Here is a 144,179-nt window from a genome sequence, read left to right as displayed (position 1 = left end):
TTACTTATACTACCTAATACTATGTAAATGCTATGTAAATAGTCACTACATTCTATTGCTTTTTTATTTGTATTATTTTATTGTATACTGTGATTTTTCATTCCATTTCTTTTTCAAATATTTTCTACCCATGGTTGGTTTGATCCACGGATGCAGAACCCATGGATATGGAAGGGCCAACTGACAGGTCAAAAAAAGTGGTTAACCCAGAATTCCACATCAAAAACAAAGGCAAGGGACAGGACTTACAGAACAGCAAAATGAGGAGCTTGGCAGACTCTATTTTAAATAGTCATTTAACTGAAGAAGATTATTTTTTAAAGCATTTAAAATCCCTGGAAATTGTTTTAAGGGTATACAGCAAAGGAAGAAACATTCAATTAAAAAACTTTACTAAATCACTGTGAGGACAACGAGAGCCTGTGGCATTTGAGCCACAAAATACTTCCTGTTCCTCAACCCTAGATTCATTTTATAAAACTCGAATCCGATACTCTATGCTGGGTAAGTTAGGTCAAGACAGCTGAGGCTCCCACTTCTCTGGGCTCTCTGAGTCTAAGATAATAGTTTCACTCTAGAAGGGGAAGGTCACCAGTGTTTCTTACTCTCTCCAACCCCATTTTTCAGAAGTTCTATTCCAGCCGGGCATGGTCTAGAGAACTGATGTTCCTTTTTTCCACCAAGGCCTTCCTCATAGTTAGGGGGAGTTTATTCCAGGTGCTCTCACCTTGGCGGTTCCATGCCAGAAAGAATAAGCCAAGATCAGGGGTTATCCCCCGCACCACCCCAGTGCCTGTTGTGTAGCAGAGATATCACTCCGGGAGTAGGGGGCTGCTGTCCCAGACCCCAGCATCATATACTGGCGTGGTGATTCTTCCCAGAAGAAGAAGAATGCCATAAGGAATAAGAACTCCTCACAAGGAGGATGGCATCATTTGGAACAAAGTGTGGAGAATTCCATGCCTAAATATGTTGTTGAAAGCAACGAAGCTCTTGATGAAGAGCAATTGAGAAGCCGCTCTTAGATTTACAATACTAGTAACAAAAAACAAAGCAGTAGAGCAACCAGAAATTTAACAGACAGAACCAGAGAAAGAAGCAACTACAAAAAAGCTCTCCTGGAATCACAGTCAACACTAGGCATCAGAAATTCCATGCACAGGCACTAAGTTATACTCACCCAGGAGCAATCGGAGAAAAACACAAGGTAGGCTGAACACATTTCCTAAGCCACAAATACATCAATAAAGACTGTAAATCTCACTAGGGCTTAAACACAACTGCTGACCAAATACTGGATGAACAATAAGTTACCCTGACCCAGAGGCAATTCCTAAGGGAACTAGGCTTTAAATACAATTACTTGCATCTCTCATGGTCTGAGAGACTATATGTAACTAAGGCTGTAACGTGTCAGGAATTAGAAACAGGAAAAATCCAAGCTACTAGTCCCTAGCTGAACATGGGACAAAATGTAAAATTCCTAAATTGTGATAGACTCCAAGACACACAGATATCCACTGAAAAAGAGAAAAATCTAACTGGCTAAAGCGACTTATAGACAAACATTGGCCAATAAGCAGAAGATAATCCTGTCTTAGGCAAGACGCAACACTAGGTAGGTAGGCTAAAAAATAAATATAAGGAGGAAGAAATTTGAGCAAATACATCTGAAGTTGCCTTCTCTGGGGGAAGCAGACTTCTTGGAATTAATACAGGTAAGTTATTAAACAAATAAAGGAACGAGCAAACAAAATCAATGTAAATGTTGGAAGGATGGAGAATTATTATCTAGAATTGTTATGAAATATTTTTTCAAATGTCCAAGTTTTTTTGAAATATGAGAAATGCAAATAAATGGGGAAGTATGATTCATACACAGGAAAAAAGAACAGCAGGCAATAGAAACTACTCTTGGGGGGTCACAGATGTTGCCCTTAATAAAGATGTCAAAAGAGCCATTATAAATTACATGGGTTCAAAGAACTCAATGAAACCATATCTAAAGAATTAAATGAATATATGATAACAAAATCTTATGACATAGATAATATCAGTAAAGAGATAGAAATAAGAAGAAGAACCAAATGGAAATTCCAGAATGAAAAAGTACAATAATCAAAATGAAAAATTCACAGGAGAGATTCAACAGTAGATTTGAGCTGGCCGAAGAAAGGATCATCAAACATGCAGATAAATCAATAGAGAGAGTGAAATCTGAAACAGAGAGATAAAAGAATGATGAAAAACTAACAGAGATTCAGAGAGATGTGTGGTGCTATTAAATACACCTATATATACATAATTGGACTACCAGAGGAAGGAGGTTAAATAAAGGGTCAGAAATTCCAAGGGAAGAAAAACACAAAGAAACTCACACCCAGATACAACACAGTCAAGATGTTGAAACTCAAAGAGAAAATCTTGGAAGCCACAAGAGAAAAACAATTGATGACGTACAAGAGAGGCTCAGCTGACTTATTATCAAAACGATGGAAGCCAGAAGACAATGTGACTGCATATTGAAAGTGATTCATATAAAAAAACTCTCTCTCAAAAATGTCAAATTCCCACATTAAAAAAAAGAAAGGAAACACAGAGAATGTGTTGCTAACGCACCTGCATTACAAGAAACACTAAGGAAGTTCTTTATGTTGAAAGCCAGTGACCACAAACAATAATACAAATTTAAACAAAAAAAAACCAAAAATCCCTAATAAAGATAACTATATAGATTGTCATAAAAGATAATTGCATAAACTAACTTAAAAGGCAATTGTGTTATAAAGTATATATATAATTATATTGTTGGGCCTATAACAACTAATATATTTAACAATAATAAAATATATTTAACTACATATATCTAACAATAACAAAAGACAAGTAACATATTTAATAATAATGGCTCAAGGATGTGAGTAGGAATACAGCTGCACTGGAGCAGATAATGACCCCAGATGGTAACTCTAATTCACAGGAAGACATGATATATCATAAATGATAAATATGCTATTCAAATGATACATATAAAAAAGACATAAGGTTGTATAACTAATGTGAAAATAAATTTTTAGGTTTGCAATATATTGAGATGTAATATGTATGAAAGCATAAAAGGGGTGAATTAACAGAGGTATCTAGAGTAAATTTCTATGTTCGACTGTAATTAAGTTTGTATAATGTAAGATATATATTAAGAGTAGCAAAAATTTCAGTGACACATATATTGCTATAGGCTTGCTAATGACAAGCCTACTGTTGTAGGCTTCCCTTGCTGATTCCAAAAGAGCTTTTAATCATTCAACCAAAATTTTCTACTAGAAAACATCCACTTAACAACAACAACGAAAAGATGTCAAATGAGAAACAGAGGGACAAAAAGATTTGAGACACATAGAGAGAAAAAAGAAAAACATCGGATTAAGTCTAATCATATAGCAATAATATTCAAGACAAATTGATTAAATAATACAATGGGCGGAAATTATGAGCATGGGTATAAAAACAAGATCCAACACCATGTTGTCTAGGGGAGACACATTCTAAATTCAAAGATACAAATAGTTTAAAACGCAAAAGATGGAAAAAGATATAAAATGCAAACACCAAACCTAAAAGATACAAAGTAGCTATACTAATGTTAGATAAAATACACCTTAAATTGAAAATGCTACTAGAAATAAAGAGAAATATTTCATAATGATAAACAGTCTATGTATTGGGATATATAATAAATGTAAATATTTATGTACCTAACAACTCAGCCCAAAATAACATAAAGAAAAAGCTGACATAATTGAAAGGAGAAACAGATAATTCAATATGCAATAATTGGAGACTTCAATTCTCCACTTTCATTAATAGAGCAATTAGACAGAAGATCAACAAGAAAACAGAAGATTTAACAAAACTATAAAACAATGAGACTTACCAGACTTTTATAGAACACTCCATCCAATAGAGCCAAATAAACATTTTTCTTAAGTGCACATAGAACATTTTACGGGACAGAGCATATGCTAAGCCATAAAACAAGCCTCAATAAATTCTAAAAGACTGAAATCATGTGAAGTCTATTCTCCAACCACAATGGAGTTATATTAGAAATCAATAACAGAAGGAAATTTGCTAAATTAACAAAAGTATGGAAAATGAAGAACACAATCAATGAGCAAGAAGGCACCATCTAAAGGTACAAACCTCACTGATAATAGCAAGCACACAGAAAAACACAGAATAGTATAACACCACTAACTGTGGTGTGGAAAACCACTCTTGCTCTTAAATAGAAAGAATAAATGATGAACCAAAAAAAAAATTAACTACAACCTTTCAAGACATAGACAGTACAATAAGACATAAAGAGAAACAAACATTAACAAGTGGGCAAAGTTAAAGTGTAGAGTTTTTATTAGTTTTCTTTTCACATGCATTTTTTTTACAACCAGTGGTAAGTTATCATCAGTTTCAGATAATCAGTTATGAGAGTATTTGCAAGCCTCATGGTAATCTCAAATCAAAAAACATAAAACAAATACACAAAGAATAGAAAGAAATTAAAGCAAACCACCAGAGAAAATCACACTCACTAAAAGAAATACAGGAAGGAAAGGAAGATTGCAAAAAACCGAGAATACCAATAACAAAACAGCAGAAGTAAGTCCCTACTTGCAATAATCACATTGAATGTAAATGGACTAAACTTTCCAATCAAAAGACATAGAGGGCTGAATGGATGAAAATAAAAAAAGACTCAATGATCTGATCTGTTGCCTACAAGAAACGCACTTCACCTATAAAGATGCATATAGGTTGAAACTAAAGGGATGGGAAAAGATATTCCATGCCAATGGAAACCTAAAAAGCAGCAGGAGTAGCTATATCAGACAAAACAAATTTCAAGACAAAAACTGTAAGAAGAGACAAAAAAGATCATTATCAATGATAAAGGTTCAATTCAGCAAGAGGATATAATAATTTTAAATAAGTATACACCCAACACTGGAGCACACAGATAAATACAGCAAATATTATTAGAGCTAAAGAGAGAAACAATCAATAGCACAACAATAGCTGGAGACTTCAACGCCCCACTTTCAACACTTGAAAGATCTCCCAGACAGAAAATCAATAAACACTTGTCTTAATCTGCACTATAGAACAAATGGACCTAATAGATATTTACAGAACATTATATTCAATGGCTGCAGAAAACACATTTTTCTCCTCAACACATGGATTATGCTCAAGGGTATACCATATGTTATGTCACAAAACATGTCTTAAAACATTCAAAAAAATTAAAATAATATCAAACATGTTTTCTAACTGCAATGAAATAAAACTATAAATGATAACAAGAGGAATTTGGAAAACTATATGAACAAATGTAAATGAAACAATATGGCCCTGAATGACCAGTGGGTCAATAAGAAAATGAAGAAGAAAATTGAAAAACTTCTTGAACCAAATGAGAATGGAAATACAGCATACCAAAGTCTATGGGAAACAGCAAAAGTAGCACTAAGAGGTAAATTTATAGCTGTAAGTGCCTATATCGAAAAAGAAGAAAAATTTCAAATATGTAACCTAGTGATGTGTCTCTAAAGAACTAGAAAATCAAGAGCAAGACAAACTCAAAATGAGTAGAAGAAATAATAAAGATCAGAGCAGATATAAAAGAATTTGAAGTGAAAACAATACAAAAAAATCAATGAAACAAAAAGTTGGGTTTCTTTGAAAAGATAAACAAAATTGACAAATCTTTAGCCAGACTAAGAAAAACAGAGAGATGACCCAAATAAGTAACATTGGAAATGAAGAAGGAGACATTACAACCGATAATGCAGAAATTTAAAGGATCATTACTGGCTACTATGATCAACTATATGTGAATAAATTTGAAAATCTAGAAGAACTGAATAAATTCCTAGATACATATAACCTACCAAAATTGAACCATGAAGAAATCCAAAACCTGAACAGACCCATAATAATTAATAAGATCAAAGCCATAACAAAAATTATCCCAGTAACTAAAAGCCTGGGAACTGATGTCTTTACTGCTGAATTCTACCAAATATTCAAATAACTAATAGCAATCCTACTCAAACTGTTCCTAAAAATAAAGGAAGGGATACTTTCAAGTTCACTCTATGAAGTCAATATTACCCTGACACCAAAACCAGATAAAGAAATATAAAAAAAAGAAAACTACAGGCAATATCTGATGGATATTGATGCAAAAATACTCAACAAAATACAAACAAACAGAATTCAACAATGAATTAAAAAGATCATTCATCATGTCCAAGTGGGATTTGTCCCAGGAATGCAAGGAAGGTTCAACATACACAAATCAATCAGTGTGATATATCATATCAACAAAACAAACGACAAAAAACATATGATCACTTCATGCTGAAAAAGCTTTTGATAAAGTTTAATATCACTACATGATAATCCTCAAAAACCTGGGTGTAGAAGGAATATATCTCAACATAATAAAAGCTGTATATGGCAGACCCACAGCTAGTATCATACTGAATGGGGAAAAAACTGATTGCCTTTCCTCTAAGATCTGGAACACGACAACAATGCCTACTTACACCACTGTTATTCTACATAGTACCTGACGTCCTATCTAAAGCAATCAGAGAAGAGAAAGAAATAAAAACATCCAAATTAGAAAAGAAGTCATCAAATTATCCTTGTGTAAAGATGATATGACCTTATATTTGGAAAAAAACTAAAGATTCCACAAGAAAACTATCAGAACTGACAAATTTAGTTAAGTTGCAGGATACAGTTTGACATACAAAAATCAGTAGCATCTCTGTATGCCAAGTGAACAATATAAAAAAGAAATTTTAAAAGTAATCCCATTTATAATAGCTACACATAACATTAAATACCCAGGAATTAACGAAAGGTGTGAAAGATCTCTGTAATAAAAACTATGAAACACTGATGAAAAAATTGAAGAGGATACCAAAAAATGGAAAGATATTTTATGTTCATGGATTGAAAGAATCAATATTGTTAAAATGTCTATACTATCCAAAGGAATCTACAAATTCAATGCAATCCCTATCAAAATACCAATGACAGTTTTCACAGAAACAAACAAACAAAAAAACTATCCTAAAATGTATATGGAATCATAGAAGACCCAAAATAGTCAAAGCTCTCCTGGGCAAAAAAAAAAAAAAACAAATCATATTACCTGACTTCAAATTACATTACAAGGCTATAGTAGCCAAAACAGAATGGCAGTGGCATACAAAACAGACACATAGACCAACGGAACAGAATAGAGGGCCTGGAAACAAATCCATACACCTACAGTGAACTCTCTTTTGACAAAGATGCTAAGAATATACACTGGGAGAAAGAGTGTCTTCAATAAATGGTGCTATGAAAACTCGATAATCATATGCAGAAGAATGAAACTTGGCTCCATTGCTTGCCTTAACAAAAACCACATAATGTAATCCCAGCACTTTGAGAGGCTGAGGTGAGCGGATCATGAGGTCAGGAGTTCAAGATCAGCCTGGCCAACATGATGAAACCCTGTCTCTACTGAAAATACAAAAATTAGCCAGGCATGGTGGCGCACGCCTGTAGTCCCATCTACTCAGGAGGCTGAGGTAAAAGAATTGCTTGAACCCAGGAGGTGGAGGTTTCAGTGAGCCAAGATCATACCACTGCACTCCAGCCTGGGTGACAGAGCGAGACTCTGTCTAAAAATAAAATAAAATAAAATAAAATAAAATGGATTAAAGGCTTAAATCTGAGACCTCAAAATACAAAATTACTAAAAGTACTACAAGAAAACACAGGGGAAACTCTCCAGGACACTGGTCTGAACAAAAGTTTCCTGATTAATAGCCCACAAACAAGGCAACCAAAATAAAAATGGACAAATGAGATCATGTCACATTAAAAAGCTTCTGCATAAAAAATAATAATAAAAATAAAAAAATAAAAAGCTTCTGCATAATAAAAGAAACAATCAACAATGAACAAAGTAAAGAGACAACTCACGGATGCGAGAAAATATTTGCAAATTACCCATCTGACAAGACATCAATAACCAGAAATATAATGAGTTCACACAATTTATAGGAAAAAAATGTAATAATCTGATTTTTAAATGGGCAAAAGATTCGAATAGACATTTCTCAAAAGAAGATATACAAATGGCAAACAGGCATATGAGAAGATGCTCAACATCGCTGATCATCAGAGAAATGCAAATCAAAACTATGAGATATCATCTCACGCCAGTTAAAATGGCTTTTATCCAAAAGTCAAGCAATAACAGATGCTGGCAAGGATGTAGAGGAAAGGGAACCCTTGTACTGTTGGTGGAAATGTAGATTAATAAATCACTATAAAGAACATTTTGGAAGTGCTTCAAAAAACTAAAAACAGAGCTACCATATGATCCAGCAATTCTACTGCTGGGTATATACCCAAAATAAAGGAAATCAGTAAACGGAAGAGATATCTTCATTCTGATGTTCACTGCATTGCAGCCCAGTTCACAACAGCCAAGATTTGGTAGCAACCTAAGTGTCCCTCAACAGATGAATGGATAAAGAAAGTGCAGTGCATATACATAATGGAATACTATTCAGCTGTTAAAAAATGAGATCCTGTCATCTGCAATGCCAGAGACAGAACTGGAGATCATTAAGTGAAATAAAGTCAGGCACAGAAAGACAAACATTGCATGCTCTCATTTGCGGGATCTAAAATCAAAACGATTGAATTCATGGACACAGAGACTAGAAGGATGGTTACCAGAGGCTGGGAAGGGTAGTGAGGACGGTGTGGGGAGGTGGGGATGGTTAATGAATAGAAAAGAATAGTTAGAAAGAATGCACAAGACCTAGTATCTGATAGCACAGTAGGGGAACTATGGTCAAAAATAATTTAATTGTACATTTTAAAATAACTAAAAGCATATAACTGAATTGTTTGTAACACAAAAGATATATGCTTGAGGGGATGGATACCCAATCTTCCTTGATGTGATTATTATGCACTGCATGCTTGTACCAAAATGTCTCGTGTACCTCATAAGCATAAATACCTACTATGTACCCACAAAAATTAAAAATTAAAAAGTGAAATAAAATTGGTCAAAAACTAAACAGCAATTCCACTGTTACATGTATATGTAAGAAAACATTTATCCATGTAAAACTTATACATATATATTCACGGCATCATTATTCAGAACATCCACTAGTGAAAAACAATCAAAATGCTTATTTAATGTTAACAGTATTAACTGATGAAGAGACAAGGAAAACACAGCCACATAATAGAACATTATTTGGCAACTAAGAGAATAAGATGAAAGAAGTACTGACACAGGCTATCACATTAATAAACCTTGAAAACATTTAAGAAACCTGTCACATATTCTAATGGTTCCATTTATATCAAAAGTACATTACAGGCAAATTTATAGTGATAGGAATTAGATTACTGGTTACCAAGGGCTCAAAGAGGAGTGGCAAGGATAATGTGGAGTGACTACCCGAGTGAGTAGTTTTCTCCTTTTTGCAGAGATGAAGATGTTCTAAGCCTAAATTATGGCTGCACAATATTGTGAATATACTAAAAGCCACTGGATTGTGCACTATAATCGGATGAATTTTATGGTATATGAATTATATTTCAATGAAGGTGTTTTCACACAGGGAAAAATATTTTCAGCCATATTGAAAGGGTATAATATTAATTGAAGGGAGATTGTTATAAGTTAAAAACATATACAATACTATAAATCTTTAATGCAACCACTAAAATAACAACATAAAATTGTAGTTATGGCTATTAGGAAAATAAAGGAAGACAATCATAAAAAGAGGGGAAAGGAGCAAAAAAAGAGACGAACAGAAAACAAATAAAAAGACCGCACACCGAAATCGAACTACATCAATAGCAACAGTAAATATAAATGCTCTAAAGACTCCAATTTAAAGGCAGAGATTGTTAGATTGGGGATTTTTTTTTAAAGGCAAGATTCACCGATATGTCATCTGCAAGAAACGCATTTTAAACATAAAGACAAACATAGGTTAAAAGTGAAAGGATGGAAAGACGTATATACCATACTAACACTAATCAAAGAAAAGCTAAAGTGGCTATTTTAACATCTGACAAAGTAGATTTCATAGCAAAGAATATTGCTAGGTATAAAGACTTTCATTATACAATAATAAAGTGGTCAGTTAATTAAGAAAACATAAAAATCCTAAATGCATTTACCCCTCGTAACAAGGCTTCAAAATTCATGACTCAAACACTGATAGAACTAAATAAAAATACAGCTACAGTTATTGCTAGAAATATCAAAATCTCACTCTCAATAACTAATAGAAATAGATAGAAAAGCAGCAAGTAGATTTCAACTAAAGTACAAACCAACTTCACCTAATTTGTCTAATTTATGAAACACTCAGGCTAACAACAGTGGAATATACATTCTTTCCAAGTACACAGCATGAGCGACCATGGTCTGTGCCATAAAACAGCTCTCAATAAGCTTAAAAGGATTTATGTTATTCAGAGTATGTTCTTTGAGCACAGTGTAATTAAATTAGAAATCAATAACTGAATGATATCTGGAATAACCTCAAGTATTTGAAACACAAATACCACACATCTAAATACTCCATTGGTCAAAGAAGACATCAAAAGGAAAATTAGGAGCTATTTTTTATTGAATGTAAGTGAAATTAAAACACTGAAATCTGTAGGATGCTAATAAGGTAATACACAGGAGAAAATTAATAACACTAAATATGAAAATTAGAAAAGAACATCTCAAATCAACGCCTTCATCTTCCACCTCAAAACTAGGAAAACAATGCATGAAACACAAAGTAAGCAGAAGGACAGTGTATCAAAGTGGAAATCAAGGAACTAGAAAACGGAGTAACTATTCCGATTCAGTAAGTCCTGGGGTTGGGCTCTGACTTCTAGCTCTTCGGGTGGATCTGACGTAATGCCAGGTTTGTGAACTGTTGGACTAGATGTCCTTCAGAATCTCTTCAAACCATGATATCCTGGGAAACTAGGATCTCTGCGTCTACACTGGTCCTCGAACTATGGGTTATGAGAACAATAATCTGATCGGTATAGGCACAGTAATACTTCATCCGAGGATCTGTAAGATGTCTTGGATAGCGATGTTAATTACAGACTGATGAAAGGCAGACAGAAGACGTTTAAACAGTAAGACAAAGCGTTTAGGACAGTCAAGTTGTCTAAGGGCTCTATTCCGGTACTCACAACCTGAAAAAGCAGTGTGTGGCGCTGGGAAGTATGGAAGGCACCTGACATCCCCTGCCACCTTATGAATTATGGGCCAGGTACCATCACCTGGAATTCTTTTTTTTCTTTTTTCTTTTTATTTTTTTTGTGAGATGGAGTCTCGCTCTGTCGCCCAGGCTGGAGTGCAGGGGCACGATCTCGGCTCACTGCAAGCTCTGCCTCCCGGGTTCAGCCATTCTCCTGCCTCAGCCTCCCGAGTAGCTGGGACTACAGGCATCTGCCACCACGCCCAGCCAACTTTTTTGTATTTTTAGTAGAGACGGGGTTTCACTGTGTTAGTCGCAATGGTCTCGGTCCGCCTAGGTCTCCCAAAGTGCATTACGTGTAATTCTTACAGCAGGACTTGGATATAGGTTTAATTAACTGATTTAGAGACAGAAACCCACGGGCCAGTGAGGCTGTATCTTTCACTGTGAAACCTGCTGGTAACTGGGGGCAGAACTCATTATGTGAGTCCAGATCTTTTCCCACTCAAACACTTTCTAGTCCACACTGCTCAATTCCTGGAGCAGTAATGAATAAACATAAGAAACAGACCATTTGTTATTCTGTGAACCGAGCTGAATATTCAAATCAAGACCAGTCACTAGATTATACTTCAGGACATGTCACCTGAGTTATTTGCCAAACAGCATATAAGAAAAAATAAAATACTTATATGCTGAAACCTCATTATATATTCCCTATTTTTGAAAACCAGCACATATTTTTAATGAACTGTGAAGTGCATGGGTGGGCTCCAACACAGCACTGTCTCACGGAGCCTCTACTGTGATAGGAGGGGCATGGTGCAATCCTAGGTACTCAGGTGTGTGTGTGAAGGATCAACTGCCCAACGTGGTGAGGAAGAGGCAGGGAAAGTTCAGCCACCAACCTGTGTTAAGCTGAGGTCTCAACCCGGCGGCCTCTGGATGTCTACTTGGTCTCTCCTGGAGATGACAGGTATAATTTCTGTACAGAATTTATTCTCCACTTCCCTTATGCATTTGAATTAACTTTGTGAGAGAATCAGTTAACTAACTCTACAGTAATAGCTTTTACTTCAAGCACAGCAATTAGGAATGTCTGTTTCCTCTCCTCCTACATCTGTTCCGAGAGTGGAGTGAATACATTTGAATTATTTTCTGGATATACAGTAATTGCTGGTAAATGACAAGTCATTGGTCTGCATGGTGCGCTGTGGATTTCAGGTGAGGACTGGCCAGGCTGAACTACTTGAACAGCTGACACAGTTACCAGATGTGCATGGAGAAGGAAAAGGTTGGTTTGACTCATTGAGTCAGAAGGTGGTCCAGAAAGCAGCTACCAGCCTGGGGCACCTAGATGGTGAGTCATCAGGACACAGTGGATTGAGGGACCCCAAAATATCCCACACTCTACCTCCAACTCCCACTTCCTTCACCTACCCTGTGGCATTTGTACTTTACTCCCTTGGATTAAAATATTGTGTCTCCTATTTTTCTTAAAATATGGAAACAATCAGGATGAAGGGCTGTTGTATGCCTTAATTATCATAATATCTTAATCAAACCTCTGGTTCTTTGTATGGCCCTTCACACACTCCAAAATTCACGCAAACAGGGCCTTCCAATCTAATCTCTCAAAACCCTGTGGCAGGGCATGGCGAGGTTATTCCATTTACACCAAGACCAGCTCAGAAAAATGCAGGTGGGGGGGCTTCATCTGCTTTCCGCTGGCTAATCCAGACCTCTCGGAGGTGGCCCACCTGTGACCGGTGCTCCTTCAGCTTCCAGCCTAGAGTTCTATGGCAACTCAACTGTGCTTATAATTTTTCACTGAAAGACATCAAGGAGCTGCATAAAAAGGCTCGTTTAAAAATTATACTTCAAGGCCCACACTTTATTGCTTTTAGTTGTTTTAAAACCTAGTATCTGCAACAAAACTAACTCCTGACCTATCTGGGGGACGCAGCCCCACTCTTCGGCCATTTCTGTTTTCCCTTCCTCCTCCAGGAATGGGCAGGTATTCCTCTCGCACTGCCCAGCAGGGAGTTGTCTGCATCACCGCAGCTATCCTGAGTCAGGGCCCAGTGTCATGTCCAGCCTGGAAAGCTGGAAGCAAGCAAGCCCTGGCGGCATTTTCCTCCAGTGCTCCTGCCCAGGTTGGGTGTGTGGGCAGCCACAGCAGAGGAGGAGGCTGGGGTCTCCTGCCATGGGCTGCAGCCATAACACACCTCACCTCCTCACCATGCAACCAGCTTCAGCACATACTGAATATTCTGATGCCATATTTAGCAGAAGTTTCAACTGAACTGGGAAAATGCATTTTAGAAAAGCCTGGAACAGAAGTTCAGATATGCGAACACCCGAGGAAGCCGTCTAGTCATTGATACAGCCAAGAGAAGATGATTCAGATGTTTTGCCTGGATTCAGTGAACCCATCGGTCAGCATCGCCCAGGACTCCACAAAGTGTCTGTTCACCTTTAAAAGCCAACAGGTAACCTTTTATTTTTCTCGGCACGACCATATTTGGCACAGATTGATTGCCCACATACTGGGGATGGAATCTGTATTCTCTAATCATCTGTTTTCAGGAGAGTGGTTCAACTTTCTTGAAACCCCGAAGGAAGTGAAATTCACTTAGGTCATTTCTCTTCCTTTTCGCGATTTTCTTATTAAAAGGTTTATCCTCCACCAGCCTTTCCCAGCTCACATGACAAGATCTGTTCCGAGATAAATGATACCCTACATCACCCTGAACCAGCTAAGGACAGGACTGAAGCATTACTTAAAGTGATGGATAAAGAAGGGGAACTAAAACAGATACATCCACAGTTTAGAAGTTAGTTGAGAAGAAATAATGCCTAGGGGAGTAGTCATTATTTTTAAAACATAATGATCAGAATTCAGATGATGAAAACTAATTAGAGGATTCCATGCAGATTTGTTACTTCCACGCAACATGAACGAACGAGTCTATTAAATCCCATCTATTTGTTGTTAAAAACAACAGTGATGCACAATTGTTTCCTGATGACGGATCGCTGTGCAGGAGTTGGACCACGTATGTTGGGAGATGCCAACATACATGGATGCCTCCACAGTTAGGAATTGGAGACTGCACCCTAGGGGGAAAAAAAGACCAGTCCTCAGCTGTACACTGTGGAAAGTACACAACAATGTTGTAGAAACTGTTCACGGTCACACGACACCACACTATCCTCGACAGTCCTTCAAAACGTTATTATCCTCGTTTCAAAGATGAAAACACTGATGCTAGGAGAAACTCAGCACCGCAGTGGGGAGGTGGGGAAGGGACACGAAATGAGGGAGGGCTTCCTGTAGGGGGCGACAACGAGGCTCGAAGACAGGCATGGTATGAGCTCAACACAGACGGGGCAGGGGCGGGGGAGAGCGGGGAATGGGCCAGAACGGGCCAGGACAGCAGCAAAATCAAGGGTCCAGAGGGACAAAACAGGAGGTCCAGTGTCCCTGAAGTACTGGGCACGTGATTCACAGAGTCAGGAAATGGTAGTGAAGAAGCAGAAAAGAAACAGATAATAGTTTGAGGCTTGAGGCTTGTCTCTTTATGTCTTTTTAAAATTATTTTCCTTTTAGAGACAGGTTCGTGCACCATCTCCCAGGCTAGAGTGCAGTGGTGCAGTCATAGCTCACTGCAGCCTTGAACTCCTGGACTCAAGCCATGCTCCTGCCTCAGCCTCCCAAGTAGCTGGGACCACAGGCGTGTGTCACCACACCTGGCTAATTTTTTTTTTTTCTTTTTCTTTCGTTCTTTCTTTTTTTTTTTTTTTTTTCTTGTAGGGACAAGGTCTCTATGTTGATCAGGCTGGTCTCAAACTCCTGGGCTCAAGTAATCTTCCTGCCTCAGCCTTCCATCTTTATGTCATTGTAAGGGGCTTGGTCTTTATCTGAGAAGCAAAGTGCAACTTCAAGAGTTTCAAATTAAAGAGGTTAATTTAGACGGAAGTGGGAGTGCCCCTATCTACTCCTAAGTGCTATCTGGAGAGTCCCCTTCCCTTGTCTCTCGCCATCAGAAGAACGCGGATGTGGAGAGCCTCTGGGGGCTCCCAAGGTGTGCCAGAGATGGGATGTAAAGGAGGTGAGCGATGAGCTGGCCTCTCCCACGAATTAATAGTGAATCCATGTACAGCATGTTATGTACATATGAGTTCACTGCACCTTGACGAGGGATGAGAAGGCCTGATGGTTACAGCAAATGAAATTGGCTAGACTGGGAAAAAAAGAAAGTCATGAGAAAAGAAAAGGGATTCAGACGTTTATAGGAAGTTCTCTTTTAAAGCAGAGCCCTTCTGAGCCGTGAAAGAAAATGGTTTCTAATTCAGCATCTTTTACGAGGAGAGCTGTTCTTGGGCAGTGACTCTGTTCTCTGATTGAATATCATCAAGGTGCTGGGTTCTGCCAATCAGTTGTGATATTAGCATTTAAATGAGACAGGAAGACAAGTCGTAATTTGTCCCAGTGATCATGGGTGCTTTCATCAGCCCCTCTGCTGCCCCAAGCACCGGACAGTGTTCACTGTGGAACGTTAAAGTCACGAAACCAAAGAGGAGCATCCTGCCTCCTGACTTTATGTTTAGTTGTATGTTAAAAATCTTTCCACTCACAAAGCACAGAGCATGTTCTCACCTGTGATGATGACTTGTGAGGACTAAATGACAGGATGCTTTAGGGGAGTTGCCTTCTTTGAAATGAACACTTGGTGTATACATACGTTGTTTTATTTGGGAAATTCACAATTCCTTGTGTACACAATGGAAAAATAAAATCTCTAGGACTGTGAATTTCGCTTGCCTGTTGCACATGGCAGCACCTTAGTATATCTTCTCGCAAGTGCTGCGTTGCCGGGGTGTGAGGAGTATTTTTGAATAGGCTTGCCTTGAGTTTTCTACAAATAGTGCAATGGTCAAATCATCTTGCTGTAGAGCCAGAGAGATCTGGGTTGGAAGCCGAGCTCACCCACTGTCTCCCCATTTGCAATTTTCTACCTCAGGGGACCCATGGGGTGTCCAGTGATACCATGAGGAAGATGCTTCCCTGTAGCCTACCACAGGATACACGAACTTCCAACTGGACTTAGCTTATCCAGAGGGGCAAGGAACCAGTCTTGTGTATCTTTGCTCTCTGACTGAGCAGCGTCTGACAATCAAGGAGGAAACTGCTAACATATTCTAAAGCATCTCTTTCCATACAAATGCAGAATTGCCACACACTCTTCACACTGGAAAGATTTTCTATCTAATTAGGATGCAAACACCATGATGACAATTGAATTTGTGAACTTGTGCAATGGGAATTTAGATATATCACTCACTGAAGAAATATTTTAAAGCTGGAAGGAAAGTTAAGAGTCATTTTAGTCCCTCTCCTTCATTGCATAGGAGAGGCGACTGAGGCATGAAAGAAGACATTTCTCCAACACTGCACTGGACACGCATCTTCACAGTCTCCCACACGACACATATGGATTTTGAAATTCTATGGCTATTGGAACCAGCATAGTTCTAGGTCCTGCTACAGACATGCTGGAGTCGTGGGCTTGGAAAAATGGAGGGATAGTGTGCCTGGGCAGTGTGAGCACCAGCAAGCTGTCAGGCAGTGGAGCCTCCCGGAAGAGAAGCAGCAAGCCACGGTCAGGCACATCCCACCGATGGTGGGTCTGCTGCAATCCCCCCTCCCCTTACGGTCACCACAAGGCCTGTGAGTGCCTGTACCAGCAACTGTATGTGCCACTTCCCTCCTGGCCAAATATACCACTCCTCTCTTGGGTCAGAATCTACTTTTTGATCTATCGATTGTCAATCTATTCAAATAATCCATAGAAAACTAGAGAGAAAACAGGCAAGGATATAGAACTGAACAACACATTCAGACAACAGGATCCAGTCCATCCATTGATGGCAGGATACACACTCTTTTCAAGGCCGTGGAGCATTTGCCAAGATAGAACATATCCTGGATGGCAAATCAAACATTAACACATTCAAAAGAATTAAACTCATGGAGTATATTCTCTGATCATAGTGGAATCAGGCTAGAAATCCATAACATACAATAGGAATATGTCCAAGTACTTGGAAACTAAAAACACACTTCTCTTTATTGTACAGAAATGTTCACAGCAGTTTTATTCACAAAAGTCAAAATTTGGAAACAATTCCATTTCAAAACCTAGAACACAATGATCGAACTCTCTCTTCAAGAGTAAAATTTGGGAATGTTTTTCAGTTGAAAAATCACGTCCTCATTGGGATGAAAGTTCTCTACGAGACCAAGTTTTTTTTTTGTTTTTTTTTTTTAACTTTTATTTTAACTTCAGGGGTACATGTGCAGGTTTCTTGTATAGATAAACTCATGTCATGGAGGTTTGTTGTACACATTATTTCATCACTCAGGTAATTAGCCAAGTACCCATTAGTTATATTTCCTGATCCTTTCCCTCCTCCCATCCTCCACCCTCAAATAGGCCCCAGTGTCTGCTGTTCCCCTACGAAACAGGCTTCTAAATAATTCATGAGTTAAAGCAAAAAATTTCAAGGGAAATTAAAAAACACATTGAACTGAATGAAAATGAAAATATGACATACCAAATTCATGGGATGAGGTTAAAGAATTACAGAAAGGAAAAGTTCCTTACATAAGAAAATAATAGTCTCAAATCAAAGAATCTAAGTTCTACTTCAAAAAGAAGAAAACCAAAATAAGCCCAAAGGAAGAAAAATAAAGGAAATAATAAGTATAAAAGCAAAATTGATGTCATTGGGAACAAAAATAACGGAAGTACCACCACACAAAAAGTTGGTTCTTTAAAAAGGTCAATAAGGCCGGGCGCGGTGGCTCAAGCCAGTAATCCCAGCACTTTGGGAGGCCAAGATGGGCGGATCACGAGGTCAGGAGATGGAGACCATCCTGGCTAACACGGTGAAACCCCGTCTCTACTAAAAAAAAAAAATACAAAAAACTAGCTGGGCGAGGTGGCGGCGCCTGTAGTCCCAGCTACTCAGGAGGCTGAGGCAGGAGAATGGCGGGAACCCGGGAGGCGGGGCTTGCAGTGAGCTGAGATCCAGCCACTGCACTCCAGCCTGGGCGACAGAGCGAGACTCCGTCTCAAAAAAAAAGGTCAATAAAATAAACCTCTAGCAAGACTGACAAAAAGAGGAAGTCCTACAGACATCATAAAAGATGATGCGGGAATATCATGAACAATGCTAAACACATAAGTTTGACAACTTAAAAGAAATGGATCAATTTCTTGAAAAAACCACCACAACTTTAATATGAAAGTGATCATTTGAATAGACTAATTAAGGAAATGAAAAAACTCCCAGAGAAGAAATCTCCTGGCCCAGAGGGTATCACTGGAGAATTTTATCAAACATTTAAAGAATCAACACAAACCCTTATATAATCTCTTCTAGAAAACAGAAGACGAGGGAGTACTTCCCAACCCATTGTATAAAGCTCCTATTACCCAAGACTGAAAATAGTCCCTTAAACATGGAAATGCAAAAAGCCTTAACAAAATATTAGCAAATAGAATTCAGCAATATACAAAAGGAGGTTTTTAAAAGAGTTTTTTTTTTTTGAGACAGAGTCTCGCTCTGTTGCCCAGGCTGGAGGGCAGTGGCCGGATCTCGGCTCACTGCGAGCTCTGCCTCCCAGGTTCACACCATTCTCCTGCCTCAGCCTCCCGAGTAGCTGGGACTACAGGCGCCTGCCACCTCGCCCAGCTAGTTCTTTGTATTTTTTCCAGCTAGTTCTTTGTATTTTTTAGTAGAGACGGGGTTTCACCGTGGTAGCCAGGATGGTCTCGATCTCCTGACCTCGTGATCCGCCCGTCTCAGCCTCCCAAAGTGCTGGGATTAAAGGCTTGAGCCACTGCGCCCGGCCTTAAAAGGGTATTATTAAACACCATGACTAAGTGGGATTTACTCCAGGGATGCCACACTGATTCAATATTTGAAAATCAATTAATATAATCCACCGTATTGACAGACTGAAGAAATAATCATATAATCATACCAACTGATGCAGTAAAAGGAAGCCTTTGGTGAAATTCAAGGCCCATTCATGATTTTTTAAGTATCATGAAACTTTTTTTTAATGTATCAGAAAACTAGAAATAGACAGAACTTTCTCAACTGGATAAAGAACATGTACAAAATACCGCCAGCTAATCTCACACTTTATGGGAAAAGACTGAAGGCTTTGCCCCAAGATCTGGAACAAGACAGAGGTGTCCATTCACACCACTGCTGTTCAACATAGTGCTGGGCGTTCTAGCCAGTGCAACAGGCAAGAAAAAATAAATAAAAGATACCCAGACTGGAGAGCAAGAATGAACACTCTCCCTATTTGCAGATGACAATGATGGTGTACATAGAAAATGCCAAGGAACCTACCAACACAAAAACAAAAAAAAGTCCCAAACTTCTATTACTAATAAGTTCAGCAAGTCAGAGAACACATCAACATACCAAAATCAAGTGTATTTACTATACTAGCAATTAACACAGGCAAAATGAAATGTGAAAATACAGTACTATTCACGATCACTGCAAAAAACAATACTTTGTCATAAATTAACAAAATACATTCAGGACATAGCTCTTGAAAACTAGAAACCACTGATATAATGATATAAGTACATAAAGAAGATCTAAATAATGAAAAGACCTATCATATGCATGGATTGGAAGATGCAACATAGTAGAGATGCCAGTTCTTTCCGGATTGATATCTACACTTAACAAACTCCTACCAAATCCCAGCAGGAATTTTCTGTAGTTACAGAAAAAATTACTCTAAAATTTATATCGAAAAGCATATGAACTATAAGAAGTTAAGATGAGTTAATGTTGAAAAGGAGGAATAAAGAGGTTGAATTACTTGAGAAAATTTGAAGACATAATACAGCTATGGTAATAAAAAATGTGGGTATAGACAGAGTGACAGACACACAGATAAAACAGAACGAAACAGAGAACCAGAAATAACCCACACCAGTCAAGTCAGCTGATTTTTGACAACTTCATAAAAGCAATTCAGTCAAGGAAGGATAGTCTCTCCAACAAATGGTGCTGGAGTAATTGGGCATCCATGGAGGGTGGGGGAAAATAAATTAGATCTAAATCTTACATTTTGATTTTATATAAAAATCAAAACAGTTAACAAATTAAAATGTAAAGGATGAAATTATAAAACTTTCAGAAGAACACAAAGGAGAAAATCTTCAAGAGCTAGGGCTTCATACAGAATTCTTAGACAATACTCTAAAAGCATGCTCCATAAAAGAAAAATCAATAAAATTGGATTTCATCAATATTAAAAACTTTTCCTCTGTGAAAGATGCTATTAAAAGGATTAAAAGCAAGCTATGGATTTGACATAAAGGATCATACCTAGGATATATAGAGAACTCTCAATCTCAGTAGTAAAAAAACAAAATAAGACCAAATAATCCAATTTTTAAAAGGGCAAATAAGATGAAGAGACAATTCAATGAGAAGGATATACTGATGGCAAAAAAATAAATAAAAGAGGAGTTCAGTATCACTAACAATTAGGGAAATGCAAATTAAACAACAATGAGATATCAACCTATTAAATATATACCTATTAGAACAGCTAACATAAAAAATCGTGGAAATACTAGTTGCTGGTGAGGACACAAAGAAAGTGGATCTCTCAGATATTGCTGGTGGAAACGAAAAATAGTGTATCCGCTTTGGAAAAGCGTTTGACGGTGCCTTAAGCAATTAAACATACTTCTGCCATACAACCCAGCAATCGTACTCCTGGGCATTTATCCCAGAAAATACAATCTTATGCTCACATAGAAACCTGTATACAAATGTGCTCAGTCATTTTATTTGCAATAGACAAAAACAGGAAACAATCAAAATGTTCCCCAATAGATGAATGGCTAAAGAAGCTGTGATACACTCATACCACGAACAAATATTCCGCAGTAAAAAAGAACAAACTACTGACATGTGAAACAACTTGAATGAATCTCAGAATCATTTTGCTGAAAAAAAAAAAAAAAGCCAGTCTCAAAAGGCCAATGATTCCATATATGTAACATTCTCAAAGTGACAAAAAGTAAATAAATAAAAAGTAAATAAAGAACAAATTGAACAAATTTGAGGCTGACAATGGTTAGAAATTGGGGGGAAGGAAGCAGATGTGACAGTAAAGGGATAGCAAGGGGAACACAAGATCCACTTTCGCTTGACGAGGAGTTCTGTACCTTGATTTCAAGGACCGTCACATAAGCCTACATGGGGTAAAATGACACAGAGCCATGCTCCTGCATGGCACCAACGTCAGTTTCCTGGTTTGGTATCCCACTAAGTTATCTATTGTGTGACAAGTACAGGAGACCTTCCTGTACTGTCTTTGCCATCCTCTTGGAATTTACAATTACTCAAAAGTAAAACCTTTAAAACCTATCACTACAGAATATTTTTCTATCAGAATAACAAGAAACAACACTCACTTCCAATATCCGGCCTCAGCTTTTTATCATATTCTCTTAGCAGCTTGTTGAGAATAAGAGTCACATCAGTGTCTTGGGATTTTGGAGCCAAGACCCACTTTTGGTTTGATGATGAATCTTCATATTCATCCTCTTCCACCTCTCTGGACCTGGAGTTATAGCACAAAAATGCGACAAGTAAGTGGCAGCAGTGGCTCTAGGAGGAGCCTAAGTTTGTCCTATCCAAGTACCATGAAAGGGGTAGAAAGTCCCCAGTACCCACAGCCCAACCACACACGTGAAACCCTGAAAGTTTTTTTTAAAAAAGAAAGAAACACAAAATAGGAATGATTCCATAGGAAGAATGCTACTGCTATTAACAAGGTATGTTTTCATTAAATGTCACAAGACCATCCCCCTTGCCCGTTAAACTACAGACAACGTAGCAGGTAAACAATACCAGTGGGCTAACCAGCAGGCAACACGACCCCTGAATCCACCCCGAGAGACTGGGAAGGCCAAGGCACAAACCTTCTAGAGGTTTTCCATACAGTGATTGTATCACGTTGTTTCCACCCCTGACCACCAAGACCTCATTTTAGTTGAAGGTGAGATTAGCTTTTGCAGAGTGGACTCATTCAAAATAGTTGAGTCTGACTCTGTGCTTCTCTTGGAGGCGGGAATCTGGGAGTCCAGACACTTGGACATTGTGAGGGGGTCTGCTTTGCCGGCACTCAGGTTGGAAGCAAGGACAGAGATGTCTGCTAGTGACTAGTGAAGACCCTCTGGCAATCTGACACGCCTCAGTCAACACAAACCAATTCATCTTCTGCACAGCAGGCTAACACAGACATGAAAAACTAAGCTTTCGATTACATCTTCAACATTCTGACTTCTTAGTAAATGAGTCTCAGTGAACGCCTGGGCATCTCTGAGCTTGTTTTGTGCAGAGAGGAGCTGGACCGCCTCCTCTCCCGGGTGACACACACTGACAGGACTGCCTGAATGGAGAGGCCTCAGGATGACCAGCTAGTTTTACTTTTTAATTTTTTTATTTTTATTGTTTATTTTTTTGGTTCTGCAGTTTAGGTTTTTTTTAAAAAAAAAAGGTTTATAATTGACACACACTTGTACCTGACAAGCTGGTTTTCTCAATGAGTGAGGCCATCTCAACACTATAGTCATGTGGGCTTAGAGAGCAGTCTCTTTCTGCCTTAAAGCAGCATTTCCAAGCAGACTATCGTAGGCCCCAGCAAGAAAGCATGTGAAATAAACCAACCTTTTCCTTTCTAGTTTGTCAGTGTGCATGCTTTAGTAACTTTTTCTTCACAGAAGAGAATAATAAAAAGAACTGAAAACTGCACGGAGGCAGATTTGTCCTGACTGGATATGAACTCTTTTATGTTTAGCTTCCCAGATGGGAGCCAGAATGTTAGTGTCATGTCAGGACACTTGTGCTCTGGGATGTAAGTTTCTTGAACTTAATTCTGAGAATTGTCTAAATTATCTGTAATTAACAAGATGTTAATTAAAAAAATAAACTTTCACGTTCATTTTTGCTACTTAATTTAGGCCTTCATATATACACATATGCATACTTACGTAATACACACACGAGTCTTTTAAAGTGTGTTAACTATTAGCCATAATGTAGGCTAGAGTGTTGGCCAGATAGTCTAAACCTGGATGAACATGTACATAAGTGAGAGATCTTGACAATGAGTATACAATATATGTCTCAAAGAATGACTTCCCCACTTATGTTTTTCCTAGGCTGATCTTAAACTGTAATTCTATTTCTTGAGTACCTATTGGCTAGAAGGTTAAATTAAATCATCCATAGAAAACTATAAATTGCTGTTGATTTTTATGCACATTTGATATTCATGATCGATAGAAACTTTTAAATGTGGGGCACATATTCAGTAAGGAATATGTTGCATTTCATTATTTATAAAAGTGAACATTTACAAGTAATACTACAGAATTTTAAATGTTACTCTAAAATATTTCATGTCATCTGGCCGGGCATGGTGGTTCACGCCTCTAAACCCAACACTTTGGGAAGCTGAGGTGAGTGGGTCATCTGAGGTCAGGAGTTCAAGACCAGCCTGGCCAACAGCGTGCAACCTTGTCTCTACTAAAAATACAAAAAAGTAGCTGGGCATGGTGGCACATGCCTGTAGTCCTGGCTATTCCGGAGGCTGAGGCAGGAGAATTGCTTGAACCCAGGAGGCAGAGGTTGCAGTGAGCTGAGATAGTGCCATTGCACTCCAGCCTGGGCAACAGAGCAAGACTCTATCTCAAACAATAATAATAATAATAATAAATTTTCAAATAAAAATATTTCATGTCATCAGGAGTATTATCAGAAATGTTAATTTTATCATCTTGCAAAAAATTTTTTAAAACTTATAAAGAGCAGGTTGAAGCATTTAGATAGCTGGGAATCAAGCACTGCCCACAGGACGGGGCAAATCACTACAGAGCAAGGGCATCTGGGGCAGTGAGGAGAGGCTGGTAGCTCATCTCAGCAGAATCTGGCACAACATGCTCAGGACACTTGGCGATTCAGCCCAGGTGCCTTCCTCCCTCCTTCTGCTGTCTCTGTCTCTTCCCCTCTCTCTTCTTCGCCTCCCCTCCCATTCTCCTCCCCTCCTATCCCCACCACTACAGAGCCAGACCACAGACTCCACACCCCGTTATTGTCTATGGCCCTGATAGTCACATCCACACAAACCGAGCACAGTAACCAGCTTTTCTTTTTTTATTTATTTATTTATTTATTTATTTTATTTTATTTTTATTATACTTTAAGTTCTAGGGTACATGTGCATAACGTGCAGGTTACATATGTATACATGTGCCATGTTGGTGTGCTGCACCCATCAACTCGTCAGCACCCATCAATTCATCATTTATATCAGGTATAACTCCCCAGTGCAATCCCTCCCCCCTCCCCCCTCCCCATGATAGGCCCCAGTGTGTGATGTTCCCCTTCCCGAGTCCAAGTGAGCTCATTGTTCAGTTCCCGCCTATGAGTGAGAACATGCGGTGTTTGGTTTTCTCTTCTTGTGATAGTTTGCTAAGAATGATGGTTTCCAGCTGCATCCATGTCCCTAGAGGGAGTCTCCCTCTGTTGCCCGGGCTGGAGTGCAGTGGCCGGATCTCAGCTCACTGCAAGCTCCGCCTCCCGGGTTTACGCCATTCTCCTGCCTCAGCCTCCCGAGTAGCTGGGACTACAGGCGCCCGCCACCTCGCCCGGCTCGGGTTTTTTTTGTATTTTTTAGTAGAGACGGGGTTTCACTGTGTTAGCCAGGATGGTCTCGATCTCCTGACCTCATGATCCGCCCGTCTCGGCCTCCCAAAGTGCTGGGATTACAGGCTTGAGCCACCGCGCCCGGCCAGTAACCAGCTTTTCATCATTCTCTGTGTACGCAGCCTTCGTTTTTGAAAATTACTTCCAGCTACTTACAGGTATTCTAATAAGCCTAATTCTCCCTCTAGTGGTGATGAGAGGGTTTTCCTGAAATTGCAAGAGCTTCCTCCTTAGAGGCCAGTACAGGTGGCAGTGAGGGGGACCAAGAAAAAGAAAGCAGAAACGTTCTCTTCCACCCTTTCAGGAGGCATATCAGGGCCCCAGCTGTGTAACCGGGTTGGGCAGGCAGTGGGAAGAGTGAGGTCGAGATGCTCTAGGTCCCTGGGCTGTGAGCACCCTTCTCCCTCAAATCCTGAAAATAAAACAGAAGCCTCACATTGCTAGTGCCAGACCATCAGGCCCACAGGAAAATCCTTGCTTTGATGAAAACGAAATCTCATCTCAGAGGACCCATTAGAATGTGGAGAATATAGAAATATTTTCTTTCCCTAAATTCTAAGTGAATTATATACAGTCTTTATGAGCACTGTTACTTGCATTGTTGGATCCTGAACACCATTACTGCAATTAGCTTTTTCTTAAAAATAAATCAGTGATGTATTGTCATTGTAAAAATACAACCCTCCGATGTTATCTTCATGTCTTACACCTTTGCTTAAAGCAGAAGGACCAAGAAAAAGTCTGAAGTATTTTTAAACATGAAAAGGAGTTCCTAAACCTCAGAAAGCAGTTAAGGCATCACCAAGGTCTGAGTGGGAATCGGTGCGTTTTATGAAGCCCATGGGTGTCAAAATGGGGAGCCCCCCTTCTGGGGAGGTGCTGAGCCATCACCACAAAGCACAGACATCAGACCCTTATCCAAGGAACTCCCACAGCAGGAAGGAACTGAGAGTGCAAATGAGAAGCCCCTCCGAATTCAAAACAGTTTTGAAAGATGACACTGCACATCAGATTGTTTCACGTGTCTGTACAACCCATTCAGAGAACAAAGACACTCTCGGAGAAGAGGCATATAGCAATAAAGTTAGTATAAAATTGGGATTTTTTAACTGATCTGCAAGCTCTATTATGAAAGCTGGGAAACCAACCCAAATACAGAACAAATGAAAATCATTATGTCTGTCTTCGCAGAATGGAAGGATGAAGAATCCCAAGAGATTCTGCGTATATTTGGGAATCCCCAGTAACCGGACTGTTTTAAGGCAGAGGCTAAGGTATCTTCCTACTAAGCACATGCAGTAGTGAGGACGACAGTCTGTGTTTCTTTTAGAATGTTAAGAATCCAGAGATCTAAACAGTTGATTACCGAACCCGAAGGGCTGGTCACTCGTTTGAGTTGGTGGCAATAGAAAGGTGGCAGAGATGTGACTGCTGGCCTCAACGTTATGCCCGGTGCTGTCTACCTCCCTCTCTGCCTCTGAACAGACACAACCAGGAATAAGCAACCTCAGAAGGCATATTTCCATTTCTTTCACCAGCTGCCTCTTTAGATAGAAAGAAACTTCAGCTGAAAGGCCCAAGGAGTGCTCTGTCTCTTTGAAAGAGTTGCCGGTGAGTCACCGGTGGAGTCGGCTTCCACACTCAACTCAGCGAAGAGGAGCAGTGGCAAGGGGGAGGGCCCGGGCTTCCTTCCTCAGGGTAAGCACCTCTGCCCAGTTCAGCAGGAGACCTGGGGGCCTCTTGATGTTTAGTAGGATTTATTCATGTGTCTTCCTAATTCCTTGAGAGTTCACAAATATGAATGAAAAGGCCTGATGGTGGCCAGGCTTGTGCGCGCAAGGATGCCCTCTGATTCTCTGGCTCCCAGAGCCAGGAAATGGAGAAGCGTCAAAACAAGAGGGTTTAGGGGCTAGGGGCACGCTGAGCTGCCTAGGGTGGGGAAAGGGGAAGGCCAGACACTGCTCCGATTTTTAAATCACAGGGCAATCTGCAAGTTCTAGCCAGACATCCAGCCAGAGAGACAGAATTAAAGAAACTAAACCCAGAATCTCCAGTTGTGTTTACAGCAACAGGGTTTAACCCTTTGGGTCCCACAGTCTTCGTATCCTCATGCGCCCTCTTCGCCTCTTCTGGAGTGATTCTGAGCTCCCATAAGCTGGCTGGTGTTCTGGGAGGAAGGTTGCGGAATTTATGGTGAGATAATTTCTTACATTACCAGGCAGAAGCCTTATTATCCATTTCAACATGCGTGCTTTATGGGGGTGGGAGTGCGTGTGTTCCTGTGTGTGAAAGTGGCTGATCTGGAAGGTAGGTGTGTGTGTGTGTGTGTGTGTGTTTGCAGGACCTGGGCGGGGAGTCCTCTCAGACAAGCAGGGCTCTCTGCTGCCCACCTGGTCCCAATCCCCCGGCACCTGCCTCCAATGCATTAGCTCTTTCCAGCCAGGTCTAAACTGGGCAGTTAGAACCACGGTGCCCGGGTTCTTGGAAATTTCAGAGTGATGGAAATGACAGAGAATGTCAGCCAAAGTGTGTGTGTGTGTGAGCCCCTGAAACAGCTGAGGTGGGAATTAGGGGTCCGTAAGGAGCCAGAAATGGCCCCTGCCCCATGATCCTGGTTTTCAAAACCCCTTAAAATCACCAGATCCTAAAAGCCTCAGGAGACGAGCCATTCATCTGAGTCCCCACACTCCCGGCTGCAGAGGAGAAAGCAGACGACCGCGTCTAAGGGAGCTGGGACAGGTGAGGTGTGGGCCGACTTCCCCGTCCCCTCCCGGCCCGTGCCGCAGCCCAGCCGACGGCTGGCGCGCCAGGGACTCCGACAGACAGCGCCCCCCGCCGCCCTGTCGCCCAGCTCGGGGCCTCCGGGGATGCGGCCCCCGCGCCACTTACCGCGCGTGCAAGCCCGAGAACAGGCAGAGGAGGAGCAGCAGCTTCGGGGCCATGGTGCGGTGGAGCTCGGGGCGCAGGGTCCGGGGCCTCGGCCGGGCGCGGCTTCCTGCAGCGCAGACCTCGTCCCCGCCGGCCCTCTTTGCCCTGGCTTCCTCCGAGGCTGCTGGCGGCGGGCGGGACAGGAGTCTACTCCGGCGCTGGCCGCGCCCCCGCGGGGCGCACACGGGACGCACACGGGACGCCGGCCCTCCGCGGCGCGCCGCCCCCGCCCGCGCACTGGCGCCGGTCCGCGCAGCCGGGAGGGGGCGCAATGGGCGCCGGGGACCCCCTGGCGCGGCGCCGCCCACCCCGCCTGGAGCCGCGAGCGGGCGCGGGTGCCCAGGCCGGGGCTGTGAGCGCCGTGCGGTCGCCGCGCTGAGAGGCGGGGGCAGCCGGGCGGCCGTCCTCTGGCAGCGCCTCTGAGGCGGTCCCGGCGGGGAGGAGTTTCCCCAGTTGCACGCCTGACAACGCGCAGGGCGAGGAAGGCGAGGTTTGAATGGACTCGGAGTTTGAGGCCAGGAAGGGGGCGGAGCTCCGAGGGGGAGGGGAGGCTGGGGATCCCGCCGGGAGCCTGAAGAAAGGTCCCCGGGGTTGCACCTGGAGAGCCAGCCCGCGGGCCGCCTTCCTCCGGCCGTTTCTACCCAGTGCAGGTTTCCTCCAGCGCTGCCTGACCTCCCGTGGCCGCCGTCGCCCAGGGTTGAGACGGTTTGCTGAAAGCAGCCCTTTCATCGCACTCTTCGTGCTAAGTCGGCTGAACTCCTAGGCACTGATAAGATTCTGTGCTTGGCAAGGTGGCTTTCTGCGGGAATATTTGGAAAAAAGCACTCCAGATTTATGCCTTTCTTACAGAAAAGGGAGACTAACACATAGCAATAAACAGTAGAGGTGGAAAGGAATGTTAAAGGTAGGAGCTAGGTGGATCCTAAGGCAAGAAACCAAAGACGTTCCGTTTGGCGGAAGCATGAGGGGCGCCTCATCCCGTGTATTTTCATATTCCGAAAACCAAAAATGGCATTTATGATTTCATTTGTCATAATCATTCAGAAAGTTAGTCTTACACCATGTAAGTATTGCAATCTCAACAGTGTAGTAAATCCACTGAGAATTTTACATTTCTATCACTTCCAAAAAATTCTTAGAAAATATCTTATAAGTGCTATTCATAGATTTATGTAAGGGTGTGATAACTGTTTCTTTAATATTGTCAAGTAACTTTGTTCCTCCAGGCACAGTGGCCCACACCGGTAACCCCAGCACTTTGGGAGGCCGAGGCAGGAGGATCACTTGAGCCCAAGAGTTCGAGACCAGCCTGGGCAGTATGCAAAAATGCTGTCTCTACAAAAAATACTAAACAATTAGCTGAGCGTGGTGGCATGGGCCTGTATTCCTCTGGTGTGTTCCCCCTCGTTTCTGGATAGGCATGCAGTGCAGTGGAGTGCAGTTGTTAATGACAATATTGTTTTTCAACACTGGAGCTGTCATCTCCCTGGCATCACCTTCGTGTCTCTGTGAGGTGCTGAACTCGCCCAGCTACCCCCTTTCCAGGACTCTTTCTGGCATTCTTATCTTCCTCTGCCCAGCACATCCCTCCTACTTAGGTGCACATGGCCTATAAGGTCCCCTGTTTCATGAAGACTCTGACGCTTGCATGCTTCCACCTCCAACACCTGTACCACACCTATAGGCTTCAGGGGAATATAAGCATTTATCATACTCTGCCCTAAACGCTAATTTTCTGTGCCAAAATCTGAGTACTTTAAAAATCAATTAGACGATGATTTATTGTTCCTTCATTGCTTATAGAAATATGTCGTCTCCACATAGGAGACTTGAGTCTCACTCTGTCGCCCAGGCTGGAGTGCAGTGGTGTCATCTGCACTCACTGCAACCTCCACCTCCTGGGTTCAAGCCATTCTCGTGCCTCATCCTCCTGAGTGGCTGGGATTACAGGCACCCACCACCACACCTGGCTAATTTTTGTATTTTTAGTAGAGATGGGGTTTCGCCATGTTGGCCAGGCTCTTCTGGAACTCCTGACTTCAACTGATCTGCTCGCCTCGGGCTCCCAAAGTGCTGAGATTACAGGCTTGAGCCACCGCACCTGAGTGTGCTGCAAGAATGCTGCAAATAGAAACAATTCTTTTGTGCTTGCCTTCTTAACACAGAAATAGGAACATAAGCAAAAATAATCATCCGACATTGATCACGTAAGATGGGCCAGGGCCGACAGGAAGGCTTTACATTAACTCACTTTAACTCTCACATTATTTCTGTTTTGCATCTAGAGAAAAAGCACAGAGAAGTTAAGTCACTTATCCCAAGATCACACAGCTGGTAGACTGAGGATGTTAAAAGCCAGGCAGTTGGTTCCAGTGTTTCAGTCCTCATCACTATACCATACTGCCTTCCTGAGGAGGAGCTCAGCAGACATTTGTTGTTTGGCTAGTTGATGAAAGTTTTGGACTCCTTACCATATTATTTTTTTTTTTTTTGAGCATGAGTTAAAATATTCACAATTGTTTATAATAGAAATAGACTGTTACTTGAGTGATTTTGTAAAATATCAGTAAATATGAAGTGTCCTAAGATTTGTTGTTATTATTTTTACAATTCATTCAGTGGACAAGAAAATGCAATACTGTTTTTACATCCCTGTGCTTTTTATTCTTTTCCTTTCTTGCATATTTCAACGTGCTATTATGGATGAATGCAAGGTGATCCCCTCTGGCCTTTGGAATGCTTTGCTTCATTTATTAGACTGAGTAACTCAACTTGATACGTCTGAACATTCTACCTTGGAAAGCCCCTCCCCTCTTCCTGGCACGAGATTTTGTTTTTTAAAGCTAAATGAACTGAAAGGTTGGGGAAAAATCAAAGCAAGCTTTCTAGGCGTTAAGTGTGAAAGCAAAATGCAAGGTTAAGAATGTTCAAAGCAGAAGCCACAGGCTTTCATGTAGCTCCCTTGCCCGGGTCGACCTGCGGGGATGCTCTGCGGAGCATGCGCAGTGCGCACTCTCCAACCCGCCTCAGCCTCTCCATCTTCAGCCCGGGAGAAGCGGGCGGGATTTACACTTGCTCCCCCTAGCTCGCAGGAATAGAAAGGGAAATAAAAAGTAGGTGAAAGCGAGCGCCACCAGAAGACTGGCTGTTAGTCCTAAGAGGTTAGGTAACGGATCGGTGCTCAAAACCGAAGCGCAGACGCGGCCGTAATGACGGAACAGCTCCAGCCTGGCGCGCTGCTTTGCTCCTGGCTTGGCGCTGGGTCCTCGGCTCTGGAGGTTCTGGGGAAGACCTGGGCTGCCCGCGCAGCTGCGGGTCGGGCTGCACCTCGGCGGGGGCGGCGGGACCCTAGCAGCATTGCCAGGAAGCGCCTTTCCGTTCCCGCGGTGGTGAGCTGCGCCCCCCCACCACCCCCCCAGGCCATGGAGCCGCCCGGCTGCCCACGCGCCCTTCACCGCGCATCCGCTGCTCCGTGGCTGCCCCGAATTCTGCTTTGAGAAATATCCCTCCCACTCCCAAAACTGTACTTCTGGGCTACATGATGTTTCGTGGTTTCATATTTTGAAAAAGCGCCTTTCCCTTGTCAATCAAAACAGCACTATCAAGGGATAATGCACATACAACAAAAATGCACCAATCTTCAAAGTATAGCTCTGAACTGTTTGGCATGTGTATACCGTATGTATATCAATAGCATATGTATAGCACCTGGATTATTATATGTAACAAATACATAATTATGTAATTCCCAGTGGCTGGGCCATCTTCAAGTCAGTACCCATACTGGGTAACCAACTATTCAGCCTTTGTCCACAGAAGCCTGGTTTTGCCTAGTCTTGCCCCTTGCATAGATGTGGTCATGCAGTACTATGCATTTAACCTCCGGCTTCTCTCACGCAGTGCAGCGTCTGTGAGATGTACCTTTATTGCTACATTACCAGTCATTCATTACTTTTTACTGCTGTGCATGATAGTTCTTTGTGTGAATGCACCACACGTTATTTATTTGTTCCTATGCCAATGGATATTTGGGTTGTTTGAAACTTTGGGATGTTATGAATAAAGCTGACATGAGTACTCTTGTCTTTCGATGGACATATGTGTTCGTTTCTCTTGGTTATCTGACTGAAAATAGAATATCCAGATCACAAGGAAGGCAATGCATTTAGTGATAATAAATATTACTACAGAGATTTCTAAAGCAGTTATGTTTATCACGCATTGGCCATGAATGAGTTCTGGTGTATACCCTTGATGAAATGTGGCCTTGCCGTTCTTTTTGTCACCATTCTGGTATTTCTTTATTATTATTACTATTAGACGGAGTCTCGCTCTGTCACCAGGCTGGAGTGCAGTGGCAAGATCTCGGCTCACTGCAACCTCCGCCTCCCGAGTTTGAGCAATCCTCCTGCCTCAGCCTCCCGAGTAGCTGGGACTACAGGCCTGCATCACCATGCCCAGCTATTTTTTTTCTTTTTTTGTATTTCTAGTAGAGATGGGATTTCTTCATATCAGCCAGGATGGTCTTGATCTCTTGACCTCGTGATCCACCACCTCGGCCCTCCGAAAGTGCTGGGATTACAGGCATGAGCCACAGCGCCCAGCCTACCATTCTGGGATTTCATTCTGGTTTTGATTTCATAGAACTTCTTTCAAATTTTTACCAGCCATTGGAGTATCTTCTTTCATGAAGCGTCGTTTAAGTCTTTTGCCCATTTTAAAACTAGACTGTTGGCCTTTTTATTTGTAGAAGCTCTTTTTGTGTTTTTATGTTTTTGTTTACCGTTACACCTATTGCTTTAATACATACCATCAATATTATACAAATACATGATTTACAATATCCCCATTATAGCAAGACAAAGAATAGAGTCATAAAATAAAATGTCTTTTAGGCATTTATTATGCCAAGCACGTGAATTATTGTTCTCATTATGACATAAGAATAATACTATTTTGGTGACAAAAGATATATTGTATTAGCTCAAGGTCCACTGAAGAGCTTCCAGTAAGTTGGAAAGTAAAATCTGGCCACGTTTTCTATACAATAAATAGAACAGCAACAACCTCTGCTATCCCTTAAGCATAAACTATCCCTTTACATAAACTTAAGCAAATGGCTTGTTACAAATAAAAATAAATAACATTTTAGAAACTAGTTAACATCACTGGCCCAAATGTGGTATTTACTTTCTTGTGTATGTCTAAGAAATTTCAACATGAAATATATATTAAAAATTAGCAATAATTTCTGAGGTATACATGAGCCAAGCTGCTCACTCTTACTGTGGAAGGAAAGCAAACTTCTGAAAATAATCTACAGAAATAATATGTAAACACATAGCGTTTGAGATAGACTAAGAACATCCTTCTATGTTCTATGGACCAAAATACAAAGTTCTCCATTATGTATGTAAATAAACACACTTTCATTAGTTTGGACTATATTGATATTACATGACTATGTGTATATTTTATGTACACCATAAAACAAATGTTGACAGTGTTTCCAGTGACAACATGCATTCTAGCCCCAACTACTGGAAAGGGTATAAAACCTTAATAAGGAAACTACTTTGCTTTGCTTTAACTAAAGTTTTTAAGTGAAAAACAAAGCCAACACTCCTTGTTGCATCATGGACTGAGGTCTAAAATGTTCAGAGTGAACAATCTCTTTGGTTGTTCCGCAATGTAACAAAGCACATAAGCATTCTCTCTCTGTTCACGAAGTCTGATCATCTTCAGCATTTTGTCTTAAAAACTGCTTTCCAAGTATGAGAGACCCATGCTGTTACGTTCTTTCTGTTGCCTACTTTACACCTGATGTGGCCACATAGGTTGGCACCTTGTAGCACCACACCCATGATAACCACGGCTAGCTACCCTGAAGGAGAAGAGGCCACAAAAGAAATATATCACCCACAGCACTGGACAGGCATTAAGTCCCAACCAAAAGATTTGATTCAGCCTCTGAAACAGGTTCGTCCTCCCGAGAGGATGCCTTTCTGGACTCAAGCACCCAGTGGCTCTTTCCATCTTCATCATGTGATTCCAACACCGTAGACCCACCACTAGTCCACCTGTGACATTCGTCACTGCCCTAAAGTCACATGACAAGAAAATTGTCGCCATACAAGCAGTAAAACTGCTGCTGACCGATCTGCAAAGAAGATAGACCACAATTGCACTGACTCAAAAGAATAACTGGAAAAGTGAGGCTGCTGGATATCTGATTTTGGATTGTTTTGTTTTGTTAGTTGTCTCTTCCGCATCCAACACTGAAATGTCTTCAGTGTCATCATTACTGTCCTGATGCAACATGGCAGCCCTCTGCTGGCCCCCCAGTATCACTTTTCAAAAAATTACTATGGCCTTTTATTTTCTTAATATCTATTATTGTTAGTTCTCTGAATTTGTTCATTTATTTGTTTATTTATTGCTGTTCTAGGTTGTTTGCATCTCCAGATAGATCAGCTTTTAAATTTTCCCCCAATTTTTAAAACTGTTCTCTTGGAAATATTTACAAGTTTACAAATAAATTTGTAAAACTAATCCTGTAAGTTCCTATAATAGTATCTAATCTACAGCACATAGTCTAATTTTTCTAACTGATCTGATAATACCTTCAATAGCATTTTTCCCATACAGCCCAAGAACCCATTCAGGATCACACGTTTTGCTAGTTACTGTGTCCACCTGGTCTGTTTTTAGTCCAGAACAGGTTGTGGCCGTTCTTGATGTTTCACCGCACAGTAGTTTCCGTAGACGAAAGTATTTTGTAGAATGCACCTCTGTGTGAGTCTTTCTCCTGATCAGATGCAGGTTATGTATTTTGGGAAGACATATGACATAAGCGATGTTGCTTTTCTTGCTGCGTTATTGTAGGAAACGCACGATGTCGGTTTATCTCACCGTGGGTCACACGGATCACTTAGTGGAGTTGGAATCTGGCAGTGTCTCCACTGTCGAGCTACTTATTTCCCTTTTTAAATGGCTGACTGTTCTTTGGGGAAATTATTTGAAAATGTTTAACTATCTTAGTTTTAACATGCAGTGATGATTCTTGCTTGCTGCTTGTAAAATGGTGATTTTCTAATTTCACTGTTCCTCTACGTTTATTAGTTGGTATCATATCATAGGAAGCACTCCTCCTCTTTTTCTAGTATTACTTTCTGTAGAGACTCATGGTTTCTTGTTTTATTCAATGCACTTTAACCCATTACTGTCATTATTTATTGTTATTCTCAAATCATCTAAGATTTCGACAATAGGAGCCTCTTCAAGCTGACTCCTGTATTTAGCATGTCCCCAATATTTATTGTTTGAGATTTGTCTCAATTTTTTTATCTTTAAAAAATTTAAAAATTTCCCCAGGTTTAGTGAGGGATAAGAGGCAAACAAAATAGTATGCATTGAAGGCATACAAGGGGATGATTCCATATAAGTGTACATTGGGAAGTGGTTCCCATATGAGCTAGTTAGCAGAGCCTTCACCTCACTTAGTTACCTTTCTTTCCCCACGTACTTTCTGGAGCAACAGGATTGCCACTCATTTTTTCTTTTTCTCTACCCTTGAATTCAAAATTTCCCCTCGGTTCCCTTTTTATTTTATTTGAGACGGAGTCTCGCTCTGTCGCCCAGGCTGGAGTGCAGTGGCACAATCTCGGCTCACTGCAAGCTCCGCCTCCCAGGTTCACGCCATTCTCCTGCCTCAGCCTCCTGAGTAGCTGGGATTACAGACACCCACCACCACTCCCGGCTAATTTTTTGTATTTTTAGTAGAGACGGGGTTTCACCGTGTTAGCCAGGATGGTCTCGATCTCCTGACCTCGTGATCCGCCCGCCTTGGCCTCCCAAAGTGCTGGGATTACAGGCGTGAGCCATCGCGCCCAGCCCCCTTGGTTCCTTTTAATAGAGAATGGTATTTAGAAAACAAATCTAGTTGCTCTGAAGTATTATTGCTTTGAGACCTTTTAGAGGACATTATATTATGATATCATAATACTATTTCATTACACACTAGAAATTAATAAGCATGTACTGATGTCACCCATAAAATCCTTCCTTGTCTTTGAACTTTCCCTATTTGTAACTCCTTCCATAAGATTCCCAATTTTTAACAAAATTAATATATTTTTTAATTTGCTCAAAGTGCAATATACATGATATAGTTTCAGAATTACAGTAACCAGGCTACAATGAAAAGAAGACCTCTAGGTTGAGTTCAGAATGTGTTTTCAGATGTTTCCGCACTCCCCCTTTAAGCAAAGAATACAAGAGAGTAATCAAAATGCTATGCTCAAAAGTTATTTGATTTAGTTTTTTTTTCTCCAGTGTGGTTACGCTATTAATTTAAAGTGGTTATGCTATTAATTTGTTTCTATTTGTATTACACTTTAGGACTTTTCCTCATTATTATGGATTTAATTCTATTTTTGAATATGTGAAGTTTTTACATGATCCCAAAAATCAACACTGTACAAGATGAAACAAGAAATATCACGAGAAGTACCATCCCACCCCATTGCTTCTACTTGTTTCTGCCATACACATACACAGACACCTCCTCTACATAATACATTTCATCAATTTCTGGTTTGGTTTTCTTTTTCCATAAATAAACAGACAAATAAATATTTTCTAATTCTACTTCCTTTCTGACATCAAACATCACACGCTATACAAAACTTTTGCATTCTGATTCTTTAGCTTCTTCAATATTGCACCTTGGAAATACACCAGTTAACGCAACTCTTACTTAACCTTTTTACATAACTGCATAGTATTCTATTGCATTTAAATATCATAATGTTTAAATTAATCTACTTTGTTGGGGTATTTTCACAGCTTCCAATATTTTGCAAATACATAAAATACTGAATCATACAACTTTGTGCATGCCAATTTTTATGCTGTTGAAGGTGTATTTTCAGGGTAAATTTCCAGAAGTAAGATTTCTAGGTCAAAGGGTACATGTGTAATTTTATCATATATTGTCAAATTTCCTTCTCATAGGGAACTTTTCTCCATTTCTCATTCCCACTATCAATGAAAGATGATACCTATTTTTCAATAGTCTTGTCAATAGTGAATTTTCAAATTTGCTAGATTTTACCAAGCTAAGGGGTAAAAAGTGATATCACAACATGGTTCTAATTTGTGTTTTGTTAATTATGAGTATATTGAACATTTAAAAATATTTAGAACCAGCTGGGCATGGTGGCTCACGCCTGTAATCCCAGCATTTTGGGAGGCTGAAGCAGGCGGATCATGAGGTCCGGAGTTCAAGACCAGCCTGGCCAACATGGTAAAACCCCATCTGTACTAAAAATAAAAAAAAATTAGCTGGGCGTGGTGGTGGGCGCCTGTAATCCTGCTACTCAGGAGGCTGAGGCAAGAGAATTATTTGAACCTGGGAGGTGGAGGTTGCAGGGAGCTGAGATTGCGCCATTGCACTCCAACCTGGGCAATAGGGTAAGACTCTGTCTCAAAAAAAAAAAAAAAGAAATATTTAGGACCATCTTATATTTTAGCAAATTATCTTTTTTGTCCTTTGCACAATTTTCTATCAAATCTTTTCATATCTTATCCTCAAATTTTACATGTCACAGGCATTTTTCTGTGGCATAAGTTGCAAATAATTTCTTCCCATTTATCCTTTGTCTTTTGATTTTGATTATATGTTACTGATCATGAAATTTTTACACGTTTCTCTAGTCAAATTTATCAATATTTTTTGCATCTGGATTTGGGGAAATAATTAGAACCTTTCCCGATAACTTTCACCTAAGTTATAAAAGGGTTTGCCCAGGATTTATTCTGGTATCTCTGTGATTTCATCTTCTACACTTAAATCTCTGATCCATTTGAATCACAGTCTTAAGTAATATGTAAAGTATTGATGTAACTTAAATATTTTCCATATAACCATCCAGGTCTTCCCATACTACTTATTCAAAAGTTCAACTTTGTCACTCTAATTTGAAATACCATAATTATCATCTGCTAAGTTTCCATGTATACCTGGATCTATTTTTGTATTTCTTTTCAATAGTTAATTAATGAGTTAATGTGCTTGTACCACTGTGTTAATTATAAAGATTTTGTGTGTGTTTTAGTATCTGGTTGGGCTAGGGCTAGCTGTTCATCTTATTCAGTATTTTCATGTATTCTTACATATTTATTCTTCCAAATTAACTTTAATCTCAACATATATAGCTTCAGAAAAAAACTTTTTCATATTTTATTGGGGTTCTATTAAATTAACTGAGGGAGAATCTTAATCTTTATAATATTGAGTTATCCTATACAATAACAAGGATTACATTTTCTATTTGTTCATAGGTACTTCGCACAGGGTTTTCATACTTCTTATTAAGTTCATTTGTGAGACTATTATCTGTCTTTTTGATACATTTTAAATGGTATTTTCTCTTCCATTGTCCTCTGATTGCTTATTCATCATGAATATAAGCATTTCTATTATTTCATGTAATTTTTATATCCTGCTTGCTTTCTGAATTCTCTTAATGTTGTGTTAGTTTTATCACTGGTTCTCCAGTGTTTTCCAGTTTTACTATCATATTATCTGCAAGCAGAAATAGGTGTACTTCATCATACCCAATTTTTATGCCCCCAATAAGTGTCTTGTGTCTAACCGCAATGGTTAATGCCTTCTCTAAAAATGATAAAGGCAGGAGATAATAGGCACCCTCTTCCTATTCCAGAACATCCTGGAAAGGTGTCCTGTGGCGACAGACAGACTGACAGAAGGAGAAAACAGAGGAGATGCCCACACCTTACTATTTTCAGGGTTTTTATTAAAAAATCAAGAATGGGTGTTGAAACTTGTCAGACCCAATGGGGAGCATCAATTTCTTCTCCACAGTAAACTGCATTATTGAATTTCTTTCTGTTGAATCATTCTTCTACTCCTAAAACTAAATTTGTAAGTTTTCCTTCATTTTGTATGTTTTGGAAAACTTTATTTGGCATCAGAGTGGCATGATCTTTATATGTTTGGTAGAATTTCCCTGTGAAGGTACCTGGCCCTTTCTCTCTCTCTCTCTCTCTCCCCACTCCCCTGTGTGTGTGTGTGTGTGTGTGTGTGTGTGTGTGTGTGTGTTGGCGAGTAGAAGCTCCTTGGTAATTTTCTCTTTTTTCCATAAAAAGTGGCCTTCATAAGCATTCTATCTCTAATAGGGTCAATTTTGGTAGTAAATTATATGTCCCCAAGAAATTCTCCAACATATATATGTTCTGAATTTTTTGAATAAAGGTGGGTAGGTCATCTGTTATGACTTTTATTTTTACTGTGTCATTTCTTATTTTATTTATATTCACCATTTTTTCTTAAATGGTTTGTGTATTTCATTTTATTAATCACCAGAGTTCTGAGTCATTCATTACATCTCTTGTCTTTGTATTCTCTATCCGATAAAATTCTGCTTTTATCTTTTTTTATTTACTTTGTGCTTTCTTTTGTTTTTTTTCTAGTTTTGAGTGGGAAGTTAGTTCATTTTCTTATATTTTTATTTATATTGACGTATGCTTAACAATATGAATATTCTTCTAATATGGTTTAAATATATCTCATAAACTTTTAAAATCAAGTATTATTCTACTTTTTGTTTGTAATTCCACTTTTTAAAAATTGAGAAATAATAATTGTACGTATATTTAGGATAAAATGTGATGTTTCCATTTGTATACACATTGTAAAAAGGTTGAATCAAGCTCATTAGCCTTTCTACTACCTCACCTGCTTATCATTTTTTGTAGTAAGAACATTTAAAAACTATTTTAGCAGTTTTAAAATAGTCAATACATTATTATTAACTATGGTCACCATGCTGTGCAATAGATCACTAAAACTTTATTTCTCCTGTCCAAAACTTTGCATCCTTTGACGAACGTCTCCCCCTTCTCTACCTTCACCCCTAGCCTCTGGTAACTTCCGTTCTACTCTCAGCTTCTGTGAATTTGTCTCTTTTAGGTTCCATATATAAGTGAAAACAAGTGGTATTTGCCTTTCTCTGTCTGGCTTTAGTTAATATAATGTCCTTTAGGTTCATTCATGATGTTGCAAATGACAGAGTTTCCTTCTTTTAAAGGCTGTATAGTATTCCACTATATATATAGACAACATTTTTTAATCCATTTATCCACTAGCGGACACTTAGGTTGCATTCATTTTTCAGCTATTGAAAGTAATGCTGCAGTGAACATGGAAGTGCAGTGAGCTCTTAGACAGACTGATTTCAGTTTCTTTGCATATATACCCAGAAGTAAGATTGCTGGATGATACTGTAATTTTATTTTTAGTTTTTGAGGAGCTTCCATACTGTTTTCCCAAAATAGCTATACTAAGTAACATTCCTACCCACAGTGTACCAGGGTTCCCTTTTCTCCACATCCTAACACTTGTTATCTTTTGTCTTTTTGATAATACTCATTCTAACAGGTGTAAATGATATCTCATTGTTTTAATTTGAATTTCCTTGATAATGAGAGATGTTGAGCATTTTTTCATATATCTGTTGGTCATTTGTGTGTCTTCTTTTGAGAAATGTCTGTTCAAGTCCTTTGTCAATTTTTTAATCAGGTTATTTGTTTTCTTGCTATCGAGGTGTTTGAGTTCCTCATATATTTTCAATACTGACCCCTATAGAAAATATTTGGGGTGGGTGTGGTGGCTCAGGCCTATAATGCTGGGAAGGCAAAGGTGGGTGAATCACTTGAGGCCAGGAGTTCAAGACCAGCCTGGCCAACATGGTGAAATCCCATCTCTACTAAAAAATACAAAAATTAGCCAGGTGTGGTGGCATGCGCCTGTAGTCCCAGCTACTTGGGAGGCTGAGGCAGGAGAATCACTTGAACCAGGGAGGTGGAGGTTGCAGGGAGCCGAGATTGCACCACTGCACTCTAGCCTGGGTGACAGAGCGAGACTAGCTCAAAAAAAAAAAAAAGAAAGAAAGAAAGAAAATATTTTATTTGCAAATCTTTTCTCCCTGTCCATGGGTTTCATCTTCACTCTGCTGGTTTTTTCCCTTGCTGTGCAGAGGCTTTTTAGTATGATACAATCCCATTTGTCCATTTTTGTTTTTCATTGCCTGTGCTTTCGGGGTCCTATCCAAAAAATTATTGCCCAGACCACTGTCACAGAGCAATTCCCTTAAATTTTCTTGTGCTGTATACAATCAAGGCCTATATGACAAGCCCATAGCTAACATCATACTCAGTAGTGAAAAGTTCAAGGCTTTTCCTCTAAGTTCATAAATAAGACACGGATGCTTACTCTTATCACTTCTATTCAGTATAATTCTGGAAGTTCTAGCCATAGCAATTAAGCGAGTAAAGGAAATAAAGGCATCCAAAAAGTAAAAGCAGAAATAAAATTGTCTTTTTTATGAAAGATCTTCTATGTAGAAAACCCAAAAGACTCCACCAAAAGGTGTTAGAACTGATAAATTCAGTAAAGTTACAGGATACAAAAATCAACAAAAAAAATCAGTAGCATATCTATACACTAACAACAGACTATCCTAAAATAATCAATGAAACAATCCCATTTACCATACCATAATAAAATAAAATAAAATACTTAGGAGTAAATTTAATCAAAGAGGTGAATGATCTATATTCTGAAATCTATAATACATTAATGAAAGAAATTGTGAATGACACAAATAAAAGGAAAGAGATCCTGTGTCCATGGATTGGAAGAATTAATATTATTTAGATCTCCATACTACACAAAGCTATCAGATTCAATGCAATCCCTATCAAAATTCCAATGATTTTTTATAGAAATAGAAAAAACTTCTAAAATGTTTATGGAACCACAACAGATCCCACATAACCAAAGCAATCTTAAACAAAAAGAATGAAGCTGGTAGCATCATATTTGCAATACACTGCTAGACTACAGTAATTTAAGCAGTATGGCGCTCACATAAGAACAGATACGTAGACCAGTGGATAGAGATGATAGAGACAGAGAGCCTAGGAATATACCCACACATGTAGAACCAATAAATTTTCCATGAAGATATCAGGAACACACAATGAGGAAAGGACAGTCTCTGCGATATATTGTGTTGGAAAAACTAGATGTCACATGTAGAGGAATGAAATTGGGCTCTTATTTCACACTACATACAAAAATCAACTCAAAGTAGATAAAAGACTTAAACATAAGACCTGAAACGATAAAACCACTAAAAGAAAATATAGGGGAAAACCTTTGCTACATTAGTCTGAGCAATGATTTCTTGTATCTCATACATTTTTATATGTAATTTTAAATTTGACTTTTAGAAATTTAATATTTTAAAATCTTTATTTTCATCCTTTTGCTGTTTAATAGAAGAAATTCTAAATTTCTAGTTGGAAGATACTTTTTTAAAAAGTTGTTTCCATTTTCAATATTATTACTTATGACCAAAGTGTTATTTTATAAAATTTCTATATTATTGGCCTGCATGGTGGCTCACGCCTGTTATCGAGCACTTTGGGAGGCTGAGGCGGCTGGATCGCTTGACACCAGGCGTTTGAGACCAGCCTGGGTAATGTAGTAAAACCCTGTCTCTACCAAAATACAAAACTAGCCAGTTTCATAACCTGGTCTCAAATATATATACAGTCTATATTATGATGTACCAATATTTTTAATATTGATATATGACCCAGCATGTGATTAATTTTGTAGATTTTTCATGTGTACTTGAGAATGATAAATGCTTGAGGTGATGGATGCCTCATTTACTCTTACACGATTACTATGCACTCAATGCCTGTATCAAAATATCTCATACACCCCATAAATATATACACACACTATGCCTAATATCAATACAAATGTAAAAGATAAAATAGGAATGGGGCATGGTAGAATTTAAGACTAATTCATTGGAAAATAAAGTGCATGTTTCCTACAATGACCCAATTCATACTGGTCTAACAGAGGCATTGCAAACTCAAAGTCCTACAGGGTGAGGCAGGCTTCACACTGGAGATGACTAAAGCATGGACTGGATGGGAACTGTATAATGGATTCCTTGCTAAAGGCAGGATGAGCACAGGTTCTGATTTGCTGAAGAGCCTTTTAATGTATGCCTGTTGTTCTGATGTAATTATTATTGTTATGCTTGTTAAAAGTGTCCTTGTTTGAGGCCGGGCGCGGTGGCTCAAGCCTGTAATCCCAGCACTTTGGGAGGCCGAGACGGGCGGCTCACGAGGTCAGGAGATCGAGACCATCCTGGCTAACACGGTGAAACCCCGTCTCTACTAAAAAATACAAAAAACTAGCCGGGTGAGGTGGCGGTCGCCTGTAGTCCCAGCTACTCGGGAGGCTGAGGCAGGAGAATGGCGTGAACCCGGGAGGCGGAGCTTGCAGTGAGCTGAGATCCGGCCACAGCACTCCAGCCTGGGCAGCAGAGCGAGACTCCGTCTCAAAAAAAAAAAAAAAAGTGTCCTGGTTTGAAAAATAAATTCCTAATTGAATTTCATTGTTTTTTGAGAACATACTTTGTATGATCTCAATCTCTTTAAAATTATTAAGACTTGGTCAGGCACAGTGGCTTATGCCTTTAATCCTAGCACTTTGGGAGGCTGAGGCGGGTGGATTACTTGAGTTCAGGAGTTCGAGACCAGACTGAGCACTACAGTGAGACTTTGTCTCACTCTATTTTCTAATTTAATAAAAATTTAAAAATCAGCTGGGCGGGGTGGTGCATGCCTGTAGTCACTTGAGCCTGGGAGGTCAAGGCTGCAGTAAGCCCTCATCGTGCCACTGCACTCCAGCTTTGGTGACAGAGAACAACCCTGACTCAAAAAAATGAAAATAAAAATAAAATTATTAAGCCTTATATTATTGCATAAAAAATGCTCTATTCTGGAGAATGGCCTTGAAAAGGATATGGATTCTGCTGCTGTTGGGTGCAGTGTTCCTTGGATGTGAGCAGATCAAGTTGGTTGATAGTGCTGTTCTGGTCTTCTACATACTAGTTGATTCTCTGTCTTGTTGTCCCACCAACTACTAAGAGTGGAGAATAAAGTTTCCAACTACTAATGTTGTACTGTCTATTTCCCCTTTCAATTCCATCAGTTTTTGCTTCGTGTATTTTGGGCTCTGTTGTTAGGTACACAGATACATATCTGTTTTTAATTGTTATATCTTCCAGATAAATTAACTGTTCTACCATTACAAAATGTCCTTCTTTGTCTCTAGTAATATTATCTGCATTAAGGTAACTTTTTCTGATATTGGTATAATCATTCTAGCGGTCTTCCAGTTACTATCTGCATAGTATATCTTTTCCATCCTTTTACTTTCCACTTATTTGTGTCTTTGAATCTAGAACATACCCCTTATTGAAAGTATATGGTTATGTCCTTTTTAATTAATCCAGTCTGACATTCTCTGCCTTTTGATTGGACTATGCAATGCGTTTTCATTTAATTATTGATGTGGTTGAATTTACAGCTGCTGTTTTGCTGTTTGTTTTCTTTTGTGTTATTTTCTAGCACACTATTTTAATTCCTTTGGATTGTTCACTACCTTTTCTTTATTTTCTTTATGGCTGCTCTGGGGATTAAATATGCATCCTACCTTAAAACAATGTAGAGCCCACTATTACTAACTTAATTTCAAAAGTATACACAAATTTCCTTTCAATACAATGACTTGTTTTTCTCCAAGGTGATGCTATTGTTATACAAATTATGCTTATAAACTCATCAATATAGATTTGTGATTACTGTTTCATACAATTGTCTTTTAAATTGGTTGAAAGAAGAAAAGAGTAAAAGCTTTATTTACATTTTATATTTACCCACGTAATTTCCTTTATGGTGATCTTCCTTTCCTTGTGTGAGTTCAAGTTAACATCGACTATCATTCCTATACACCTTCTAAGACTTCCTTTGGCATTTCTTGTCGAGTAGGGCTGCTACAGATGTATTCTCTCCATTTTTATTTACCTGGGCCTGTCTTTATTTCACTTGCCGTTTTGAAGAGTAATGTTGCTCAACATAGAAGTTTTGGTTGATGGTGGGGGTTCCCCACTTTCTTTCAGCACTTATATATGTTATCTCACTGCCTTCTGGCCTCCATGGTTTTTTATGAGAAGTCAGCTGTTATTCTTATTGAGGATCCTTGTATATGATGAGTCTCTTCTCTCTTGCTTTCAAGATTTTGTCTCTGCCTTTGGCTTTCAACAGAATAATGACGTTGTATCTGGGTGTGTATTTCTTTAAGCTTACTATACTAAGACTTAGTTGAGCCTCTTGGAGGTGTAAATTAATGTTTTTAATAAATTATGGGAACTTCAACCATGACTTCTTCTCATTATATATTATATTATTTATTCTTATTATCAAATAGCTGATTTAAAGTCTATTTACTAAATCCAACTTCTGGGCACCCCCAGGGCCAGTATGTTTTGACGGTTTTGTTTCTTGTATACAGGCTGCACATCCCAATTTCTTTGCATGCTTCCTAATAAACTGGAAACACTAGCCATATATTTTAATACCTTCAAAATCTGATCATCCCTTTCTCCCACTGTTTATTGTTGTTGTATTTTGTTGTTGTTGGGGTTAGGCTTTGTTTGTTTAATTACTTTCCCGGACAAGTATGCTAGTGTTTGCATTCCCTATACTGAAGTCTCTGTCTGTTTTCATTTTTAGTCCTGGCTTTATAGGGGTCACCCCTATGTCAGCACAGCTTAGGGCAGTCAATGATCGGTCTTTAATTCTCTTGAATGCTTTATGGTGATATGTTTTTCACCCTTTGCCATGAGGATCTATGTGTAGTTTGGAGCACGCTTTCAAAGTTTAGGCAGATTAAGTCTTCCTTGCCTTTGACTTTTTGCTTTCACAGGACATCAAGGTCAGCCAGGGATGAGTAAGTAACTAAGACTCTCTCTGCCCTTTCTTGACTGTTCACACGACCCTGTGCATACAGACTTTCAGATCCTCAGGAATATGTCTGAGATGTTTATAGTCCACTGTGAACTAGATCCGATTCCCCAGATCTTCCTTTTACATGTTTGGCTGGTTTCTTTCTTGCCTTAGCTGGCATCACTGCCCTGAAGGCTTCAGTGTTCACCTTCCGCAAGTGATGCTGATCATCATGATCATCAACAATGCTTTGGGAATAAAACTTCCCCATGGAGCTCCAAGTCAGGTCAAATCGTGGCAAAACTCGGGGGATGGGGCATTTTGTAGAGTTCCAAATTAAATCATCCCCCCCTGGTGGCAACAAGGCTTCTGGTCTTCATGGTACCCTGCCAAGGAGCTGATAGGGAGATAGGGAAATCTCTAAGTTAAAATGGCATAGACCTCACTGTTCTTATTGAAGTTCAGTACTGTTTCTTCAATGAGCTCTTTTAATGTGTTGTATGCCTTTGGTTTAATTTCCAGAGTTCTGAAATGTCTGCTTTGATATAATCTTGCCAGTGTTTTCATTGCTTTTTGTGGGGAGAGGATTTACTGAGGACCTCAGTCCAACACTCTGCAAGTCTCATGTCTGGGTGATAAATTTACATGGTCGCCCGACCTAAAGGAGCAGCCTGTCACTCAAGCTCAGACAACTGTCACCCTTTACGATCGTGGGATTGTGTCCCTAGTGTTGTTAGGTCAGCTATGGAGCCTGTCACTCAAGCCCAGACAACTGTCACCCTGTGGGATTGTGTTCCTAGTGTTGTTAGGTCAGCTATGGATAGGTTTATACAAATCTTTGAAATTCTTACTTTATAAATTCTTAAGAAAGGATTTCCATCAGGTGTAATATTACCACCAATTTGCAATCCTTACCTGAAGGAGTTTTATCAGATCCAGTCCACCCACTTATCAGGACTGATTTCTTCAGTCAGTTCACATTCATCTAGCTCCTGCTACTGGCCTGGAATAATGCTGGCTGGTAGGGAGACGATGATAGCAACATGAAGAATGTAGAATAAATTGGACTTAAATGAGTATATTGGATCAATTAGAGCTGACTTCAAATTTTTCCTTCTGAGGTCTCACATTGCAAAATAGAGTGCCTGATCCTTGGTTTATTTGATTTTCAAATAACTCAGAAAAGCTAAGTAAACATTTCTTCAGACTTTTTTTTTCCTTAAATATCTCTTCAGACTTTTATATTAGGGAAATTGTGAGCAGTAAATATTTTTCAAATCACAAGTTTCCATAAAGAACCCATACTCATTTCAAAACAGGCTACAGAGCATTTGAATTTAGAGTTGAGACAGTCTATTGAAAATGACAGTGACAAACAGATAATCATGTAAATCTTTGATGAAATGAACCTTTTCGCAGACTTCAAAATCATTACCTTATATCACTGCAAACCTGGCAAGTAATTTCAGTGATCAGAGTAATTCATATTCAAATAAATGCTCAATGTGTTTGCTCAGGGCACTGATTGTCCCAGATGTTCTAGTATATGGTAAAAAGACATTAAGACTAATTTTTAAATATTTAAAACACTGTTTTCACTGAGTAAACTGTGGCATTTCCAATTTTCCAAAGAAAGGGTTCTTTTTGATTTGAAGTTAGTTCTTACAATGAAGGATGATGTTGATTGAAGACTCAGTGTCACAGTCAGTTTTGCTTTCCCTGGAGGCAGACCCCTCCCAAGGCAGTCACATCATCATTCAGGTGGGAGCTTTGGGAGGGGAAATCACATCAAGATCCTTGGCTCTAGTCAATTAGTGCTTCTCTCTCTCTCTCTCCTTGAAGGGTAGTTGGGGGGAGTGCTACCCTAACACAGATCCATTCCGTCAAGACAGGTTTTGAAGATCACAGAAGCACACGTTTTATATAAGAAGGGGCAAACTTAAAGGTCATGTTTTCAGTGCAAAAAAAAAAAAAAAAAAAAAAAGTTTCTCTAGGGCATTGTTAATAGATAATCATTCAACCAGGGCTTGAAGCAAGATTTTTCATTTTAGGTTACATTTATGTTCTAAATCAACTTCCATCTGGAAGCGATTGCGTGGTGTGGTGAGCCCTGGGTTAGAAATTATGAGGACTAGGATCTAGGCCTGCATGTCTTCCTAACTTTTGATACGATTCTGAGCCAATGGATTAACCTCTTTGGGCTGCAGTATTCCTGTTTATAAAATAGAGGTTACTCATTTAGTGTACCTGCTTCTCCTAATTTGTCCTATAACCCAAGAGTGTCTGAGACAGGTCTTCATCAATGTAGGAAGTTTATTTTGCCAAGGTTATGGATGCACCCATGACACAGCCTCCAGAGGTCCCGACAACATGTGCCCAAGATGGTTGGGGCACAGCTTGGTTTTATAAATGTTTGGGAAACAGGAGACATCAATCAATATATGTAAGATGTACACTGGTTTGGTCTGGAAAGGTGGGACAACTCAAAGTGGGGAGGGGGCTTCCAGGTCATAGCTAGACAACCTGGCTTAGGGAAACAGTAAAGCAAAGGAAGCAATCAGATATGTGTTTGTCTCATGTGAGCAGAGGGATGATTTTGAGTTTTGCCTGTCCTTTGTTCGCAAGGAACTTCCTTGTGGGCAAACTGTGAGGGAGGTATGTAGCGTCTTATCTTTGTAGCTATCTTATCTAGAAATAAAATGGGAGGCAGGTTTGCCTGACATAGTTCCCAGTTTCACTTTTCCCTTGCTTTAGTGATTTCGGGGTCTCGAGATTTATTTTCACAGTCCCATGAGAGACATAAAGCATTACTAAGACATGAGCATGACAAGTAGGTCAGAAGATTTACAACTTCCTTGTCAATCTTCAACAGAGGATGTTTGCTGTGCTATTTTAAGTTCGATAGTTACTCCAGAGGCATTTGAACCCAATTACTGTAGACAGACACATACTTTTAGGCTAACATTAGTCAAGGCTTTTCCTGGATAGGTCTTTAGATTCCAAAGAAAGTCCAGAAGTAATACTGATTAACAACGTATTAGAATATTCTATGTGTGGTGATGTCAAAAGAGACACATTAAAATATCCTTGCTCTAAAAGTAGGGTACTGTCATTTATAATTATTTTCAGAAGTTTTTATTTCTTGTCTTATCATTATCCCCAAGGTGATTCTTCTTATGTTCTCATTAAAAATAACAAACACTGAAATATCTACAATACAAAATCAGAAAGTAGAAAACGAATGTGACCTTTTTCACTAAATATTCATCAGTATTAAGGTTCAGCAGCTTGTAAATGTGGTTAGCCTGTCTTCATACTGGAGCTCATTGGAGGTTTTCTGTAATGAAGGCTAGAACTTGTCAAGAAAGTTACTGCAACCTGATATGGAAGACATTGTTTTCTACTGTGGCAGGGATTCGAGTTACACATGATGTACATATTTGGCCACACTCAGCAAAGATGCTGTTAATACTTGTGCATGTCACACTACAAATTTTGCTTCAGAGGAATAAAACAGTAAGCTGGTATTAGACTCTAGTTATAATGACATGCATGCTGACATATGGAGTGGGAAATGCACGGCCATCGGAAATTTATTTTGAAATGTAGCAAAAAAAAAAAAAAGATAGATTGAGGATGGGTGTACTGATGGACAGAGAGAGGCAGGGGTGACAGGTGGTGAGGTCACCTGTTGCGTACTCTCCTATCGATGGATTGAGATGTTCATAGAGGGTGTTCATGCATGTAGCCATTTGGACATAACTTACAGTATATTTTTCTCCAAACTACAGCACAAAGCTAAACTCTACAGACTATAGGAGAGAAATGTAACCACATAGTATATGAAAACCGGATCTTCTATCGAGCCTTAGGTTTGTTTTTTGTTTTGCTGGGATTTTTGCTGTGGTATAACAGAAAGCACCCTCATTATACAAACATCATCATCATTTATAATAGGGAGATGCTTCCTCATGTGAGCACTGAAGAGCACCTTTCCTGCTGGTCTTTACTCTTCCATTTGTGAGATCCTAAAACCAGTTAATGAAGGAGCAATGCAGGAGTTCAGGACTAACCTGGGCAATAGAGTGAGACCCCGGTCTCTATGAAAAATTTAAAAATTAGCCAGGCATGGTGGTGCATGCCTGTAGTCCCAGCTACTTAGAGGGCTGAGGTGGCAGAATTGCTTTAGCCTACGAGGTTGAGGCTGCAGTGAGCCATTATTGAGCCACTGCATGCTAGTCCAGGCAACAGAGCAAGATCTTGTCTCAAAAAAAAAATAAAGGTGGGTGGGGGGATAATTAAATCTTCCCATATGTAAAGAACCAGGTAGTCACCATGCCCACAACAAACACCCACCCTGAAATACACTCAGAGAAGGCTCTATCAAGTAGAGGCCCAAGCGGCACTGCACCACTGAGAAATTTCTGATGGGCTATACCTGCTTTCACCTCTCTACCCTCACTGTGGTTTAAACAAGTTTTCTCTCCAGGTGCTACTCTATGGAATTAGGTTGGACCAGAGACAAGCCACCAAGTAAACGTTTTGTTTTGTTCCGCGTCGTTCACAAGCAATTTCATGATGGGTTCCATTTATGTCACTTTCAGGAAATGAGTCCACCAAAACATGAAATTTTTAAAAAAGAGTCATATATGTCCACAAGATCAGTTCATTTTTTATTTTTTAATGAACATTTAAGATTCATATACAAAAGCTGACAGAGCAGTAAGTCCAGTCATGAAATACATACAAGGAGATAAAATGGAAAATAAGTCAATTACAATGTCTCACCACTGAAGCACTACACGCTGGCTGCAGAGAGAGGTGGTCAGTGTTTCAGAGACAGTGATCACACGGGCCAAGTGCTGAGAATGCCGTCAAAACACGGTTTGTTGTTTGTTTTAACATCTGCTTTCTTTCCTTGGCTGTTGTTCAGGTAGTGGGTGGTGTGGGGTGGGGTAAGAAATGTTTCTTTTTCCTCCCAAAAAATTTAAGCAGTTAATTTTTTTCCTCAGGGAAATATTGTATTTGTGTGTCTAACATATGATGTATTTCTGTGATTAATCTGCCTGCATAAATGTTTGCCTACTCTATTTCTTCATGTAAGATCATGCAGCACTTTCCTAATTTCAGAACAGTAAGAATTATCAGAGGCAATTCATTTTGTACATAAATGTCCAAGTTTCCTCATCATGAAAAACGTGTTCTTTATGATCTCTGTTTCTCACAATATAGTTGGTCAAGTAATAATCATGGAGAGTTTCCTAAAATATGTATTCGCTGGGAAATTTTGTATGAAATGACATTTGAAGTATAAAAACCATTGTTAGGTAACACTTGAAGCAGTTAAAAATATACGTACGTATCTTGTTGGTAAACTATCAACGTATGATACTGGGCATCTGAGTGTCGGTCATTGTATCCCGTTTTTCTAGAAAGTTGTTTGCTTTTGATTTATCAATGGGACATCTTGGAAACATCTGAAGTTACATATAGAAACATCGAGGCAATATTATTTGTACATATTATTAAACATGCAAAAATTTCCTGAAAGATGGTGCTCACATATGGAAAGTCCCTGGGAGCAAGACCTCCCCTTGGTACCATTTCGCTGGAAGTATGGCTGTCTTGGAGTTTGGGAGAGCGGCCGGTTATTTTGGAGAGGCAGCTCCTTTTATCACCGGCTCCCGATTCAAATACGTGGCCCAGTACACTAAGTTGAAAGTGCCGAACAAGACTGGGAATACGATTCGGGACATTTTGTCAATTTTGCTGATACTGTTGTAAGTCTTTTTGCTTTCAGAAGTCTTCTCTTCGGAGGGTTTTACTGAGACTGAGGTTGTATTTGACGTCCCTGCTGGAGTCTGTTCCTTCGGAATGTTTGGGGGGTGGGACATCTTCCCAGTTGTAAAAGCATTTGTTGACTTATTTAGTATGACTTCACGCTTTTTCTGCAAAATATAACAGGAATGTAAGGACACGCCGTTTGCAGGCAACGGTCAGCTCACCTTGGAGTTCTAAAGGTACACCTTTCAAAAGAGAGAAACACCTGCTTAGCCTGGGAGAGGCCCTCCTCCACTGACGTCTCCAGGTAGCCTGCAGGCAGGGCACACATGAGAGCTGTGATTGCTATGAAAGTCTGCCAATCCCATTACTGGATATATTCCCAGAGGAATACCGACCATTCTACCACAAAGACACATGCATGAGAACGTTCACTGCAACACTGTTCACACAGCAAAGACATGGAATCAACCTAAACGCCCATCAATGACAGACTGGATAAAGACAGTGTGGTACACATGCACCATGGAATGGTGCAGCCACAAAAAAAGAATGATAAAAAGCATGAGATCTTGTCTTTCGCAGGAACATGGATGGAACTGGAGGCCATTATCTTTAGCAAACTAACACAGGAACAGAAAACCAAATACCACAAGTGGAAGCTGAATGATAAGAACTCATGAACACAAAGAGGGGAACAACAGACATTGGGGTGGAAGGTGGGAGGAGGAAGAGGAGCAGAAAAAAAAACCATTAGATACTAGGCTTAGTACCTGGGTGACAAAATGATCTGTATAACAAACTCCTGTGACTTGATTTTCCTACAACAAACCTGCACATGTACCTCTGAACCTAAAATAAAAGTAAACAAAAAAAAAAAAAAGTCTGGCATTTCTCAAGATCTTGGCATAAACGGAATGAGGACTTCCCCCCTGCAAGGCAGCCATCACTTCTTTACCTTCAAGTGCACCAGCGGGAGGGAATAAGGTTGTGGATATAAGGGAAGCCCTAAGATGCGGCCTGTGGGGAAGGAGGAAAGGACGCGATTAAACATCATGGTACAGAATGCACTCTTTTGGCAAGGTCTCTTCCACCCAGCACAAGGCTTTTGAGAATCACCCATATTGCTGTGCGTATCAGTCATCCTCTCCTTTTCATGGCTGAGTGATGTATCTTTGCATGAATGTGCCACCGTTTGCTTACTCTCCAGTCGATGGACACCTGGACTGTTTCTAATCTTAACTCTTACGGATTAAGCAGCTATGAACATTCTTGTATACATTTTTTGCGAAGTTTTTTTTTGGATATAAAATTCTAAACAGGTAAGTTACATTATGGTGGAAGAAATAAAAATAGTGGATATGTTTGGAGAGGTGGGGTCAAGCACTGCCTGGGAAGAGGCATGGTGAGCTTTCTGGAGGCTGGAGATGTCCTCTGCTGTGGCAGGGATTCGAGTTACACACGATGTACATATTTGGCCACACTCAGCAAAGATGCTGTTAATACTTGTGCATGTCACACTACAAATTTTGCTTCGAAGGAATAAAACAGTAAGCTGGTATTGGACTCTAGTTGTAATGACATGCATGCTGACATATGGAGTGGGAAATGCACGGCCATCGGAAATTTATTTTGAAATGTAGCAAAAAAAAAAAATGACAGATTGAGGATGGGTGTACTGCTGGACAGAGAGAGGGAGAGGTAACAGGTGGTGAGGTCACAGGCACAGGTAAATGTTAACAGCAGACGGTTTCACTGTAAACCTCTTTAAACATTGCTGTATGTTTTAAAATGTGCACCATAAAATGTTAGACAACCTGTGTTCCACTACTAAAGTAATATAGTCTCATTAATTAAAACTTGAAAAACACAAGAGAGTAAAGAAAATAAATCAACCGTTAAGAATAAACAAAAGATAAAAAGCAGAAAGGCCAAGCATAGAGCAGGAGTCAGGGGACACAGGTGAAACAGGTGAACCAAAACCAGGCCAGGGGCAGGGGCATGAGGACCTCCTGGGGAAAGCGTGCTGGAGCCTGTGGGAGGCGGGCCACACCTCAGAAATGCCATGGCAGTTTTGCCAGCCCCGCCTTCCCCACCGTCACATGAGCGCTCATGCAGATCCGCCAGAAGAAACCCATACATGTGAGTTACTGCTTAGAATGGTTCTAGCTCTGGGTGGAACCAAGTGAAGGGCAAGCCCTTTAGAAGATACTGCTCTGTCCTGAGGGTGCGCGTTTTTACTGGGAAGGAATGTGCAGCGGGGTGGGGGCGGGTGGCAGGGAGCACCCGCCTGGGACTCAGCATAGTCACGGCGCTGGTGGTGGAGATGAACACGCGCCCCAGAATCCGCCTGTCCGGAAGGACGTGCTCCCCAGCTGCAGGCAGTGTGGCCGGGTGTCAGCTCTTCTGGAAGCCTGAGTTGCAGAGGGCGGTCTGGCCAGACTCATGCCCCTCCTGAGGAAACCAGACACATCTGTTGGGCAGCAAGGCAGGAGTCTAAAGCCCTGGCTACATCCCTGACACGGGGCAACTCCGCTGGCCAGCTGCTCCACACTCCCCAGCGGGTGAGCCTGCACCTTGTAGGCCTGCATCACGGTTTGGTTTCTTCCTCTCTGAATCTCACTGCCTCCTGTTTCCTTTCCCAAACCTTCACTCCTAAAAACTGCCTTACACCCCAAACACTGACCCAGTGTTTGCTTCTGGAGATCCCAGCTTGGAACAATTATTTTTGTAAAGTCCTCTCTACTTCCATGGAACAGTTTACTCGAATAGGCTGACACCAGGCTGTGGTATTCACGCTCGCGGCGGAGTCTGACCACGGGGTGTGCTGCCTGCAGATGCTCCGTGCCTTCCGGCACACGGACACTTCCTGGCAGCAGGGGTGGAACCCCCAGCGCCTCTGCCTTCCCAGGAACAAGAGAGTCTTGACATTCCACAAGCCAGCCTGAGGCATGCTGTTTATTCTAGAAGACCCTAACTCTCGTCGAATTAGACAATGCAGGTCACCTTCATCCTCTCTCTTCCCTCCAACCCTCCATTCAGAATTCAGATCTACAGTGATTAGATGAGCCAGTGACGGCGACACCCAACAACAACACCCAACCACATGCGTGCTGTCTCCGTTCACCCGCGGGTTCATGTTCCTCCCGGACTCACAGGCATGACCCCGACAACCTTGGCGACTGTCAGGGACTTCTGGCTGCTCCCTGACTTCATACCAGGCTCCAGCCCACTATCCATCAGGCACCGTCTATGTCCCAGGCAGGTGACAAACACGCACCTTCCAGCAACACAGTGCAGAGTGTTGGGAAGCCCCATCTCCCCAAACGCCTTTCTCATTCCTCCCCGCACAGCACCTTCTCTGGCCCCCTGGTCTGCAGGAACAAGTTCAAACGTGTCAGCCAAGAACTTCCATCATCTGAGAAGAGCCTGCTCCCAGCTCCCCAGTCCCTATCACCCAGTGCACTCAGATCACGCCTGTCCCTCCTCCCAGCGCTCAAAGCACACCCACGCCCGAGGCCCTTCCTCCAGCTTCTCCTTTCCTCCCTCCATGAGAGCACCCAGAACGGGTCCTGCCAGGCCTTCCCGCAGCCCGGGAGCTAGGCTTGGGAGTGGGGCTTCTATGCTGAAACTAGAGCAGGGGAGGGACTCCTGGCACGTGGAAATAGTGAAGGCACAATGGGCGAGGTCAGGCCAGAACTCCTGACAGCAGAGTCTAACCCGCAGAGCAAGCACAGGGCTGTGGATGGGATGGAAGCAGTTCTCCCAGTGGAACCAGGGCCTCCTGGTCTGATGTAATCGGTCGGCTTGTGGTCCCTGGCTGGGAGGTCGGGACTTATCACTTCGAGGCCTCTCTAATGCCTTCCAGGACTCCCTTCATGCTGATTTTCCAAAGGACAGATTACGTTTTACTTTCAGGTCAACCCAATGGCTCTGACCTCCTGTTCTCTCCTTACAGAGATTTGTGTGTTTGTTTTCTGTGTGGTGAAATTAGCAGTTCACCATATGCTGCTTTATTTACTGTCCATGAATGCTATTCTTATCTCCCCAAGGAGACAATGCAGCTTGGAATCTTGGTCACATTTTTTTTCTTCAAATGTTAAGATCTGGGCATAAATCACCCTTTAAATACTTGATGGTTCTTTGCTTTGAACAGAGTAATGCTTTCACAACAATTTCTGGGCCTGGTAAAAGGGGGTCAGATCATGGACTCAGCGGGGCTTGGGTGTGCTTTGCTGATGAACTCCTTCCATTATGCTGGCGCCCCCGTCTCGACCTGAAGGCCACCTGAAGAGGACAGCCTCCAGGTGAAGTGGGATAAAACGAGCAGAACAACAGATTCCACAATTAAAACCAGACACGTTGTCCCTCAAGAGACAGGAGTTGCTTCTGCCAAAATAATAGGCTTGAATATAAACAGGCCCAAGCCATTCACATCCTGTCACCTTTTGCTGGAGTGAAATTGGACTCGTTGTCAGTAAGACTTGGTGAGGGCCTTGAGTATAAGGGAAGGAGCATTTGGGAGCTGCCAGGTAGGAAAGAGCAGCACCTTGTCTTATGTTTGGATAGAATCAGGCACACTTTCTCTGTCAAGGGGACCTGGAAGGAGGGAGGAGAAACAGTCAGTACCTTGATCTTAGCTGCTTCCAAGGCTTTTTTGCCATCCCAGGCCCAGCCTCTCTTGGTGAAGTAATTGACCGTGGCAAACTCTATCAGCGCCGAGAAGACGAAGGCATAGCACACGGCTATGAACCAGTCCATGGCGGTGGCGTAGGCCACTTTGGGCAGAGAGTTCCGGGCGCTGATGCTGAGGGTCGTCATGGTCAGCACCGTGGTGACCCCTGCGGGGGTCAGGCGGGGCAGAGCGGAAAACGGAAACAGGGTTCAGTGCCAGCACCCAGGACCCCGGTACAACATGCCCAAAATGATAGACACGAAGGGGACTAGTGATTCTTATTTTTATTTTTATTTTTTTGAGACAGAGTCTTGCCCAGGCTGGAGTGCAGTGACGTGATCTCGGCTCACTGCAAGCTCTGCCTCCGGGGTTCAAGCAATTCTTGTGCCTCAGCTGCCTGAGCAGCTGGGATTACAGGCAGGCATCCCCACACCTGGCTAATTTTTGTATTTTTAGTAGAGACGGGGTTTCGCCACGTTGGCCAGGCTGGTCTCGAACTCCTGGCCTCATGCAATCCGCCCGCCTCGGCCTCCCAAGGGACTGGTGATTTTAATCCCACCCTGCGCTTTCCTCTACTGTTTTGCTAACACCTAACAGATTCACAGCACTCAGATAGACAACTGCTGACGTTCCGTGTCTTGACTGTCCCTTCCCTTTAGAATATGAACTGAGGAGGGCAGGGATTCCGGTCTGATTTTGGCTTCCACTGCCATGAACAAAGCCAGGCAAACAGCCAGTGCTCAACAAAGACATGTAGAGCGAGTGATGTGTTTCTGTAGCACGAAGGCAAGATCCAAGGCAGAATGACAGTCACATTCACACGGCAGCCAGTAGGTGCCTCCCACTGATTTACTATGCACCTGGAAGTAGAGGGCTCCCTGCAAACAGGCAAGACAGACTTTCACCTGACTGCAGACTTGTAGGAGCCAGAGAGCAACAGAAGCGCCATATATGGATCTGGTTCTGGGCATGTCAGTCCCTCAAAGAGGGAACAGTGTCCCCTGGAGCCTGCTGTGCGTGGAGCCTGTGGCCACTAGGAAAACTCTGCAGTGACCACACAGCCAGGCTGGATCCCTGGAAGAGGACGTTCCTTAGGACTGGCAGATTATGCAGCAGCTACTGGGTCCACTGAGTGTCAGACTCTAGTCTAAGCTGCATTCTGGATGGGTGTCAGTATCCTTGTTTGGCAGGTTGGGGAGCCTGAGGATTTGAAAGTATTTAGCAAGGTGCCCAAGCTTGCCAGCAAGGAGACGAGACGACCCACACTGGGAGCCAGGCCTGCTGGACTCTCGCAGTTCACAATGCTTCCACCTGCCAGCCCTGCCGTCTGCAGAAGCATGCACCTGTGTGGGCGATGGGGGTGGAACACACCTGCTAAAAACTGTGGGCCGGCAAAATTCGTATGTTGAAGTCCTAACCTCCAGTACTCTGGATTATGGCCTTATTTGGAAATGCAGTATTTAAGGAAGTAATTAAGTTAAAATGAGGTCACTGAGGTGGGCCCTCATCTGTGACTGACGCCCCTTATAAAATGGGGAACCTTGGAGACAGACACCACACAGGGAGCATGCTGTGTGAGGGCTGGAGTGATGCTGCCATGAGCTAAGGAGCTACCAGAGGCCAACAGATAGGCCGGGAACAGACCCTTCCCTTGCAGGCCCCAGGAGGAGCCAGCCCTGCCAACGCCCTGATCCCAGCCTTCCAGCCTCCGGAAGTGTGAGATGATACATTTCTGCTGTTGAAGCCCCCAGTGTGTGGGACTTGGTTACGGCAGTCCCAGGAGACCAGCACGGCACTGAGGACACGTAGTACGCCTGGGGTTTCATTCAATGCCATCCTTCACAGCTCCACAAGTACACGGTGAACGTCACTCCCTGCATGAAATCAGCCCTTCCAAAGGAATCAATAGAGAGCTTCGATTTTTTTTAGAAATCCAATTAATCGCTGTGTTGAGGGGGAAGAGCTCTACGCAGGATCTTAAACAAGCCTCTTGAGTCTTCTTCTTGGGCCTTTACTATCTTAACATGCATTGGGAATCTCCCTCCACTCCCTGCCAAAAAACCCCGACAGTAACAGGCAATGCCCTGCCCGCTTTCCTTCTGCCTACCAACTCATTTCCCCTAATGAGTTCATGGGCACATGAACTCGGGGAGCACTGCCTGGTCACCAGCCAACCTCCACACCTTCCTGAAGCAATCCTGATGCTCGCATGGGCTTGGCAAGCGAAGCTGGACTCTTGGCTGGAGGCGGAGTGATGATGAGACGGGAGCACCCCTGTGCCCCTCGCTCCTGAACCCCCTGAGCTCTTGGTCAGCCTACACTCTGGGAGAGCATTAAGATAAAACGCATGCTACCATTTTCCTGCTTTGGAAAGGAAACTGCAATAGCAAATGCTGATGTGTGAATCGTACTTTAGTTTACGGAGATGTGAGCATCCAGGATCACAACGGACTGGCAGAAGTGTCTTTAGTATCTTCCTGAATCTGAGGCAGCTGAGCTTCGAGGTAATTAAGACTCAGAGGCTCAGCTGTGTCTGCTGGGCCGCGGCACCTCCTGAGTTAGAGTTCTCCCAATTTAGCTGATGTCTTAGGGACGTAAAATGATGCTGCTCTAGGTTCTCATCAGGTATACAGATGTAATTTATTCCTATTGCATCTCTTTGGTTGTTATTTGGTGATTAATTTTAAAGTGGCATGCACATTTCAAAGAAAACTGCCTGATAACTTACAACGTCATACTTGATGAGAACCAAAAATACTACAGACTGAGGATCCCTATTTCAAAAATCTGAAACCTGAAATGCTACAAAATCCAAAACTTTTTGGGCACCGACATAACGCTCAAAGACAATGCTCCGCGGAGCTCATTTCAGATTTTCAGATTAGAGATACTCAACTGGTATCATGCAATTCTTCCAAAATTAAAAAATATCTGACATCCGAAACACTTTTGGTTCCAAGCATTTGGGATAAGGGACGCTCAACCTGCATAGCAAAATCTCACATAAAACAGATACATGCTGGCAAGGTCAAACCACGCAAAAAGGCTTTACAGCAAGGAAATAACTGTAAATAGACCATGTGATGTTCCTTAAATCCTTCTTTGGAGAGAAATCCTAAACCCTAATCCTTAACATTAAATTCTTAATGAATTGGTCAATTTGTTTTCCAGGTCACACAACACAGAGGCAGCACTAGAAGTTTCGTGGAGGTTGTTGCTGTTGCTTTGGGGCGGTTAGGGTCAGTGGCAAAACACCAGTGTCCAGGCCTGGCTTGGGGACACTCACCAAAAACTGTCCTGGCTGGGACTGATTCCCGGTTCAGCCAGAAGGACACCTGTGATAAGATCACGGTCATTATGCAGGGAAGGTAGGTCTGGATGACAAAGTAGCCAATCTTCCTTTTCAGGTGGAAGTGAGCTGTCATGATTGTGTATTCGCCTGCAAAGAAGCAAATGACCGCACATCAGTCCCCGAGAGTCTCTGCTCGCTGCATCCAGGGAGTTCACCAGGAGCCTCCCTTCCACTCCCCTCCCAGGTGGGACAAGCATTCATTTGTATGATCTGGGTTAAGGAGAGGACACAGGAGGATGCCTGAATTTCTTATCAGTCATTTTGTAAGTAAGTCTGACGACCCCTGGTCCCTGAAGAGCCTTTGCTGACGGATGCTCTTCCTGGGGGAAATCAGATTTGTGTGTTTTACTAATCTCCGGTCACAATCTGTGCCTCTCTCCCCCCTACTCCCTCGCCTGCTTCTGCAATTAGGATTTCAGGATTTAGCCTCCCCAGATATAACTCAGGATTTCACAGAGCCCTGCAGAGGGTGGACAGAGTCCTTCTTGTGTCCAGTCTACAGGCTCCAGGGAGGTGAGACGACCACTCCCACCAGCAGCAGGCCTTGTGCTGGCTGCGTCCCAGGTGCAGAGTGAGATGCAGCAGCTCAGGAGGCCCTGGGTCCCGGCAGCTCATCCCTTCTGCCACCTACCAGAGTTGTGTCACCTGTTCTCTGAAATTGGGGGCCTTTCCTTGGCGATGCCCCAGTGCCTTCTCTGGATTTGCCTGGCTGTGTGGGAGGCACGAGGGGACCTCCCATTCATTGCTGAGAATGATGCCGTCCTCATGGTGAACTGGTAAGGAGCTGAGGTCGGGGGCTGTGGTCAGGGAGTGTGAGGCCTGCTGGGCCCGTCTTCTTGCTACCTGGATTTGCCTCTCCCTGGGGAGATGGAAGTGTTCTTTGAGGGGCGGAGGAAGAGCAATTCAAAAAACTTTGGCTGAATTGCGCAGAGTGGATGTTGTGGCCGGAGAGCTGCGGTGCACTGCGAACGTGGGGAGAATAGGCTTGGGGGCTCCATCAGCGCAGGCCCCGGTCTGTTGCAGTAGTGGTCTGCGGCTGCAGGGACTGCGTGTTGGGACATTAGAGTCTGACATCGCAGTTGCAGTGTTTACTATTGGGATGGAAGCCCACAGCTCAGCAAGGCCCACTGTGGCTGCTTCACTGAGTGCCAACTCAAAACATGTTGTATGTAGGAGATGAAGGAACCGTAGCAATCACATGTGGCAAAATCGGCCCTCTAACACAAGAGGAGCCAACAATCTCAGCAGTGCCTGGACAGGCCAGCAATGCAAAGGTGCACTTTTCCCGTAGTCCGCAGGTGAGGGAGCAGAGCCGGCTCGAAGACCAGAGAGAGAAATGGGCAAAGAAGAGGCAGAGGGTATGTTGGTAGCAAGGACTGGATCTCTACCGGTGATCCAAGTCTGTGTCTCCTTGGCACGTGAAGAAGTGAAATGGCATTCTGTTTTACAGCAGGGCTTGCAATTACTCTCCTACTTCTAATTCTTTTGGCGGTAGTTCTTTTCATTTTGTTTTATTTTTGAGTTGAGGGTAGGAAAATTCGATCGTGTTTGTCGTAAAAGATTGTAGAATGCAAACAGGAGTAGAAATCCCAGTTATTAATATTCAAAGAACTATATGAAACAGTTCCAAACTGGAATATCCTCCCTCAGCATCGCAATTGCTTACACCAAACTCTTGCTACACTACCTTCCACTGGTTTGCATAAAACCGGCCCGTTCCCTCTGCCTTTCCCTTTAGCGTGGTAACCAAATGGTGAAGCCATCCTCCCAGACTCTCATATCCCCCAGGGATGCCCAGCGCACAGGCCCGTGGGTCAACAGGGTGCTGACTGCGTGTGTGTGCACCCAGAACAGGCTGTGCACTAAACGGCCTGTGTGCTCGGCCAGCTGCAAGGATAGCAGTGCTGACAGCCATGCTGACAGAGCGCTGCCCTGAAAATCTCCTCTGGGGCTTAGAGCTCATTCTGCCATCAGAGCTCCCTGCCCCCCTTTAGGGTTTTCTCCAAAGGCTGCAGAAGCTCTTCGGAGCTCCAAACCCCCTCCTTTGCTCACGGCACTCTCTGGTGACCTTGACCTCTATGGCTGGGCCTGCCTGCCCTGGAGCTATCTGGCCACATAACTTGCAGGCTCTGGAGATGCAACGTATCCTGTTCCCTTGGTCTCCCCACCAACTTTGTGTCCGGGGAAGCCAGGCTGGGATACTGACCCTGCGGGGCTCAGGCCAGCCCAGGGCACTTGGCATGGGGAGTGTCTGCTTCCTTCGTGTACATTTCGGCTCTTCTTTGTAGGCTGCCTGGTTGTGCTTTCCCAACTTCAACTCCAGGGAACTCTCTGCACTGTTTAAAGCAGGAGGTGGGGGAGCAGGTAACTGGGGGTATTTGTAGGAAGCTGCCTACCTTTCCCGCTTAGGGGTGTGTTATCTAAGCAGGTCCACCGCAACTGCCGGCCGCAGCTGGTGCCTCTGTGTGCAGCTGCAGGGAGGGGCGGGCTGGGAGGACTCCCTTGGCCAGCTCTCACACAGCTGTGGCCCAGGGAGAGCACAGCTGTCCAGGACAGGGTGTGCTTGGCTGCTGTGCCACCTCCCACGTGGCCCCTGCAGAGGGGTGCTGGGAGCAGCGAGCTCTCCGAGGCTGTGGTGGCCGCAGTGCACCTGGGAGCCCTCACCTGTGCTGGTGCTGATGTTCTCAGTGCCCACCGTCTGCCCCATCAGGTGGTACTGGTTCAGTCTGGAGCCGTCTTCCGCCACCACCACAGACTTGGTGGAACCGTTGGTCCAGACGTAGACAACTTCAGAATTCGGGTAGGCATCTGTATGCGGGGGGAGCAGAAAGTAACATAAACATGAAGTCATTCCCAGCCTGGAAAACACAGAAGCTTTTACTAAAGTAGCAAGAGAGAGGATGAGAACGTTTGAAAAGTCACGGTTCCACGACCTAAAGAATGCACAGGGTGGTTGGACCAGGGCAGATGACGCTGCAGTTCAGCTTCTTCCCATGTCTAAAGGCCTGGGTGCCAGGCTGCTGTCTGGCACTTTCTGGTACGTGTGTGCTTCTCTGCAGAGCGCACGATGGTGCAGCAGGTGAGAATGTGGGCTCTGAGACCAGACTGCCTGGGTCCCTCCAGCTCTGTGACTTTGTCAGGTCACTTATTCTCTGTGCCTCAGTGCCTTCGTCATAGAATGGGATTAAAACAGCAGCCATGTCTGAGGGCTCTGGCTATGACTGCATGACCTACATCAAGATTTACAAGCACGGAGTGCCTGAAGCAGCACCCGGCCGCATTCCCTACTCCAAGCCTTCCACTCTCCAACAGGCACCTGCTGTCCATGCCATCCTGGGTGTGAAGGTGGTGTGGCAAGCAGGACCTGCACCCCTGGTGTCACACCTGTGAATATGGTACCTTACTTGGCAAAAGACACTATGCACATGGAATTCAGGTTCTGGGCCTTAATATCAGAAGCTTGTACATGATTTTCCCAGGGGGTGCAATCTAATCAGTTGCCCCCTTAAAAACAGAGAACTTCCGTAATCAGAGAGGTTAGAAGCATGACAAAGGGCTCCACTCAGCACTGCTGGCTTGAGGATGGGGTAAGGGGGGGCCGTAAGCCGAAGAGAGCGGGCAGCCTCTAGAAGATGTGACTGGGCTGGAATATATGAAGCTGGAAGCTTGCAAAGGAGCCCAAAGCTTAGGGCAGTTCTGACAGTCAGGGACTGTATTAGTCCGTTCTCATGCTGCTATGAAGAAATACCCAAGACTGGGTAATTTATCAAGAAAAGAGGTTGAATGGACCCACAGTTCCACATGGCTGGGGAGGCCTCAGGAAACTTACAGTCATGGCGGAAGGCATCTCTTCACAGGGTGGCAGGAGAGAGGAGTGCCAGCAGGGGAAATAATGCCAGACGCTTATAAAACCATCAGATCTCGTGAGACTCACTCACTATCATGAGAACAGCATGGAGGAATTGCCCCCATAATCCAATTACCTCTACTAGTCCCGCCCTTGACATGCAGGGATTATTATAATCCAAGGTGAGATCTGGGTGGGGACACAGAGCCAAACCGTATCAGGGGCCACCTGAGAACACAAGCGTTCATCTAAACAGTGTGCAGAGCACAGGAAACAGTGCTTCCCTCATCAGCTAATGAGGAGCTGGCAACTCAGTGCCAAATCTGCTCAAGGACGAAAGGGAAGCAGCAGGGAGGGAAGAGAAGGAGAGACGCAGGGAGGGGGACATAGAGGTCCTCTGGGAGTGGTAGAGGTCTGAGGGTGGAGGTGCCTCCTGCAAAGGCCTGGAGGGAGGCAGACTGAGGACGTGAGACGCGATGGGATTCGTGGAACATGGAGGCTGCAGCCCACCCATCACTTTCCTCAGTGGGACTGGGGACAGCATACAGTCATTGATGGCTCCTCCTGGGTTCAAGGCCAAGTGGCATACTAACCCGGGACCAGGGGCACGTGCCTGAGCACTGCCAGCAGGGAGAGCTGTGGGGAGGCCGGCTGGGGCCGAGGCCAGCCTGACCTGAGGCCTCGCTGGGAGCAAATCCCATGAGCCCCTTTCTCCACAGTTAGGGGGCAGAGCTTGGATGATAATCCTTACCAATGAATTCAATGAAATTACCATTGTAAGGATGAAAGATATTACGGTAAGAATCCAATGAAATTATCATTGTACGGATGAAAGATACCTAGAATCACTGAGTGACATATAATGCATCATCGTAATTCACATGATCTTGTTTTTCAAACTACTAGTGACTATTAAATGAGCTATGGATATTGGTGATGCCAATAGCATTAATAATGACAGCAGCAAGAGACAATGTGGTTGCAGTGCGTCAGCTGACATCACTGAGTTCTGCTCTCCTCATCACATTAAGGGTGGGAATAAATGACCTCTCGTGTCCATTTTAGCTCCACTGTTCAGCAACCAACACTAAATTCCTTCTCTGTGTCAGCAGTGTGGCGTTCAATCTCTTTGCGGGGACAAGAGTAAATGAGGCAATCAGGGTTGCAGTGCCAGCATTTGTCTTTATTTAGAGCTCTGGAAAACATAAAGCTCACCCTCCTCTGACCACACGTCAGCAGAGCCAGGCAAGACGGTCTGAAACATTTTCACGCACATCGAACTTGGAAATTCATTACCGATTTCCTCAAGGCTCCTTCCCGTGGGTTGACCCTGCCTGTCCTCTCCTAGCTTGCGAATCCTGACCGGGAGGTAGCAGTGGCGCAAATTCTCAAGGTCTTTCAGAAACCATGGGGCTTCTAAATAACTACAAAGGCAGTAAGGTAGCGTGGACCTGACACTCACTACTAGGGTGGCCTTGAGCAACCTCTTTGAGCTCTCGGCCTCAATTTCCCCATCTGAATAACCTCCATCTGCTAGTTCACTAGTTCATGACAAAGTGGATATGTGAGCGTCGAGTATTTAGCACACACCTGACTCACAATAGGTACTTTATCAACAGCAGCTATAATGGACACAAACCGTGTGGGCAATGATTTTTGCTTGGTGTCAGATCCGAAAAGGTCTTTTTACTTTAATTCACTTTCTTATTGTTGGTCCAAAGCAAACTCGGTCTGTGAGTGTCTGGTAAGCTCAGGCAACTGTGTGACTCTGTGTGTTTGCTGCCTATGACAATGCAGATTAGAATGTAACAGATTCTTAGAATTTTGGAGATTTGAAAATGTACAGGGTTTGAGTTTTTGAGTTATCGAAATCCGTATCTCTAGGCTTCCCATTCTTTCTTTGTTTTTCTTTTCTTTTCTTTTTTTTTTTTTTTGAGACAGTCTCTCTCTATCGCCCAGGCTGGAGTGCAGTGGCACGATCTTGGCTCACTGCAACCTCTGTCTCCCGGGTTCAAGCGATTCTTCCACCTCAGCCTCCTGAGTAGGTGGGATTACAGGCATGTGCCACCATGCCCGGATCATTTTGTATTTTTTGTATAGACGGGGTTTTGCCATGTTGGCCAGGCTGGTCTTGAAGTCCTGGCCTCAAGCGATACCCCCGCCTCGGCCTCCCCTCTCTTTGAAAGCCTGGCTGAGAATGAGCAGAATAACAACAGCACAAGACCTTGTCACAGCACCCAGATGAGACCATCTGCAGCCTCCTGAGCTGAACAACAGGTCAGCACCTAACACGTCAATTGTAAAACTTTGAAAAACACAAACGGATAAAGACATGTTATCTCTGATGGCCTACTGGACACCCAATATCTCTGCTTTAAATTTGACAGTAAAAATGACATCAGTGGGGTTTGGCCACACCCTTTGCCTTGCCCAAGATCAAATGGGAGGTAAGAGGAATAAGCCAATGGGGATGAACAGATAACACGTCTGCCCAGGTGCCAATTAAGATACACTCTCATCACTGCGCCACAGTAAGACCTTGCAGAATCACGTAGGTTATGGCCGTGACTGGCCTGACAGGGAGAGTCAGAGACCATGCTGTTACTGTTTAGGAACTTAATGGGCCCAGATCCGGAAAGAAGAAAAAGAACTGTCACTCTGCCAGCAGAAAAGACTGTCTGCCTTGCAGACAGCAGTGAGAAGCAAGGCGGAGGCCAGCAGTGTTTAGGAAGAAATCCCTCATGTAACAATTGCTTACCCCTCCCTCATACGCCGATTGGCTTTTTTACCTTCAATTCACCAGCTCCTTCCAATTATTTCCAATTTCCTCATGGAAAACAGTATTTCCCAAGTCATCTGATCTTAAAATCGAGCGGCGGTCTTTGAATTGCATCCCTCTTTTCCCCTCTACCTCCACTTTTCGTATCTGGCCACCACCTTGCTCTCCGCTCCCTCACTTCTAAAGACTTCACGGGAACTCCCAGCTTTTGGTTTCAGCTCCACAAATAGTGATTTTTGCATATTCTTCCTCTGCTTCAACAAACATCACTCACCCTGCCTGCTACTTTTTTTTTTTTTTAAGTTCCGGGATACATGTGCAGGATGTGCACGTTTGTTACAAAGATAAACACGTGCCATGGTGGTTTGCTGCATCTATCAACCTATCACCTAGGTATTAAGCCCAGCATTCATTAGCTAATTTTCCTGATGCTTTCCCTCCCCACACTACCCTGCCCCAGGCCTCAATGTGTGTTATTCCCCACCCTGTGTCCATCTGTTCTCATTGTTCAGCTCCCACTTATAAGTGAGAACATGCGGTGTTTAATTTTCTGTTCCTGTGTTAGTTTGCTGAGGATGATGGTGTCAGCAAAGGACATGATCTTGTTCCTTTTTATGGCTGCACAGTATTCCATGGGGTATATGTACCACGTTTTCCTTACCTAGTCTATCATTGATGGGCATTTGGGTTGATTCCATGTCTTTGCTATTGTGAATAGTGCTGCAATGAACGTATGCATGCATGTATCTTTATAATAGAATGATTTATATTCCTTTGTATATACCCAGTTATGGGATTGCTAGTTCTAGGTCTTTGAGGAATCACCACACTGTCTTCCACAATGGCTGAACTAGTTTATCTTCCCACCAACAGTGTAAAAGTGTTCCTGTTTCTCCACAGTCTCGCCAGCATCTGTTGTTTCTTGACTTTGTAATAGTCACCATTCTGGCTGGTGTGAGATGGTATCTCACCGTAGTTTTGATTTGCATTTCACTAATGATCAGTGATGTTAAGCTTTTTTTCATGTTTGTTGGCTGCATGAATGTCTTCTTTTGAGAATTATCTGTTCCTGTCCTTTGCCCACTTTTTAATGGGGTTGTTTTTTCCTTGTAAATTTGTTTAAGTTCCTTGTAGATTCTGGATATTAGACAATTGTCAGATGGATAGCTTGCAAAAATGTTCTCCCATTCTGTAGGCTGTCTGTTCACTCTGATGACAGTGTCTTTTGCTGTGCAGAAGCTATTTAGTTTAATGAGGTCCCGTTTGTCAATTTTTGCATTTTTTGAAACTGCTTTTGACATTTTTGTCATAAAATCTTTGCCCATGCCGATATCCTGAATAGCATGGCCTAGATTTTCTTCTAGGGTTTTTATAGTTTTGAGTTTTACATTTAAGTCTTTAATCCATCTTGATTTGATTTTTGTATAAGGTGTAAGGGAGGGGTCCACTCTCAATTTTCTGCATATCCTGCCTGCTCCTTTGACTCTTTCATATTTTAGACCCTTCCTGTTTGAGTGGTAAAGCTACCCTGTCATTTCCCCAGATGAGGCTTCTCTTTTGTTTCAATACCTTGACAGCTGATTGGTGGCCATTTGTGTTCTGTTCTGTTTTCCGTATGCCTCTTTCTATTCCAACCCTACCACGTTCAGCTCAAAGCATGGTCCTTATAATAAATATTCTCGTCTATGAATTCCAAATGGTTTCAGCTGCACAAAGGCATTTACCCCAGTTTTCCAAACGTGCCCATAATGAGCTCCTTGGAAACAGACCATGGTTCATGCTTCTGTGTTCCTCAATGCACCTAGCTGAGTGCTGAATGCTTAACACACCTGCTATAGAATGAATGTTTGTCTTTCACAAAATTCTTATGTTAAAATCTAATCCTAAATGGGATTGGTCGTAAGAGCCTCTGGGAGGTGATTAGGTCATGAAGGGAGAGGCCTCACAAAAGAGGTCTCAGAGAGACCCCTCGCTCCTACCACCATGTGAGGGCACAATGAGAACATGGCTGTCTGTGAACCAGGAAGCAGACTCTCATCAGACATCCAATCTGCTAGCACCTTGGTCTTGAACTTCTCAGCCTGCAGAACTGTGAGAAACACATTCCTGTTATATATGAGTTACCCAATATTTGGTATTCTGTTATAGCAGCCTGAATGAACTCAGATAGAAATTGGCGACCGGGCACGGTGGCTAGCACCTGTAATCCCAGCACTCTGGGAGGCCGAGGTGATCACTTGAGGTCAGGAGTTCGAGACCAGCCTGGCCAAGATGGTGAAACCCCGTTTCTACCAAAAAAATACAAAACTTAGCTGGGCATTTTGGCAGGTGCTTATAATCCCAGCTACTTGGGAGGCTGAGGCAGGAGAATTGCTTGAACCTGGGAGGTGTAGGTTGCAGTGAGCCAAGATCATGCCACCGCACTCCAGCCTGAGCAACTCTGTCTGAAAAAAAAAAAAAGGAAAGAAAAAGAAATTGGCACCAAGAGTGGGGTGCTGCTGTAACAAATACCTCAAAATGTGGAAGTGGCCTTGGGACCAGGTTATGGGTAGAGGCTGGAAGAGATGTATGTTAGAAGAAACCTACATTTTCATGAATGGACTATTTACAGCAACTCTGGTGAGGGCCCAGAAAGAAAAGAGGAGAGTTGTAGAGAAAGTCTCCATTTTCTTTGAGAAGATCTAAGCAATCCTGAGCAGAGCGTTGGTTGGAATATGGACAGGAAAGGTCATTCCAATGAGGTCTCAGATAAAAAATGAGAAACGTGTTACTGGAAGCTGGAGGGCAGGTGATCCTCGTTACCAAGTGGCAGAGAGCTTGACTGCACCATGTTTGTGTTCTGTTTTTGTGGAAGGTGGAACTGGGAGTAATGAAGTTGAATATTAGCTGAGGAAATATGCTAAACAAAGTGTTGAAGTGGCCTGTTTCTCTAATAGTTTATTGTAAAATGGGAGAAGAGGGAAATGACTTAAAGATGGAATTGTTAGTTAAGAAGGAAGCAGGCCGGGCATGGTGTCTCACGCTTGTAATCCCAGCACTTTGGGAGGCCGAGGTGGGCGGATCACCTGAGGTCAGGAGTTTCTGACCAGCTTGGCCAATATGGTGAAACCCCTTCTCTACTAAAAATGCAAAAATTAGCCAGGCATAGTGGCGGGCACCTGTAATCTCAGCTACTCGGGAGGCTGAAGCAGGAGAATCGCTTGAACCTGGGAGGTGGAGGTTGCAGTGATCGTGCCATTGCACTCCAGCCAGGGTCACAAGAGTGAAACTCTGTCTCAAAAAACAACAAAAGACAAAAAAAAAAAAAAAAAGAAGGAAGCAGAATTTAAAGATTTGAGAAATGTTCAACCTATTTATTTTGAAAGGAATGAGAAAGCCTGTTTGGGAGAGAATACCAGGGGTGGGTTTATTAAATGGCCACAGGACCATTTAATAAAGACATTCATTAGTCAGCCATCCCACCAGAAGCCAGGAGCTGCTGTGCAAGACAATGGGAGAAGGCAAAGGAGGGATGCTGGTACCTGCAGGACGGAGAAGCGCCCTGCCCTGCCCTGATGTGCACTGCCTTACCTCTTGGGCTCCGCTTCCTGCTCTCCAGCACCACACTCCTCAGCCACCCCAGCAGGGGTTCTTGGGGACCCTGGTGTGGTGAGGGCTGCACTCAACAGAGCAGAGGGGGCACGATGGCCTCCACCTAGATTTCAAAGCACCAGGGTTCCAATCACAGCCATTAGAACCTCCAGTCCCAGAGAGCTGTGGGGACAGGCACAGGTATAAGCTGCTACAGGGGCAGGGGATCCCCAAAGTCATGTGGCCCAATCCTTGCCTGGCAAAACTGCTGGGACACAGCTGCTGCCCCAGTGTGACTGGAAGATAGGGACCTCTTTCCCCATGGTCTGCAGGGCAGAGCGTGGGCCAAGGAGGGCTATTCTCAAGTTTTAAGATCTGATGGAACTTGTCCTGCTGGGTTCTGGACTTGCTCTGCGCCTCTCCCTCCCTTCCTCCTTCTCACTTCTTCCTTTTGGAACGGGAATGTCTATCCTGCGCCTGCCCCCATTGTATTTGGAAGCATACAACTTGTCTGCTCACGGTTTCACAGCTTGAAAAGAATTCTGCCCAAAGATAAATCGTACTTTGGGTCTCACCCATATCCGGTTTAGACGACATTCAGCTAAGACCTTGGGCTTTAGACTTTTGGATTGAAACCACGTGAGAAGAGCATGAATGCTGGGTGTCCAAGGGAAGAATGTGATAGACTAAATAACTGTGTCCCCCAAAATTCATAGGTTGAAACCCTCAGCCGCAAGATGATGGCATTAGCAGGTGGGGCGTTTGGAGGTGATTAGGTTATAAGGATGGAGCCCTCATGAATGGGATTAATGCCCTTATAAAAGGTGCCCCTGGGAATTCCACCATGTGAGGGCACAGTGAGATGGTGCTGTCTTAACCAGGAAGCAGGCCGTCACCAGACACTGAAACTGTTGGCAACTTGATCCAAAACTTCCCAGCCTCTGGAACTGTGAGAAATAAGTTTCTGGTGTTTTTAAGTCCCTCAATTTATGGTATTCTGTTATAACAGCCAGACCAGACCAAACACTCAGAGTACCTCTTAGACGGTAACTGTCTTTAGTCTGCTTGGGTGCCTTCTCATTGTCCTCACAGGCAGAAGGGACGGGAGAGCTCTCTGGGCCTCTTTTATAAAAGCACTAATCCACGCAGGAGGACCCCACCCTCACGTCCTAATCACCTTGTAAGGGCCACACTTCTTAATACACTGGGGATTGGGTTTCAACACATGATTTGGGGAGGAGACAAACATTCAGATTCCAGTGACAACCAAGGGTAACTAGCAAATCAACGTGATTGTTGACACAATCTAAATTCAGACACCACACAGTTCAAACTTCAGTGTGTTTCTACAAGTGTTGAGACTGTAACATGTTCACACGAGGCACTCAGAAACCTGGGTTCTGGATCATCCACGCTCATCCTGAGTCAGCAGAAGCTGGGGATGATGAATGCACGAGCAGGCATAATTCATGTGTCTGAATGGAGTAGCCGCTCACTCCAGTGAGATTCACCCTCATTTCCTGAAATGCTCTCCACTGGATAACTACCAAAGAAGCTTCCAGTTCTAATTTACCATGTATTTTCGTGAATCCAGATGTCAACTCATGACTTAAGCTAATATTTAATGAATCACTCCACAAATAAAATGAATGACATAGTCTAAATATATTCTTTTCCTAAATAGTCTTGTTGTGTTTAAATATTTGCTTCCAAACGGACACCATGCCATTATCTTTAAGGAATTTCCTTATGGACTGAGAAACATCCTTTTGTAAGCTGAGACTAATTTCAAGACTTGCTGGCATTCTTGAGCGTAGAGATAGCAATAACAGAAATGTCTGTTAATTCAGTTCTGCACTAGAGAAACCGGAGCACGTGGCTCATTAGAATAATGACACATATTGCGTTCCTTTGTCTCCTAATAGAAGAGAACTGTTGAATTGAGTAATTTGAAACTCATTATACTATCACATTTAGCCTCTGCATGCTCAGATGCCAATGGTATAAGTGAACAAGTTGGCCAAGCATCTATTTTTAGTAAATCGAAAAGATGAAAGACAAGTAAGAAAAAATCTTTGTTGAATAGAAATTCTTCTGTTAAAATTATCATGGACTGAGTTGAAATCATATAACTGAGGGAAGGTGAAATGTGTACAGTTTTCTAGCTCTTGGTCAACAGTATACACACAATACATGACATATGAATAAAATCATTCTTATTGTTTTTCATAGTAATAATATTAACAGTAAATATAAATGAATTATCAACCTCTGAAGCAAATCAAATCAATCTTAATAGCAGGCAGATAGGCTGGGCGCAGTGGTGCAAACCTGAAATCCCAGCCCTCTGAGAGGCCGAGGTGGGTGGATCACGAGGTCAGGAGTTCAAGACCAGGCTGCCAACATAGTGAAACCCTGACTCTACTAAAAATACAAACAAACAAACAAAAAATTAGCTGGGCATGATGGCGGGCACCTGTAATCCCAGCTAGTTGGGAGGCTGAGGCAGGAGAATCCCTTGAACCCGGGAAGGAGAGGCTTTAGTGAGCGGAGATCACGCCACTGCACTCCAGCCAGGGTGATAGTATGAGACTCCATTCAAAAAAGAAAAAAAAGTAGCAGGCAGATAAAAATAAATTTGACATAAGAGTTCAAAATTCCTACTGAGTTCAAGAAGCACTTCTATTGGTTTTATTTCTTATATATAATATAAATCTTATTTTATGTGATTGAATATAGGAAGTGAAGAGTTCTCATTGAATGAGTATTTTAGCTTTCAGTGTGATAAGTGATTTAACTGCAGTTGGTTCGTTGTTAAATATGATAATTTAGGAAATAACCAGGTCGTCACGTAGTTTTTCTGTACCAAAACTTACTTTTGTGCTACCTGCCCTGCTCACCATGAGCATTACATCTGGGTATCACGCTGACGTGAACTTAACCAATGATCAAAAAGATAATCATCTTTGACTTTGAGTGTTTTGTTTTTGATCACATCAAAAGCATAATTTTCATATACAAAGAGTGGCATAATTTCAAGTTGTACAGCTCCACTTCCTCTGAGGATGTAAACAAGTAATTTTCTTTCAGAGACATCAATCAGTGATTCCCAAATGAAAGGCCTCAGGGATCTTCAGTCGGTCCTTTGTTCCAAGTAATGGTGTCCCCAGCCACCCAATGGGAGCAAATGATTTAAATAAATCCCAGAGAGAGTCCCTTTCCATTATACTGGTCCCCTCAAATAAACGTATATCTTAATCTCTGTATACATTTAAAGATCAGAGTTTGAAAAAGTTGAATTATTTCCATCTAACCTAACTTTTGGCTCATCACCTATACTTCATCTCCCAATTCCAAAAATTTCTTTGTAATGATGGAAGTAATAGAAAACGAAATTCTTGAAATCAAAACAGTTTCCGCGTCCAGGAATGGCAGAACGCCTGCTATTAGGTAACACCCGTTATCTCTGGATGTCAGATTAAAAACTATTCCCTGAAAGCCCCGGAGAGATGCAAAGACAAGCAGAAATGGGCGGGAGTTGCCATTTAGACCAAGGAATGGCTTTTCACTTAACAAGCTGTGGGTCAGCGCTGTAAGGCAGCTGATGCTCAGATAGGACCCCTCCGTCTCCCTAGCTTGAAGAACCTAAAGAAGAGGCTGGAACTATCAAAGCAGCAGCTGGACAGTGAGGTGCAAAATCCTAGAAGGAAAAGAGCCACAAGGGAGGCCCACAGTGATGTATACAGATGTACACAGTCTCTCCCCAGATCTCTAACTCGCCTCTCAGTTATGCATATGCATGCGGGGAGCATAAGCCTCTACTAGCCCAACTCCAGAGCAAGAACCACCTGCGTTTCAGGGCTTACCTGCCACAGGAAAGACAGAGCTGGGAGTTCACACTCAGCCAAGTTAACTGGCTTAAAAACAAATAAATAAAATGAACCCTTTAAATTTAACAGAATCCAGAGCCTCTGCAATGTAACAATAAAATATCCAGGAGACAATTCAAAATTATTATACGTAAAAGAAAAAGAAAAAAAGGACCTATGCTCAAGAGAAAACGCAATCAATGCAGACTAATCCCAACAGGATTCAGATGATGGATTTAGCATATAAGAATTTCAAAGCAGCTATTATAAATATGCTTCAGAATACAAAAGAGAATATGTAATGCTTTATAATAAAAAATTGCTGTAATAAAAAACTAACAGTAAATCCTAGTAGAGAAACTGAAACTTTAAAAGAATCCAATACAAATTCTAAACCTGATACATATTATATACTGAATAATTAATTTACTGTTTAGGCTTAAAAGCAGATTGGAAATGACTGAAGAAAGAGTCAGTGAACTTGAGGCACTAAATATAAATTATCCAATATAAAAAATAGAGAGGGAAGACAATGGTTAAAAACATGAACACACCCCTAGTGATCTATAGGATTACACCAAAAGGAATAGTACATGGGATTAGAACCTCAGATAAAAAAGAGAAAGATGATGAGACAGAAAAAAAAATTAGAAGAGATAATGGTCAAAATGCCTCAAATTTGGTTAAAGACAAATTGAGAGCGAAGAGGCTCAGTAAACCACAAGAAGTATAAATTAAAATGAAAACAAATCTAGGGGGATTGCCACTGTCAGAAAGATGAAAATACAGTTTCCTCGACTCCTCCCACTAAAAATAAATATCATATATTTATATTTACAAATAAAAGTGCATATTATATATAAAAAAAATGTAGGAAAAATCTGCATGGTAGAAAGAAGCAGGCAGATGGGCCTTGGGACCAAAGGGATGGCCCAGCGGTGGCTGTTTGGTTTTCTTCCTGTCTTACACATCCCAGGTTTGGAAGCTAAAGAAACTGGCAACTTGGAAACGCCGATGGGCCAAACGGAAACTGACGCCTGTGTGATCTAACCACAGGACCAGAAAGGGTGCAACCTAGTAGGACAAGAAACTTTTAGACACTGACCAATGTACTCCAACCAAGCATCCCAGAAAAAGACGTGGCCCTACTCCATTCCAGGCCAGCAAATGCTGAACAGACAGCTAAGACTCCTGCCCTCACCAGGTGCCCAACCCACTGATGGAGTGACACCAGAGAAGGCCACATAGTAAGGGGGCCAGGACATTCATTCCTGCCAAGCTGCAATGAGGCCCATCCCATCCCCTACTGGTAATAAAAGCCATGTGGGAAGCCTGGAGTTTCATCTAAACCAGTAGGTGCAACTCCCTCCTGCTCTTTATGGGAATCATGTCAAAGGATTAGTAGATGTTCCAAACTTTCTCCACCACTTGGCAGTAATGAGGCCATGCATGTGGTGTCAGTGGAAGCTGTGTGGACACTGACAAGTCACCCCGGCTCCTCTCATCTAGGGAAGTATCAGTAGAGGCCTAGCATGGATCTGGAAGTCCTGTAGGCACCAGCATTAACAAGGAACCCCAGGCACTCTTGGATCAGTAGACGCTAAGCTGGAACCTGATTTCTGCCCTGACCCAGTGGTAATGAGGCTGTACCGCACCTTCCCCTGACAAAACAGTGAGGAAAAACAAAAAAAGCCTTGTATTATAACATACAGAATAACCAGGTTATGATAGAAAATTATTTGTCTGGCCGGGCGCGGTGGCTCAAGCCTGTAGTCCCAGCACTTTGGGAGGCCGAGACGGGCGGATCACGAGGTCAGGAGATCGAGACCATCCTGGCTAACACGGTGAAACCCCGTCTCTACTAAAATACAAAAAACTAGCCGGGCGAGGTGGCGGCGCCTGTAGTCCCAGCACTTTGGGAGGCCGAGGCGGGTGGATCAGGATGTCAGGAGATCCAGACCGTCCTGGCGAACACCGTGAAACCCCGTCTCTACTAAAAAATACAAAAAACTAGCCGGGCGAGGTGGCGGCGCCTGTAGTCCCAGCTACTCGGGAGGCTGAGGCAGGAGAATGGCGTGAACCCGGGAGGCGGAGCTTTCAGTGAGCTGAGATCCGGCCACTGCACTCTAGCCCAGGAGACAGAGCGAGACTCCGTCTCAAAAAAAAAAAAAAAAGAAGAAGAAAAAAAGAAAGATCTGAAAGACAGCAGATTTCTCATCAGAAACCTGGAGGCAAGAAGGAAGTGGCACATTTTTCAAGTGCCAAAAGAACTGTCCAAGCTTAATCCTATAACCAGTGAAATATCCTTCAGTAATCAAGGGCGGAAGTCAAGACATGCTTAGATGAATGAAAACTAAGACAATTTATTGCCAGCACACCTACCCTGAAATAATGGCTAGAGAAAGTTTGCTTAACAGAAAGATAACCATAAAAGAATGAATCTTGGAACACTGAGAAGGAAAAAAGAACACAGTAAGTAAGAATATGGATAAATACAATAAAACTTCCTTTGTCTATTGAGTTTTCAAAATTAAGTTTGAAAGTTCAAGCAAAAATTGCAACACTCTGATGTGGTTCAAGATGTATGTAGAGGAAATGTTTAAGGCAACTGTGTCAGGATTAGGGAAAGGTAAAGGGATGTAAAGGGAGGTAAGGTTTTCATATTTCACTTGAACTGGCAAAATGAGTATACAGTAGACAGTGATAAATTTTGTATATACAAAGTAACACTAGCCAGGCACAGTGGCTCATGCCTATAATCTCAGAACTTTGGGAAGCTGAGTCTAGAGGATTGCATGAGGCAAACAGTTTGAGGCTGCGGTGTGCTATGATCACCCCATTGTACTCCAGCCTGGGCAACAAAGCAAGACCCTGCCTCTTTAATTAATTAATTAATAAAGTAACACCTAGAAGAACCACTGAAAAAGCTATACAGCAATAAGCACATGATAACATTATAAATAAATCAAAATGGAATAGTAAAAAATGTCCACAGTAAGACAGACAAAAGAAAACAAAGAAATAAAAACACAGAAAAAGCAGAAAGCCAAAGAAATGGCAGATTTAAGCCTTAACATTTCAATAGTTACATTAAATATAAAGAGTGTAAATACATCAATTAAAAGATAGAGAAAGTAAATTTAAAAATCTGAGCTATGCTATTCATAAGAAATTCACTTTTTATATAATGATATATAGAGGCTGAAAGTAAAAACATGAAAAAATATTTATCATTCAAATATTAATCAAAAGAAAGCAAGACTGGCCACATGGAATTCAAAGCAGAGGAAAATTTCCAGAGACAGAAATATTAAATAGTGGACACCAACAATTGTATATGTGTATGCACCAAATAACACAGCTAAAAAATATGTGTAACAAAAATTGATTAACTTGAAAGTAGAAATAGACAAACAGACAATTACAGCTGAAGATTTCAGTGCCCCTTTCTTAAGAACTGATCCATAACAACGAGACAGAGAATCATCAAGGATAGAGGCAAACTCAGCACCATCATAATCATGACAATCTAATCAAAATCCGTAGACAATCCACCCAGCAACCACAAGCTACACATACTTTTCAAATGTTCACAGAATAAATATCAGGTAGGCCATATTGTGCATAAAACAATCCTCAAAAATTTAAAAGAACTGTAATTATACAGAGGGCATTCTCTGGATATAGCGGAATTAAACTAGAAGTCAATGACAGAAAGATAACAGAAAAATCTACAAACAGTTGGAAACTAAGTAACATACATCTAAACAATACGTGGGTCAAAGGGAAAGTCTTAAGGGAAATTTAGAAATACATGTAATGGAACGAAAGGAAAATACAATGACTAAAAATTCGAGCAAAACAGTTAAGGCAGTGCTATAGAAACATTTATAGCATTAAATGCATACATTAGAAGAGAAAAAAATCTCAAATCAATAACCTAAGTTCCCACCTTAAGAATCTACAAAAAAGAAATGCGAACTAAATGCAAAGTAAGCAGAAGAAAGAAAATAAAAAGATGAAAGCAGAAATCAGTGAAATAAAAAAGAGAAAAGCACCAGAGAAATCAATGAAACAAAGAGCTACAAATAATAAGAAAATCAATAAAACTGACAAACCTCTATCAATCTTGCCGAGAGAGTCACACAAATTTCCAACGTCAGAAACAAGAGATAACACTACAGACACTGCAGACATCAACGCAGTAATATAACAACTATGAACAACTCTACACAAATTTAATATAACTTAGATAAAATGAACCAATTTCTCAAAAATCACAATTTACCCAAACTCACCTAATAAGAGGTACACAATTCAAACAGTCTTAAATACTAAGAAAATTTAAAGCATAAATATCTCCCTAAACAGTTACCTTCAAGCCCTGATGGTTTCAATGAAGAATTGTAACAAATATCTTAAATAATCAACACCTATTCTATACAGTATTTTCTAGAAAATAAAATAGGTGGGAATACTTCCCACTTTATGAAGCCAAGATTACCCTGGCACCAAAACAAAAGATATTATAAAAAAGAATATATATGCAAAAGCCCATTTATAAAATATTATCAAATTGAATTCAACAATATATAAAAATAATTATATGTGATAACCAAATAGAGTTTATTCCAGGGCTGCAAGGCAGGAATGTAACCCACCATTTTAACTGGCTAAAGAAAACTCACATGATTATATGACCTGATGCAGAAAACATGGAAAGACAGCTTTTCTGAGGGCTGTCTGAGGAACTGGTTTCAGTCTTGCTTGTCTCTGAGTACTAGTGGGATCCAGCATACCCTAGATGCCTATGAGCTGCTTAGAATAAACGAAGTGAGTTTGACCAGCGCCAAGGTTGGAGAGGCCCCCAGAATCTCTGGCAAAGGTGGACTGGTGAAGGTCTTTCCCTGTACAATGCCAGTTTGTGAAATTGGGAGAGGTGAACGTTTTATTTAATGTGCACACCAAATACAGAATATAAAGAAATGAGGAACAGGGATATATGTTCAATAAAATGAAACAAGACAAATCTTCAGAAACTGATCCTAATGAAATGCAGTTATATAATTCACCTGATGAGAATTTAAAATAACCATTATAAAGATACTTACTGAAAACAATATATGGACAAAGTGAATTTTCAATAAAAAGACAGCAAATATTTTTAAATTACCAGAAAGAAATCATGGAGCTAAAGAATACAATAACAGAACTGAAAAATTCCTCAGAGGGATTCAACAGCAGACTAGATCAAGTAGAAGGAAAGATCAATGAATTTAAAGATAGGTCACCAGAAATTATTCAGTCAGAGGAGCAAAAAGAAGAATGAAGAATAGAAAAGAAAGCTTAAGAGACTTATGGGACACCATCAAGTGACTAATAAGTATACTGAGTTTTAAAAGAAGAAGAGAGAGAGAAAGAACAACAACAACAAAGCTTATTTAAAGAAATAATGGCTGAAAATTTCCAAATCTGGGAAAGGAAATAGAGAAACAGATCTAGAAAGTACAGAGGATTCCAAATAAGGCAAACCCAGAGAAATCCACACCAAGACACATTATAAACGCATTGTCAAAAGTCAAAGACAAAGAATTTTCAAAGCTGCCAGAGAGAAGCCGCTTGTTATAAATAGTCATGTCATAAGATTATGAGTGGATTTCTTTCATCAGAAATCTTGCAGGACAGCAGGGAATGATAAAACATATTCAAAGTGCTGGAAAAAAGTCTACCTGGAAGAACTCTCCTTCAAAAATGAAGGCAAGACAAAAACTTTTCCAGAAAAACAAAAGCAGAAAGTACACATCACCACTAGACTTGACTTGCAAGAAATACTAAAGAGAGTTTTTTCAAGTTAAAAGAATGCTAAATGGCAACACAATAGCATAAGAAAGTATAAAACTTGTTGGGAAAGGTAAATACACAGATAAATAAAGAATACTGTATTATTGTAACAATGATGAATAAGTCACTATTAATTCTCGTATAAAAGTCAAAAGGCAAAAGTATTAGAAATAATTATAACTAAAAATGTTAATGATGCACAATATAAATGGATGTAAATAAGTGTGTGGGAAATAGTAGTGACTGTGTAGTCTTTATATGTGATTGAAGTTAAGATATTATCATAAGATAGACTGTCATACGTTTAAGATTTTTTTTTTTTTTTTGAGACAGAGTCTCACTCTGTCGCCCAGGCTGGAGTGCAGTGGCACCATCTCGGCTCACTGCAAGCTCCACCTCCCAGGTTCACGCCATTCTCCTGCCTCAGCCTCCCAAGTAGCTGGGACTACAGGTGCCTGCCACCACGCCCGGCTCATTTTTTTTGTATATTTTTAGTAGAGACGGAGTTTCACTGTTAGCCAGGATGGTCTCGATCTCCTGACCTTGTGATCCGCTCGTCTCGGTCTCCCAAAGTGCTGGGATTACAGATGTGAACCACCACACCCAGCCATGTTTAAGATATTTTATGTAATTTACACAGTAACCACAAAGTTAATAACTATAGAAGTTACAGAAAAGAAGAGAAAGGAATTAAAGCGTATCAACACACAAAAAAATTAATGAAGCACAAAGACAGCAGGAGAGTTAAAGAGGAGCAATAGAAATAAAAGACAAATAGAAACAATTACCAAAATGGCAATAGTGAATCCTTCCCAATCAGTATTTACTTTAAATGTAAATGAATTAAACTCCTCAATCAAAAGACACAAGAGAGTTTGAATGGATAAGAAAACAAGATCCAACTCTGTTTTTTGTGTTTTTTTTTTTTCTTGAGACAGTGTGTCACACTATTGCCCAGGCTGGAGTGCAGTGGGGTAACTATGGCTCACTTCAGCCTCTGCCTCCTAGGTTCAGGTGAGCCTTCTGCCTCAACCTCCCAAGTAGCTGTGACTACAGGCATGCACCACCATGTCCAGCTAATTTAAAACAATTTTTTTTTTTTTTTTTTTTTTGTAGAGATGGTGTTTTCTCACATTGCCCAGGCTGGTCTTGAACTCCTGGGCTCAAGTGATCCACTCACCTCAGCCTCCCAAAGTACTGGGATTACACAACTCTATTTTGTCTACAAGAAACTCACAGTAGATTTAAGGACACACATAGACTGAAAATGAAGTGATGGAAAAGGATATCTCATGACAAAGGGCCATGAAAAGAGAGCAGGGGTAGCTATATTTACATAAGACAAAATAAATTTAAGTTAAAAACTGTCACAAGAGATAAGAACAATATATAATGATAAAAAGATTGATTCACCAGAGAGATATAACAATTATAAGTAAATATGCACCCAACGTAAGAACAACTGAAAATATAATGCGAACATTGACAGGACTGAAGGGAGAAATGGCAGTGCAATCATAGTAGGAGATTTCAATACCTCTCTCTCAGTTATGGACAGAAAAACCAGACAGAACATCAACAAAGAGGTACAGTGGGCTGGAACACCACCAGACATACACAAAACACTTTAACTGCAGCAGAATACACATTCTTCTAAAGCACACACAGAACATTCACATTTTATGTCACAAAACAAATGTAATAAATTTAAGAAGACAGAAATTTCCTACCACAAAGGAATGAAACCAGAAATTAACAGCAGAAGAAAAACTAGAAAATTCATACATATGTGGAAATTTAACAACACACATTTGTACAACTAATGGGCCAAAGAAGAAATCAAAGGGGAACTTAGAAGATATCTTGAAACAGACAAAAACTGAAAATGCAGCATATCAAAACTTATGGGATATAAGAAAAGCAGCACCAAGAGGGAAATTTATAAACAATTTAACTCCTCAAGGAATTAGAAAATGAAGCACAAACTAAGTCTGAATGTAGTAGGAGGAGGAAAATAATAAATATTAGAGCAGAAATAAACGAAGTAGGGAATATAAAAACAATAAAAAAGAATCAGAGAATCAGCAAAGAGTTTGTCCCTTGAAAAAAATAAAATTGACAAACTTTTATGTAGACTAAGAAAAAAAGAAAAGTCAAATAAATAAATTAGAAATAAAAGGAGACATTGCAACTGATGCCACAGAAATGAAAAGATTTGTAAAAGACAACAAGGAACAATTATATGCCAATAAAATGGATAATCTACAAGAAATGGGTAAGTTCTTAGATACATACAATCTACTAAGACTGAATCACGAAGAAATAGGAAGTCTAAATAGATCAATAACTAGTAAGGAAACTGAATCTATAATCAAAAACCTCCCTACAAAGAAAAGCCCAGGACCAGATAGTTCACTAGTGAATTCTACCAAACATTTAAGGAAGAATTAATACCAATCCTTCTCAAACTCTTCAAAACAACTAAAGAGGAAGAAACTCAAACTCATGAGTCCTGCCTTACTCTTATATGAAAAGCAGTCAAAAATATTCCAAGAAAAGAAAACAAGAGGCCAATGTCCTTGATGAATATAGATGCCAAACTTCTCAACAAAGTATCAACAAACTGAATTCAACAATACATTAAGAGGTTTATATCAAGCGGGATTTATCTCTGGGATGCAAAGAAGGTCCAACACATGAAAATCAATTAATGTAATACATTACAATTAAGAGAATGAAGAACAAAATGTAATACAATTAAGAGAATAAGAACAAAAATCATTTGATCATCTCAGTAGATGCAGAAAAAGTGTTTGACAAAATTCCACACCCTTTCATGATAAAAATTCTTGGTACACAAGGAATAGCAAAAAATTACCTCAATATGATAAATGCCACATATGAAAATCCCACAGTGAATTGCATACTCAATAATGGTGAAAAGCTGACAACTTTTTCTCTAGCATCAGGGACAAGGCAAAGATGCCCACCCACTATTACCACCTCTATTCAGTAAAATACTTTAGAAGCTATCTAGGACGATTCAACAAGAAAAGGAACTAAAAGACATCCAAATCATAAAGGAAGAAGTGAAACTCTCCGTATCTCTAGATGACATGATCTTACACACAGAAAACCCTAAAAACTCCACCAAAAGACTGTTAGAACTAATCAATAAATTCATTAAAGTTGCACAATACAAAATCAACATCAGAAATCAGTTCCATTTCTATATATTAACAATGAAGTATCTGAACAAGAAATTAGAAAAACAATCCCACCTAAAATAGCGTGACCTAGAACAAAATACTTATTAATGAACTTTAACCAAGGAGTTGAAAAATCTGTACACTGAAAACTACAAAATAAGTGATGAAATAAATTAAAGAAAACACAAACAAATGGAAATACACTACTCATTCATGGATGAAAAACTTAATGTTATTAAAATGTCCACACTCCCCAAGTGATCTATAGATTCAATACAATGCCCATCAAAATTCCAGCAGCAGTTTTTACAGAAATAGAAAAAACAATGTTTAAAATCATATGAAATAACAAAAAACCCCAAATATCCAAAACAATATTGGGAAAAAAAGAGAGCTGGAGGCATTCCAAAATATGTTACAAAGCTACAGCAATTAAAACAGTATGGCAAGGGCATAAAGACAGACATAGAGACCAATGGAACAAAATAGAAGGTCCAGAAATCAATCCATGCATATACAGTCAACAGATCTTTGACAAGAGTGACAAGAATACAAAAATGAGGAAAAGATAGTCTCTTCAACAAGTGATGTTTCTTTTTAAAGAGGAAGGGAAAAATAACTGAAACAATAAGTGTAAAAAAATAATACTTGGAGAAATAAATATTTCAGAAATATTTTAAACATTCTAATTTTCACAGTAAGGAAAATGGATTACATTTTCCAGTAAGGCATAGAACTTTTCAACTTGGATATATAATGAAACAGGAAACAGAAAAAAGGAATAGAAGATATCCCAGGCAAGAATTAAAGAAGAAACTGGTGTGGCAACATTAATATTAGACAAAATTTAGTTGCATAGGCATTACTTGTTCAAAGAGAGATGATTTATAGTGATGAGACACGCATCCTGTCAAGAAGCTATAAATATAATGAACTTTTATAGTAATGATGATGATGGGCATTTATTGAATACTTTAACTGGTGTTACTCTGCCAGTTTCAAACATATTACAACAGCTCTCATCTATTTTACAAATGAGGAAAGAGGCTCAGAGAGTCTAATTAACTTGCCCACAGTTACTCAGCAGAGGAGTGGGATAGCCAGGATTCAGACCCATAGTTTTCATGCTTCATCTCAACGAGAACACTGTGCTTTCAAAGTGAAAACTTCATATAGCATGTGCACAAGTGAAGAGTAAAAAGAAAGATGGAAACTAGATCAATTTCAAGTCTGCTCCAAATATCTTACATGCGGGGATGATGCTGAAACAATAAGTGTAACAAAATTTAATATCTGGAGAAATAAATATTTCAAGAATATTTTAAAACATTCTAATTGTCACAGTAAAGAAAATGGATTACATTTTCCCATGAGACACAGAACTTTTCAATTGTCTCAACTGTCAATTCCTCTGTCTGGAATGGCTGGAATCCAGAAATTCCTATTAGAATTGTGTAAGTATATACCTATAGTATTGTGATACAGATAATTTGTTTATTTGTTCAAGCAACACATATTTCCCAAAATGCTGAGCGTTCTGAGTGAGCACTGACTATGAACATGGCAGATGAGGGTGTTACGCTTATGAAACATTCTACAAGTGAGTCAACACAGCAATGATTACAGCACAATAAAAAATATCACTGGCTGGGTACTGGGTACTGGTCACCATTGACGAGATGACCTGTAATCTGAGATGCCAAAACAAAAAAGAACTGCCTGGTGGAGATCTGAGGAGAAACACCCCCAGAGGGGCACATCCCAGATTGTTCAGTGATGTCACTGGCATCGTCATAGTTTTACCCTCATCTGTGATGTATGGCAGGTGTTAATGACCCCATTTTACAAACAAGAAAGCTAGTCTGGGGAGAGCAAAACACGCTCCAGGCTTCTTAAACAGACTGCATCCTCCTGTGCTTATTTATATGTAGAACCTAAATTCTTCTGAATAAATGTAGAATTGATCCCCAAAGTATATGTCCAAGGCTCTTACTTGTGAAAATAACTTACAGCTGCCAAATTTCAGAGGGCAAGCATGCGCATCCATCGGGAAGTCCTCAAGCTGCATGGGGCACTCGGCAGAGATGGTCAAGCTGAAAAATAAAAGATCAAGACCTTTCAATGACTCTCTCACTCTAGCCATTCACTGAGCCACCGTCATGTCCCAGAAAGCCATATTAAGTACTTTTAAAATTTAATGTCTTTTACGAGATTATCTGAACTACCCCACCAAATTACATAAGCTTGTGTTGTAGGTGAGTATCATTCAGAAATAAGGCTTAAATCAAATCTACTCAGCAGTTCAGTGGCTTAGGGTGTGTGTCTATACATATATTACTGCCTGTAAAACAATTTAAGATGCATTTAAAAGTTATTTATTCTTTGTTTCCTATCCCTTATTGAGCATTATCATAAAGCTTTCCTTGACAGGACTGAAAACATACGCATTTTCTAAAATGGCTTATAAGCTCAAAAAATATAAATGTAGAAGAAATGCACATATATTCGTAGAATATGGGAAAATACAGAAAAAGTTTAATAAAATTACAAATATCTACTATTTCACTTATAACTTCACGTGGTACATTTAGCACAGAGTTTTCCTACACGCCCAAATTTTGACCAGAACCTGGCTATAACCACTGTGTAATGGGCCAATATGAAACTGTATAGTAAGTGAACCCGTAATAACAATCTTCTGGTACACCCGAATTATTATTTTTTAATCCAGGCCTAGTCTTCCAAATTCTAATATCACCGAGCACTACCACCGTCACCGGTAACTACAATAGTGATGGTAACAAGAGCTGGCATGTCTGTGCCAGGCAGCGTGTGAGGGAGTCTACCTGCACTGACTCATCTCACCCTAACAGCACGGGGAGATCTGGTGCTATGACCATCTCAGTTTACAAAGAAGAAAAGTGAGGTGTGGATATTAAGGAGTTTGGGGCCAAGGATGCAGAGCTGCTCAGTGGTGGAGCCATGACAATCACCCAGGCTGCCTGGCCCTGGCTGCAGAGGTCCCTGAAAGGCACCATCACACGCGGCATAGGCAGGGCTCTGTTCTGTAGGAAGCCAGAGCCGCCACACCGTGGTGCTTTCATTTCTCTACCACCTTTGCCAATTAGGGATGATTTTAAATTTTATTAATGAGTCTATCTTCTATTCCTTAATTCCTCTTTCCATTATTTAAACTAAATGAGATGACATACAATGAAAGATGGAGATACAAAAACGCTCAACTTCGAGTGCATGTTATAATTCTATTTTTAGAGCAAATAATAATTCCAGGTTACATTCGTGCGATTGTTCATTCCTTGTTATATAAAACTGAATATCCCTGATTAGCCTAGGGTGAGAATCAAAACGTAAACATCCATTTTTGCTTTTACTACTTCCTTCTGTGAAATAGATTAACCTTTTGCTGTTAAATTGGGCACATAATTCACACGGTAATTGCAGACTGAGTAGTCAATGTGTGCATTCTCTGAGTGAAACTAAAATACATGTCAGTGGAAGGAAGGTCCGTGTCCATCAAAGATAGGAAATCTTCTGTTGCCAAAACTTTTGACGGACGGTTTCCCCAAAGATAGAGTGACTCACAGAGGCCTGTGTGTTAGATGACCTAGAATGCAACACAAAAGTCTCACATTCAGGCAGGGAGAGGATTTTTTTTTTTTTTTTGGAGACAGAGTCTTGCTCTGTTGCCCAGGCTGGAGTGCACTGGCACTATCTTGCCACACCACAATCTCCACTTCCCAAGTTCAAGCAATTCTCCTGCCTCAGCCTCCTGAGTAGCTGGGATTATAGACGCCCAACACCACACCTGGTTAAATTTTGTATTTTTAGTAGAGATCATGGTTTCACCATGTTGGCCAGGTTGATCTCAAATTCCTGATCTCAGGTGATCTGCCGGCCTCAGCTTCCCAAAGTGCTGGGATTATAGGTGTGAGCCACTGCACCTGGCTGGGAGAGGATTTTTTAAATGATATTCCACACATATTCCTAGAATAACAAGAAAATTATAAACATCTACCACCCCACTTATAATTTCACCTTCATTTAGCCCTCAGTTTTTCGACATGTACATATATTTTCTTTTCATTCTTGGTATATAAAGTCAGTCTTCTTTACACCTAACATTAGAGCAGAAGTACTTTCCCCATCACCAAAATCTTTATACAATCATAACACTGAAAGGTTAAATATTTGATTCTAGCATGCATGCGTATGTGTGTGTTTCTGTCTGTATGTGTAATTTTCAATTAGCTGTTGCTGGACTTTTATATTATTTTACCTGATAAATAACCTATAATTGACCACTTCAATCATAAATTATCAAAAAGGGCTGTTATTAGAGACTATGAAATTCGTAAGGTAAATAAAGAAAAAACTTACTGGAATTAGGAAAATTAGAACTTTAAAAAAAATGCCTATACGGATGGTATTCAGCCAACACAAAGGAAAACAGGTTACTTTATATGGTGGTGAGCAAATTCAAGCAATTTGTCAAGTGATGCAGTTACTGGAGCAGAGAATCTCAAGGGGTCAGATGTGTTCTTGGGGACAAAATCACAATGAGCTCAAAATACCTAGAATTTCCTCAAGAAGGAAGACTTTAGTCGGGAAATAGGAAGTATATACAAAGCTGTAAGATTAGATACATAGCAACTGAAGATGAGCACACGAGGAAACAGCACTGCGGGAGTTTAGAGAACACTTTTCATCAGGAGAGGCATGCTTTGCACTGGCCTGTGGCCTCGGCTCTAACAGGAGCACGCGGGGCCCACACGGGAGCAGTCTGAGGTGGGGTGGAGAGGTGGGCGTTTCAAGTGACCCGACTGTCTTAGCCCAGCTGCGCTACTGAAGACCTCAACCAGCAGCCCTAGCTCTGCTCTTTGAGTCTCCCCACAGCGATACTAACGACCCCACATAGTCTATGCCATTGTCAGGGTGGATGTGGAGATGGTTGTCTTCTCTCCAGACACAGACGCGTCTGCCAGCCTCCGGCAGGCACTCACTTTCCCACTGGGTGTGGAGGCTGCCTAGAAGCCAGTCTATGGGCTGAGTTCTTGACAACTTGGAGAGTCTGCGTGACCCCCGCCCCCTTGCTCTGTGCTGGCGCCCAGCTCCAATCCACTAAGCCACTGCAGGCACCAGACCTGACGTTTCTGTTGCATGCCCCTACTCTCAGAACAGACCCCAGGGAAACCTCATCCCAAACGCCCCATGAGGCACTCTGCCAGCTCCTGATTCGTTCCTCCTCCTTTCCTGGCCAACACCGTGTGTTTATAAAGGGACCAGAGCCACTCTTTCTGCCACGGTGAGCTTCATTCTAGCTGTTTGTCCCTGAGAACTGCCCACCTTCCGAAAATCACTGCACTGACAATGTTGAAAGATGGCATTCTAACAAGGAATGTACACCAAGGAGGTGGCTTTTAGCGTGTTGCAGGAGCGTGTGTGTGTGTGTGTGCACGCAGCAAGGGTGGGGGCAGTGAGGGTACACAAACACAGGTGGACAGCATTTAGCTGGATCTACAAAAAAGGCCGGTTTTAAAGAAAAAATAATTCCAGTAAAAATGTAAAAGAGACAGGTTTTTTTTTACATTACCATCTCAATAAATGCTATTATTAGAGCCTTCTGACTTCTCCCAATTTTATAGAGCTCCTTAGAATTAGAATTCTAAACCTTAGGAACGTATACTTCATCTATGATAGTTTCTCTCCTCTAACACATGAATGTTTTATTCAGATAAATCTCTCAATAAGAACTGTTTCAGCCTCAGTCAGGAAATAAATTTAAATTTTCGATCCCTCTAAACATTTCAAAAATGGCCTGTGCTTTTATAACACTCACAAAGGATCTCTCTGTGAAAGAAAGCCTTCTATTCATGGGGCTCTTGAAATGTGGAATGCCTTGATGTGGAACCAGCTGCCTCCACACAGAGCTGAGATCAAGGCCTCTGTGCTGTGGGTGACCGTCATGGTGCGAGAGAGACAGCTAGGTCACCTGCTTGAAACCCTCACTTTTTAGATAAAGAAAATCAAGCCCAAAAGGTTAAGAAACTTGACTGTGGAAAGACTTCACTGAATTACTGGAAGACCCAGGAATCCAGTTTTCCAAAGGTCCAATTTCTGTTTTACTTCCAATTTCTGTTAAGACATTCAAGCATTCACTTATTGAAGCATAATGTCCCATTTTTGAAGAGCATCTTGATTTTAGGATAAGAAGAAGGGTTTTTTTTTTGTTTGTTTGCTTGCTTGCTTGTTTTTGTTTTGTTTTGTTTTGTTTGTTTTTTGAGATGGAGTCTCGCTCTGTCACCCAGGCTGGAGTAGAGTGGCATGATCTCGGCTCACTGCAACCTCCACCTCTCGGGTTCAAGCTATTCTCTGCCTCAGCCTCCCGAGTAGCCGGGACTACAGGTGCCTGCAACCACGCTCAGCTAATTTTTGTATTTTTAGTAGAGATGGGCTTTCACCATGTCGGCCAGGTTGGTCTCAAACTCCTGAAGTTGTGATCCACCCGCCTCGGCCTCCCAAAGTGCTGGGATTAAGAGCCACCATGCCCAGTCGGGCATTTTTATAATTTAAGATAATTGCTTCAACTCGGATTTATATCATCGTAATTGAGGGCTTAGGGTCCTAAACTCACAAAAGAGCTCTGCTTGGTCAGAGCAGCTCATGGCTGAAGAGTGCTTTATGATGGGTAAAACGGCCAAATTCTAGAGTAGCTTTGCTGTTAACTAATTGTGTGACCTTTGTAAAACTGCCTAACATCTCTGGTCCAGTCTTCTTGTGTGAAAAAAAGAAAAAAAATTCTTTTATTCTCTGAAATAAATAAATGATAGGTATAAAAAGGGTAAAATGGCTTTGGCTATGACCAGTTCGATGACAATGAGGTGACTGAAGAAAGTCTCCAAAATTCTACTAAAATCTTCTTCAAATCGAAGCCTTTTTCATTCTCATGGAAATCCTGCATCGGTGCAGTAGGTGTGACAGTGGCAGGCAAAATTATGGCACTGCAAATATGTCCATGTGCCAATGCACAAAACCCCAAACCTGTGAGTGTGCTACCTCATTCAGCAGAAGGGCTTTGCAGATGGGATTCACTGAAGGATCTTGGGATGGAGAGATAATCTTGGATATTCCATGGGAGCCCAATATAATCACAAGGCTCCTTCTAAGAGGGAAGCAAGAGTGTCAGATTCAGAGAAAGACATGTGATGAGGAAGCAGAGACCAGTGCAAAGTGGCCAAGAGTCTCACAATACAAGTGTCCTCTAGAAACCAGAAGAGGCAAGAAACATCCTCACCCCTAGAGCGTCCGAAAGAAATGCAGTCCTGCCAACAGCTTGACTGGAGCCTCCTGGGACCCTTTTTGGAACTACAAGACAATAACTTTGTTGTGTTTTAAGCCAAAATTTGTATTTCCTATTGATGCTATGACAAAATGGTGGTACCCAAAGATGTGCATGTCCTGACCCTTCCTACCTGCCAATATGTTTCCCTCATAGCACAAAGGACTTTTCAGATGTGGTGAAGTTAAAGCTTCAGAGATGGGAGGTTTTCCTGGTTTATCTGGGTGGGATAAACGTCTCACGAGGCCACGTAGAAGAGGAAGATGAGTGTCAGAATCAGAGCAGGAAATCTGACTCCGGGAGCAGAAGCAAGAGTGATGCAAGGCCACAAACCAAGGAATGTGGCCCCTCCAGAGGCTGGGAGAGGCAAGGACACAGACTGTCCCCTAGAGAAGCTAGAAGAGAGGCCGTCCTGCCCACAGCTGGATTTTAGACACGCAAGACCCATCGCAGACTTCTGGTCTCCAGTGCTGTGAGAGAATACATTGGTGTTGAAAAGTCACGAAGTTTGTAGTAATTTGTTAAGCAGCAACAGGAAACTCATACAAGTCTAATGACCAGCAGTTATTCTGCTAAAGAGCCGCCCCATGCATATTTTGAAATCATTTTCACAAAGTTGACAAATAAATTTAGTAATATTAGCCAATTTGTAAGTAGCTGACACCACGTTCACTGCACTGAAAATTCTGACTTTGATAATGAAATAGACGTCTCATGCGAGGCGTCCTAGCTGGGTTGGTGACCGAACAGCATGCTGTGCCTCAGCTGGAATTACTGGAAACATGACCTCCCTGTGAAGACGCTACCCGTGACTCTCAAGCAATACAGGGAATTTTTTAGGGACCCTTGAAATTCAGTATCGACACAGTATCTAAAGATTGATGTTACAGAAAAGAAATAAGGCTTAATTTCATCATGATCTTTGTCTAGTCCTGAGAGGCCTTGTAAAAAACACACCAATACTTAATATAGAAAACTTTCTGTGCACCAGAGCTGTGGCCGTCGGAAAGCCTGCAGGGTTTGGAGACACAGGGTTTGGCATTCTGCAGCTGGCATGACGGTAGGCACTATTCTTCTATTGGGCTGCAGCCTGACTCTGGTGCCTCTGGTGTACTCATAGCTGCAAATCTGTGCAGGGCTTATTCAGCACACCAGTAGGGATGCTGCTGAATTTTCACTCTACAACTGAGTCACATCCTTAGCAAGGATGGAAGAGGAGATTCACAGCATGCACAGGGAGCACAGTGTGTGCTATGAGGGGGACGTCTTGGAAAGGAAACCCAGCTGTAAGGATTATAGGCCTGTTTCCCTACAACTGACTCAAATCAAGATTGGCAAATGAAGAGATACTGATCCAAATATTCAATTAAAAAGAACTGGCATACATAGGCATACATACAAATGTATACATACATACATACATACATATTTAATAATTTACTGATGCTAGCAATACAGGTAGCCTGTTTCTCCTTCGGAAACTTTCCCATGAGCCCTGCCTGATGCCTAAATCCTGCCTGGCTAGACCTTTCTCCCCTGTACTGCTGTGCTCATAAAAATAACTCCAAACTTGTTTATTAAGGAACAGAATGCACGATGTATTTGTTTTATTATAAGCAATCAGTATCATGATGAACCATATGTGTTATTTGTATACCTGTAGTTAGGCATTGCTTGATTTTCTAGGAACCTAGCTTCAGCTTACAATATTTCAAGGAAAAAAGGATTCTGAAGCTCAGTCAACTATATGAAAACTGAACTTTGGGAACAGAAACGTTGGTAAGTCAGGAACAGTGTATGTTGGAACCCAAAGGTCACTGCCAAGTTCAGCAATTCCCTCGCCTTTTTTTCTGACTGTGACGTGTGTACTGGTCCCATTCTGTGACAGTTGTAGATCCACTGCAGTTGTGTTTGATCCACACAAGAACTGCAGACCTAGTTTCTTTCAGGGCCTGGCCATTGTGATTGTCCTGGTTCACCAATCTCCTAAGGGATCTTTACCTTAGCACTAAGCCTGACCCCATCAAATCCAAAGCAGGGTTTTGCCTGTGATAAGAAATAGATGAGACATCAAGTCCTGCTGTGGGGCGAGAATGGGGAGTAGGCAGCAGAGAGCTAGAAGAATAAAGTGTACAGCGACCTATTTTATACGTAATAGAATTAAAACTCAGTGAAGGGCAAGCTTGTAAAAATCAGCTTAATGTATTACTGAAATTTTAAAACTTTCAAATAAGAATACACTAAAATGATCCACGTGTTGGTTTATAGACTGTAGACTTCCTTGCTTTAAAAAAATCTGCTATTGAGATAACAAAGTGACTGTCTCCTTTTTAAAAATAGATCCAAATTCTACAACTTACTTTGAGTTTGAATTACAGATTTCATGAATTATGTTAAGGCTAATGGATTTCTTTTGTATCCCTGCATGTAGTAGGGAGATGCACGAGACCAACCACCAGAATTATACTGGGCCAGAACTTTTCCCTGTGCTTTTTTCGCTATTAGGAGTCGCATTCCATTTTGGCCACTGAAAATAAGATGTCAGCAATTCCTATTTATGTTGGGAAAACCAGCATAAGTTGGATAATTTTGAGATGTTAGTATATTTCTTATCCAAAAGAGATACAAAGTATATTGATCTATTTTGATTAACATAGCTGTTGCTTTTTTCTAATGCTCATGTTTCGCAGGAGGACATTGTAACAATTGACATGAAATGGAAATATTTTTGTTTAATTTGTTATGTGCATCTACACACCCCATAATAAATCTTCTTAACAGATCAAATGTAGGAAAATACACATAAGCCTGAACGATTTTCTTAAAATACTACAAAAGAGAAGCAGCACAAATCCACAAAAAAGGTTCTTTCTCAAAATAAAATTCAAAGTTTAACTTTAAGAAATAAAAGCATTTATTTCATCATAAAGCTAGGAAAGAAGAGACTGCGGAAAGGTATACATAAAGAACAAGGGCTGTAAAATTCCCACTTACACCAGGAAATCTAAGCGGTCACGCGCATGCCCAGGGCTGGACACATACTAAAAAAATACCTAAAAAGACCCAAAGTTTTCACGTCTGGCTGACCTTCAAACTCCACACAAGAAGAAAGTGAAGTTATAGCAATGTTGTAAACGATCTGGCTAGGCACTGAAAGAGTGTTTCAACATGCACGCAGACCCTATCTGCAAAGACTGAGAGAGGCTTTAATTGTTTTGGTTTTTAAATTTTGGTTTCAGGCATTAAAAATATGTCTGTCAAATCATTAGCTGACCAATGAAGTAAGGCAAGAGTAGCCCCATGGAACAAACAATACAGATTTTACAATATTATCTCAAAAACACACCAACCAAGCAAACAACAATAATCACAATAGGTATAAACAAAAAATAAAAAATAAAAAATAAAAAACCACTATGGACATGGGAGAATATAACATCCAGAGTCATCACATTATAATAATCAAAATGTCCTGTTTTCAAGAAAAAAAAACAAAAGACATCAAAGAAACAATGGCCTGTTCAAAGGGAAAAATAAATGAATGAAAACTGTCTCTGAGAACACACAGACATTAGACTTACTAGAAAACATGTTAAATCCACTGTCTTAAATATCAAAGATCTAAAAGAAACAAGAAATAAGAAAACAAAGGAAACCTGGAGAATAATGTCTCAACAAATAGAGAATATAAATAAAAAGAAGTTATGAAAAGAACCAAAAACTTCAGGAGATAAAAAAAAAAAAAAAAAAAAAACAAGTAAATAAATCACTAGAGGGTTTCAACAGTGGATTGTTCAGGTAGAATAAAGATGAAGATTCAGCAAATTTGAAGATAAGTCAAATGAAATTATCCATTCTGAGGAGCAGAAAGAAAACATTGAAGAAAAATGAACAGAGTCTAACAGACTTAACAAGACATCATCAACAGTATTAAATTATGCATAATGGGAGTTCCAGAACAAGAGAAAAAGAAGAAAGGGACAGAAAGAATATTTGAAAAAAAATATGGCTGAAAATGTCCCAAATTTTATGAAGGAAAAGAAACTCAATGAACTTCCAGTAGTATAAATTTAAGAAATCCAGACTGAGATGCATTATAATCAAACTTTCAGGCCGGGCGCGGTGGCTCAAGCCTGTAATCCCAGCACTTTGGGAGGCCAAGACGGGCGGATCACGAGGTCAGGAGTTTGAGACCATCCTGGCTAACACAGTGAAACCCCTTCTCTACTAAAAAATACAAAAAAACTAGCCGGGCGAGGTGGCGGGCGCCTGTAGTCCCAGCTACTCGGGAGGCTGAGGCAGGAGAATGGCGTAAACCCAGGAAGCGGAGCTTGCAGTGAGCTGAGATCTGGCCACTGCACTCCAGCCCGGGCGACAGAACGAGACTCTGTCTCAAAAAAAAAAAAAAAAAAAAAAAAAAAAATCGAACTTTCAAAAGCCAAAGATGAAGAGGGGCTCTTTAGAGCAGCAAAATAGAAGCAACTTATGCACAAGGGATCCTAAGTAACATTAATAGGTGGTTTCTATCAGAAACCGTGGAAGCCCAGAGGTAGTGGGAGGAAATACTAAATGTGCTGGAAAAAAAAAAATGTCAACCAGGAATTCCATTTCTAACAAAATGATCCTTCAAAATGAAGAAGAAATTATGATATTTCAGATAAATAGCTTCTGAGGGAGCTTTCCAAAATCAATTAATGTACCCTTCATGTTAAAAGCTCTCAATAAACTATGTATTGAAGGAACATACCTTAAAATAATAAGAGCCATCTATGACAAATCCACAGTCAACATAATTCTGAATGGGCAAAAGCTGCCAGAATATTCTCCTTGAAAACTGGCACAAGACAAAAATGCCCTCTCTCACTACTCCTATTCAATATAGTACTGGAAGTCCCGGCCAGAGCAATCAGGCAAGGGAAAGAAATAAAGGACATCGTAATAGGAAGAGAGGAAGTCAAACTATCCCTGTTTGCAGATGACATGATCCTACATCTAGAAAACCCCATAGTCTCAGCCCAAAAGCACCTTCAGCTGATAAATAACTTTAACAAAGTTTCAGGATACAAAATCAACATAAAAATCAGTAGCATTTCTATACATCAGGAACAGTCACACCAAGAGCCAAATCAGGAATGTAATCCCATTCATGATTACCACACACAAAAAAATGAAATACCTGGGAATGCAGCTCACCCAGGAGGTGAAAGATCTCTACAATGAGAACTACACAACACTCCTGAAAGAAATCAGAAACAATACAAACAAATGGAAAAACATTCCACGCTCATGGATAGGAAGAATCGATATCACTAAAATGGCCATATTGTTAAAAGCAGTTTACAGATTCAACACTATTTCCTATCAACCAACCAATGACATTCTTCACAGCACTAGAAAAAACTATTTTAAAATTCATACAGAATCAAAAAAGAACCTGAATAGCCAAGGCAATACTAAGCAAAAAGAACAAAGCAGGAGACATCATACTACCAAACCTCAAACTATACTACAGATGTACAGTAACCAAAACAGCACGGTACTGGTACTAAAATAGATGCATAGATCAATGGAACAGAACACAGACCCCAGAAATAAGGCCACACACCTACAACCATCTGATTTTCAATAAAACTGACAAAAATAAGCAATGGAGAAAGGACTCCCTATAAATGGTGCTGGGATAACTGGTTAGCCATGTGCAGAAGATTGAAATTGGACCCCTTTTTTATACCATATAATTAAAAGTATACTAAAGATGGATTAAAGACTTAAAAGTAAAACCCAAAACTATAAAAACCCTAGAAGACAACCTAGGCAATACAATTCTAGACACAGGAATGGGCAACGATTTCATGACAAAGACACCAAAAGCACCTTCAGCTGTTCATTTTTGCTTTTGCAACAAAAAGCAAAAATGAACAAATGGGATCTAATTAAACTAAAGAGCTTCTGCACAGCAAAGGGAACTATCAACAGAGCAGGCAGACAACCTACAGAATGGGAGAAAATATCTGCAAAAGTCTAAAATGCATCTGACAAAAGTCTAATATCCAGAATCTATAAGGAACTTAAACAAATTTACAAGAAAAAAACAAAACATCCTGTTAAAAAGTGGACAAAGCACATGACATAGACATACATGTTGCCAATGAGACATACATGTTGCCAATGAAAAAAAGCTAAATATCACTGATCATTAGAGAAATGCAAATCAAAACCACAATGAGATACCATCTCACACCAGTCAAATGGCTATTACTAAAAGGTCAAAAAATAACAGATGCTGGTGAAGTTGTGGAGAAAGGGGCATGCTGATACACCGTTGGTGGGAGTGCAAATTAGTTCGACCATTGTGGAAAGCAGTGGGGCAACTCCTCAAAGACCTAGAGGCAGAAATACAATTGACCCAGCAATTCTGTTACTGAGTATATACTCAGAGGAATGTAAACCAGTCTATTATAAAGACACATGCACACTTACATTCATTACAGCATGATTCACAATACAAAGACATGGAACCAACCTAAATGCCCATCAAAGTTAGAATGGATGAAGAAAATGTGGTCCATATACACCGTGGCATACTCTGCAGTGACAAAAAGAAGATCGTGTCCTCTATGGGGACATGGATGGAGCTGGAGGCCATTATCCTTAGCAAACTGGCACAGCAGCAGAAAACCAGATACCACATGTTCAGGTTCTCACTTATAAGTGGGAGCTAAATGATGAGAACACATGGATGCAATGAGGGGAACAGCAGACACTGGGGCCTACTTGAGGGTGGAGGGTGGGACGAGGGAGAGGATCAGGAAAAATAACTGTTGGCTACTAGGCTTAATACCAGGGTGACAATCTGTAAACAAACCACTGTGACACAGTTTATCTATACAACAAACCTGCACATGTACCCCTGAACCTCATATGAAGGTTTTAAAAAAACAAGCATCAATTAATCCATTACATCAACAGATCAAACAAGAAGAATCACATGTTCATATTAATAGATGCAGAAAAAGCATTTAACAAAAATCTAATACCTGTTCATGATAAAAACTTTCAGTAAACTGGGAACATAGGGGGACTTCCTCAACTTGATTTTTTTAAAATCTACCATAAACCTACAGCTAACATCATACTTAATAGTGAGAAATTAAAAGCTTTCTCACTAAGATCAGGAACAAGGCAAGGATGTCTACTCTCACTACCCTTTCCACATTATACTGAAAGTTCTAGCTAATGTAATAAGACAAGTAAAGGAAGTAAAAGTTACATAGATTAAAGAAAAAAAGAAACAAAATTGCCCTTGAGCACAGATGACATGTTCGTCTATGTAGAAAATCTGAAAGAGGGCCGGCCGCATTGGCTCACGCCTATAATCCCAGCACTTTGGGAGGCAAGGGGGGTGGCTCACAAGGTCAGGAGATCGAGACCATTCTGGCTAACACAGTGAAACCTCATCTCTACTAAAAATACAAAAAATTAGCTGGGTGTAGTCCCAGCTATTAGCTACTTGGGAGGCTGAGGCAGGAGAATGGAGTGAACCCGGGAGGTGGAGGTTGCAGTGAGCCGAGATCTCCCCACTGCACTCCAGCCTAGGCGACAGAGCGAGACTCTGTCTCAAAAAAAAAAAAAAAAAAAGAAAAGAAAAGAAAAAAAGAAAATCTGAAAAAATCAACAACAGAAAAGTCCTGGAACTAATACATGAATAGAGTAAGCTTGCAGATACAAGGTCAATGTATGTAAGTCGATTATTTTATTATATATCAGCAACGAACAAATGAAATTTTAAAGACACAATACAACTTACATTAGCACCCCAAAGTGAAATCTTTTTTTTTTTTTTTCTGAGATGGAGTCTCGCTCTGTGGCCCAGGCTGGAGTGCAGTAGCTGGATCTCAGCTCACTGCAAGCTCCGCCTCCTGGGTTCATGCCATTCTCCTGCCTCAGCCTCCCGAGTAGCTGGGACTACAGGCGCCCGCCACCTCCTCCAGCTAGTTTTTTGTATTTTTTAGTAGAGACGGGGTTTCACCGTGTTAGCCAGGATGGTCTCGATCTCCTGACCTCGTGATCCGCCCGTCTCGGCCTCCCAAAGTGCTGGGATTACAGGCTTGAGCCACTGCGCCCGGCCCCCAAAGTGAAATCTTTAGGTATAAATCTAACAAAATTGGTATATAATATTTAGGAGAAAAACAAGAAAACTCTGATAAATAAATTAAAGAACTAAATGGAGAGAAATTCCATGTTCATTCATAGGAAGACTCAATATTGTCAAGATTTCAGTTCCTTCAACTTGATCTACAGATGCTATGCAATGCCAATCAAAATTCAAGCACGTTGTTTTGTGGATATTAACAAACTGATTCTAATATTGATATGGAGAGGCAAAAGACCCAGAATAGCCATAATGATATTGAGGGAAAAGAACAAAGTCAGAGGACTGACACCACCCAATTCAAGACTTATAAAGCTATAGTACTCAAGACAGTGTAGAAGTGGTGAAAGAAGAGACAACCAGATAAACAGAAGAGAAGAGAGCCCAGAAATAGGCACCCAAATATACAGTCAACTGATATTTGACAAAGGAGCAAAAGACCATACACTGAAGACAAGACAGTCTTTTCAACAAGTGCTGGACCAAATGGGCATGCACGTGTATAAAGATGAATCTAGACACTAACCTTACACCCTTCACAAGAATTAACTCAAAATGGATCACAGATCTAAATGGTAAATGCAAAACTATAAAACTCCTATAAGAGAAAATCTAAATGACTTTGGGGTTGGTAATGACTTTTTAGATGAGATACCAAAAGCACAATCTGTGAAAGTAAGAATTCATAAGTCGAACTTCATTAAAATTAAACATTTCTGTTCTGTGAAAGACACTGTGAAAAGAATGAAAAGACAAGTCACACAGTAGGAGAAAATATTTGCAGAAGGCATATATGACAAAGGGCTGTTATCCAAAATATTCAAAGAACTCATAAATCTCAATCATAAGAAAACAAATAACCCAATTAAAAAATGATAAAAGATCTTAACAAACATCTTACTAAAAAAGATACAGATGACAAATAAGCATATGAAAAGATGCTCCAAGACATATGTCATCAGAAAAATACAAATTAAAGCAACATTGAGATATCACTACACATCTACTAAAATGGCCGAAATCCAGAACACTGCCAATAGCAAACACTGCAGAGGATGTGGAGCAAGAGAAACTTGCTCATTAACTGCTGACGTGAATGCAAATTGTCTCAGCCACTTCGGAAGGCAGCTTGGCAACTTCGTACAAAACTAAACAAACCCGTACTGTATGATCTAGCAGTTGTGCTCTTGGTATTTACTCAAAGAAATTGAAAACTTATGTCTACACAAAAGCCTTCACAAGAATGTTTATACCAGCGTTACTCATAACTACCAAAACTCAGAAGCAATCAAGATGTCCTTCCATAAATGAATGGATAAACTATAGTATATGCAAATAATGCAGAGTTATGCCAAGGAAACTTAAATGCATTTTACTAAGTGAAGTGAGCCAGTTTGAAAATATGACACACAGTATGATTCTAACTATTTGACATTCTGGGAAAAGGCAAAACTAAAAAAGAGAGTAAAAAAGGTCAGTACTTGTCAGGGGTTCAGGGGAGGGAGGGATAAAAATAAGCGGAACACAGAGGATGTTTAGAGCAGCAAAACTACTCCGTGATATCATAATGGTGAGTACATGTCATTATAATTTTGTCTGAACATACAGAACGTACACCACCAAGAGTGAACCCTAATGTAAATAAAGTATGGACTTTGGGTAATAATGATGTGTCAATTTAGTTTCATCAATTTTAACATATGTGCCACTCTGGTTGGGGATGTGTAAGGAGGGAAGCTATGCATATGTGGGGACAGGGGTTTATGGAAAATCTCTGTACCATATTCTTAATTTGTCTGTAAACCTAAAACTGCTCCAAATATGAAATTCTTTTAAAAATACATTGTTTAAAAACTGAGGGAGTTTGTTGCTATAAGATTTGCCATATAATAAATGCCAAAGGAATCCTTTAGGCAGAGATAAAAAGACACAAGAGGATAACTCAAAACCATATCAAGAACAGCAATAATGGTAATGACATATGTAAATATAAAATCAGTGTGATGATATTTTTGATTTGTAACCCATTTTTATCCAATATGATTTTAAATACAAATGTGTAAAATAATAATTGTAAATCTACGTTAATATACAATTACAAATCTATGTTATACAAACTATGTGAAAAGATACAATTTACAACAATGACAATGGGAGGACAGAGCTATTGGAGCAAAGTTTTTTATATATGACTGAAACTAAGTTGGTTTTAACCCAAACTATACTGCTATAAATTTAGATGTTAATTTTATTCTGCAGGGTAAGCACTAAGTGAAAAATTTTAAAATATCAGTAAAAAAATTAGATGAAAATTAAAGTGGTACACTAAAAAAAACAAACAAAAAAGAAGGAATGGAAGAATTGTAGAACAAGAAATGAATAAGAAATATAGAAAGCAAATAGAAAAAAGGTAGAAAGTCCTTCCTTTCAGCAATTATATTAAGTGTAAATGGACTAAATACTTCGATTAAAAGGCAGGTATTGGCAGAATCAATACAGATATATAAAATAATTCTTTATCATGTACAAGAGACTCATTTTCGTTCCAAACCATAAAAAAGTCGAAAGTGAAAGGATGAAAAAGGCATTCCATTGAAATCAAAACCAAAGAGAATTTTAAGACAAAATTTGTTGCAAAAGACAAAGATATTACATGATAAAAAGTGGCTCTATTCATCAAAATATAGAGAAATTATAAACATATATGAAACTCAAAATGGAAACTCAAAAATATATCAGACAAAACTAGCAGACTTCAAATAAAAATATACTATTCTGCAATATCAGTTGGAGACCTCAATATCCGATTTTCAATAATGAGCAGAATATCTAGAGAGAACATTGACAAGTTTTGACTATACTATAAACCAACAGGACTTAACAGGCATATATAGAACACTCCATCCAACACAAGCAGAATACACATTCTTCTCAAGTGCACGGGGAGCATGCCCAGGATAGACAATCTGTTCAACTACAAAACAAATCTCATACTTAAAAAATCTAAAATCATACCAAGTATCTCTTCTGACCAAATGTAATGAAACTAGAAATCAATAACAGAAGGAAAATTGAAACATTCATAAATACGTGGAAATTAAACACATTTCTAAATAACAAATGGGTCAAAGAATACATTATAAGAGAAATTTAAATAAACTTTTGAGGCCAGGAATGGTAGCTCACACCTGTAATCCCAGCACTTTAAGAAGCCAAGGCAGGAGAACTGCTTGAAACCAGCAGTTCCTAACAAGCCTGGGCAATATAGCAAGACCCTGTCTCTACAAAAATAAAAATAAATTAGCTGGGCATGGTGGCATGTGCCTAACTACTTGGAAGGCTGAGGTGGGAGGATCACTTGAGCCCAGGAGTTCAGGCTGCAGTGAGCTATGATGGCACCCTGTCCCTAAAAAAAGAAAAAAATGTTGAGATAAATGAAAACAAAAACCCAAGTTATCAATACTTATGGAAAAAGCAGTGCTTGGAGTCAAATTTACAGCAAAAGCAGTGCTTGGAGTCAAATTTATAGCTCTGAATGCCTACATTAAAAAAGAAAAAAGATTTCAACTGATAACTGAACTTTACACATTAAGGAACTAGAAAAATAAAAGAGCACGCTAAGCCCAAAGGTAACTGAAAAAAGGAAATAAAGATTGGGTAAATGAAATGGAAACGAGGAAGCCCATAGCTTGTTGGGCTTACAGGCAGGTCAGAGGGAATGCTGACTGGGGATGTGAAGGCCCACAGGGTCCCTGCCCAGAGGTGCCAGTCTTCCACCCTACAGGTGTTGCAGCAATCAATCCCTGGATCTCCTCTTCTACAATTCTGAATGCCTCTGATAATGAATGAATAATTTGAGCTGATATTTATAATGCCATTTAAGCATTTTGTTTTAACAACCCAGACTCTTTCAAATGATGGCACCACATCCCCCTCTGGGGCGTGGAGAGAAAGGGTGCTTGTTGAAGCGTATGGGTGGGCAGATACAAATTTGATGTATAAAGTGACACTCAGAAGCCCACCTGAGGGTAGCCTCACCAGCACAGCTGTACAGCATCCTCCACTGTGCAAATATTTGGGTTAAGTTTCCCATGGGCCTTGAATCACTGAGCAGAGGATTCGTTTTTCCATACTTGGAGACTTGACAGCAATTTTCCACCTATCTGCCAATCAGTAGCGTTCTTCTCAATTTCTATTAAAGTGATCTGACCCTAAATCTCTTCTTTCCACTGCACACTTAAAAATGCTCTATTTTCTACCATGGCAACTCGTTTTATGTCAGTTTCTCATTCTCCCTAAGTGGCCAGGCAAAGATTCTGGAACCACCCGGAGTTTCTGTGAATGAGGAAAGGTTTCAGGTTGTTCTTGCCATCGTTTAAATTACTGAGCTCAGGGTTACCAGTGTCCAACTGTCATGATCTTGGAAGAGATGCATTTTTTTTTAGAAAACAGTGTGATAAAATGGGCACTAAAAAGCTCCTCCGTGGGCCAGTTGCATCCCTGGGACACAGGGGATGTTTGACAAGTGATGTTGACTGGTCTACTTCTTTTAAGTCAGTGCAGCAAAGAATCAGAGACTTGCGATGGAGGAGCTGACATGTAACAGGGAAAGTAACGAGAGGCATCTTGTTCCACCCTCTCTAAGACTGAAAGACATTTGAATCTTGAAACTTTAAGTGTTATCAAGGGGGAGCTTGTACTCCTCTTGAGTTTGTAACGAAATGGATTGACACCTTGAGGGTGAAGCTGGTGCAGCGTATCCACCAAGTCACGGCTCTTCATTTGCGCAGCGCTGGAGCTTCTCACTGCTTCTGTAGTGCTCTGCTGGGGCTGCCATTACAAAGTACCACAGGCTGGGTGGCTTAAACTACAGACGTATTTTCCCACATTCCGGAGGTGGAAATCTGAGATCAAGGTGTTGGCAGGGATGGTTGCTTCTGAGGCCTCTGCGCTTGGCTTGCAGATGGCCGTCCTCTCCCTGTGTCGTCACGTGGTCTTTCTTCTGTGTGTGCCTGTGTCCTCATATTCTCCTCATCGTATAAGAATCCAGTCATATTGGATAAGGGCCCTTCCTGATGACCTCAAATTCATTTAATTACCTCTTTCAAACCCCATCTCCAAATGCAGTCACATTCTGACAACTGAGAGGTTAGGACTTAAGAATCTGGAAGCAACAAAGGCATGTCACGTAGCTGCTTTGGCTGGTTAAAATTCACACTCATGTATTCGCTATGATAATGGCAGTGAAGGGAACTCTGTCAGTAGGTGCTGTCATAAGGGGTGTGTTGTAAATGTGTTTACATCTAGAGATGTAAAAATCTACATCTCTACATCTCTCAGGTGTAGGGACTTTTTTCTCTACATATTAATTTACACTGCTTAAATTCACATAATAAAACTTTTTGAAAACATAAAGAAAAATAAATCACCTGAGGAAATGGAGCAGTGATAGAGGTACTTGCTGTATCACTTTTGGCCAACTTGGTGATGACTGGGTTAACCAGGTGGTACATTAGCGCCCTTCTGATGTTTAATTCACACTCATTACTACAGCAATTTCTTTTTTCCTTCATATACTCTCTCAACATCTTTAGGCCAGTGTGTATAATCACACTAGCAGTTCTCATTGTAAAAACAGACCTACCAACTCCTATTTTGGAGTACTATAAATTGAAATAATAAAAATCATTGCAAAGTAGTAATTGCCTAACACACGGACCTGGTTAAATTAAAAGATGGATAAAGTCTTGTGATTGTTTATTTCTAGTAAACATTATTTGTTCTTCCTCTGGGAAAAAAAAATGGAAGCAACAGAATTCAGTCCATAGTCATATCCAATTAATTTTCATTTAATTAATTGAAACCCACTGGGTTTCTGGCCTGACAAATCTGACATATGATGGGAGAGAGAGACTGACACAGACCATGAGGAAATCTACTCCAAGTACTTAAATCGTGATTGCTAGTCAGCGAGATTTTAAAGCAGGGTTAAAACATTTGAATTTCTGAGAGGAATTATGTCCTATTTCATACACCTCTTTCGTAAAGCCTTTTTTTTTTTTTTTTTTTTTTTTTTTGAGACTGAGTCTCGCTCTGTCACCCAGGCTGGAGTGAAGTGGTGCGATCTCAGCTCACTGCAAGCTCCGCCTCCTGGGTTCACACCATTCTCCTGCCTCAGCCTCCTGAGTAGCTGGGACTACAGGCGCCGCCACCTCGCCCGGCTAATTTTTTGTATTTTTAGTAGAGACGGGGTTTCACCGTGTTAGCCAGGATGGTCTCGATCTCCTGACCTCGTGATCCGCCCGCCTCGGCCTCCCAAAGTGCTGGGATTACAGGCGTGAGTCACCCCGCCCGGCCTGTAAAGCTATTTTTGGCTACCTTGCAGAGACACCAATAAATGTTTGTTTCTTTGGAGACAACACGAACACACTTACACAAAGACACTTCAGAGCCCTTAAAAAGGAAGAAAAAACATTCCAAATCATTGAAAACTCTGTATGATGCAGGGCAAAGGAGTGCTCAGAGGGTGCCTGGTTCTAGGACAACTTGAGGCTGGGGAATGACTGAAGGGTGGGAGCAATGGGCACTGATAACCGGGAGGAAGAATGTGTGAGCACAGGGTCCAGGGAAGGGTGGAAGGGGATCCGGGCCATTGTGCGTGGAGGCAGGGGCAGGCTGGTCCAGCTCTCAGGGAGACTCTACCCAGCATGGCCAACAGGGGCTACGTGAATATCTCCAGACTCTGGACTGGATGCTGTGAAAAAACTCTTTTCACTTACATTTTCTTTTTCTTTTCTTTTCTTTCTTTTTTTTTTTTTTTTTGAGATGGAGCCTCGCTGTGTCGCCCAGCCTGGAGTGCAGAGGCGTCAGCTCAGCTCACTGCAAGCTCCGCCTCCAGGGTTTAATCGATGCTCCTGCCTCAGCCCCCCGAGTAGCTGGGACTCATTCAAACTTCTAAAATGCTCTAGAAAAATCGCCTCCGTTAAAAGATTGTAGCATAAATGCTCTAACTTGCCTCAAAATCTTTTAAATCCTCCCTGTGTCCGCGGACTCGCAGCTCACGTGTGCGCGGCCGAGGAAGGCGGCCCTCCACTGCGGGGCCCGGGGCGCCTGGGGCTGCCACGGGGCTGCATTTCCCCGGGGCTGGGTAGCCCACTGCGCTGTCCACACTGCCCGCCAGCGTGGAAGCCACCGTTCACGGCCAGCTACCCACTGCTGGGAATGTGGCTGGCACGACGGGGGACCCGGATTATTAATGTTTTTCGACCTTAATTTTAAAGGGTGATAAACGTCTAGTCACCGTTTCAGACAGCGCAAATTATAGGAGGGAAGACCACAACAACGCCGGATTCCGGCCCAACCGGGAAACACTTGGGGCACGGAGGCCTCTGCCAAGTGTTCCCTTCTCCAGCAGCATGGGGCAAACGCCTAACTATTCTCAGGGTAAACCTGGAAATCCCAGTTGCATCAGCTTCACTCCTGCCTTGCGGTGGCTGCTCCGAATTTTCCACCACCCCGTGCGCTTGGCCGGCGTTTATGGGGCATGTGAGCCCAAGGCCACACGGAGAGCGTGCAGGAGATGAGACCAGCAGTTTCGGCCTGCTGCGGGGACCACCGTCAGGGCTGAAATGCGCAGAGCGGGGCACGGGCCTCACCTTTCCCCGCTGGCCGGGAGGGGAGGGATGCCTGCAGCAGCGCTGTGGCCCGGACTCGGGGCTCTGGGGTCCGGAAGCGCGGTAGAGGTGCAGGCTGGCTGCACACTAGGGAGGACCTGGGGCTGAGCGCAGGCTCCCTGGCTCTGAGCAACTTCAAGGCCGCGCAGACCCGCCAAGCAGCTCAGGAACACTCTGCAGACGTGCAGCACTTTGTCTTCCCTGGACGTGCTTCCGGGAATCCGGGGCTTTAACGGGGCCCTAGAACGCCCTCCTGCCAGTCTTCCCCTCGATGCACGAGGCCACGGCGCCACCTCGTGGACATTATTTTCAATCCCCGTGGCTGAATAGCGCGCACAGCTTCCCGTTCCACGCTTGATATATAGTCTATCTAAGAAAATAGGGAGAGGCCAGGAGGTTTGGCATTTGGACATTATCGATGGGTTAATTACCATGCGTTCATTTTACCTGTTTCATGTATCTCAGCTGTGAAGGGGGATAAAGATACTACCAAATGTTAAGGTGTTATGCAGTTTAAATGGGTTTGTATTTCTGAAGTTCAAGTTCCTCTCTCACTAGGACGAGGATGTCTGCAGCCTTCGTGGGGTCAGGACCTAAGAAAGCAAATATATGCTGAAGATGGTCCATTTGCAAAGGGTGATGTGGTCCTGTGTGAGATGTGTGCCCGACAGTCCAAAGCATGGCCTGGCCAGACGGAACTGCCTGCAGGGGCTGCAGACTGATGGCCTCCTCAACAGGCCCACAGTGTGTCTGGTCACGTTTTCAAACCAAACATGCGAGAAATGTGTGTTGAAATGTCCTTATTTGTGTGCTGCAAGTACAATTTTAGCAAAAATAACTCTGACTCTTTATTAAAGTGGCAGAAACCTAAGCACAGAACATGTCTGTGAACCAGAGTCTCTGGATCTCTTTCCAAGTCCCTCATACCAGGCTCTGGGTGGTGAGATGGCCTCATTTAGGAAAAGGAGACCTCATTCATTCCATTACGGTTCATTCCTTCACAAGCACACATAAGTTCTTCCTGCGTGCCCAGTGCTGGAATGACATGGAATATATGGAATTACACAGGATATGGGTGTCATACATGACTGAGACATATATGTCCAAAAGACGCTCTGCGGGGAACACAGAACTTCAGCTGGGAAGTCAAAGGCAGTGTGCCCAACGTGCCGCCCCCTGGCGCCACTGCCTGCCTCCACAGCAGGCTGGTGCAAAGTCTCTGTCTTCAGTGACTGAAGACATGAGGGAGGGTGTGGGTGTGTGCCTACGGGGAGCTCAGCGGGACTAGACAGAGGAAAGGGCAGTGGTGTCCCAGGCAGGCTCCATGTCTCCAATCTTGGGAACAAGGCTCATTTCAAATTAAGTCAGAACAAGGGAGCTCTGTGCATGTCCCAAAGCAAAAAAAAAAAAAAAAAAAAAATTGAAGTGACTACAAATCTTGAGACGAGTAAATGTTATGTATGGTTTTTAATGGACTGGCTAATTGGATCTCACGTAGCAAAATAGGCGGAAACTTCATTTTCTTTCTTTCTTTTTTTTTTTTTTGAGACGGAGTCTTGCTCTGTCCCGGGGCTGGAGTGCAGTGGCGCAATCTCGGCTCACTGCAAGCTCCGCCTCCCGGGTTCACGCCATTCTCCTGCCTCAACCTCCCGAGTAGCTGGGACTACAGGCGCCCACCACCGCGCCCGGCTAGTTTTTTGAAGTTTTTAGTAGAGACGGGGTTTCACCGTGTTAGCCAGGATGGTCTCGATCTCCTGACCTCGTGATCCGCCCGTCTCGGCCTCCCAAAGTGCTGGGATTACAGGCGTGAGCCACCGCGCCCGGCCCGTTTTCATTTTTATATATAAGGTGCCAGAGAGGAAGTAATAGATGGTCTCTACTGTCACTGTTGATGGAAATGAAACTGGTTCTATTTTTCTAGAGAACAGTTTGAAAATTTGTATTAATATCAAAAATTTGTTTTGTCCAATTCCTGGGATTTGTTCAAAGGATATATGTAGGTGCTTGGACCAGAATGTTCTCACAGAGAAAAAAATAGATGTATCATGAATTTTTTACAGAAATCATATAAACACAGTATAACCACACGATGGGATGTGCTATAACGCAAAGTTTCAAAACAATGTTTAATGACATGGGAAAATGATTTTCCAGTGCTGTGTATTTTAAATTGTAAAGCTATTCACAAAAGTTTTCAGTGAATGAGGCCACTCAGAAACTATAGGAGACTATGTGCGCATACACAGGCATACACATATGTACTCATGTATGTCTATACGCAGAGACATAGAAACATGACACACGCCAAAATTAATCCTCTTTGGTCTTGGTGTTAACATAACCATATTCCACACTTTGTAATTTTCTATGTTTTACAAATTTTTAAATCACATTTTGATTCTTGCCAATATAAAATGTGTTACCTTAAAAATTGCAAGTCAGCCAATACATCTGGTTTCATGAAAGAAGCTTTGAACTTGACACTTTGAACTTGACAATGTATAGCTATGCATGCTTGTATATACATACAAACACATCTCAGTGTCTAGTTCAAAAATTCCAGATATATGTATCCAAGTTACCTATTATGCTATTTGAAACCAATCATGAAGCCAAAATGTGACAATGCTGCCCCCAAGAGGCCATTCAAGGAATATGTGTATTTACTAGCCGTTTTCAAAGAAGAACGAAACAGACTCCGCAGCTAGCTTTACTGCATGGGAAAAGAGAAAAAACCAAAACCAACCAACCAAAACAAAAGAAAAAAAAAAAGACAGTGGCTCTAGGAGATTAAAATATAATTGCCAAGGACTCATGACTACTAAATGACAGTCAGGGCCTCAATTTAAGTCAGCCTAACTCCAAAATCCACGATTTTTTCACTACATATTTCCCCAATTCATGAATTAAGCAGTGGTTTCCATTCATGGGCAAAATCTAAATGGAGTGTAAGCAATCATAAAAATATGTCTTCCTTAAAGTAAAAGCAGCATAGTGTGCAAAAGAGATGATGCAGCGTGGTAGTCAGGGCATGACTGCCCAGCGTTATTTTACTTGGTGCAGCGTATTCTACTACAGTGGTAAAACTGTCCACAGTCTACAATGTTTGCCCAGATCTTTCTATTAAACAGGCACAGGCAAGTGAGCTTGGGTGGAGCAGCAGCCGGGTTCTCTGAGACAGGCAGAACCACGTGGTGCAGGCAGAGCTAGCCTTCTAGGGACTCCTTCCTTGCCTGTTGCAGTCACAAGAGCCTACGGAGGGGACTTGCTCTCCTGCCAGGGGCCCAAAGACCAGCGGGACATTCCCTAAGGTGACCCTCACTGTGTGTTCTCACATGTGTTGGCACTTTTAGAAGGTGTGGGAAGATGGGAGCTGAAAGGGAGCCACTGCCTCCCAACTCACTCGGTTATTATCTCTATATGCTCTTTATAACTTACATAGTGGTGTATGTATGGTCAGATCTGGTGTGGTCTCTGAGACAGGTGGCCACCCTGTACTTCAGGCACTTATCTGGAGGGGACTAGGGACCTGCTGCTACACAATGACAACCAAAAGTTCTACCTCCCCTCACCCAAGAAAATAGTTAAGGGACGGTCATCCATCTGGACCCTAGATGACCTCAGGCCAGTCACGGGGTTCAGCTCCCTAACTTCTCCAGCCCTACAGAGGACGGTGTGGCGGGGAGGAACTGCTCTGCACTTCCTTGGAGTGATCTGACTGCCCCGCCTAATGCTGGAAGCCTAACTCTGGGCAGGGCTCTGTAAAATGGCTCATTCCATTTGCTGAAAGATGTCCTGAAAGAAATTGTTCAGTACTTTATGGGCAGCCTCTAGAGGACGCAGCAGGAGACTTTTGCTGCTCTCTTTGGGCTGATTCTGAGAAGCTGCTGAATTTCACTGGTAAAATTCAGTGAATGCATCACACACTCGTGGTAGGACGTTCTTCAGAGCCAACATCATGGATAAATTCCAGAAAAATGCCTCAGACTCACTGCCAGACATTTGGGGAGCAAACAGCATACATTCCCTCAGCCTCTTTCGCATCTCTTTTGTAAAGAATTCCAGCTCGCTCAATTGTGCACATCTCTGAATACTAATTTAAAGGAATTCTGAAATATGGCAGGGATTTCCCATTAAAAAATCTTATTCGATATGGTTAACCGTAATGTATTGTATATTTGCAAAAAGGTAGAAGAGAGGGTTTTGAATGTTTACAACACAAAGAAATGGTACATGTTTGAGGTGATGGATATGCTAATCACCCTGATTTGATCATTATACACTGAATACATGTATCGGTCTGTATTTCATCTAAATGTACAATTCTTATGGGTCAACTAAAAATAAAAGGGAATTTTTTAAAAGCAATTGTATTTAAGTACAATAACCTATATGGAGTCAATTTTAAGAAAATGGTAACTGAACTCCCGCAAACATTTCCATATGTTTGTCTCAGGTTAAAAGGGCATCATGGGAGCTGGGCGCGGTGACTTACACCTGTAATCCCAGCACTGTAGGAGTCTGAGGTGGGTGAATCACCTGAGGTTAGGAGTTCAAGATCAGCCTGGCCAATATGGTGAAACTCTGTCTCTACTTTAAAAATACAAAAATCAGCTGGGCATGGTGGCAAGCACCTATAATCCCAGCTATGTGGGAGGCTGAGGCAGGAGAATCACTTGAACTCAGGAGGTGGAGGCTGCAGTGAGCCGAGATCACGCCACTGCACTCCAGCCTGGATGACAGCAAAACTCCGTCTCAAAAATAAATAAATAAATAAATAAATGGCATCATGGGAACCTAGTTTGTTCTACACTCATATTTTGTCTTTTTACTTAGGTCCAACATCTGAAAAAAATTAAAGATACATTTTTATTTGAAAAATTAACCAAAGTTTCATATTTCTTCCAATGTTTGGTATCATAAGTAATATAATAGACACCTTTGTGCATAAATCTTATTCCATAGTCCTAATTATTTCCTTGAGATGGATACTATGTGGGCATGACTGGATCAAAGCATACCATTGGCTTTCCATGACTTGACAGTGTGGTGTCTTCCCGACCAGAAGCACCCTGGCACTGAAGTGCTCAACCATGGGGTGATTCGTGGTTTAGTGATTCCTAGTTCACCAGTAGTTTGCATAGCCATTTCACCAGCTTTGTGAAATCCATAGGTAAAACTGCTGTGGCATTCTAGCTAGAGCTCTATCACATTAAAATTCATAACACTTGGAAGTGGAACTATTTCCACTTTCCAAATGTTGTATATGACTGAAAAAGAAAACTCATTATCAACCTTGCAGCTCATTAGCAGACTCTTCCTCCGCACAAACAGCCACTAATTACCACTGGCAAGTCGCTCTGGTTCTCACCTCTCCTTGGCTCCCTTCTGGGCATGACACTCCCAAAAAACCACTCTTGCTCTAATGATGCTGTGTCCCTCGAATTTTCAGACGTGGTGGATTAGACAAGAACACTGCTCAGACCTGAGCTCAAATTCCGGTGACCTCCTCACTAGCTGTGTGATCCTGGGCTGGTTATCAAACACCCCCAAGCCTCACTTTCCCTGTCCATTGTGGTCACAGTGTCACCTGGCTGGCAGGGCTGTCTGAGGGCTGAAGGACGCTGTGTCTGTGAAGTTGCCTCTGCTATACAGACTCAGTATGAGGCCCCCTTCCTGCCTCTCCCCCTTGTAAGGAATGACACTCACTCCCCATCCCATTCAGGCAACAATGTTTCAGAATTGTCTTCTAGAATTAAAACTGCATACCTTGGCTGGGCACGGTGGCTCACGCCTGTGATCCCAGCACTTTGGGAGGCCGAGACCAGTGGATCACCAGAGGTCAGGAGTTCAAGACCAGCCTGGCCAATGTAGTGAAAACTCCTCCCTACTAAAAATACACAAATTAGCCGGTCATGGTGGCGCACACCTGTAACCCCAGCTACTTGGGAGGCTGAGGCAGAATTGCTTGAACCCGGGAGGCGGAGGTTGCAGTGAGCCAAGATCACACCATTGCACTCCAGCCTGGGTGACACAGTGAGACTCCATCTCAAAAACACCAACAACAAAAAACTGCATATCTTGTGATACACCTTTCAGGCTTTGGATCCAAAGATTTGATTTAGATTTAATTAGGATGAGAATCAAGAGCACTAGTCCGATGAGGACCAGGAGTGTATTTTCATTCCACGAGCAGAACACAGACATCCCCACAGTAACCACATCCAGCATTCCTCCCAGCGCTGTGTGAACTCCCAGACATCCTCCAACACCTCGGCCTCTGTCTCCACACCTGCTGTCTACACACAGGGCTGACACTGCATCGCTTCTCTCTAAACCCTTCCTTTTTCCATGGACTGATGGCTAAGGACTTATTCTCAACCCTCGCAATATTTCTCAGCTTTTCAACAAACCTCTCTACATCAACAAGGTGATGTCCAAGGACACTGATGCTCAAAACTCACATCTCCATCTTTGGGCAAACACGTTGAAGGTCAATGCAAGGAAAGACAAAATGCCAAGATGTGTGCTCTAGGCTCCCTCATCACAGCTCCTTATCGGGCTGTTACCAGGACAGTCCTGCTGCCAAATAGATTTGGAACTGTGAGACAAGGCAACAAATGTGAGAGAAGTCACCTTTGCTCATTTCCACCTGCCAGCATCATTTCACAAAGCCCCTGATTGTGTCTCCAGAAAGACCCTTGAAGCCCAAACAGGATAGAGCACACGGCCCCCACATCTCTTGCCTGAGTCACTACACTCTTTACAAGATAAAAGCACCAGTCCTTGCCTCTTCCTACCCAGAAGTAAGGCCTGAGGGGGTTAGTGATTATGCCTCTGCAAACCATAACCAGATGTGCCCTTGCACCCAAGCTGTGATGAGATGTTGCACAGGCTGATCATCCACCACCTGTGCACAGCAGCGGGATGAAACACTGCGAGGAGCCCTGGGTAAACCCTCTCCAAAGGGCGGCTCCCAGGCTACAGGCCTCAGGCTGCAGTCCCCTCTAAGACCTCTGAACAAAATTAACTTTAGTTCCTTAAAAGCTTGATTTTATTCCCATTTAATCAACAGGACACAGTGTGTCAGAGTATTCACCAGAGCATACACTAGGAAACACAGATCCTCCAAAGATGAAAGCATCAATATTAGTTTCTACTATGATTACACTTTTAAATATAAAGTTTACTGTGAAAAATTGTAGCAAGATAGAGAAATTTCAATACCTACGCAAAAGGAATGTGCTTCCTTTTTTTTTTTAACTTGACTTTAATGCTGTTTTTTTCAATTTAAAAAATATTTTCTGGGCCAGGTGCGGTGGCTCACGCCTGTAATCCCAGCACTTTGGGAGGCCGAGGAGGGCAGATCATGAGGTCAGGAGATCGTGACCATCCTGGCTAACGCTGTGAAACCCCATCTCTACTAAAAGATGCAAAAAATTAGTCGGGTGTGGTGTCTGGCGCCTGTAGTCCCAGCTACTCGGGAGGCTGAGGCAGGAGAATGGCGTGAACCCGGAGGCGGAGCTTGCAGTGAGCTGAGATCCGGCCACTGCACTCCAGCCTGGGCGACAGAGCGAGGCTCTGTCTCAAAAAAATATATATATATTTTCTGAAGCCTACTTCCCTAGACTCACTTTGGAAACTTTGAAAAATTCTAAAGGAGCCTTTCTCATTGATCAATTTATTGATTTACCCAAGGCAATGAATAATTCAAAATTTAAAAAATGACTAACAGTCCATTTAAATTATAAACACTAAAACTTAACCTCAACATTAGAATGTTATCCAAGCATGTGAGAAATGGGCTTTTAAAACTTTCAAAGGCTACACAATTGCAACAAAAAAAAAGAAAAAAATCCTTTTTTAAAAATCCTTTTTCTTTTTTCGAGACAGGATCTCTGTCACCCAGGCTGGAGCACAGTGGTACAATCATGGCTCACTGCAACCTCAAACTCTTGGCCTCAAGCAATCCTCCCACCTCAGCCTCCCAAGTAGCTAGGACCACAGGTGCATGCCTCCTCGCCTGGGTGATTTTTTTTTTTTGGTAGAAACAGGGTCTCACTATATTGCCCAGGCTAATCTCGAACTTCTGGCCTCAAGCAATCCTCCCACCTCAACCTCCCAGGGTGTTGGGATTACAGGTGTACAGGCATGAGCCACCACGCCCTGTCCTCCTTAGATGTTTAAGTTTTATATAATAATTTTTCCCTGTCTGACATTATCTGGGCCATGGTTCCAACGATGCTCTTGAGCTTGAACTGAATAAACGAGTCCGAACGACAAACAGCCACGGACCTATGGCAGCCCAGGGAAAGAACGTCCAAGAGCGCTGGTGTGGGCAGATGGCAAGGGGGATCCCCCAGCACACACGCGCTGCCGTCTCAGACGTGCCGTGGGAACAGCTCCGCGGCACGGCTCTTGCGGCAGGATGAGCAGCCGCACCTGCCCCGCACCCGTCCCGCACCTGCCCCGCACCTGCTCCGCACCGTCCCCTGCCCCGCCCGGCTCACCGCATGGTGTAGAGCAGGGTGCCGTCGTCCTCCAGCCGCAGCAGCTTGTTGGGCGTGGTCATGTTGTGCGCTATGGACTTCTTCCCGTTGTGGAAGAACGTGTCTGGGGTCCAGATCTTGCTGGCAAGGAGGTTGTTGAGAGGGAGGCGCTGCATGGGCCCCTTAAACCGGAGCCTTTCATCTTTCCAGCTTTGTCGGAAGAACACGTCTATGGTGTACTCCTGGTGCAAAGGAAGGCACGAGGCAGGTCAGAGCGCACGGGGCCGGGGCGGGGGCCCGCGGCGCGGAGGAAGCATCGTCTGCCCAGCCATGCCCGGGACTTACCATTTCCGTGTCGGACACCGGGCCGAAGCTGGTGACGTAGATGTCGGTCCTCACCTGGGTGATGCGCTCTGAAACACAGACACAGGTCCCTCGGCTGCACCGACTCACCCTGCGCGTCTGTCACACGCTCGTGCCCGCAGTCTGTTAACCAGTGCCACCCTCTGCAACCGGGGGCTTTTGCAGTGCATTTCGTAAACTTGGAGGACTTGACAATTGCCGGATGAAACCAAGCTGCTCCCCACTATACCATGAAATGAAATTCCCATCCTACAGAACACAGCTTGGCTCTCCTCCTCCTTCTGCCCCCTGGGGAGCAGTGCTGGGAATAGCTGGGCTGAGGCCTCGCTGTGGGGCCTTGGGGTTTTGCAAACACCTGAACTTCCATTTCCTCCTCTGTAAACTTGGAACAATGGTGCCAGCCGGGCAGCTTAGAGCCATGCCGTCGCCACAGAGAGGGGCTTTAAAAAGGGTCAGACAATTCAGGATGAGGGGAGCTGAATTTCCAATCCAAGCTGGAGGTCCTGGGTGGTCTCTGGGAAAGGATGATGAGAATGTGCCCAGTGTGCCCTGAACAGGAAGGAAGACCCACTTCTCCTTATGCAGCATTTTGAATGATTATTATAGAAAGCCCTATCGTGGGAGACTATGATTTCAAACAAAATTATTGCAAATAGGTAAAGTGATAACAGTGGCTAATAATATTTGGGGGAAAAACTGTGTGGTTCCCTGGGCACTACCAGGGCCCTGTAAGTCCCCGAAGTCATGAGTATGAAGCAATTCAAAGTGCAGCCCAGCCCACACCGAGTAACTTCCAGCTGCACTGTGGGCCTGCCTCTCCAGCAGCTCGCGGTGTGATGATCGTCCGTTTGCATGGAGTGCATCTGTGCGTGGGCAGGTGTCTGTGTGATGCTGTGTGTTGTATGATGCAGTGTGCCTGTCTCCTCATTGAGACGCCAGCCCCAGCAGGGTGGCCTGGGAGGCTCTCCGTGGTCTCCTCCCACTCTGCAGGACTGGAAGGCAGGGAGGATGACAGAATACCACAAGCACTGACGGCAGCTTAGGGCTCCTCGAGATGCTGTGACCCTTCTGAGTGTGTTCAAGGGAGTGGATCGCTGGGCACAGAGGCCTAGGAACATAATTCAGAGGGCAGAGTAAGAGACTGTCAAGGAGCCTGTGCCCAAAAGGCAGAGAGTGGCCACTCATGCTTTAAGTGGATCTCCCTGTTAAAAATGCAAATACTAGGCAGGGCACGGTGGCTCATGCCTGTAATCCCAGCACTTTGGGAGGCCGAGGCAGGGTGGTCACCTGCGGTCTGGAGTTTGAGACCAGCCTGGCCAACATGGTGAAACCCCGTCTCTACTAAAAGTACTAAAATTAGCTGGGCCTGGTGGTGCACGCCTTCTACTCCGGAGGCTGAGGCAGGAGAATCACTTAAACCTGGGAGGTGGAGGCTGCAGTGAGCCGAGATCATGCCATTGCACTCCAGCCTGGGCAACGAGAGTGAAACTCCATCTCAAAAAAAAAAAAAAAAAAATGCAAATACTAGAGAACTAAATATTTTCCTCCAAGAATGTATTCACTGGAAAGTGTCTACCTCACCTCACCCAACAAGTTCAGACTCCACATCTAACCTGGAAACTGCACACAGTTCTTAGCACAGCAATGAAGCTATGCCAGGTGTGCCCTACTGAGAGTAATCTACATCAGTTCATTTTTATTGAATTCCATAAAGTCAAAGCAAATACTAAGACTGTGGCCACAGTGAAGCATTAAATGTATAACCCATAAAGCTATAAAGGATGACTGCATTCCACAGTGGATTTCTGAAAAGGACTCGCATAGATACAAGAGTATGAGGTTGATTTTATATCATTTCTTAACATAGGGTAATCTCAGCGTTAGTAACACCTAAAAGCCAGTTCCTCCTTAAATTAACCAGACTAGACATTAAGATTATCTGGGAAGAGGGGATTTTGCAAAGATGCCTGGGGGGGGACCACTTCCCCCAGGTTCTTGCGTCTAGAAAATAACAAAGGATGCATGATCCTTGGCAAGAGTGGAACAGCCATCAAGCCAAAATCCTGGCAGGGAAGCTCTTTCAGGAACTGTTTGAATCAGCACAAACACAAGCTTGAGATGAGGTGTAAGCCCTTCCTAGATCCTTGCCGGGCTCAGCGAGGAGAGCACACTCACCTCCCAGCCCAGGCCGAAGTCTGTTGTCATAGCCATCCAACAGCCCATCCAAGATCCTGGTAAATATCGTGATGTTGTCATTGGTCTCATCTTTCACTGAACTGGTTGGCATCTGTGAAAAGCTTTTCAAAAGAGAAACAAGAGAAAGCATTAAGACATATTATTTCTTACAAATTCTTCTCAAGATGCAGAAACCAGGGAGGCACGTGGCGGCCTGAGACGAGGATCTGAGAACACAGCTCCTACACTGGCTAGGGGATTATTTGGCCTCGATACACCTCCGTTCTCGAACATCCAAGGATACTCTGCTTGGGGCTAGTTATCCAACCACCTAACCTGAGGCTCAAAGTCTATCGTTCTGTGATTCTGAGGAGTTGGTTTATGTCAATATTTTAGCCATTTTAAACAACCAATTAGCGATTAGCCACGGTGCATGGACTGGCAGAGCCTAATTCACTCACAGGGGATTTCAGAAGTTTGGTTTAAACACAAAAACCGAGTTCTAGTATTGCTAGTCACCTGCAACTGGGCGCTGGGGCGTGGTGGCGACGCTGTGCCCAAACCTCGCTGCATCCTTAGTTGGACTGGGAGCATTTGTGCTGTGAATAATATGCCAGGACTGGGGAGTGAGTGACAGACATGACGGAGTCTGTGTCATCTCTGGGGTCCTGCCCCTTCAGTGGGCCAGCTCCCAGCACATTCTGTGGGACCCAGTGTCACAACAAACTGTCGAGAAGAGTGGGCTGAGCCTCAGGGAAGACACAAGAACATTTTTTGTTTGTTCAATTAAGTTATCCAGATTCCAAAAGCTTATGTAGTATGAACAGAACAAAACTAGAAACTGCCTTAGCAGATCTAGACAAACTGAGGATGGTATCTGGGGGGACAGAGAGATCACAAGCCCAGAAGACAGCCCCGCAGCTGAAGAGCATGGATCCCACCTCAGGTTTCCACAGCTGCTTTCAGATGTGCAAATAGCAACCGGTTTTGAATTACTGAGCACTTGACTGCAAATTTGGCTTCAATTTGCAAACTGAAAGCCAGCTGTGGTTCCCAAGAAGTGAGCGCCCTGGGCACTTGGGAGGAGAAGACCATGTGATTCCTGGTAGTTCCCTGAAGTGCCTGGCTGTGGGGCCCTAGCTTTGCTTAAGGCGCTTTCTCTCCCATGAAAGGGCTGAAATCAGGGCTGACAGCCACCAGCCGTGGAGAGATGCTGAGGTCAGAATCCATGCCGGTCTGCTCCACCCTGTTCTTAAAAGTCAGTCATTTTCATCGATTGCATCTAAACAGATCAATTCTCTGCTGGCCCTAAAGCTATTCCCTTTTGAATATAATAAGAGAATAAAGAATAAAAGAATAAAGTTCTTTTGATCTAATTTTCACATCACCATAAAAATGCATATAGTTGAAGCTCTAACAAGCTAAAATTCATTCCTGTTAGTATGGAGCCCACAGACGTATACTTTTTTAACTCTGTGATTTCATATTTAAAAACATTAAATTCCCCTTTCTCTAACATCCATGGTTAGTTGCACACTTCGGAAAGACAAAGCACTAAGCCTAGCATAGCTCCTTCCAGTGAACAGCTTTCTTCTTCGGGATTTTGTGGGAGGAAGAAAGAAGGTTATATTTTGTACCTACCCAGTTGTGTAACTATTGGTCAAACCAGATCTGGCCTCATGATGGACTTCATAATTATTGTCGAGTTTGCAACTCAATTTTAGGCCACATCCAGGTGCTCAATTTTTGGAAGGTCCTTGTTGTCTCTTTATCGTACCAATTGAGGTAGTAGTAGAAAAAGCAAATCTTAATGTTGAAATTAAAGTTTTCTAAGCTACTCCATTCTCTGTTGTGAAAATGTTCCTAAATTGTGTTAGATGGTAACAGCCCTGGCTGTCCAGAGACAAGGGCTTGACTTCATGACTGGCCATTCGGAGGCTGTGCAGCCGCCGTGATGTCTCTGTGAGCCTTGTTTTCCGTGGCTCTCTCCAGAAGCGGAGATAAAGACACATTGCTCTGCCAGTTTTAGGGAAATACCATCCCACCAGGCTCTGAATCCCACTCACAAATACCCTAGTCAATTCCCACAGTGATGGAACAGAATGCTATGCTTAAGAATTTCAAAGCTCGGATTCTACTTCTTGATCAAAATTATTTTCATTAGTTTCAGTATATCTACACACACCTGTACATAATTACACTTTTCTTGGAGGAATTTCAGTGTCTGCCCTTTCCTGTCATAACTGCCTTTTGCATTTACCTGTAGACCTTTCTTTGTATGACAGGGGCCATGGCAGGGGATTTGCAGTGTTGTCCTTGCTGTATTAACTGAAGATAGCTGCTGGGAGGGAAGAAACAGATTTTTAAAAAGCTCTGATGATGCCTGTCAGGGTAGGAGCCGAGGGTTTTGTTTGTTTTTTGTTTTTTCATGAACTGGAGGCCCTCTCTGTCCATAGACCATCCTCAAAAACGCTTCATCTGCGGTGCGTGGTTATGAAATACTCCGCTTCACAGCCATGGAGAGAAAGGCCCTTGCTGTATCACAGAAGGCAAATGCTGTGTTTTCTCAGCCCCTGGTGTGAAAGTGCCTTCATACAGGAGACCTTTACAGATGCCTGGGAAGATGGCTAGGGCCTCTATCAAGCTACATGATCTTTAAGAACTGCTGCTAAGCTAAGGAGGAACTTCAGCTGGCTTTGTTCCATTTTGGCTCATTGAAAGCACTGGAAAAACAACACAGAAATCCAGGGCTATGCCTTTGGCGAGCAATAATGTGCAGCCTGTGACGGATGAGTCCTACAGGTGGAAACCAAGATGTCTTCGGCCCATGAAGCGCTCACTCCGTTTAGGGTCAGCAGGCAGCCTGGACTCACCGACACTCCACTTCTGCTTTGCTTAACTGCACTGAGTACAGCCCAGGAGCTCTGCTCATTCTGAGGTCAACCAGAGTCCACGAGTGCTTCAAGGACAAGTAAAGGCTCCGCTCTTTGGGGAAGTGAATTTTTGTGAGCTGAGATCATATCCATATTACTAACAACAGTCTTAGACATAATAGAAATACTTGAAAATTTGGTGACTTACCCTTCAATTTTAGTCTGGGTTAATTCACTAGGTTCTCTTAAAATAGGAATTAGTTCCTTACATTGAATGCATATTCTCTACAAAACATGTCCCACTTATGCCATATTCTCAGTTCCAACATTTTCCTTATTTGGTACTTGAAAGAGTACAAGTTGTGGCGTCACTTCTGGAGAGGAAAAAGTCTTTTCGGTATTGTCGTTCCACCACTGGTGCTAGTGAAGGCAGTGTGTGATGTGCTTCTTTGTGATGTAATTTTCCTTATACGGATGACCACTTCTGACTTACGTAGAGTGAGTTCGATAATGGCAACCGCAGACGTATTTTGACTGGAAATTACTTTGGACGTTGAACTGGGTTTGTTTGTTTTAAGCTGCAGCTTATCCGTCTTCTTAAATTTTGTTCTTCCCCAGTATTTAATGACTTCTAAAAAAATGTCTCTTCCGTTTACTTGTCCGTTCCTTTCAGGTCATTAAATGAGTACCTCTACATGGCAACACTGTGTGATGTTTTCCTCAAATGCACATTACCCATCACTTAAGCGCCATATTAGAAAAACAACAGCAATGTAACAGAAAAACAAAACCAAGATGCACACTGGCTGGACAGTGAGGGTCAATCCTAGGGTTCCAAATAACAGCTTTCCCCTCTTAAGGTAGAAAACATGGACAGATGCCACATTGTTTTATGAGGCTCTGAGTCTGTGCCATGGAACACCATGCTAGAACTCTCTGATATTCCTGCCAAATCCTAAAATCCCCCAGTTCTCCCTGCAGCTCCCAAAATCCTGCTAAGTGCACGCGTCACTCTTCATGGAGGTTCTGCATTCTTGCCCTTGACACTGCTGCCCGACTTAGAATCCTGCTGCCGACAAGGTAAAACCCAAGTCCTCTGGTCCCACAGGCCAGAGCCACCTCTCCCACCCTGCCCTCCTTCCTCGACTCAGCCCCCTCCCTCCTTCCAGACACACCGGGGGTCCTGCATAGGTGATGACGCAGTGATGCGCCATCACGGTCCTTACACACGTTCTCCCCATTCTCTCGCCATGGCCATCAGCAAGCACATCTGCTCTAATATCACCACTCTTTACAAGAGCCTTTCATTCACCCCATATTCCCTTCCAGTCACTGCTCCATTCTCTGCCCGTCTTCTCATGAAAACTCACTGGGAGGTTTGTCCGTATCAGCAAACCCCACTGCCTCCCCTCCCTTCTCTTGCAATCACTCTGCCAGGCCTTCACTGCCTGCATCCCAAGGAAGCTTCTCTTCAGGAGGCCAGGAATGAACTCCACATGGCCAAATCGGAAGAACAAGTCTTGGTCCTCAGCTTAGTTGACCTGTGGGCAACATTCCTACAACCCCTTTCCACTTGACCTCAGGGCACAGCTCTGTCTTTCTCTTTACTTGCCTCTTCCCGTCAGTCTTGCTGCCGCTCTTACCTTCCTGACCTCAGAACACAAGCATGGTCCATGGCACAATCCAGACACCCTTTCCTTTCTGTCTGCACTTAACCTCTGACTGTCTCATCCAATCCAGTGGCTTAAATACTTCCCAATGTATGGAAACACCTCAGGTCCACACCTCCAGCCCAGTCCCTCTCTGTCCTCCAGACCTCTACATCCACTGGGAGACCTAGCAGTGTCTCCAGGGGCTTCCCACACCACCACTGCACCTGTGACCTTCTGTACCCAAACCTCTTCCCCACTGCCCTCTCCAGCTCAATCATAGGCAGGTGAACCTGTCAGGTTTTCTAGTAAAATACCTAGGGGTCATCCCTGACTTCCCTCTTTCCTTCATGGAATTTCTTATTACTTCCTCTGAAATTTCTCATTAATTAAAATGAGCATCTTATGCCTACAATAACCCATCAACTAATGCTGCTGGCCAAAACAGCCATTCCCCTGGGCCCCTGCAATCACCTCTTCACTGTCCCCACTGTGTCTTGGGTTAACCCCCTCTCACCTCACTCCAGATTCCATTGTATTCTTTCACTGCACCCAGAGTGAGTTTCAACGTTTAAGTCTCATTATTGTCACATCTAAATTGGATCATGTTTCAAACCTACTCAAAACCACTCAGTGGCCCTCTCTGCCCTTCCAGATAAAAGTCAACTGTCCTTCCTGATGTTCCCCTGTATGGCCTACTTTTGGAATGTGATCCTGACCCCAGCCCTTCCTCCCTGATGATGCTCTCTCCCCATCTCTCGCTTTCTCATGCCTGCCCCTCCGCTGTTCCTAACACGTCAAGCATGCACCTGCCACACAGCCCGGGATTCACCCGCCATTCCTCCTGCCAGTTCAGGTTTCTCTGCCAACAGCTTTGCTCACATCCTCACCTCCCTCAGATCTCTGCTCAAGCATCTCTTTCCAGCACACGCACTGTCTCTTACTCTGAATCACTCTTCATAGCAATCACCATAACCTACTGACACTTATTCCGTGCACACCAGAGTGCACCCTCCTGGAAGGCAGGTCCCACTCTGCCCCTGCTGTGCTCTGTGCATCTCAGCACCTGGAACAGTGCCTGGTGCATGGTGAGGGCATAATCCACATTGGTGTAGCTGAAGGGCAATGTCCCCCAGGATGCCCCTGTGAGGGAGACATTGCAGATGTGGGCAAGGCAAGGACCTTGCTGTGCTCAGGCTGAGGCCAGGCGCCATCTCACACTCTGGGTCCAGTAAACCCCAGGAGTCTCCTGGTCACAGTACCCAGAATGGCTTGGTGCACTTAGCACACCTTCCCCTGACACAGACCTGGGCTTGCGTAAGCATTTGGCATAGGTTGGCAATGGATCCTTTATACCAGCCTTGTGATCCTGGACCCATGATTAATCCCACATTGAGATTAGAAACTGAGCTGCAGGCAGGAGAAGTAACTCTTCTGACATCACACAGAGAGCGTGTGGACAGAGATGGAAGCCGGGCAGCTAGACTGCCCTCTGTCAAAATGACACTTAATGCCATCCTAAATATCCACCATCGGTCCTGAAATGGGTACAAAACTGACAGTACAGTGATGGCCCAATTGTTCTTATTAAAACTGAAAATTAACTGGTTCGGTGCTTCATTCACTTTTAGACTGCCTTTGATTTTAAAATAAGTTGTTAAATAAATACAAATAAAATGGAGTTTTCAATGAACCGCTGAAGGCTGTTTCACTGCAGGTCTTACTCTCACTAGCAAATGATCTTTCTCTACAGCATTCCAGTTCACAGTCTCTGTTCCGTGGTGGAGTTTATTCGGGCTGCAGCAGACAATGTTTTCATAGTGGTAAACATATGAGTTCCAGATTAGGGTATTCTTTGGTTTCTCATATATAGTTCTCCCCTCATTCCTTCCCATTTCAGGGCACTATAATGAAAATTAGGACATTCTGGAGCAGGCCCTGCAGTGGAGCGCGCTAGCCCAGCCTGCATTCTTAGGGAGCCCTTGCTTTTACCACTTTCAGAAGGTGAAACTTGGACACACTTCTCTAAGCTCTAATGCCTGAGCTCTTTTCACCTGAAAATCAAGAATTATGTGTAAATTAAACGGTGCATTTTTTTTTTTAAAAATGCATTCTGAATATTAAGGAGATACACTCATATACATGCTGATAATTATCGTTGCTACCACCAGACTTCTCTGATGAGATTTTTAAATTTTTGCTTCTAGTACTTTCCTCTGAAATTTCTCATTAATTAAAATGAGCATCTTATGCAATTTGAACCTTTGTAAAAACCCAAAAGCCCACAAGCTCCTTCTCCCCTTGAAGGGAGCCGGTGACTCACTCCCGAGCTGACTGCCAGACGGTCTTGGCGGAGAGCTGCGCTGGCCGACTCTCCTGCCTGCTGAACACGCGGAAAGTTTCCTTTATAAAGCAGATAACTGGGAATTATTTTCTTTGGGTACCTTTAAAAAAATATTGGACATTCCCCTAGAACCCTGTTTTAACCACCTACTTTTTTTTTGCCACATGCAAGAACTGCCTTTTGGCTTTCTGAGGGTCGCTGCAGTCTGTAGGCGCACCACCACTGGTGTTCCCGCTACCTGCTTCAGTGCGCTTTCTGAGTGCCTTTAGAATTGTTACCATGACTGTTTGTCCCGGGCCTCATGAACCCGCAGCTATGGTGCAGGAAGAATTTGTCATCTGAGGATTCACAAGGGAGAACTTTCCATTTAAAAAGATATCGTGAGTACCTGCATGATTCAGAGAGAATGTACTTTCTGCTCTACTTAAAAGAAGGGAACTGGCCTTGAGTGCGCGTATGGAATGGCTCTCTTCACAGAACCAAAGGTCCACACTGGCACACTTGTGTAGACAGATAAAGAAGACTCTATCTGTTCATGTTCAAAAGCCACTTCTGCAAGAACCTACACTTTTATTTGCTGCTTATAAAATATTGTTTTCCAAAGTCTATTTGAATTGCAGCTCCCACATAATAAAATTGTTCAGCAGATTTGTTATCAATCAGTAAACCTCCAAAATATATTTAAGACAATAAAATCAATGGACTCAGACTTTATTATTAAGCTGATAATCCTCAATTTTATCTCACAATTGTCACTGGTCTATCAGGTCTGATAAAGTATGATTTTCTTAATGATGATAAATTAATTCCAGTTTAAATTTAATAGTATGTATTTTGACATTATATTGGTGCCAATATTGTTTCTGTACTGGTTTTTCTATACTATGTACTTTTGTGTACTGGTCTTACTAAAATAAATAGAATGCCTCAAATAATCCCAGGTCGTCAAAAGTACCTTAGCACAGGGCTGAGTGTCCAAAAAGGGCCTTATTGTATTGTATGCTAGACTCGGGCTCTGTTCTACAAGTTAAAACTAACAGAAGAATGAGAAAGACTACGGAAAATGAGCTGCTGGTGACTCCGATCAAATTTAGAATGTGACCAAGAGAAGGAGAAGAACACTCATGTATTTTCAAAGCGATTTCACATCAGTTATCCCATATAATCACCAAGTACATTGCACTTATCACATCTGTAAGTTTTCCAACTGCCAGTGCCACACACATTTCACAAACACTGCATCTCGACTTGGTCCACGCACATAGCCCTACACCTTTTCTTTTTCCTCCTTCTCCCCTGCCTGATTCTCCTCATCCTGTGCCAGCTCTCTGGTCTCTCAGGAGTGAGCACTTCTCTTGTCCTAGAATCAGGTTCAAATTAAACCCTGTGATGCTGCTTCTTTCCCCTTTCTTCTGAACCCAATCACATAAACTCTTTCTTTGGAGGGAAAAGAAACAGAGCTGACCCAGACTCTTTTTCCCCCTAATCCCCAAGTACTGAAAACTCTCTCCACTCTGAAGCAGGGACTACCTTTTAGAATTCTATCCCCTCTTGTCTAGACTGGTTTGATCCAGAGCTACCCTGCAAACTGTGTGCATTCAAGTCAGGGAGCCCAAGAAGTAATAGGGGGCACAGTGACACAGGAAGCTCCGAGTAAGGACTCCCGACTTCCGAGGTCAGGCGTTCACCCTCCCTCCTTCCCAGCCAGAAGACGGGCTAACGGTGCTCAGCTCATACACTGGCTCCCACGAGTCAGCCAAAACCAAAACACGAAATGTAAAGACAGGTGTTCCACATTGTGGTAGCTATTTTTTCAAGATTTAAAGTTAACTCAATATTAGGAAACTTCAATTGGGATTTGACACAATTATTCTTAAGTCCATTTAGATAATACACAAGTGAGAGGAGCCTCCTATAGGAAGAGAAATAAATAGGGGCTTGATGTATTTTATGATGTCTTTTGTGGCTGTTGAAAAACATGCCCTGCTGGCCAGAATGTGTGAACCTGGCTTCCTGCTTTGCTAGAAACCCCACTTCTTCAAAAGCAATTGGGCGCGCAGGGTCAAGAGTGAAAAGTGCTCAAAGAACCTGATGTAAAATTCCTCTTACAAAAATATCTTCTAATATAAATAATCCCAAATACCTAAGAAAACTTGTAAGCCAAATACGTTCACTACAGGAAAATTTGTAACAGCAAAATCATTCACTACGTAAACATCCCCAATTAGGGAAGAGGCTAGCACAAGACACTCTTGCCCTGTCAAATATGCAGCCATTTAAACTAGGACATTTAAAGAAATTGTGAGAATGGATTGGACATGAAAAAAGCACAGTACCAAACTGCACAGCCTGATCCCACTGTACAAAAACATGCGCAGAAGCAAGGGGAAGTCAGTGCACCAAACGGGAGGCATGGCTGTCTCTGGGTGACGGAATTAAAGAGATTCCTTTTATTATTGTTTTCTGTATCTCACATATTTGTTGCAGTTAGTAGGTGCTGTTTTATGATAGACTACTGGCCATATACCTAAAAGATTAAAAGCTGCTCCAACAGTTAATTTTCTGGAAAATTTGAGGAGTATTCTACCACTTACTCAGTGTTAGCTTTCAGAGACTAAGATACCCCTATATTTTGAAGATGACCTCAGAAAGCTACAGAACTAAAGAAGAAAGCATAACTGCTTCTTGGGGCTAAAGTCCTTATATATATTACTTCCTATTTCAGACCTGCATCTACCAGGGAGTGAAACCATTTCATGCTTATTCAATGAAAATTTGTAATACATTTGGCCAAGATTTTGTTTGTTTGTTTTGTTTTGTTTTGTTTTTGAGACAAAGTCTTGCTCTGTCACCCAGGCTGGAGTGCAGTGGCATGATCTTGGCTCACAGCAAGCTCCACCTCCTGGGTTCAAGCGATTCTCCTGCCTCAGCCTCCTGAGTGGCTGGGATTACAGGCATGTGCCACCATGCCTGGTTATTTTTTGTATTTTTAGTAGAGATGGGGTTTCACCATGTTAGCCAGGCTGATCTCGATTCGCCCCTCGCTTGGCCTCCCAAAGTGCAGGGATTACAAGCATGAGCCTCCGCGCCTGGACTAGCCAAGACCTTTTAAAGAAAATATATGAAAATATAAAAATATAAGAAAATATAAATTTCCAATCCTGACATACTCTTCACCTCCAAAATGCTACCAAATATATGTGGTATATCAAACAAACTACCTAATGCATTAGCTGACAAATTTGAATGTTGTACAGACATTTCATTCAGAAGAACGTTGTGAACATGCTAGTTTACAGGCTATGACAGCTGCAGAGAACTTGTAAAGGAAAACCTTCATTTAACAGATTAAAATAATCCCAAGGCATAGGAAGGGGGGCGTCCACTCAAGATAAGCAAGGCAATATTCACAGCCCATGCTTTTTCCCAAGGGAATACTTAGAATGGCTCAAAGCGCTGAGACATGCCACACACCTGTTCCCGTCAGTGGGGTTAAAGTGCACACACTACACAGTGTCTGGCTTCTGTTGGTGAGGGACAGGCATCCTCCTTAGCTCAGCTCTGCTGGACAAAGTCTCAGCTAATGGCTCAGGCTTGCACCCGGGTGGACCTGGACTACAGTCCCAGTACTGTCTTCTACCAGCCACTGCACCTGAGCAAGGCCCCCACATCCATCCCTTCCTCTGCACAGAAGAGTCAGAAGAGCAGAAAATGTACAGAGGACAGACAAAAAACATCGTGGCCCTGGGGATGTCCTCTTTCTCCCCTGGATGGAAAGGCTGTCTACAGGCTGTTGCCAAGCCACTGTATATTCCCCATCTGTGATGATTTACATAAATGTGGATAGGCTGTGAAACCTCTGGATCCCATTTTTGCAGCACTAATGCTTGGCAACTTTCATCCTGACATTTAATTTCTTAATTCTACGCCATCAACTTCAAGTTACAATCCTTTTGATTAACCAGAACAATTCTGGGGCACAGGTCAGAACAGGAACAGCAGCCTCCTAAGAACATTCATCCACCATGTCGGTTATCACTAGTTTCATGAAAAAAAAGAGGTTAGAGTTGGTATACAGATACTAAAGGCTAAAATGAAAGAGGGGTTACTGGAAATGATAGTGCCAGAACCTCAGGGATGTCTTTCAGATCTTTGGGCACCTGTGGTTTACAGTGTCTGCACCTGCATTCAGATGGTCACAGTTCTAGGGCCTTGGCTCAGGCCAGGACCATTGTGAGTCCTTTTCAATGCCAAGTAGCATGGGCCTAGCTTTCAAGGCAACTTCGATTGCATAATGGAACTGCAGAGGGCAACTGAAATATGGGCACTGCCTTGTCTAACAAGCAGTGACTATCCTTCATGCACGTGAACTGCTGAATCTTGTTTTAACCTGAGTAGGAAGAATCACAGCTGACTCGGATCTCATCTTCAGCCTCATTTCTGAAAACATAATCTGCCTTTTTTTCTCTGACTCACTTCAGAGACCCCACGCGAGGAGCAGCCTTGCTCAGGAAGAAAGCGTGGGTCAGGGCAAGGACTCCATTTATTTACAAGTGAAGGGCTTGGGGCTGCAATGGTGGCAGGCGAGGGCTTGCTCAATGGATGTGCTGCTCCTGTAACATGTCTGAAAGGCACCAGTGTCCCTAACATCATAAAATAAAAGCACAGATGGTAACTTACCCAAAGTGACTGGATAAGTTCATGGAAATACAAAAGAGAAGGAGGTTTTTGATCATGATAAAACCAGAGAACATTCCATTGTCCATTCCCAATAAGAATAGTAGTTGAAGCAGGTGAATATGGGGGAATAACTCTTCCCTTCTCCAGCTTGATCTTGAAGCTGAAAAGCACACAAAGCGGGGAAGCACGTGAACATCAATGCTGTTGTGTCACAGTTCCTGGAATGAAATCACACTGCTATCACAACAATTTGCAAAGAAAGGAGCCTGCTGCCCTTCCCCAGGACAGCTGCACACCAGGTATTTTCTACCACCCTCACTGGGCAGTAAGTTGGAACATAAAAATAAGTAACAAAAGGCTTATTTTTGCTTCTAGTCAGGGTGCAGAATCATCCTAATTTATTGTTTTCCACTCAATAGTCTGTTTTGTCTTTCAGTATGTTATCAAATAAACCATCAGTCCAATTATTAAAATAAATGCTTTAGTTATCCGAGCGACTGTATTTTGTATCCGTCAAATCCACAAGTGCAATAATTTTACCTTTCTGAAATATCTGCCACGCGTTCAAAGCCAGCAAGCTACTCCTCTCTCTGCAAGGCACTGAGAAAGTATGTGGAAAGAAGTGGGGAAAAGCACATTTAAGAAACAGGTTTTCTGCAGGATCACAATACTGTAACAACTGCCTATAAAAGAGTGTGGCTACTTTCCCGGCATTCGGTCCCCGTGACTACATAACTTAACCACTGCATCTGTGGAAGTCTCTCCGCTCAGTGCTGGACCCTCATTAATGCATTTGAGATCCAGGCAGACATTGTCCCTGGGCTCAACGACCAACCTTCGCGAAAACGCGCATTTCTCAGTCTGCGCATAACGCAAATAGGTGCTCATGGCATCCGAACAGAATGCTCCGAAAAGAAGCATTTTCCCAGCAAGCCCCCCCCACCCCCAACCCCCGCAAACTCCGGAATTGGGAGACACAACAGGTACTTCCACCCCGGAAGCGAAGGCCTTCTGCGACTCCTGCCAAGAAGGGCAGGGTGCCATGCGGTGGTCGCCTGGGCGCGTCCTGGGGCTCGTCGCGGGGCCCGGGCCAGAGCCAGGCGGCGAGCACGCGGCGCTGCATGCGGGAAACCCGGGCGGCGCCTCCAGCCGCCCCTCAGCCCGGAGCCAGGGACCCCCAGGAGAGGCTGCGCTCCCACGACCCTCCCGACCCCCCCAGAGGCTCACCAGGGCCGGCGCGCCAGGGCAGGTGGGCGCGGGGGCTGCACTGCGGAGCCGCAGCCTGGGTCGCCCTGGCACCTGCGGTCTGCCACCCGCCCGGTCCGCAGCGGCGCGCCGAGGGTCTCCAGCTCCCGGGCCCTCCCCTGCTCGTTCCCGGCTTTCGCCGACCTCCTCGGCTCCTGCCCCGGGTCCGAGCCGAGCGCTCCGCCGGGCAGCGCCTTCCTCCTGGGCTGGGAGCGTGCGGTGCAGCGGCGGCTCCGAGTCCCCTGGCCTCGAGCACCCCGCGCGACACGCGCGCGACACCCCCGCGGGGTCCGAGTCCACCCCGCGGGCAGCGCCGGGACGCCGCGCGCCTCAGAGCCCCGGGGCTGACGCTGGCCTTCCAGGGGGGCGATCTCTCCCCTCCGGCTCCTGCGATGGTGGCAGCGGGTGTCCCCCACCCCCAACTGGTCACTGCCCCCCGGTGCCCCGTCCGGCAGGGCTGAGCCGCCCGGACCCCGCGCCCTTCCGTGCCCGGCTTCAGCCCCGCAGTCGCCGGGGTAAAGTTTGCGCTCTGGCCTGGCCGCGCGCCCCGCCTGCTCTGCACCTCTCCTCCCCGGCCACGCAGCCTGCCGCTCCGGCGCCCCGAGGAGAAGGGGTGCGGACCGAGCCGGCGCCGCCGGTTCTCTTCCCCGCTCGCGTCCTCTTACCCCACTGCCCCGGCCCGGCGCGCCCAGGGCTCACCCTGCGCGCCGGCCCCGGGAGGCGAGCCGTCGGTGAGGGTGCATCCTCCTCCTCCGCCTGCTCTCGCCCGGCTGGCAGGCGCGGAAGGCCGGTGCGGCGTCACCGCCCCATGCTGCCAGCGCGAACTTCCCCGGCGCTCCCGGGCGGAGCGGCTCCTGCGCCCCGCGCTCCCGCCGCCGCCCTGCAGCTCCGCTCCGCGCCGCGCCCGGGGCCGCGCGCCGCCCGCCGCAGAGCCCCCCAGCGCCCCCGGCGCACTCGCGCCCGCTCTCACCTCGCCCGAGCGCCACATGTTGTCTCCGGGCTGGAGCAGCGGCCCTCTGCGGCGGCGCTCCGGTAGAGGCCGCCAGACTCTCGCAAACGCGCCCTCGGCCGCGCTCGGCGGAGGGGGAGGGCGCAGGGCCCGCGGCTCGGCCTGCAAGGGGTGAGGCCCTGCTCTGCTGAAGTTTCTTCGGGGCCCTCAACAGTATCTTCAGCGCCTCGAGGAGCCACCACCGCTCCCTTGTGCAGCAGGGATGGGAGGGCAGTGTCCGCAGTCGGGTGACAGAGGTCGGGCCTTCCTTCGAGAGCTTTGCTCCCTAGAGTCGGCCCCAGCGCCTCCCTGCCCAGGCCTGGGCCCTTCCCGGGTGCTCCATGACACCCCTGTACATGCGCATCTCTTAGGCGCCTCTGAAAGCAACTGGCCTGTGGACGTTGTTTTCATCTCACTCATAGACAGGTACGCATTGCTAAGGGAGGGACAGCCAGGGTCACCCTGGACTCGATTAGAATGAAATCCTCACCTAATGCAGTGTTTATCTGGGGGTTTTCTGAAGTTCCGTTTCTTGACAACAAGCCGCCGTGGCAGCGGGAAAGGGCCGGGAGCCCTGGGGGCTGCAGGTGGGAGAGCGCGTCTGGGGTGACGGGCGGCATCTTCCCAGCAGGGCTTCCGAGCCACACCGGGTCACTGCCTCATTAGCCACGCACATGGGGTCTTCCTGTGGTCATTCCGTCGGTGTGTCGCCCGTCCTAGGGGTGCAGTTCCTGGGCGGTGAGGGTGGCATTAATGACAACGGCGCGGCAGCGGGGCCCCTTCCAACACCACAAGCAAGAGCGCCTCGTCTGGGGCTTGCGGGGTCTTGCTTCCTCGGGAGGTGGGGGACTCTCGACTGTAACACCCAGTGGAAAACGTTCAAGACTTAAAGGAAAGCCACTGAGAACGTGATGGGGAGGTTTACTTACACCCTTCTCCCGTTCCTTTTGGGAAACTGCATTGTTCATGGTCTCTTTTAACAGAATAATGGTAAGTAAAGGCAAATTCTTAACTCCCCTCCGGGAAAGATCTTTGACCTTCCAGTGTAGGAAGCCTTTCATTTTTCCAATTATCTCTAATACAGTGTATTCCAAATCTAAGTTACCTGCTAATACTTCTGCACATTCCAGAAACTCTGAAATTTTCTGAAAAACAGAACTTGTAAATCTATTCCAGGAACAGGACATACATATACATAAATGTGCAAATATACAGGAAGTGTGTCTCTGACTATACATTTAGCCACACTATTAAATAACTGTTTCCAGTGGTTCTTCAGGAAATATGAATGAAATAAGATGCTAATTTGAATTTTCTAATGCTAAAATGGACGCATACATTTCTTCGTTTTCTAATTTCTCAAAAGATGTACCACTAGGGTGAAATTCCTTGGCAGACATTAAATTTTAAAAAGTTAACAACATGGTTTTATGATCAGCCTAATATAATTTTCACCTGTCAGGTGTTGGAATTCTAACACCTAATACCAGCGACAGCTGCTCTTCTCTCAGGATTAAACAGCATAATGCAAATCAAAGAGTTGGAAGAATTGGTAAATTTAAAACTTCACAGTTTGTCACACAAAGTCGTTCAGTGTGAGTTTGCAAAAATAAATGTATATAAACAAGGGATGACTTTTGTATTAGTAAGGGTTATAGACATTAATTCTTAACAATAAAAGAAATGTCAGCTGTAAGTAAATATGTTCTTTTGATGGATTATGTTTAAAACTTCCATTTTTTTGGGACACTTTCTATCAGCTTTATGTCCACACAACACATATTATTGAATATATAAAAATCATCTTAAGCTAGAGTCATTCTTTAACATTGTATTTCAGCATGTTGCTGGCATTCTTTTCTCTTCCCTGTAATGAAATGGTATGCCACTCTCTGTCCTCCTAGTGTTTATGTAACATAACATAGCCTCACTTTAGGTGGACTGCCCTGAGGGGACAGTGAAATCGTAAGGCCTATCAGAACCTTATAGAAACTCACATTGCTAGAAGAGTACTTACTACCATTTCAATGATTTTTGTTTTACTATAGAATTCTGTATTTGTGCTGAGAAATAATGGGCTATCCGTTGAATTCCCATTTGTTGCATTAGCATTTTCTCTTTATTGAATGAAATTAAGCAATGTCGTGATGGTTGTGGAAGACAGTAGAGGGCACCCTAGTTCCACACAACCTCGGTCTTGGCCCAGTCTTGATAAGAATTTCCTTTCCCGTGTGACAGCCTAAAATAGCTGCAGATGAGGAAGCTGGGCCAGGAGTAGAACACGTGTTCACAGAGCACCCGCCCTGTACCCCAGTCAGGGGCAGGAATTGAGACAGTGGCTGTGTTTGCGTGGGTGGGTGTGGTAGGTGTGGCTGAGACATGAACACAGTGCCGTCGTATAAGCGAGATCATGTGCTATTTGTCTTTCTGTGCTTGGCTTATTTCACCAAGCACGTTCTCCAGGTTCATCCATGTGGTCAAAAATGGCAGGATTTCCTTCTTTGTTAGGGCTAAATAATATTCTGCCATATATGTATGTATATACATATATGTGTGTGTGTATGCGTGCGTGTGTGTGTGTGTATATGTCACAGTTTCTTTATTCATGTATCCATTGGCAGACATTTAGATTGTTCCATTATTTGGCTATTGTAAAAAATGCCAAAATGAACATGACAGTTCAGATACTTGTTTCAGATATTGATTTTGTTTCCTTTGACTATATCCCCAGAAAGGGGATTACTGGGTGTATAGTGGTTGCCAGGGGCTCGAGAAGGACAGACGGGGAGATGTTGGTCAAAGGATACAAAATTTCAGTTATGCAAGATGAGTAAGTTCTGGAGATCTACTGTACAACACTGTGACTATAGCTAACGACACTGCCATGTATACTTGACACTTACTAAGAGGGTAGATCTCATGTGTTCTCATCACACACACAAAAGAGGGCAGCTCTGCCAGGTGATGGAAATGTGAGTGAGTGTGGTTGTGATGGTGACGTATACATAGATCAGTCATCAAGCTGAACACCTCAGAAACCAGGTTTTATATCAATGAATGGATGAATGAACAGATCTACATTTCTGGATTTAAAAAAATGAAAAGAGAAGACACCCCACAGCTTTAGCAACATTGGGCATCCATTCCCACCCTCCTGCATCACCTCCGTTCTACTGACACCCGACATGGGTCCTTAGAAGAACATGGTCTATTCTTTTTCACACTTTGCCTCCTTTGTGTAACTAGGAAAATAGAGGCAAATGGGGCTTTTTAAAAGATACTAAATTTTTTTCTAATTTCATTGTATCTATTTTATCTTCATTTGTGTTTTATTTATATCCCTATTTTGCCATTATTTCATTTTATTTTGTGATGGCTCTAGGGTTTACAGCAGGCATCTGTAACTTATCATAACCTATCTTTTTTTTTTTCTTTTCTTTCTTTTTTTTTTTTTTTTTTTTGAGACAGAGTCTTGCTCTCTTGCCCAGATTGGAATGCAGTGGTGAAATCTCAGCTCACTGCAGCCTCGAACTCCTGGATTCAAGTGATCCTCCCACCTTAACCTCTCAGCTAGTTGGATCTATGGGCATGCACCACCACACCCAGCTAATTGTTGAATTTTTAGTAGAGACCAGGTCTCACTATGTTGCCCAGGCTGGGTTCAAGGGAACTCCTGGATTCAAAGAATCCTCCCACCTCAGCCTCCCAAAGTGTTGGGATTACAGGCGTGAGCCACCACGCCCGGCCTACAGTCTACCTTTAATTGATACCATTTCATGTACAGTATAGTGTATGACACTTACAATAATATACTTCTTTTTTACTTCCTGTCCTATTCACTCTTGTTGTCAGACATATGACTTCTGCATTCAGTTACTTATATTTCACTTTAACAATTTCTTTTCTTTTTTTTGTTTGGGAATGTAGAATATCAAGGTGCCAACTCTTGTTGACATGTCTTTTCTTTTTTAAAAAAAATTCAATAGATTTAAGGACACAAGTTGTTTTTGATTACATGGATGAATTGTGCAGTGCTGAAGTCAAGGCTTCTAGTGCATCTTTCACCCAAATAGTGTAGATTGTGCCCAGTAGGTAATTTTTCATCTGTAGGTAATCTTTCACCTCCCGCCCATCCTTCTCCCTTCTGAGTCTCCAGTATTCATTACTCTGGAAGTCCCTGCATACCCACAGCTTTGCTCCCACTTATCAGTGAGAACATGCAGTATTTATTTATCTGTTCCTGAGTTACTTACTTAGGATAATGGCCCCCCAGTTCCATCCAAGCTGCTGCAAAGAATGTTATTTTATCTATTTTTATGGATAAGCAGTATTCCATGGTGTATATATGCACCAGATTTTCTTTATCTACTCAGTTGATGGGCACTAAGGTTGATTCCATATGTTTGCAATTGTGAATTGTGCTGTGATAAACATACATGTACAGGTCTTTTTGATTTAGTGACTTCTTTTCCTTTGGGTAAATGTACAGCATGGGGTTGCTGGATGGAATGGTAGATCTACTTTAAGTTCTCGGAGAAACTTTGTCCTATTTTCTATAGAGGTTGTACTAATTCACATTCCCACCAACAACGTATAAGCATTCCCTTTTCATCACATTCATGCCAACATCTGTTGTTTGCTGACTTTTTAATAATGACTATTCCTGCAGGAGTAAAGTGGTATCTTATTGCGCCTTTAATTTTCATTTCCTTGATGACTAATTATGTTGAGCATTTTTTCATATGTTTATTGTCCATTTGTACATCTTTTAAAACACGTCTCTTAATGTCATTTGCCCTCATATTAATGGGATACTTTGTTTTTCTTGCTGTTTTGTTTGAGTTCGTTGCAGAATAATCAATTATCTTTAAAATAGGTTTTCAAATGAGAAAAAAATTTTGGGGGGTATGACTTTAATTCTGCTCATAGAAAACCCTTCGTTACTTCCTGCAGCACAGGTGTTCTGTGATGAGTTCTACAAACTTATTTCTCTGAAAATGTTTTTCTTTCGTTTTCACTTTTTAAAGATACTTTTTTCTCAGTATAGAATTCCAAAATTCTGAAAATTTTTGAATGTGTCTGTATATACAGATATTTTTATATGTACAGATGTTCACCAACTTACAATGGTTCAACTTATGAGTTTTGACTTTATGATGGAGTAAAAGTGATACTTCAGGAGAAACTACACTTTACGTACCCACCAACCATTCTGTCTTTGACTTTCAGTAAGTAGTCAATAAATTGCATGAGATATTCAACACTTTATTATAAAATAGGAGTTGTTTTCGATTATTTTGCCCAATTATAAGCTAATGTAACTGTTCTGCACACGTTTGTGGTGGGCTAGGCTAAGCTATGATGTTTCGTAGGTTAGGTTTATTAAATGCATTTTCAACTTACGATAGTTTCAGCTTGCAATGGATTTATCAGGATGTGAGCCCATTGGAAGTCAAGAAACACATACAGTCATACAATGTGTAATGACATTTCAGTCAATGATGGAATGAATATACAATGGTGGTCCTATCACATTATAATGAAGCTGAAAAATTCCTATTATCTAGTGACATCATAGCCATTATAATGTCACAACACAACTACTTAATTGTTTTTTAATTTAGTGTAGCCTAAGTGTACAGTCAGTGTTTAAAAAGTCCACAGTAATGTCCCAGGTCTTCACATTCACTCACCACTCACTCACTGAATCACCCAGAGCAATTTCCAGTCTGCAAGCTCCACTCATGGCAAGTGCCTTCAACAGGTGTTGCATTTTTTATCTTTAATGCCAATAGGCTGTGCCATACAGCCCAGGTATGTAGTAGGCTACCCCATCTAGGTTTGTGTAAATACACTGTGATAGTCACACAATGACACCAATCACCTAATGATGTACTTCTCAGAACGTATTTCTATCATTAAGTGACCCATGACTGTACTCAAAGCCCTGTTCCACTGTCTTCCGGCTTGCATTTTTTCTAACATGAAGCCTGCTGTCATTCTCCTCTTTATTCCTCTATAAACAATATATCTTTTTCTTGTGTCTGATTTCAAGATGTTCATCTTTTTTTTTTTTTTTAGTATTTCAGTTAGAATTTGTGACTTGGGTGTATTTTCTTTCCTTTATTCTTTCTTTTTTCTATTCTGTTTTGGAATTCTTTGAGTCTTGGATATGTTAGCTTATAGTTTTCATCAAATTTGGAAAATTTTTTTACTTTTTTTTTTTTTTTTTTTTTACATCTTTCTTTCTGCGTCTTCCTTTTCTGCCTTCTATTGTCCCCATAGGCCACTAAAGTTTGGTCAGCTTTTTTTTTTCCTCTGTGCTTCACTTTAGATACTTTTTATTTCTCTTTCTTCAAGTTCATTGATCTTTTCTTTTGCAGTTTCTGGACTGCTATTGAGTCTATTCAATGTATTTTTCACTTCAGGCATTGCGTTTTTCATCTGTGGAAGTTTTGTTTTTTTTCCTTAATATCTTTCATGTCTCTCCTTGTTATTTTCATAGTTAAATCCAAGAGCATATTTATCATAGCATTTTAAAGCCACTTCCTGCTAACTTTGTCATCTTTTGGTTCTATTTATGTAGACTGCTTGACTGATTTTTCTTCTGATTATGAACTACATTTTTCTGCTTCTTGTCATGTCTGCTACTTTTTCGTATTGGAGGTTACGCGTTGTTCATGTCCTGTTGTTGAGTGTCTAGGTTTGGTTGTCTTCCTTTCAAGAAGGTTGTACCTCATGCTGGCAGGAATTTAAATTACTTGAAGTTCAAGTGGATCTTTTGGAAGCTTGTTCTTAAGCTTTGTTACAGAAGGTTTATAGTAGCTTTATTCTAGAAACAGTTTAGCCCACTCTAATTTGTGTCTCCTGTGGTGACTCCACTGAATGTCCCAGGCATTCAACAAGGACGTTCCACTTGATTCTCTCTCTTTCTTTTTTTTTTTTTTTTGAGATGGAGTTTTGCGCTGTCACCCAGGCTGGAGTACAGTGGCATGATTTTGGCTCACAGCAACCTCTGCCTCCCAGGTTCAAGTGATTCTCCTACATGAGCCTCCTGAGTAGCTGGGATTACAGCAGCATGTCACCATGTCTGTCTAAGTTTCGTACTTTCAGTAGAGACAGGTTTTCACCATGTGGGTCAGGATGGTCTCAAACTCCTGACCTCGTGATCCACCTGCCTCAGCCTCATTTTTTTTTTTTTTTTTTTTGAGAGACACATCCTCATTCTGCCTCCCAGGCTGGAGTGCAGTGGCACCATCGTAACTCTCTGCAGCCTTGAACTCCTGGTCTGCAGTGACCCTCCCACCTCAGTATCCTGAGTAGCTGGGACTGTAGGAATATGCTACTACCCCCAGCCCAATGTGATATAAATATATACTGTGAAATAATTACCACAATCAATCAAATTGACCTGTCCATCACCTCACACAGTTACAGAGTGTGTGCATGTGTGTGTGATTAGAACATTTAAGATTTAAGAAACTGACAACTTCTCAAATATCAGTTGCAATGTGGAATCTATGTACAAAGACTATTTTATTTCTTCTTTCACAATCTGCATACCTTTTATTTCCCTGTTTTGTCATATTGCACTTGCTAGGACTTTCAGTAGGAAATTAAATGGAAGTGGTAAAAGAGGACATCCTTGCCTTGTTCCCGATCTTAACTTCTGCATTTTTTAAATAAGTTAAGAACAGGAGTCAGTAAATCATGGCCCATTGTTGAAATCCAGCCTACTGCTTAGTTTTATAAACAAGGTTTTATTGGAAGACAGCTGTCCGTTTGTACATTGTCCATGGATGCTTTCTTTCTGCAATGACAAAGGTGCGTAATTGTGACAGAAACCAACTGGTCTGCGAAACGTAAAATACTTATTCCCTGGTTCTTTACAGAAAAAAAAATTCTGACCCCTGGTTTACACTATTTGCAGTAATAATGATCAGGTATACATTTGCATTCATTTTTATACTTTCTCCTGTCTTATTTCATGTTTTTATTTGCTCTGTCGTTTTTATTCTTCCCTTCTTATCTTTTTCCTGATTCCACTTATTTTTCCTCTAATGAATTGAAGAATTTTTTCTCTTCTCTCTAAGTGTTTTTCCGTTTAAATTTTCAGAGTCTAGCTGGGCACGGTGGCTCATGCCTGTAATCCCAGCACTTTGGGAGGCTGAGGCAGGTGGATCACTTGAGATCAGGAGTTCAAGACCAGCCTGGCCAACATGATGAAACCCCCTCTCTATTAAAAATACAAAAAAAAAAAAAAAAAAATACCTGGGTGTGGTGGTGGGTGCCTGTAGTCCCAGCTACTTGGGAGGCTGAGGCACAAGAATCCCTTGAACCCAGGAGGCGGAGGTTGTAGTGAGCCGAGATCATGCCACTGCGCTCCAGACTGGGTGACAGAGCAAGGCTCCATTTCAAAAAATAAAAATAAATAAATAAATTTTAAGGGTCTAAAATTCATCAAGAGTCCACCCTCTGATTAACTTAAGTGCTTTTAAAATCTGAACACCGATCATCCCTGATCAGACACACATGCCATTTCCAGTCACTAGTGTAAATTCCTCTTTTTTATAACACCATGGATCAGAGACTATTATTACTGTGATTTCTACACAGTATTTTTAAAATTTTTGCCTTTTCTTTCACTATTTTTACTGTTGAAAATCTTTTTCCTGGAGTCTTTTTTCTTCCTCTTCTTTGGTGAAGTTCATTATTTAGATTTCCTTAGTATATGTCTGTTGGATTATATGCTTCAATGTGTGTGTGTGTGTGTGTGTGTGTGTGTGCGGGAATTTTTTCAATCTGAAAAATATCTTGGTAAGACCCTCCCCTTCTCTCTTTCTTCCTCTCTCTTTCAATGTTTTTTGAGTATACTCAGTGTGTCTCAGTATACATTTTTAGATGCTTTTCTATTCTATGATTTTGTGGTTTCTAATACAGTTTTAAAAATCCGGACTGCTCCCTTGTTTTACTTATTTTCTCATTCCAGCATATTAATGAGCTATCGTTAAGACTTCTCGCTCTGTCATCCGTATTTCTTAACTTCACATATTTTCAACTTCCTTTTGCGTGCTACGTTTATTTTTATTTGCCGGTTTGTGAATTTTCCTTCATGCTGCCTCATTTATTTAAGCTATGAATAAGAATCTAGTCTTAATGACAGCATTTATTTTCCAAAAGTTGTATTTGGTTTATTCGTCAAATGTGCCTTCTCATTTTGACAGTTTCCTGTTCCTTGCTGACTTTTCTTATTTATTTATTTATTTAGAGATGGAGTCTCACTCTGTCCCCCAGGCTGGAGTGCAGTGGCACGATCTCAGCTCACTGCAACCTCTGCCTCCCAGGTTCAAGGGATTCTCATGCTTCAGCCTCCTGAATAGCTGGGATTATAGGCATGAACCACCTCACTCTGATAGGTTTTTTTGTGTTTTTAGTAGAGACAGGGTTTCACCATATTGCCCAGGCTGGTCTCGAACTCTTGACCTTAAGTGATCTGTCCACCCGGTCTCCCAAAGTGCTGGGATTGCAGACAGGAGCCACCACACTGGCCTCCAACATTTATATATATTCTAAATACAATGATTATGTGCATGTACACATATATACATAATTTTTTATTTAAAATATAGAGTAATGTCAGCATGGCTATTTTATATAGGTGTCTGAATATTCCAGTACCTGAAGTCTTTGTGGGTCTAATTTGTTTCTCCCGCTGACTGCCTCTGTGATGATGTCTCATTACCTAGTGTTGGGTAATTGTGTACTTACGTGTGTAAATTCTGCAGGTTGTAATTGGGAATACTTTTCTTCCATGAGGATTTCTGGGTTTTTTTTTTCTACTTGTGTTGGGTTTACCGACGTGGATTTACTTTAATCTAATTGTTTGTTGTTGTTTTGGAATTTTCTCTGACCAGGAGGTTGGTGTAGAGTGTTGATTTCCAAACTCCAAGGCAGTTCTACAGCCTCACATATTCCTAATAGACTCTCCTCCTTCTCCTTCTCTTCTCCTCCTTCTCCTCTTCTCCTTTTTCTTCTTTTCTTCAGAAGCCACAGCAGAAACAAGTTTCCTAAAACGCTGCCTTTTCTGGAAAGCAGCTTTTTAGCTGGCTCTCCCCTTCACTGCGATTGTAAGAGTTTACATGTCCTAATTCAATGTAGAAAAATCCGGTTGGGCCCCCACTTTCCTTGGGTCCAGTGCATAGTCTTCCGTTTCTCCAAGGTAACTGCACAGCAGATCCAGCTTGTTGTTTCCTTCAGTATTCACCCTTGGGAATGTCACTTACTTTCCAAGAAGCCCATCACTACATGGAATAGGTCTGTCATAATTTATCCCTGATTTACTTTCATTGTGTAGGTAGCCATTTAAAGAATCCCATTATATTTCCAGAAATAGAAGTTTCTATTCTAGTTTCATACATATTCTAATGCAGCTTGCATTTAGAAATGTTTTAATTTTTTCTTTATGTGACTCTGAGACCAAGAAAGACAGTGAATTCACCTTTAATAGATGCATCCGTATTCTGATGATAAATGAGGAGCGTGCACCACAGCCTCTGTGTTTTATGAGCTTCAGCTGGCCAATTCTGTGTAAAGCTGGTGAGCATTTACGTTTTAGCTGTGAATAAACACAATGGGGAGCTTATCCAGCTCCGTAGATAGCTCAGTAGAAGCAGGGTCATGATCACCCTCCAAAAGCAGGTCTTATGGCCCATTACATCAAGCCGGTGATTCCTACAAATCACTTGTGGACTAGGGTGACCTCTCCATTCTCAACTAATTGTTTTGGGGAAAGTGAGACTCATGTGAGACTGAAGTCACAACATGAAGTTCAACATTTGTCTGGAAATTTGTAAAAGTAATTATTTATCTTAGACTTTGATATTGCATGATACATAAAATTCCAAAGTAACCCTGCAAAAGTGCTAAAGATAACTTCCATATGTTCTGTGGAAGGAAATACACATCAAAAGCAGGGATCTAGAAAGTTTGAAAGTAGAGGATGAGAAAAGATAGACCATTTAGTCACTAACCAAAAGAAAGCCAGTATGGTCATATTAATATCAGATAAACTAGACTTTAAAGCAAAAAGATTTGCTAGTGATAAAGAGAGGTATCCCATAATTTACTAAGAAGATATAGTAATTTCATATTTCAAATAATTAATAATTCCAAATTTCTGAATAATTCCAAAGTTGTAGTATCTTTTAATGTTAGACTCCAATGTATATAAATTGTCAGAATTATCAGAACTTAAGAGGAAACACAAAAATCTGCAATCATCATGGAAGGGTTTTACTCACTTCTCTCAGCAGTGGTTTTTAGAAAGCAACTGAAAAGAACAGGTACCTATACAGAAGAGTTAAATAATTCCCTGTTTTTAACACTGTTTAAAGTTACACGGCCACACACTAAAGACACTGTCCCCTACAAGGTAAAATCCACATCAGTTGTACCCTACAATGTAGAAAACACATCGATTGGGTAACAAAGAAATAAAGAGTCTGATCTCAGAGTATAGTGAATTAAGCTGAAAATCAAAAACAAAAATCATACAAGCAAAAGCCTCACAGAATAAGAAAAAAGAAACCTGTAAAATCTCAAAATAATTGAAAGTTAGAAAGCATACTTCTAAATAACTCTTGAGTCAAAGAAGGACACACAAAATAAATTTTAAAATATTTTAAACTGAATGATAAAAAAAAAATGCCACATCAATACTTCAGGAGACAGCCAAAGTTATGATCTGATGAGAATTGAAAATTACATATATACAGAAAAAGCCTAATAATAAAAAAATTTTGCAAAAAGGAAAACATATTAAATACAAAGAAAGTAGAAAGAAATATATACAAAACTAAGAGGCCAGGCACAGTGGCTCACAGCTGTAATCCCAGCACTTTGGGAGGCTGAGGTGGGAGGATCACTTGAGGCCAGGAGTTCAAGACCAGCATGGACAACATAGTGAGACCCTGTCAGTACAAAAAATAGAAAAACTGTCTGGGCACAGTATTATGCACCTGTAGTCCTTGCTGCTCAGGAGACTGAGGCAGGAGGATTTCTTGAGCCCAGGAGTTCAAGGTTGTACTGAGCTGTGATCACAGCACTGTACTCCAGCCTAGGAGACAAGAATGAGAACTTGGCTCTTAAAAATAAAAATGAGAGCAGAAATAAATTTAAAATAACAGCTGTCTTTATTCATGTTGCTATAAAGGAGTACTTGAAGTTGGGTAATTTATAAAGAAAAGAGGTTTATTTGGCTCATGGTTCTGGAGGCTGTACAAGAAGCAGAGCGCCAGCATCTGCATTTGGGAAGGGCTCAGGCTGCTTCCACTCAAGGTGGGAGGGGAAGGCGAGCCCCTGTGTGATGAGATCACATGGTGAGAAAGAAAGCAAGAGAGAGGAGAGGGGGGCGCCAGGCTCTTTTTAACAAGCTTTCCAGGGAACAAACAGAGGGAGGACTGCTTCCTTCCCTCCCTCCCTCCTAGGGTGGGCATTAATCTTTTCACAAGAAATCCACCCCCATAACCCAAACACTGCCCATTAGGCTCCACCTGGAAAACTGGGGATCACATTTCAACAGAGGTTTGGAGGGTCAAATATTCAAACTATAGCAACATCCAATAGAAAAGGCCAAAAGTTGGTATGAAAAGATAAATAAAAATGATTCACTCCTGACCAGATTGATCAGGAACAAAGGAGGGAAGGTAGGCAAGGTACAAATAATTGCTATTATGAATTTAAAAAGGATAATCACTACAGATCCTATCAATATTAAAATATAATTTTAAAAATTATGAAAGTTAATGTCAAAATTTGACAGTTTAGACGAAATGAACAAGTTCCTAGAAAAACACACGTGTCATAACTGATGCACTAAAAATACAAATTACTACTAACATTACTACTAACAAAATTGGATCCATAATTAAAATTAGTGGAGAAAACTCTAGGCCTAGATTCCATAAAACAATTATCTCACATATTCTTCAAAGAATAAAGAAATATTTTCTAACATTTTTCTAAAGCCAAACTGCGATACCAAAATCTAAATGGAAATTTTAAGAGAGAAAATGTTCTGGACAATCTCTCTGATAAAAAGAGGGACAAATAAATATATATCAGATAATATCCAGCAATTTATAAGAATTCTAAATATCATGACCAACTTGGGACCCATTTCTGGAATCTGAAGTTAGTTTAACATTTGCACAATTCTTACAGCTCACAAGTAACAACAACCAAAAATCTTTATTCTCTTTTAGTAAATATAGGAAAAATT

At 42.1% G+C, this 144,179-nt stretch overlaps 2 protein-coding genes and 1 pseudogene across 3 annotated transcripts in view; all 3 read right to left on the bottom strand.

The window, feature by feature from the left end:
* GABRG3 (gamma-aminobutyric acid type A receptor subunit gamma3) overlaps window positions 1-28,256 on the bottom strand; it is a 558,654-nt gene extending 530,398 nt beyond the window's left edge. The window contains exons 1-2 of the mRNA XM_023190437.2: window positions 28,047-28,256; window positions 21,860-22,008 (exon numbers count right to left, since the gene is read on the bottom strand). Of these exons, the coding sequence (XP_023046205.1) occupies window positions 21,860-22,008; window positions 28,047-28,099 (202 nt within the window). The 5' untranslated portion in view covers window positions 28,100-28,256. The remainder of the gene's footprint in view (window positions 1-21,859; window positions 22,009-28,046) is intronic.
* A 5,551-nt stretch (window positions 28,257-33,807) lies between these two features.
* Window positions 33,808-34,406, bottom strand: LOC111525127 (annotated as a pseudogene).
* A 16,233-nt stretch (window positions 34,407-50,639) lies between these two features.
* On the bottom strand, window positions 50,640-131,027 carry GABRA5 (gamma-aminobutyric acid type A receptor subunit alpha5). 2 transcript variants are annotated; one of them, XM_023190434.1, is made up of 11 exons: window positions 130,612-130,862; window positions 129,208-129,267; window positions 128,668-128,827; window positions 117,122-117,243; window positions 114,929-114,996; window positions 114,605-114,825; window positions 84,923-85,005; window positions 62,462-62,605; window positions 59,732-59,884; window positions 56,400-56,611; window positions 50,640-51,937 (listed from the first exon to the last, which is right to left on the bottom strand). In XM_023190434.1, the coding sequence occupies exons 3-11, from the start codon at window positions 128,751-128,753 to the stop codon at window positions 51,638-51,640; spliced, it is 1,389 nt and encodes a 462-aa protein (XP_023046202.1). In that variant the 5' UTR covers window positions 128,754-128,827; window positions 129,208-129,267; window positions 130,612-130,862; the 3' UTR covers window positions 50,640-51,637. The 2 variants fall into 2 exon arrangements, with proteins under 2 accessions (XP_023046202.1, XP_023046200.1); XM_023190432.2 differs by lacking the exon at window positions 130,612-130,862 and adding an exon at window positions 130,883-131,027 and having other exon boundaries at window positions 50,648-51,937.
* Window positions 131,028-144,179: the final 13,152 nt, after the last annotated feature.

Source organism: Piliocolobus tephrosceles, chromosome 6 (genome assembly GCF_002776525.5).
Source record: "Piliocolobus tephrosceles isolate RC106 chromosome 6, ASM277652v3, whole genome shotgun sequence".
In the NCBI taxonomy this organism is placed as follows: domain Eukaryota; kingdom Metazoa; phylum Chordata; class Mammalia; order Primates; family Cercopithecidae; genus Piliocolobus; species Piliocolobus tephrosceles.
This window is presented reverse-complemented; position numbering and strand designations above follow the sequence as displayed.

Coding starts and splice junctions, on each gene's coding strand:
- GABRA5 (XM_023190432.2), bottom strand. CDS start 128,753: ATGGACAATGGAATGTTCTCTGGTTTTATCATGATCAAAAACCTCCTT. Junction 56,612..59,731: donor CCCAGCCAGGACAGTTTTTG/GTGAGTGTCCCC, acceptor TGACCCCCGCAG/GGGTCACCACGGTGCTGACC. Junction 51,938..56,399: donor TGGAAGCAGCTAAGATCAAG/GTACTGACTGTT, acceptor TATATTTTGCAG/AAAAAGCGTGAAGTCATACT.